The sequence below is a fragment of the Aethina tumida genome, chromosome 1, assembly GCF_024364675.1.
Source record: "Aethina tumida isolate Nest 87 chromosome 1, icAetTumi1.1, whole genome shotgun sequence".
NCBI classification, from domain to species: Eukaryota; Metazoa; Arthropoda; class Insecta; order Coleoptera; family Nitidulidae; genus Aethina; species Aethina tumida.
Window position 1 is genome coordinate 84,583 of NC_065435.1, and position 120,577 is coordinate 205,159.

Below are 120,577 nucleotides of genomic sequence, written 5' to 3' on the forward strand. Positions count from 1 at the left end.
TTATATTCTATTTAAAATGTATAAAAGTTTAAGCGACCAGAAAGAATCATAATCGTAAATCTACATAATTATAGCAGTAAGAAAAACAAGCGATAAAAAATGTCAACCACTTAAAGTAAAGCTATTGACTTAACATAAATAGAAAAGTCCCATAAAGATAGAATATATAGTATAACACACCCCTTAATAATATCCCTCCAATCGTAGTGCTTCATGGGATAATTAAGGGTGGTGCCACGAAAGACCGCAACCCATTCGGTAACCATAGAAACGCTACCCTTACTTTTGAAATGGTGATTTCAGTGTTCATGCGATCGTTCTAAAATCTACCACAGATTAGATTTTATTATTATGGAGAAATTAACACAATTTGTGTCTAAATCGTTTAAAAACAATAACAATAATACAATGAGTGATCAGTGCTTGAATTTAACTTTCGATGTTAAAACATCGTCCTCGCCAATTAAATTAGAAAAGGAATTCGATGAATCGAAAAAGCCTAAAAACTGGCTCATTTCCGATTTACAAAAAAAAAGTCAATCTCCCACCATTGGCATCGACCTAAGATTAAACGCAAACCAACCGGTGTCGTTAATTAATGAGTCCGAAAATATTGAAAATAACGAAAATAGTGAAGTGTCCCCTGACGGTAATGCTGATGCAATAAAATGGATTAAAAACAATTCTGAAGTGAAACATTCGCCGAAAAGTAGTTACTGTTCCATCTCCTCGTCGATTGAACTTGAAGATTCTAAATCATGTCCCGAAACGGTATTTAGTGACAAAAAAGACAACAATGAGGATAATAGATGCGAACAAAAAATATGTAAGTCAATTATTAGTCAATTTTTATTTTCTTATCTATCTTAATAATTTATTATATTATTATATAATTTATAATATAAAATATTTATTTTGCAATATGAGTATTTGGTAAAACGGTTTGTATTTGACACAATCGTTGCCCGACGCAAAGACTATCTATCTATCTATCTATCACATATCACATAGACTGACTGACTGTCGAACTATAACAACTAATTTTCATTTCATTTCATTTCATTTCATTTCATTTCATTTCATTTCATTTCATTTCATTTCATTCCATTTCGCTGCATTATCAAATATAATATAACAAATTTTAGTGAAACACCCACAAATAACAACAAATAAAATAAAACAGGTAGCTACAGATTTGCTTATCAATAACTTTTTTATTTATTTTAAATGGCTACGAAAGTCTAGTCTAGTCTATTTGAAGTAATACGAGTAAGTAATCTCTTAAAAACTTTAACATTTTCATTAACAATGAGGATCGAAGAATTATCAAAAGTTTGATTGTCGTCGTAGGCATGCATTTTATTTATCGTAGAAAATTTCAATCCTTAATCTTAATAAACAGTGCCAAATTCTTTCAGTTTAATGTGTCGTTGTTTTTTGGCAAAAACATGCTTTTATACGGTTTATGATCGTTAAAAATTAACTGCTACTTGTTGGTCTAATACGGTAGACTATAAAAATTAGGAGATTACGAAACATAAAATGTTCATAATCTCCTAATAAAATATTATTAAATATTGGTCTTTATGATGATTACCATACAATTTAATGATGAATGATTTAACAATTTAAAACTGAAAATTTAAATGTTCATTTTTATTTGTGGCAAAATTATGATAAAAAGTAAAACTGTTTGGTGCTTTGCAGGTTCCATTTCCATTTCCATTTCCATTTCCATTTCCATTTCCATTTCCATTTCCATTTCCATTTCCATTTCCATTTCCATTTCCATTTCCATTTTTGTATTGTTAATTGTAACGTTAATGGTATTAACTTCTATGAAGGAATATATTTTTTTGTTTTTTCTCCCCTAACCAGTAACCAGTAGCCTAATGAGAGGTTTTTCTCATAATTGAAGGTTAAAATTATGTATAAATTAACAAAGATTTTCTGTATCTACAAAATTTATTTTATATTCATTTTTTAATTACAACATTTATATTTTATCTCTATGAAAGTAATTTTGTTATCTCGTGAAACTAAAAGTGACCGAAAAGTGAAAAATATTCGAATATTCTCCTCTCTTCATAACATACAAGTTATGCCTGATGATTGTCATAGACATTTCAACAAGAAATTTTGCTAAATTTATTATTGTAAAATATTTTCGAAGAACTTTAACTTTAGTGGCTTTTTAATTTTTGTAAAAAATGCTATAAGGTATCAGTAGAATAAAATTCTGTGTGGAATTTGTCAAGACACTTCCTTCTTCTTGTTTTTCTTCTTCTTTTATAAGCTTACATTTTTTAATAAACAGATAAAATGTTTACGTTTAACGTAAACGTAAAAAATGAAAACAATGCTTTGTTCACCTGTAAGTGATTACAATACTCCCACATGAAGTCAGTCCAGTAGCAAACTGTAAGCATTACCATGTTATGAAACAAGCGGAGAATACTTTTTTACGCCAAATATTTATGCGAGTAATACAAATTTAACTCTCAATTATATAGAATATATAATATAGAAATTCGAATCAAATTTTAGATTTATATTTCATTTGGTTTCCATAAGTCTCTAAAGAATCACATTCTTACAGTTTCGCCACCCTGTATATATTAAACAAATTTATATAATTCAATTTTAGGGATATATGAAACACGTAGCCAATAAACTCTTGAATAGTTGATATTGATGGTTAAAAAAATATTTTGATGTTATAAAATTGATGGATCAACACTTAAAAATCACCATCCTACCTAGATATTATATGATTTATAAATAAAAATAGTACTAACTAACTAACATTCCTGTGTATTTAACTGTATGTTGTTGTTGTTGTTGTTGTGCCATATTTAAATAATTTTAAATACTTGTTCTATATTTAGATTGAAATTGTAATTTTGTGTAATTTTTCTCGCGTTTGATTTGCGTATGAATTTCTATAGATAATTTAATAATGTGTGAAGAGACATGACAGGCAACCAACCCTTGATGTCATTTTCAACACAAAATTATTTAATTATGGTTATGCTTTATTTTAATTGATCAAGCGTAATATTATTCGATTAAAACTTAATTCTATAATGTATATAAATGGTTAGCCCGAAGGGTCATACAGATACAGTCTAGGAAGGGACAGCGAGAAATCCCCCCCTACGTGTTAATGTGCACTATGTATTTCTTTCTACTCGATTACATTTACAAAACGAGTCTAACTAATATTACATGACAGACTGTTGTTTAATCCTCCAACGCAGTTAAGTGATTAATTATGTAAATGAATGGTTATTATTTACCAATTTCTAAACCAGAAACTTACCCTATTAGATTATTTGATTTTAAAAATGATATTATTTGAATTTGAAAATAGCCGCAAAGTGCTATTAGAATAATTTTAATTTGAAATTATTATGAATACGACATCAGTAAGGTAAAGTAAGGTAAGGTAAGGTAAGGTAAGGTAAGGTAAGGTAAGGTAAGGTAAGGTTTTGTTTGGTTTACTAATGTACATACATGTACATGTACATGTACATGTACATGTAAGTAAATGCAGTCAGTGGAGGTGTGAATCCAGGCATGTAGCATGAAGTTACGTAGAAGGGCGAGCAAAGTGAAACAACCGGTAAAACATCCCCTGAGAGGAATTAGTGCAGACAACACTGAATTTAATGCTTATCTCCCAGGGGCAATAAAGCCATAGGGCCTAGATTAATTTAATTCTATTACTTCTAATGAGAATATAAAATAAAAGCTAAGTTTACTGCTACAATAAAATTTATGTAAAGTATATTCAAATAAAACAGAAAACTTTGTATATTTTATTTCGCTGAGGCAATCGGTTCTTTAATTCACCACTTCAACTTACTTCAACGTTTAATACATTTTTCAAAATAAGATTTTAATTTAATTTTACTTATCATTATACATAGATTTTAATTGAATTATCTATCTTCAATTAATTATTTGAATCTCAAATCTACTAAATCAACTAATTATTAAATAACTAAATTTATTTATAGAAAAATTTTGTCTAGTCTGATGATGGACGGATTAATTGGTATTCAATTCAGTAAATTTTATTTTATCAACAGAATTACATTGATGCTTATAAAATAAAATTTACAGAAAACGTAAGTTGATTTAAGTAAACTAGTGACAAAATCAAATCAAATAGGTATTACTTCAAAAAATCATCAACAACAGCATCAACCGGCAGCGTTCCCTCTGAAGCTGTTGAGCTTTAGATTTCTTATGCGTCGCCCTAGAGTGTCCATCCACTCCAAGATGTTGTTTGTATTGGATGATTCACTGCCCACTCTATAACTCCCACGTATGGTTTAAATAAATAAACGTGTCCCTGTCGTTATAAAGTGAAGGTTTCCTAATTGGCGAGTTATTCTTGTTCACTCTTTAAGTGACACCTCCTAAAATCAAATGTCGATATTTTCGAAGAGTAGTCAGTCTCACCGTCAGACGATCACCGATTCCATAATCTGTGAATACTTGTTTGGAGCAAATTTGCCACGTACACGTACACGTACACGTACACGTACACGTACACGTACGTGTCGCCCATCTTCCTTTAATATCTAAGATTAAAACGAATAAATATGCAACATATAAAATTAGGAAGACAATAGAACAGAGTAAAGATTTTCTGAAATAGCACAAAATAAATATAATGTAATATAATATATAGAAATCAACAAAGAATGAATATTTGAGAAATAAAACGTTAGGGAGACTTTAGGCTATTTTATAGCAATTAACTAATTATTTCTTCATCTTCGTTACTTAACTTTTAAGAATGGTAATAGAATAGCTCTCGACTTCAAGGTACTTTAATTAAGAAAATGTAATTAATTATTATGGTGTAAATCTCAGTTGAGAAATTACATAGGCGGTAAAAAAGTGAAAGGGTGACACATTAAATGGATTGTCCGCAGGGCCCGTACCTTGTAAATAAACGCCATCTAAATAATCCCCTGAATTAGATTATCTCAATGCAATACATAAAGTAGTAGTAAGTAGTAAGTAGTAGACGTTGAAATTACATAAAATGATTTCCCTTGTTTGGTTTTAATTACAATATTTGCTGTTGTTGTACTAGTTATCTTTTAGAATAAATTATTCATTATCATTCATTGTTATTCATTGTTATCTAAGGGTTGTATCAATTTTTATGTCCATAAACTCACTGACTGTCTGTCTGTCTGTCTGTCTGTCTGTCTTTTTAAAATACTAACGGATTTACCACGGGATTTACATGGTCAATGTTTATTTATACATTATACAACCGTTATTTGATTAATTACATTAACTGAACCGAATGCATTAACTGAAGTTTTTACACACACTTCTAGTGTGTTTGTTTATTAGTTTTTACAGTACCATATATGTGTAACAAATAAAAGTATCTATGACTAATATTTTTTCTAAATATATTCGTTGCAACCTTTATTAATAATAACAACGATATATTCTTTCATTGTAATACATATAATGTTGAACGATAAATAAGAATATGAATAGAATATGGCGTCATGAGACTATCAAACAAAAAGCATGATAAAAACGATCCAAATCCGTATATTTATAATATACTTAGTTTATAAGTGGTAAATAAGGAATCAACGAACGACTCAATCTCTCTCTAAACAAAATATTTTACATAATTTTTGTTTCGTTGAAAGACCAAATATTATCAATAAATAGACGAAATGGTAAATAACAATTTCGATTTAATTCTCAATAGTGAAAAAAAAAACAAGAATTTTAATGGAACATACCAAAATAGGTTTAATAATTTCAGTAAAGGTAATTTCCAATCCAGAAGTCCAAGATGTTATTTCAGTTATAGTGATGATTATATTAAGCACAATAAAGGCAGGTTTAATAATAAATATCAATCATCCTTAGCAACGTGAATCAACAAATTTTCTAAATATAACTCAATCGAAAATAATAATAATAATAATAATAATAATAATAAGTAAGATGTGTAAGAAATGACTGGTAAAGGTAAAACCTTATATAAACAAGAAGCGAACGGACCACCATTATTACGAGTATTCGTATTAAATAAAAGCAGGATGGATAAAAGGTGTCGTATAGTAATAGTATAGAGATTTTTAAATGACCAAATTATAAAGTTCCGGAAAATGTATATTATATATTCTATTCTATTTTAGATTCCATCCAGATTTTAGACCTTGTACACCATTTATAACAAATATAGGGCAATAGCAAATGAAAAAGTTATTCATGCAGTCCTCCCTTATAAAGTAACTTTATCAATTATCTAAAAAAAAAAGAATCCGTCGGTAACTAAATTTTATAAATAGAATCAAATTTTTCCTCTTTAGTTGAAAGTGTAACACTATTCATGTGAAATTTTACTTCAAAAAAAAAAAAAAAAAAAAGATGTTAATAGTAGAGTATAGAGAATTATTATAGGCAATACTCACAAGTAGTAATTTAGTTTTTATTGAATGAATTACTTACTGATCCTTATTTGAATTGTTATGGTAGAACGAAAGCATTTCATAATATTAATAACCTATGATCGGTTGATGAGCTTTATGACGATGACTTTTTAGATCGGTGGTGATATGTCTGTTGAATAAACTTGTACAGTTTGAAAAAATTCAAAATCATTAAAATAACAGTGTTTTTCAGTTTGTTCTACATTAATTAATATTCGATACCAGATTTAAAAATTATACGTCAATCAATTCAATCTCTGCTTTATTTTATAGTTGGCATCTTAGATATCATTTCATCAAAAATATAGATTTATTTAATGTCGTCATGTTAATGTATTGTATTCAAATCAATATTTTTCATATATTTATTATGTACAAAAATGTGGTAAAAAGTTGTAATCGGTTGAGAAAATGAATAGTGGATTACGGTCCTAATATTGTAGTACCGGTTTTGTAAGAAACTTTTTAAGAAACTTGTTTTTTTATATTAATAATTATTAAGCAATATAATATTTTTAAGCAATTGGTTGAAAATATCGAGATATTTTAGATTTAAATTAATACAATTGGTTATTAAAATAATATAATTTATCTTTATCAATGTGTCACTGTCAAACATTTTTTGATTTAGGTGTAATTTAGGTATAACAATATTTTTATTGTTTACAATTTTCACTTTTCTCTTCAATTTCTATTCATACATAATTTTCAAATTGAGTCTCGATATTTTATTTTGAAATTTCTCAAATAGAGATATATCGTTCTAGGATAAACTTTTGTTGATTATATGTATACCAAATCAAAGTTAAAAGGGCTTGATCAATTTAACAGGGGATATTCGTCACGCCACATTTTTCGTTTGCGCTTGCTTCTGTTACCACCACAGCGCGGTGTGCCGTGTGCCGTGCGCCGTGCGCCGTACGCCGTCTGTGGATTTCTTGAATAACTGTTTGAGGGGAACCTCCTCCATTAAATCTGTCACGTATTTCCTCTTCGTCACTCTCTACTCCACTAACAACTGATTATTACCGGTGTCTATTTGATTTTGGCTTTCTCTCTATCCAATTAGACTCATGACAGTTCTAAAATTAATTTTATAAATAAATAAATAAATTCTGTTTTATTCAAACAACAAATTAAATATTTATTATAAATTATTTTCTCTCATGTAATGTACGAGATTGGTTCTTTCAAATTTGAACACTGATTAATTTTGTATTACTTTTGAACACCACACACACTACACTTATGGACTAGACTTTTTAATTAATTAACGTTTAATAGTCACCAATACGATCAGTATTGTAGTATACGCCTTTCCATTTCAGTAAACGTAAGCGTTATTCCGTCCCGGCTGTGTATTCGAAACAAATGGAAAGAGCAAACAAATACAGGATAGAGAATTTTGAGGGTGGAGCTTATCAGCATGATTTAAATTGCTAAAATGGGCGTTTTATGTTTTTATTCAATCAAATCTAATTCAACACAAGAGAATCCAATTTAGAGTTTGTTTTCAATTTTGTTAGAAAAACCTTTATTGCATTACGAAACAAATCACTGAGGGTGCAATTTAACTTGTCAGAACAACGAGCGCTCATTGTTCTGGACATAATTTCATTACCATTGATTTTTACTGTCACATTGATTTTCTCATACACACCAAATCCCACATTAATCCCGCAAAACATAATTCTCCATCCACTTCAACTTCACATCTATAAACTGCAATCTATAATGATACTAATGGTATGGTATGGTATGGTATGGTATGTTATGGTATTTTAATATAAACCATAATTTACTCTACTTATTATACATATTTCATTAACTAATCTAATAATATTAATAAAATTAAATGTCTTTTTAATTGTTAATTACACACTACTTTACAATTTGTTAGTTTAGATCTGAACCGTGAATTTCTAAAGTTTTACAAATCTCAAAATTAAAATTACATGAATATTGACATTTCCCAGACCTTTTATTGTGACTCAGCTTTCTAGATGCTGTATGGGCAATACAAAATTCAGTTAACGAACTTTACTGTTACTAAACATGAACAACGAATTTAAAACTTAACTATAATTAATATAAAGTACTTTATAATATATTCAATCAATAATTATAATAATCATTATATTGATGTTTCTATCTCTCGTGATCTAAAAAAAAAAATTTCTTTGTTTTGTTGTTAAAAATTATCTTATAAAATATTACGTACCCTCAGGATCATTACTCAGAAATTTTTAATATTTGTATATTTGTTTCTTATTTAATTATATTATTTTATTTGCTAATTTGATTATCAGTTCATCTTGAATCTTGAAACACTAAGATTTTACCGTTTAGTACCGTTTGAACCTAGTCAAGATCTCTACTCAACTTTCCTGGCGGAGTTGTTCCCTCACAGGTTTCCTTCCGCCACCCTCCGTTCGAGTATCATCCCCACTAGGCACTTCCGCCAATTCTACCCAATTACAGACAGACAAACAAACCTGCCACTGGAGTATAAGTAGAAAAATGTGCAAAAATATTGAGTATCATTGAAAAACCAGTGTTTAATCAAATCACATTGATTTGAAGTCGAGAAGGGTGCAAAAAGTAAGCTTTTTATAAAAATTTGTAGTGTTCAAGCTCAAAAACTGTGGTTGCAGATAAAGTAAACTAAACAATGTCACAAATTAATTTAAATTTGGCACTTATAGAGTATTTAACTAATTATGAAGTAACCTTTAAAGACTGATGCAACTTTTTTTCAAAACACAATGAAGTATATATACCACATGTACCATAAACCACTCCTAAATGGTAGAATTTCCTATATGATAACGTAATTTATTACGTCATGACATCTAAATTTGTATTGTATTGTACATAACAGATTTAAGAATTGAAAGCAGATATCCAGTATATTAAAATAATCATATTTAAAATTTTACCTTTTAAAAAACAGACCCCCTCTATATTAAACAGATATTAAAGGTGAAGTAATAGCAGAAATGGACATAATTAGTAATAAGATTAGATTATATTAGATTAGATTAGAATTTATAAACTGTGAAACAGGGGGTGTACGCAATAAGACCAGATAGCATCATGCTTTTAGAACCAATTAACGTTATGGTTATGAAAACATATTTATTTCCTCAACCTCCTCCTCAACTCAACGATACAATACTAATTCAATTCAAACCATTTGTTGCTCTGTCGAAAATTTCATTTAATAAAATGTCAAAAGAAAAGACGTAATCCAACGTCTCCTATAGATTTTTATACGTCTGCAGAGAACAAACCGATGAAAAATATCTACTAACTTAAAAATGAAAGTGAAAGAGAAGAATGAGAAATCAATCGATGATAGTTTCCGATAAATCAAATGTTATACATAAATCGATATCATACATGCTAATCCGGATAGTATTGTTAAATTAACAAATTGCTTTTGAAAAAAATATCGAAAAAAAAAAAAAAATATTTAAGAAACATTTGTATTAATATCGATGCTGCTCAACTATTAGTTGGATGCAAAAATGGTGGATTCGCATAAGAAAGAAACCCACTGACTAGTATTAAGCTTCGTTCAGTGTCACACATACCCTGCATGTTAATGTTTCCAAGTTTCCCTCTAATCTTTACACTTTATATTTAAAAATATAAACAAAATTGTTTTAATAGTAAAAAAAATTGAAAAATTTAATTAAAAAAATATTATGTCTATTATTTTATTACTATTTTTTTTTTTAATTTAAACAATTAATAGAATGTACTATCGAGGTACTTAAAAATAAATTAAAAAATTTTGTTAATTTGAGTATTTTTTCTTCTTTATGTTTTGGTAAAAGAAATTATATATATATATATATATATATATTATATTTCTTTTCAGCAATTATACTTACGGAAAAAGATGAATTGGATAATAACCTCATCAAGAGCAGGTGTACATCGACAATAGGCAGTTCAATTAAATCATCAACGAAACAGAGACGATCGCGCACAAACTTTACGTTGGAGCAACTTAACGAATTAGAAAGATTATTTGACGAAACACATTATCCAGATGCCTTTATGAGAGAAGAACTTAGTCAACGTCTAGGTTTAAGTGAAGCAAGAGTTCAGGTGAGACACAAGTTATTCTCTAATTTTACACATTATACATTCTGTGACTTTTGATTACCCTGCTTTACATCGATTTTGATCTGTGATATTTGATTAGATAACAAATCATTTAGTTCATTTTAACTTTTATTTATGATATGATATGATATTCCATTATCCAAATTATAAAAAGTACAACATAATTATTATTCACTAGTAGTTCTCAGGTTAGGATAGATTAGGTTAGGTTAGGTTAGGTTAGGTTAGGTCAGAATAGGTTAATGTTTTAATTAATACTCATTAATTCATATATAAGACATATTCACATCAACACAGTCAAAACAACGAACAAGGTGAAAGGGTTTACCAACATTTATCTGAAATAGTATTGCATGACCCATAGGAAACGTAAAACATGAGGGAATCTATAAAGTTGAAAAAGGTAAAATCTGTCGAAATATAGCAGCAAATTTACATATTCATTTATTTTTCTTTCCATTACATTCCCATTTTGAAGACAACCGACAACGACAATTGAAATTATTGACCATAGAAATAAATTATGTAAAAAAAAAAGTTTCTATATTTTTGCAGAATACTATTTCAGTCCTATTTATTTGCAAACATTAACATTAACATTATTGGCCTTTATTGAAATATAGTAGCACCCTTACAGCCATTTTTTATTTATTTCCACCCTTAGATCATAATTTTAATCCATAATAGCTGATAGCGATATAGAATCGAAAACCATCAAAATCAATACCAAACTGAGTCAAGATAAATCAACGATGGTCATCTCATAAATAAGGGAAGTAAAAGGATATAATCATTTGACCGTTTGAGCAGCGAAAAACGGTTTCCTTCTAACCTTCCTATTCGTTTTGGACAATTTAGTCAGAGTAATGTTTCAATTAGCAGATAATTTAGTAATGAATACGTATGATGTGAACAAAATAAAATGGAAATCAAATCATTTAGACGTTAGATTAACGACTTAGGGGAAAGTAGTATGGCTGATTGATTGATAATGCTACCTACCAAAATCTACAGCTCCGGTCACAGAACCGGATTCAGAGTTTAGGAGGAAATCTCCTACATCTATTGTATTGTAGTTTGGTAGGTAGATTGTGAGAGTCATATTTAAACGTTTTAACGTTAACTATTAAATTTTAATAATTTAATTAAATAACATTTTTTATTTTAACAATTTCTATACTTTAGGATATTTGTTTACACAATTTTGGGTATAACAAAAAGAAATATACATATTAAAATTTTATTTATTTATTTATTTATTTATTTATTTTAGTAGACAGAAAAATGAGCATTTAATATTAAATACTGTACGTCCAGTGGAACAGCATTCAGCATTCAGCATTCAGCATTTTCAAGACGTCATATGCTAAATAATAATATTCATTCAACATTCTATAATTTAAATTTATAAAAGTAAAGTGTAAATCCCCTAGGCAAATATTTGTTGCAATGACAAGTTCAAGAAAGCCCGAGTGGGACTTAGTGCAAGTATTGTATGTACAACTACGTCTAACGTAACCTTTACAGCTTACACCACTTGAAGTGGAGAACAATTTGTATTTATTATTTTTAATTATATTTCTATTTTAAATAACATGTAATGTACATTAGAGTTTTACAAGGGAACTGACTGAAATGAAATATCAGTCTACGATCTACGACAAAATAAATGTAGCTTGTACATTAAAATTAACTGAATGGAATTTTAAATAATCGAATAAAAAAGCGTAAAAGAGTAAAGCTAGTCTACCAAATTTGATTGTATTGTAAGTTCAAAACAAATACTTTTTACAGAGGAAAGTAATTTGTTACCATTCACACGGAAATAGTCTATTTTAATGAATAGTTAAAAATTTAATTTGGAAATTGTGGTAATTAAATTGAAAGTGATTTATATACAGCGACACAACAGAAGTTCGAAAGAGGTAGGTGGTAGGAGTAGGTACAGTAGGTACCTACTATACAATAATCGAGACAGCTTAAAGAGATAAAAATGTTACTCCAAGAAAATCTATACCAATACTATTAATGTAATCAATTTATTAAGTGGTTTATATCAACGGGGGTTGTGCGTCTGCTTAATCGTTCGTTTAACGCAGACAGGGTCGGACCCAAATTTTATTTTCTAATCGTAAATTATTTACTTAAACTAAGTAACCAACTTTTAGGATTGTTCGTGTATATTATTTTTAAACCTTTTTGGTTGTTTAATTGTTTCATTTCATTGTACTATTTTCATGGTTAATTGATTAATTTGTTAATATGATGATACTATGATAATAATGTAATATGTAGAATATGATATGCAAATAATAATAATAATAATAATAATAAATAAAATAAAATGAACGAAAAGTAAACCTTTTATTTTAATATGTTGTTAATAAATATTGTAAATGTCGTTGTGCAAATATCAAGATTAAAAACTTGTACTTGTTTGTATTTGTTGCAGGTCTGGTTTCAAAATAGAAGAGCGAAATGTCGAAAACATGAGAGTCAAATGCAGAAAGGTAATGATCAAAATAATTCGATTAGAACTCATTGCTAGTGTATAATTACATATTTTGGAACACTATGAAAATGAATGACATTAATTCTTGTTTATATTTTGTTTGGGTGAGCAAGAATATATTTTACTTATAAGTATATGTTGGATATACTAATTATGATGTATGTTTTTTGTGAAGAATTTGTGAGATTAATAAACATAAACAAAAATATTAGAAACTTTTAATTTTTATTCTTATAATAATATGATATAAATGTGAAGTGAAATTTGATTTAGAATTTTTTATGCTTTTTTAATTTTATAAATTTAAATTAAGAATTTTATTATTATTATTATTATTATTTTTTATTTAGCTGGTCACTATTAAATTTTTAAGCGTAATTTTTTAATTTCATTCATAGTTAATTGGAGTTTAATTTTTTAAATTTGATAAATTTAAAATAATAATTATTTTTTTATTCAATTTATTTTTAATTTTATAAATAATTTCAGTAACCTAACCTAGTCTAACCTAACCTAACTTTATTTATTTTATGTTCTTTTGAGATATTTAACTTTTTAGATGCAGAATTTAATTTAAAACAAAATATGTTTAGATTATTCCAATTGAAAAAAAAGTTATGGTGGAAAAATAGATCATCAAAAACATCACTTAATAGCTGCATCTAAAATTTCCGATTATTTACTCTCTATAAAGTTTTTAAATTATAAATTTACTTAATTATTTGAAATAATTAAATTTGAATTTTCTTCTTTTAAAATATAAGTTACACGCAATTATTTTTAATAACAGATTTTTACGGACATATTTTTTACATGTGCAAAGAGTCATACGATTTAATGCAAAGCTGTATATTAAATTTTAATTTAATAAACATGTAGCTGAATCTACCATTATAATCAAATAAAACGCTATTCGCAATAAAACATCCCCTGCTCATAAAACGAAGCAATTGTATTTACAAATAGGGGTCAAATCCCTTTTTGTTCACTTGTAAAAGTGATTTTGCCTTCAAGCTGTCTATTTATTCATGGTTTTATATTCTACAAGGGTGCCAATAGCTACAAATCTTGCATGACAACTCTGATTACTTTTAATTAAGTACCCTCTATAAATAACATAATAATAATATTATAATAATTTATAAGTTTATAATTATATTATTTATAATTTTATAGAACAGTACATTTTAATTAGACATTGGATTTAGATTGTAAAAATTGTGCACGAGTTTAATTTTAGTACCGCAATTAAATTATTAATTATTAATTATTAAAAAGAATCCGTTATGTTATGTATGGTATGTTAAAGCAGTGGAACGGTGCGGGGTTGGGTAGAATAAAATTCAGCAGTAGCATGTAACCGGTAGCCCATAACCCGGATGCAATAGAAAGTAAGTGTGTTGATACACAAGAAAAGCACTAAGTGTAATTTAGCAGCCCCTTGGGCTTGTCCGTGCACCGGACTAGTCATCTTATTCCCGACCATTCGAGAATGACTGAGCGCTACAAAATTGCTCTCCCGGGGAATTATTTCATTTGATTGAAAACTTTCTCAAGCCAGTATTTTTTTAGTTCACTCTTGAATATAAATTCGATTATACGCCGCAGATTTGCTAAGGGAAATAAACCCATGACATATTCATAGCTTTCAAGAATTATGAGGGTCTAGTTTTGGTTTAAAGATGATTTCAGTAACAAATTGCTGCCTCTTCTGAATAATTTAATATTCTAACTTAAATTTATGATTTGAACGGATACACTTCTCTCACTCTCACTCCGTAACACCGTTCTATGCTTCTATGCTTCTATGCTTCTATGCTTCCTCATTATTTGCGTTTGTTATACCTATAAACCTGTAATTTACTTTTTTTTTTTTTTTTTTCTTTTTATTTATTTATTTGTTTTTTTCATTTTATTTATTATACTTATTCCATAGTTAATTTTTTTACTGATTTTTTTATCTCTCTCTTTTAACGTTTATATTCAATTCCTATAAATCGTATTGTTAAATGCCCAAACAAAAGAAAAATTTGTATTTAACAGTTTTAGTGACGAGTTGAAGTCAACTATTTGGTCTATAATGAATTACGTACACGTACACAGACTCAAACATTTTGGACAGGGTACTTACTCTTCACAAAATTATAATCAATTTTGTAAATAGTACCGATAAAATCAGTAAAGTTATTTTATTTATGTATAAAAAAGTTAATATTAGATAGTGTCCTTAACTTCTATAGTAATAGAATTCTCCACTACAAAATAAATTATAATGAATTTGATATTGATATTCAATATTGATTTCCCATTCACTGAACTTCACAGTGGATTAAGTAGAATGTATTATGCAAACTCTGTTCAGATTCTACCAGTACTAAACAGTATAAAGTAACAAGATTTCAGTTCGTCTGAATTACTCTTTTTCGAAGATGCTGATAGCAAAAAATTTCTGCTAATAACTAACGACCAGTACGTAAGAAGCTTAACTCGAATCAATATTTTGAGAGTTATATATATAATATCTACAATTGGATGTTGATCATTTAGTTGGTACTTATGTAAGGTTTTTTTATCTTTGGCTAACATGTTTAACGAGATTCTTATTTTATTTATAAAATATTACGCATTCATCATATGTACATTTTTTATATAAATAAATATTTTCATGTTTTACAATTGAAAAAAATTGAAAATTGTTAAAATCTGTCAAAAAATACAAAAATACTTTCTCGTCTTAAAATTATTTCTGATTAGTTTTCTCCTCTGTAGACAATGATTTAATTACTATGAAACATTAAATTGTTGTAGGGTTTAAAATGTTAAATATATATGTATAATATATGAATAATATGAATTATATATAAATCATTAAATTTGAAAAAAAATGTATTAGTTAAAACATCGGAGATAATAATCTCAATGACAATGCATGTAAAAAATTAAGAATAAATAAATGTATATAAAAATTTTGAAAAACAACTAAAATCAGATTTAATCTCATTAAATGTTAAGTAAGTTTCCAGGGATATTTCATAGAACCTACAGAAAAAGTTAGAAAATCCCATAACTTCTATATAATTTGAATTTCTTTGTTGCCAGTGACATCTTTTGCTGAACCAATATACTACACAACGATCGAAGAAATAATAATAAATAAAACTAAAATTTCTCTATCAAGTTTCCACCTCTTCTCAGAGTCCACTGGAACGGAGTTGTGTATAGGATTTTGTGTCTTTTGCGACTGTAAGGAATATTTAGCGCATGCATTAACTTTTTGAATTTGAAATCATCTTAGGTTTAGGACATTTTATATCGCAGATCGTAGATTTCAGTTTTAATAAATTATGTAGAGAAAAATGTTTGTTATTATAGTATCTATATGTAATTTATTTTGTTTTTCATGTACGACTTTTGTCATTTAGGTGGTTGAATTTTAAAAAAGATAAAATTTGACTAATCCTACTTTATTAATTTTTTAATTTAATATCTAATTAACATTTCATTATTAAATAAATTTAGAAAATATTTAATAATTAGGTATAAAGTGGATTAATTTTTATAAAAAATAAAAGTCGAATAAGTATATTAAAATAATACATAATAATATAACATTAACAAGAAAATATATTTCTATATTTTATAATAAAAAACACAACACAATTAAAACAAATAAAATAAACACATTGCGATTTATTTATTTGTTTATCAATAAATCGGGAACAAGTTAAAAAAGAATAAAAATACATTTTTAATTAAATACAAGACGACTATGTATATAGTAAAATAAACTAATATTGTACTTACCAAAAAATAATGGTAATAATAATGTAATGTTTTAGAAATACAGTACCCAAATAATCTATAAAGTAAAATGAACATACCAAAGGAATAAAAATATAATATTTTAAAAATGAAAATAATCTGTAAAGTAAAATATATTAAATGAGCATACCAGTAAATTAAGAATGTAATTACCTGCAGAATAAGAATAATACTTTATTTTTAGACACGGAAATATAACCTGTAAAGTAAAATATTTTAATTAATAAGCAATAATCTTACAAAGCGACAACACCGCACTGTAAACTAAATATTTGGCGCAACCTTCGAAATGTCGAATTTTTGGGGAAGCCCCTATAGTTTTTTTTTTTTTTTTTTTTTGGGACAAAAAGGGGAAAGTCTTATAAAAGACACACTCCTGATGGAATTCGGAAACAGTGTCGAATTTACACCGCCCATGCCAAATGGCATACATATATGATAAACTCACATATGGATGGCAAAGGGCGTATATACAGGGCATTTACGGGTTTGCTGAACCAGAAGACGTAAGGCTGGCAAAGATGCGAAGCCCCCTATCAACTGAGTTGACAGTGGGAGTTGGATCCGTTAGCTTCCCACTGCCACTAGTTTGTGGAGTGGTAGTGATAGTGGTACTGAGCCCCAGGACCACGACAAGGTGGATCCATCCTGGGGATGTTATCTCTTGATGAAAAATTTAAGATTACAAAAGAAGTAAAAATGGCACCTATAGAAAAGGCGTAGCTGTGATATATATTTCGGAAAGTAGAAGTTCGAAGAGACCACTAACACCTATGTATCAAAATGTTAAGGAGGATGATTTGGAGACTGATTTGCAACCACCTTCACCTCTTTGAACTTTTTTAACTTGCTAATTCTAAAATAATAAAATTCTATCTGATTTGATCTGAAGTTTTGGTTTAAATTGTCTAAATAAATAGTAAATATTTTAAATTACTTAAAACTGACAAAAATTTGCAGTTGTAACAGAAACTTGTAGTGGTACCAACCGGGGTATCATTTGAAATTACAAAAGTTACGAAGAAAAGGCCACGTGATCGACTAGAATGAATAGAATCCCTTGTTGTGTGTGTTAAAATATAATTATAAAATGTACAAATAAAATAAATAAATGTACAAATAGAATTTATTCACATTTTCACACACACATTCACACTTGACTTTACAATGAAAATAAATATATCAATGTAATGTGTCTTGTAATAATTATTTGTATAACTAATCAAATTAAATGAATTTAGTTATTGTTCATCGTCATATAGACACTCTATCGAATACCAAAGCCAATTTCCTCTTGGTCCCCATTTTGGAAGATCATCAAAAGGAAGGTTTTAATGTGCATAAATATAATAACAATCCCCAAAGGAGTTATCGCCACAACGTCTCATGAACAATATCAAAAACAGTATACACACACCGTATACATACTTCAATAAAAAAAAAAAAAAACATCAAACTTCAACGTACATTAAAACATAAGAAACGATACAATAACTTTAAAATAATGAAACAAAATTATGCAACGATATCTTAACAGAATAACAAGATATTAGATGTCCGATAACATTGTTCTCACTTAGGTCTTCAGAAATATATAATTGAGAAAAACTATTTTACGAGATCATATTGTTTCTAAATAAGATGAAACAAAAAGCCACGACCACGTGCACGTTTACACGTTACGTCGACAATGATTCGAAAGATTTAAAACTAAGAAAGTATGTATACTCATTGAATTGAATCAAATCGAAGATTATTAATTAACAAGAAATATATAAAAATTCCTACCTAGATTTGGATTTCGCAATCGCACGTCTTAACGGTTCGAACGCTTGAACGGAAGAGAGCGACGCCTATAGTAGGCGTCGCCTACCACTAGTCTAAACTTTTTTACAATATTATTACAGTCTTGCACAAAAATAGTTGAAACAGTGACGGACAAAAATAATAGTACATTAATTAACTCGAATGCCTAAACAATAAATAACAATATCAATCATATACTTAATATAATAATATATATTTAAACATATCTAACAATAACAATCTTTATTGGTTTTTAATACGACATTTATTCGAATTGTCACCCCGGCGACTCTCGAATATTTGCCGAATTGAACAAAGTTGACGTCAAAAGACAGCGGGAACTACAAACTAAAACCACATTTTCAATTTTTTACAATTCTGTTCTTCTTCTATTCTCTCAGGCATTATGATGAATAATCACAGTCCACCAACGAGCACTCCGCTGGAACCATGCAGGATAGTCCCGTATATGAACGTGCCAGCTCTACGTGGTTTAACGTTAACACCCAACGCTGTAACATTATCAAATTACGAAAGACTGTCGACAGCATCATTATCTCAACAAGGGACAGCATTTTCAACAATAAATTCAGCCTTTATATCAGCTGCTCATCAGGTTGGTAATATAATAAGTATAATAGTATGTACATACATACCAACTAATGAAATATTTGGTATTGGTTATTCCGTAAAAATAATACTTTATTGTTTTGTTTGTTAAACAATATTTTTCTTATTGTCCCAGTACGCAGCAGCAGTGGCAGTGAGTGGAAATCCAGCTGCGAATATATTGTGTCACCCCCAATACCCACTAGAGTTCGCCGCTTTATCCGTCGCTCACAAAAACTCGAGTATCGCAGATTTAAGACTAAAGGCAAAGAAACATGCTGAAGCATTAGGTTTGTCGCCACGAGAAAAGCAACATAATTAAATATGTGCTAATCATTATGTACAGCTCCCTAATTTTAAGCTTTGTACTTATAAGTTATGACACACGTCCGTAACTTTTTTAAACATTGAAATTAAAGTTAGTATCTATGTGATTTAACAAGTATGTAAACTTTTTTTGTTATATGTTCTTTTTTATTTAAAATAGTATGTGAATTCTGTATTCATATTCCTTAGTGTCGCTATTTGAAATAAATACTTTTAGGTTGTATAGTTGGTTTTATTCTTGATTGATTATATAAATATTTAAAATTATTATTTTATGATTAAAAAAAACTATTAAGAGTATTATACCGAAAGAAAAGCGTTTACTCCGTCTGAATTTTGAGAGAGACATCATGCACGAAAGAGACAGTAAAAGTCACTCACCACGAAGCAAGGTACGGACTTTTACTGTCTCTGTCGTGCATGATGTCTCTCTCGTAATAGTTTTTTTGGTATCTAATATCATCGATATAATTCCGCTTAAGATAACTTTTTTATTCCAATAAAATAATCGAATTCGACAGAAGTTTCGGTAATCTAATAGGCTAATTACCCGATCCGGTTCTGACAAATCAGTAAATTGGAGAGTAATTAATGTTTATCCGCACAATTTAAAATTAAGAATTAGTTGTCATGTGCACCTAAATTATCACACATTGATCTTGATAGATTAAAATCTACTTTTTCTAGGTCTAAATATATATGATGAATTATAATGAACGTATCATTTAACGATCAGTCATAAGTTTGTCAAAGTTCAATATTCACACGCAGAGATTGCGGTTATTATCAGAGATAATGTTTGTCGTTAATGGTATTGTCAGACAATATCACGGGGTAATAATCAAGTACCCACAAACAATTGTTTATATGTAAACATTAAGATTTGGTTATACATGGTGGCTCATCAATAACACAAAGTCTAAAACACATTTGGTTTGTTTATCAGCGGGACAACTTTTGAACGTGTCAAGTAAAATTAAGTCGATATTTGAATTTTTCGTCAAACGTATAGTTCGTATTTGAAAAAAATAGGGAGATGAGGTACATTTTTGATGGGTTACCCTATATATACCACAGTATCAATGTAAACAAGAAACGTTTGGAAGAAAGTGAAATTAGTGACGTTCAAAGGACACTTTAAACACTCTAACCCATAGAGTTACTATTTGTACACAGACTCTATATTAATTTTCCATTATTATTTTTTCTAATTGACAAAATTGCAACATTTACACAGTTGCTGTTGTTTATATGTAAATGTAAACTACACGTGATGTCACATTCAGTATTTTGACAGATCCACAGAGTCGACAATACCGACTGAGCAGCGAATCAAGTTTATGTCGGTAAAAATACTGCATACATCGGATTAAAAGTTTTATTATAGGACACTTACTCAAACTCCGTCATACATACATACATACATACAAATATTACTGAATTATTACATTATTATTTCAATAAATAAATATTTATTCCAGTTAACGCACGAGATAATATAGGTATTGAGCAAATTACGGAACGCACTCGTTGTTTGACTTGAGCGTAACCGGCCAGACAGGGTTTTGCACTCCCCTCCGTAACAAAGCTTATTGATGTATCTTAACACGGTATACTCTGTTTTTGAATGTGGTTCATTAGTGGTTCTAAACCACTTATTAAATGTACATAATTAATAATTATATGTATACAATTGTGATATGAAGTAGTTTAATTAATAATGACCAATTTTTTTAAACTAATGTTATGGCACCAATGATTTATCCTTTATATGGATTTGCAATAGTCTTTTTTGTATTTTGGTGTGCTATGTGGATTTTGCACTTAATAGCAATATTCTATGGGTATGTATACTTTATTATATTCATGTTATTAATTGTCTTAAGTGCTCTAACCTTAAAAGTTATTAGTTAGGTTCTTAGAACATATATTTGTTTTCTGTGGAATATTTGTTATTGCTTACAATACGTGACACACATGAATGTTAACACAATTTATCATTTTAATACGTATATTACTTAACAAGATAAAGCAAAATATAACAAATATATATATATGTCTATTAGTTAATGTTGCAAACATGATTTTAAAATCAATTGTTAAAAGAATAAACAACTTTTGTGTTGGGCAATATTTGTTTTATTGATTTGACAAGTTAGTCATAAAAATTAATTTTCCATGGATACCAAAATGTTATTTATAAAATATAAATTATTTTCCTGTTTTTAAAATTATTATTTGACCTTTAATATTTTTTAATAAATTTTCTTTTTAGCAAATATAGACTGCATAAAAAAATACCACCCATTGACTTGGAAAATCCTCCACCAGGAGTTTCAATTTTAAAACCACTCATGGGGGTGGATCCTAACTTATCATCTAATTTAGAGACATTTTTTACTATGAATTATCCAAATGTAAGTATGCTTGTAATTATTATAAACTAAATGTGTTTAGTTGTTTATCAATATATACTGTTGCTCTCTAAGATCTGACAAAATCTTGGAAAAAGAGAAAAGCTAAATTTATTGTCCACCTTTAATTTATACAAGATATGTGTTTGGCTCTTGGAACTGTATGATTTTGAATCAGATCTGCAGATCCTGATCTGTATCTTTATATGTAGGAAATTAAAAAATGTTTCTACAGCAGAATTAAAAATTGCCTTAAAAATAGACTTAACAAATGTGGCGCCAAATATTACCAACCAATTGAATTCAAGTTATTGAAATTCGATTGTGGTTATTAACTCAATTATACACAATTTACATGCACTGTCCTACTTATCATTAAAATTTGTAGGCATTCAGTACACTGTATACCATATATTCGTTAGATTTATTTTATATACCGCATTATAAGATTCAACGTAACGATAGCATCCTCTAATCGTAATGACTCAATGTACAATCAATCAATATATTAATACTAGTGTTGATCTTCAATTCGTCAGCTTTCAGAATTACAAAGGCTCATAATCGTCGTTGAAATATACTTGTAATTAGAAGAAGTAATTTCCAGTAAAAATTTTCAATTCAAAATTTTTGGAAAGTTATTGAAAGAATATTTCATTTTAATTCTGAAGAAATATGCCAGATTATTAAGACAACATATTTTTTTTAAATCAATGGATTTAAATCCTTCCAGTTTTTATTTATTTAAATTATGCACATAAATAGAAATGAAACTGTTTGTTTATTCAGTTTCTTTACTACAAGTTAAGTTAATGCAATAAAATTTAAAATATAAGACATTTGAATTTATCCTTTATTTAAGGACAACTTATAAATAACTGGCTGTGATGAAATTGTAACTGAAATCACTATCAACTTGACGAAATAACCAATCGCAACAATCGTATTTGTTTAAACAATACAACAGGACCGTACTTGCACATTTGCTTAATTCTATCTAATTTGTTTAGATTGATTATCACAGGATATTTCAAATAAAATACTATGTACGTATATTTAAAAGTTTAATGATTACTTTTCTTTAACTCTTTATGAATAAATAATTTAGAAATTTTTAAAAAATATTGGTAGAATTGAAAATAACAAAAAAGGAATAATTTTTATGATCATCTAATTCATTGGGTAAAAAAAATACCAGAAATACGTGAGAAATAACTTATCAGTTTCATTGCCATTGTTGTTAAATTATATAAAATACTAAACTACATAGAAACTTTACAGTTCGACAATATTGTTATACAAGATTGTTTACAAAGAATATCACTTTTTAAATAATAACTGCGTCATATTTGGCCCGACTAGATACCTACACCACACATAGTTCCCAAATTTTTCATTGAAATTGAATATATGTATGTAAATTACTGGGGTGTTCCCATCTTAAATATGTACACTATATATATAAAAGAGTTTTATGGTATTAGAAAAAGCTGTTTTTTAAATATTGAAACACAAAATTTTAAAAATGATATCACCTAAAATGTAATCCATTTAGCTCAACAACTTGGACTAATTAAAATATAGTTCTGACTTAATTACAACCTAAGGTTAATAGAGCAGTGTAAATTAAATTTTGTAATTAACCCCTGTTTATACACTAATTCGGAATTAAGACTCCAATTGGATACTAGTGTTTATCTCGTTGATAATTTTATCGTGGCTTTTGAAGTATTAAAATTAGTTTCCGAGAAAAAATTATTTAACTATTAATAGAGACCGAAGAATCTCAGTTCCTTTCAAAATAAAACGTACCTCATCCCAAATTAATTTCTGCGAAACCTAAATTGTCCAGATCGATATCTCAAATATGTAATTTTAAGATCAAAAGGTGCTCAAGGGTACTCACTCACTCAGGGTAATCATCGGTAAAGTGGCATCTGCACTAAGGACTATTTCGGTGGCAACATAAGAAAAACACTGAAACCCAAAACACCCCAAATTAATAATAAAAATTAAACTTAAAATAAATTGTACAAAAGAATGACAGACGTGATTATGATAATTAAATGCATTTTTATTTTTTATTACTTATTTTATACAGCAAGATATTTTAACTTCCTCGACGGTGCATTTATTGATTACGGTTGTTCCATTAAGTAGAGTTTGTACAATACATGTAATTTATTATTATTATTATTATTATTCATGAAATCGACTAGTTTTTAAAGGAGTATAAATTGTTACCTTCGTATTACTATATACTAGTTATTTGAAATTAAATTAAATTAATTTTTTGTTTTAGTATGAACTCTTATTTAGTGTAGAAGACGAGAAGGATCCAGCAATTGACTTAGTGTATATCTTAAAATCTAAATATCCAAATGTGGAAGTAAAAATATACACAGGAGGTTCGACAGTCGGCGTAAATCCGAAAATAAATAATATTAATACTGCTTATGAAGCAAGTGCTTATGATTTAATTCTCATATCAGACAGCGGAATTAGAAGTAAGTCACCTAGTGTTTTGTGATTTCTCAAGTCGAGTCGTTACTATAGTGCCCATAAAATTAATAATTATTTATTAAGAATATATATTTTGACCTGCACAGTGAACATACTACATGCAGGACCATACATTGAAGCCTCTTAGCCTCTTTGAAGCCAGGTTTCATCTTCAAAACTAAACTTGAGGTCAGTCATTATCTCTCAATAATAAATAGATGATGATACGTAACGACTCAACTAACGAAATCAAACAATCTGCTCGTCGTTCTTGTGTCTATTTCCTATAAATTGACACAAACAAATTTTTGTTTTCAGTGAAAGAAGATACTTTATTAGATATGGTTAGTCATTTATCAGAAAAGACGGGTATAGTGCATCAAATGCCTTTTACGTACGATAGAAGTGGATTTGCAGCAACTTTAGAAAAAGTATACTTTCATACTGACGTTTTTGATATATTCAAATTATTATATTTATTTAATTTTAGATTTATTTTGGAACTGCACAGGCTAGAATATATTTAACTGCCGATTTCGTTAAAGCTAATTGCCATACGGGAATGTCGACACTTATAAGGAAAAAGGTTCTAGAAGATGAGGGGGGTCTCAAAGCGTTTGGCTGTTATTTAGCAGAGGATTATTTTATAGCTAAATATTTTTTGGACAATGGCTGGAGAGTGGCCGTTTGCAGTCAACCTGCGTTGCAAAATTCAGGCACATGTGACGTTCATAGTTTTCAAGAACGTCTTTTAAGGTATACAAGTTTAAATTTCAAATTGATACTTCTTTTTCTTCTCTATAAATATCTAATAATTCATGGTCTATTTATGTTCTTTGTTACAGATGGGCTAAATTAAGGGTAGCAATGATGCCTCAATTAATAATTTTTGAGCCTCTATCCGAATGTGTAGTTATTGGAGTTTTTGCGGCGTGGGCAACGTCTTATTTATTTAAATTTGAGCCTTTAGTTTTTTATTTAATTCACCTATTATTATGGTTTATATGTGATTGGATCCTTCTATCTGTCATACAGGTATTATTACATTAATTTTCTATATTTATAAAATTTGTTATTTATCATTCAATATTCGTTATTGAAAATATTATATATCCTCTAATATGTATCTTTGTTTCAGAATGGAACGTTACCGTTTAATAAAGCAGATTTTATTATTGGCTGGTTATTCCGTGAAATGTCGGGTCCTTGTTTATTTTTATTAGCCTTTAAAAGTCCAGCCATACGATGGCGCAACAGAATGTTCAAACTATCCTGGGGTGGCATTGCTCAGGAGATTAATCCCCGCATCAAATGTTGATTATTTATTCAGAATTAAAATATATTCTATGTATCTATTTGTCATTGCCAATATTTAATTAATATATTTAAATTAAATATATTACAATTCTTAATTTATGTTACAAATGACCACAAGATCTAATTTTTTAAGTTAATAAATTTAAGATTGAAGTGACATATCGTTTTTTATTTCCTGCATTCTCATTTATATTATTTTACACCTAATTTAGAAAGTGAACATTATGAACAAGGTCAACATTTTTAATAAAATTTTATTACAACGGAATATAAATATCAGAAGTATTGGAATACAAGAAACTGATCCTAAGAAATTACCATACTTTTTTCTCAGCACAAACAGTGAACACATCGGACATTATTTTGAACAACAATATATTAAATTGAAGGATGAAATTGTTTTAATTTAAATTTATCTACAATATTAAATCTATAAAAAATAAATATAATAAATACCCAAATTGAATGATAGAGATGAGAGAAACACCTTAATTTTTACATCTAGTTACTCTTTTTTACCTCTATTATCATTTATCATTCTCTATTAGCATTTATTAACTCGTATCCTATAAAATGTTTCACAAAATCTGTAACCTGTTGTTACTTGTTAAGCCATAATATAAGAATTAAGAGGAAAAATATAGTTTTTTGAGATGAATAGATAACGGTTCTTTATACGAGAACAAAGAAAGTCTCAACCATATATCATCTTAAGGACCATTTGCCAGTCAATGTATATTAGAAACTTTTTGACCTACTTGTGGACATGAAATGTACTGGTGAAATACTGCGCTTTAATTTCGAGACACCCTATGTTATTGTGTCGCAACAATGTCATTCTCTTTTACTTTTTCTATGATATGTATTCCTAACCTAAATTTGGTCTATGCGACTAACTTCATAACATAAAATTGTTTTTTAAATATGTCGTGTTAGTTAATTGTGTTTTTGTGTATATTAAATAATTGACGTTGCTAATATGTCAGATGGTACAAATGTAACAAATGGATTTGAACAACCCATTAGTAAAAACTTTAACAAGTGGTTACATTGTATATGTATTGTTACTTTTGACTTAGAAATAGGACAGGCACTTGAGGTTTGATAGACATACAAAATGTAAACATTGCTTACAGTAACTTCATTTTAGTCTGTTTTTCCAAAAAATGTGAAACTGACTAAACAGGAAATTTCAAACATATGTTACCTAGCATTCCCTGACTCGAATTCAGGCTGCATGGGTGACACAAACTTTATAATAAGACTGCAAACTACCCAGGGTAAAAAGCATCTAAATCAAGAATATGAAAAATATAACTCAAAATGTCCAACGGCACTTCAAATTGATGGATCATATTATTGGGGATATGTTTACTTTAGACAAGTCAAAGATATTACATTGCCAAGAGGATATTTTCAAAAGGTAAGCAACATTTATTTATATATAATTAAATTCAAATAAAGATAAGATTCATGCTTGAGTGTAGATGTTTACAGTTATTTTAAATAACAAATAAATATGTTATATTGCTTTGTTTTTGTTTAATTGTTAGTAAATAAGATGTTTTAGAAGATAAGCTTTTATTTGTTTACCAAATTATGCTTTAGTTAAATGATTTTAAATCTAGTTTTCTTTCTTTCAGAGCGTTGTGATAATTTCGCTTCTTCCATTTAATAATCTGTTTAGTAAAATCTGTAGTTTTATAGCTCCTGAATATTTTCGTTGTGGAGAAGTTAGTCTAGAAGCAGCCTGCTGCAATATTGACCAATGGCCACCACCTACACCTGGAATTACACAAACTTTGCCATTATTAGGTTCAAATTTTACAGTAAGTGATCATTTAATGTTTTATTAAATTTAAGATATGCTACCACTTAATAGTTTTCCATTGGACATACACTCACATGAAATTTTCTTCTAAAAAAACCAAGAATGTCCTCATTAAATATTTTTAGAAATGTACTTACTCACTAAGTAGTTTTGTGATAAAATAATTGCTTAATATATTGTATTATATTTTTATAATTTATTTTAGTCTACCATTCCAAATTCAGCAAGTTGTACACCAGACAGCAGTTACGTAGATAATATAAATTTATTTGAAATTTTGCAACCTGTACTATCTCATTTACATCTATTATGGGAACTAGTACTAACATCTGAACCTATTGTGATAATGGCATCATCACCTACTCACTGTTCATCAATGGTTTTAGCTTTAACTAGGTAAGTACACTATCTGTTTAATGGTATGGTCCTGTTATTCCCAGTTTTCTGCATTATGTGAACAACAAAATAAACTGAGACGTTTTTTGTTGGACTTTTATAAGAATTTTTTTTAAGAAATCGACTTATTATTTAGAAGTGCATGTCTGTCTGTGTCTCAAATTTGGGACAAGTTATGAATCACCTTGTATTATCCAATATAATGTATAACTACTATTTATTAAATTATTTCTATTTACAGAATTATTAATCCACTTCAATATTGTGGCGATTATAGGCCATATTTTACAATCCATGACAGTGAATTCAAACAATTCACCAACAGAATTCAGGGACCTCCACCAGTCATCATTGGCGTAACAAATCCTTTTTTCGCAAAAACATTACATCACTGGCCTCATACAATACGTTTAGCAGAGGATGCAGTTTCAATACAAAACAAATATAAACTGAAGAAAACTGCTCCAATGAAATTTATAGACAACAATCCAGGGGTGTATACTGCTTATAAGTCATTCTTGCAGAAAGACAAAACTATTATTAAAAAAATTATGAACGGCGTCAATTCTAAAAGGCCAAATGAAGTGCAATCAGCTTTGTTAAGAAGACATCTTTTAGAATTAACTCAAACATTCATGATCCCCCTTGAAAGGTATATAGCGAGTCTCATGCCCCTTCAAAAGAGCATATCTCCATTTAAAGCTGCACCAATTCCTCTTCCATTTAATCCAGATAAATTTTTTGCGAGTTTGGAAATGGCTGGTCCCCAATTAACAACTCCAATTAAGGGAGATTGGATAGGTTTATACAAAAGGTTCTTTCGATCCCCGAACTTCAAGGCTTGGTTCCATGAGAGATATGCTGAATTGACTTCAAAGTTGCAAGCTTTACATTTGGAAGCTCTTGCAAAAGCAGTAAGCATTAATTGTATTAATTGTATTGATATTGAAAATCTAAAATTAATAGGCAAATTATTTAATTTAAATTAAGTGTCAGAAATTATCTGATTAATAAAATTTGTTGTTTTTGTTAATAGGACCTTAAGGATTGGGTTCAGGGTAAACCTGAGGTAGAAGTAGTTGACATGATAATAAAAATGAAGAACAAAATTAACAAATGTCGCGAGAATGACATTCCAGTTAGTGAATCTATCAAACAACAATTAAACCAGAGGTTGAATGACATCCTGAGTCAGCTACCTGATGATCTGAAGAATATTTTGCAAGTTTCTTGATACTTGCTCTATGGTAGATATATTATATGAATAAGTGTGGCTCAAGATTTAATGACTATAGTCTTAAATCATTAAAAGTAAAGAGTAAATTAATTTTGAAAGGTTGGTCTATTTTTATATGACCTTTTTAATTTCAACAATATGTTATATTAATATCCTTTGTATAGAATACTTTTTTCCATTTTTAATATGTTTCTTGATTGTAATTGATAGACATAAGTGTGTTTTCAATTTAAAACATTATATTGGGTCAATTATAATGTAATAAAAAGAAGGAAATTCACAAGTTATAGTTATAGTTATTTCTTCTTTCTGATGCCTTAACTTTATTTTAAAATTATTATTATTATTATTATTAGTTATTGTTAACTTATGAATTCAACTCATACATTAGCTTTCTCTAAACACATCCAGTTAAACTAAGGCGTTGTCAGTGAGTATAAAGATATACAACCTCCTTGTTCATTTTTTTCTTCTGATTTTACCATTCAATGTCGATTCGATTATAAATGAGTAAAGTTACTATATGTTAACATATAGACACAATTTTATTAATTTCTAATTGTGGTATACAAATTTAAATAAATAGTGATTTGAATTGAAAGCATGTTACACAATTTTGTTTATACAAATGTATCAATATTCTAACCTTTCAACTAAATATAATACATAAAAATAAAAATTTTTGATACGCAGTTTTTCAAAGAACTTAAGAAAACAAATGTATTTTTTACAAAAAACATTCAAATGGTGTTGTGAATTATGTGTCAATTTTACCCAACCGGGTATCCGATTGTCTGAATATTGTTAAAGGTCTTTTCACATATTGAAAACTCAACTACAGCAGTTATTTGATGTGATTTATTTTTGTCCATAAATTTGTGCAAAAATTTACACCCCATACTTACTAACACTTCTGTTTTGGGTCAACAGGTTTATACACACGTGGATTTACTTGTGCTCTAGTTTAAAATTTCTTGCACATCAAATACATGTATTTTGGGGTCAAGCTTTGTATATGTATGTAATGTGTCTAAAAAGAAATTAGTTCTCTTATTTTTTTTTTTAATTAAAAATAGATCTTTTGTTTCTGTTTGTTTCCAAATAACTCTGTGAGGTGAGAGTAGAGTGAAAAAATACTGTACATACGAACAATTTAATATGAGAGTTTTCCGGACAAATTTAGCGATCTCTAATAAATATAATAAATGTTGTATACTCTCCGGAAAAATGTCCGATCATATTCTCTAAAAAGTTACGAAAAATTGCTATTGAATTTAAAATTCAACTGACTTCAATGAAATAATTATGTCACTATTATTAAATGTTATTAAGAAGATTTAAGAAGAACGAGGAAACAAACTGTTTGAACTTACAACCAACTAACTAAAATGTATTGGAATTTTTCGTTAATAATTACTTTTGTTTAAAGTTAGGTACCATGGCCAAGTTTAGACATCAGTAGACACACTAGTAAGGAAAATTTCACATAACAGGTTTGCGATGAAATAGTTTTTTAAGGACGTACGATTTTTGTAAGAATATGAAGTCAGTTTTAGAGTACAATTTTTTTAATAAATTTTCATATAAATAATTTCTATATTGTATTGTTTAAGAGAATTAAAATATTTTGATCAGTTTATATGATTTTTATTTCATTCCTTTTTTAATACTATTAAGTTTTTCATATTCTTTATAGAATTTAGAAGAAAAAAGGTACTTTTTTCTAAATTCTAAAATGATAATAATAATTAAATGCACATCATCTTATAAATAATGATAAATAAGGTATTTTAATTGTATTGTAAATTCTGAATTTTAATTCATTTATTTTCTTCATCACTTTTAGTATAATCTTTCATCAATTTTGATGATTCTGCCAATTTAATTTCCTTTTTGTCCTTTGTGTTTTCCACGTATAGCCAACTACAAAAATAATCATTAATATTACATCAACTAAATACATAATTACATTTACAAAAAAATTAAGACTGCTGGAATTGTCAATATTCCGCCTGCTAAAAAAAATGCTCCAGGTAAACTATTCATGGTTTTTGAATACAAAAAACTGTACAATGGTCCATAAACCAAAGGTATGATAGCTTCACAAACGCCAAATAGGGAATTGACTTTTCCCAATTCATTCGGAGGAACTAATTTAGATATTAGTGATCTTAAAGCGATAAATGACGTTCCATTGAGTATTTCCACAAAAGCACCTGCAACAAAAAAGGACTTAAATAACGGTTCTAAAGTTTTGCGTATGTTTTCCATCTCGGTGGGGCTCTTAACATTTGTACCCATGCAATTTTTACGTTGATATATGTGTTCCTGGCTTATCAATGTTTTGTTGTTTTGAAGTTAGCGTCTATAACAAGGTAAGTCCTTCTATTCTGAAGCACCCCCAACAACTGGGAAGCCTCCGATTAGACCGCTTTACTCGGTCCCAAGTTCGAACCCACAGCCGGCTTTTATCGCTTTCCACTGTGACATCAGAGCAGCAGAATAGAGCTCTAGAGGTGAGAAGTAATTAATACTATAATATTATTTAATATAAAGATAAACGAGAAATCATCGCCATGATCAATTGCAGAGCATCAAAATCCACTGGAGGCATATTACGTAAAAAGAGATTGGACAGTGAACTTTATTGAACTATGAGAGCAAGAGTTTATTTCAACACATAGTTACATAAACCTACCTAAGTAGAGATATTCAATTGTCGGTGCAAAAGCGTAAACTATCGAAGCTAAGATCTTGCTAGTACTTGAAATTATGCCTAGTATTGCATCATCCACTTGCAGAAATTTGGTGAAAACCATTAAAGAGAACAGAGTTCCAAAAATATGCGTCACAAACTGAACAGTTGAAAATATACTGTATCCTATAGAATCCCAACCAAACTTGTATCGTCCAAATAAATATACTACATTCATTTCACCTAAAATATTTTCAAATGATATCTAATAAACTAAATTATATTATTTTTATTACCATGAATAGGACCAATTATAAACATCGCCAAAATCATGATTAGACAAATCCGTAGCCTTCTATTCCTTTCGCCCTTTTTAAATACTACCTTAAATGTTTCCTTTACATATCTTACATCAAAAAAATCTAAAAGTGAATTCTTGTATTTTCTATTTGACCCTTCTTGTTTCACGTCTTGTTCAGTTTTTGTTATATCATTAACGAAAAAGATCCCATATATCAATCCAATAATATACATAATCAAACCTAACACATACACTCCATAAAAACCAGTGAACTTAAATGAAACCCCACTCAAGGCGATACCAATGCCTATACTAACATTGGAGAACATATTTACTGCACCTATTCTCAATGTTCTTGTTTCTTTACTAGTTATGGTGCTGATGTAACTAAAAACGCCCATAAACATGCAAACCCACCCTCCTAAAAATAAATTTAATTAATGTTTAATTAAATTAAATTAAATGTAAAATTTACCTGTGATTGCTGGTAAAGACTCTACCAGGACATTAAATTCTATTGGAAGCTCGAAGAAAAAGTACGTAGAAATTAAAAGTCCAAGGCACATGCAAATTTCTCCTATTATAGGTATAATTATGCAAGGTTTCCTCCTTTTCTGCCTATCACTCCAAGACCCTAGGAACAGCAGGAGCACTGTGGGGAATAAACTTTGCAGTACATTCTTGTACATAGCTCTGTTTGTAACCAGTTGCTGTACTTGTCGTTCTGCAATTTTGTAACCAACAAAAGATTCATTTTTGGCGGTAAGTGCATCGCATGTATCAATATCGAGTTGCAAATTGACTCTACAGGCTTTCTCTAAGTTAAGATTTTGGGTGGCTATGACTGACATCACACTGGGCAAAATGTAACACATCATTATAGGCTCGACGGTTATATTCGTGAAAATTACTTTCAATTTCTGGCAGAAAGTTTTCTGGCTACTTAACTGGGTCATTAACTTCACATCTTTGGTTTCGTCCGAAACCATGATCTGAAGGCCGGCTTCTATACTTTTAGACTTTTCCAAGGCCATGTTAATTTAATTATATAAGTGTTCTAAAATATTAATAAAACTCATAAATTTTTATAATATAACTAAAAATATAAAATTACAAAACTTGTGTAGTCGACAGTAGTTAGTGTGTATGGTATACATACAGCATACACACAACCAAACTTGGAAGTTTTACATAGAGCAAATAACAAATGTGAATTGTGAATTTCTTAAAAAATAATTATTAAAACTAGTGCAGTAGTGCAACAATGCTTTCCTCATTCTTCTAAAATTTTTTAATTTATTGAAAGGGATATTTTGAAGGGCTCTAATTCTTCTTTTAACGTTGTCCCATAAGTGCTCAATGGGATTAAGATACGGCCAACAAGAGGGACACCCTAATTCGGTCACATCTTTCATTTTATCCTGCATAAATAGGAAAGAATCCCCGAAAGCACCTCTCCAGAGGCTTACTACAGGTTGTAGCACTAAATCCACATATCGTTGACCAGTTAGTGACTGCCTAATGGGAATCAATCGATTCTGGTCTCCAATCAGTCTCCAAAGTTTTCATGCTTCAACAAAGAACGACGTAAGCAAGCGTCTTCTACTAAATAATTCTCGAGTACAAAGTCTCTAATAGTTTCGACCGAAAAAGATCAGGATGGGACGTTACGGGATTTCTTTTTGCTATTTGAGCTAAAAAATGGTCTTGGTCTTCTGTGGTGACCGACTTCTTCTTCCTCTTCTTCCACGACTTCTCCTAGGCCTATTATTTAGGGTTCCCAACTCCAGAAACCTTGAATAGATTTTCTAAGCTGCCTTGTTCTGACAGAGCAAAAATTCTTCTCTCTTGAACTTCGGATAACACCACATAAGGCATTTTAAATAACATTCACTTCATACTACTATACATGGGAACAGTGAATTTGACACTGCAGGAACAAATCTCCGAGAAACTTTTCTTTCTTGTAAATACTGAATGATTTCATATAAATTTGGTTGTGTGTACTATAGATGAATAAAAATATATCACTTATTAAATTTATTTGTACATAAGTATGTTAATTTTACTTCGCATAAAGAGCCAAACAATAAAATTAAATATTTTGAGAGATCTGAAATCATTAAATGTTGAAAAATTGATTTTTTGTTTCATTCAGATTTTATCCCTTAAAATTTATATTTATGAATATAGATTTATAGATTCACTTACTGTTGTGGGTATAACAAACACTATTCTTAGACAATATTATTTCAAAATATATAACCAACTTCAATGATTATTTCATATCTACTGATCTCTTAAGTTCTCAAATATAATTATTGAGACACATTATCTAATGTTTAATTTAATATTAAACGCGACTTGTTTGTCTTTTTGGTCGAATTAAAGCAACGTACTAACGAAAGATTAATGAAAACTGTTAATTACGGGTATTATTTCAATGGGAAACTATAAAATGAATTGCACATTTTTACAGATTATTGTTTTATTATTTTAAAATAATATTTAGTTAAGATTGTTTAAAGGTTGTTATTATTTAACAATTTAAAATAGAAACGCATAAACTGTAATATAATTTAAAGTAATAAAAATATTATCAATATTGACATAAATTTATTATTTTAATTATGAAGCGTGTGTATTTAAAATTATGAAATAAATGACACCCTACTTTGGATCCCCTGCATAGATAACATTATCAATGTTATAACAATGGTAGACCGCAAGTACTTGGGCTGTCCTTAACCACTTACTAGTTCTGTGCTTATACTGCCAGACAATTCATTCCTCCAGAATTATGGGACGCCTTCCAGGGGGTGTCGAACGACTTGATTTTAGGAAACGAAAAATAAATACACAAACAGGATTAATTCAAAATGTATTATATCGTATTTAAATATAATCACACTTTAACACATGATTCTCAGTTCTAATGTTTACAGTATATCTATTTAATATATTGAGATCCATGTTTAATTCTAATGTTTCCGTTAAAAGGTCTAAAGCTGTTTCTTTATACTATGTTCACTATCTGTATTATTAAGTATATCTAAGAACCTAAACAAACTCAATTTTCATATTTTTGGAGGATATCACAAATTAATATTTGTATAATTATTGTATTTTTAAAATGTAATTAGATATACGAATCAAAGAATCTACAATAATTATGAATTGCACAATGTTGTTCGTTCTGTATGTTGTATGATACTTAGATCTGTAGGTTGACCTCTCGGACATTCCAACTTGAGGCACTCATATATCCACTTATTTCAGTGTCCAATTGGAACTGATTTTTTTTAATGATACCATCTAGATATAAGCTGAAAGCCTCCTTAGACAGTTTTGAAATTAGCCCTTGCAGCTTTTTTCATGTGTGTCCACCCGATCAGGATTGAACGTCCTCATACAGTGTGTACAAGGAACTAATTGACTGAGATGACTCTGCCAATTTGCCTCACTGGTGGCTGCGTAATCGATTTTACCATCGTCTGTAACAAATGTATCCAAGTTAAAATTTGTTCATTTGGATCTTCAGATTAGACATTAAATTTGAGCCAAGAATAGAAACAAACCTGTAAATCTGATGTCAGGTTTAAGAGGATGGGGTCGTCTTTTATGTGGTGGTAGTTTTTCATTTTCCACTTTCCACATCTTCAAACACTGACGTTCATGTATATAAATAGAGTTTACAGTAAACAATTTTCCACATAAGTAACAGGGGAAAAGAGGTGGCCTTTTTGCTGATGGTATCCTAAGAAGTTCCTGTTTTGATACTGACGGTATTGTTTTTTGATCTATTGTTAATTCTGGTTCAACTGAAACAACTGAGTATAAGGAAAGATACACTCATGACAATGTCCAGTGTTGATGGTACGAGTTCAAATCAGGATGGTAATGAGGCAAGAGAGCCCACAATAAACATGTATTGACTCGGGTAATTACACGATCCGATTTCTAATTGTATTTTAGCAGCCTTTATAACCTTTTATACTCTTTCAAAATATAAGAATGCATATACACTTTATTTGGCACAAAAGTAGACATTTCCAGTTCTTACCTTTAGTATTTTCTTCGGTCCATTTTTTCAAGCAGTTTTCTTCGTGCACACTCAATGAATTTGGTTGGTATATTTGATCGCAAAGGCAGTTAGAATCTGTTGATGTATAATCTGTTGTATTGCCCACAAACGGTGCAAGTTGCTCAGTACTTTTTTTCTGTAAATACATTTTGTGAACCAATAAATTTTTCTACTGCTTGGTGAACGGCTTAGCTAGTTCTGCATAAATTCATAGTTTGTTATACTTAATGCTACTATTGTTTACTAGGTAAAATAATTTATATAGTATATATACTCAGCGATCAAAAGTTCTTATTGGGTCGCTTACCTTTAAAAATGATGTAATATTGTGTGATCGATAAGTAAAGTTTTTCTAAATTTTTATGTCTAAAATGGCATATTTTAGGGAGAAAATTGGTTCTACCACTATAACATCTTTAGAAAACCAACGTATGTGTTACTTAAAAAATAATAGATGGTATCTTAAATACGCTAGTGTTCCTCAAAGAACATTCAGAAGTGCCACCGCTACTTGACTGACTTGATTATTTTTGTTGTTAAACAAACATAATTTGAGGAAAAATTAAAATAAATATCTCTCAAAATATAAAATATATACGCTTAAACTGCAAGTAAGGTTCTACTCTAATTGTAATCAGACAATCTCAGGCGGTTGACCACGGTCCTCATCCGTCGATCGAAAATGGGATCAAGTGCTGTGCAATGGAGCAGTGGTTTGTGCATCTTATAAAATGAAGGAAAGTAAATGAGTGTAATGTGTCTTTGTTTAATATAATGATTGATTTACTTTCGGTTGAGGGGTTTTACAACTTCTTTGATGCACCAGTAACCTCTCTGGGAAAAATGTCCTGCCACAGTTATCACAAGGCTGTAGGGTTGTCTAAAAAAGAACGTATTGTTAATTTAGGCCAAATCGACCACTGGGTCTGAAATCTTATAATAACTTAATAAATACGTTTTTTATTTTTTCAAATGTGTCAAAATTTAAGACAAAAATGATTTTACCATATTAATAATGCAGATAAAGTTTAATATTAATTTCACATTTGTTGTGTTTAAGTCTAAAGTAAAAGTTGCATGGAATCAAGTAGTTCAGGACAAAATTGCCTCATTAGATCAATGCCAAGGTGAGTCAATGAGTGTCTGAACCATTGGTTTAAAAAATAATACTGACTAATATGTATTTCACTTTTGTGGAAGCCACTGTCAGTGGTATGTAGGCGACGAGCACAATAGATCACACAGTAAATTATTATATCTTATTATTTATTCTAGATTTTTAAATTCGTTGTTAAAACCTCCACTTTCATCAAAATATGTTTTCGTTTTTTAGCATCTCTGGAAGTCATTATGTTGAATTAAAATATTAAAAGTAAATTCAACATGAACTTCGCCAATTTAGAGGGTTCTAAATCAAGTGCCAGTAGAGAAATGTCTAGTAAAGAAAAGTCCTCTTCGTAGGTTATCGTAAAGTAAACGATAAACCAGCGGGCGACTTCTACTTTATAAGTAGTTTCATCAATTTGAAATAGAAGTAAAAAGGTACTAAAATCAAATGTTTACCACATTTCATCTACAAAAATATTTCCAATCTTTCAAATTACGAAAGAAAAATAAATAATAATTAAATAAATACATTTGACTCTATCTGAAAATTTATGAAAGACTTAAATTAACTAATGGTTTAGAAATGTAATAATTTCACACCCTAATAGTCGAATTGAAACAATAAATTCATCTGAGACACCATGAGTTTTACTTGTCATAATGTGTTATTCTTACTTTTAATCAATCAGTACACTCCAGTAGGAAGAATGTCTTGTTATTGTCGCCCTTCTGATTCTTTACCAGATCCATCGCCGATTGAGATGACCTTTTAAAATTGAATTTAATATAACATAACTACAACTAAACTTAATCAGCCAAAAACTACAATATTTTTTTAATCATTGTGATGAGAATGAAAGAATTCAATTTTAAAAGGATTACTGTATTTACATAAAATGTTATTTTCTAAACTTCCTTTTGCTTTATGAGTTTTTTGTACCTGTGCTGTATGGTAATAGCCAAATAATTTCTTTTATTAGAGTTCATATCAAAAACAAAAAAACTACATTTTCTACCACATTAATTATTATTAGTTTTATATGACTAATAGGTAAGTACGTACCTGAATATCATTCTCTGTTTGCTTATTGGGATAGTCTTGTGTAAGTGCATTATGTGAATTGTCGAGAAATGTGGGTCTTAAGTTTACAGTATTTGGATTTTCTCTTTCCCATTTCTGAAAAAATACACATATACTTATGTAAGTATTCTCTATATATTTAAGGGGCAAGTGAGGTAGGTATGTGTAAACAATTTTTATAGTTCGTACTTTATATTTTGTTATTGTGTTGGAAGAATAGGTATTTGGGTAAGACCACACGGAAAAAATCTAAGCAATTTTATTAACTACTTAAAAATCATTCTCTTCTTGGAGATGTATCGATCTTAAAGGTACGTTGAGACTACTCTTCTCGGGTACGGTACGATTAATCTTGTGTTAAATGACCAATAGCGCTACTAACTCACAAAGAAGGAAGTTTTTTGGCACCAATTTAAATCAGTCCTACACTTGACCATAGTCTTAAAAATTATGTAAGTATCTAAATAAATTTTGTCAAAAAAAACCCAACAATTAATATTATTATTTACCTCTAAACATTTCGGTTCATGTAGAGGTAGAGAAGCAGTCCCAAATTCTCGTCCACAAATATTACAAGTTAGTAATTTTTTGGCTGACCATGCTCTTGTAGTTTTGGGGCTCTCTTCTTTACATGCAGTTTTTGGAGGTGTGTGGAGCAGTTTTTGTGATGGAAGTGATGGCTTTTTCACGTTCGAAATAGGTTGTTTATCAGGATTGTTTTTGGACTTATACTTCATGGCGATAGGCTTTTGCACACTACTTTTTACTGAAAATAAAACATTAAACAAATTAGAATTAGTGTCCTAGCAAAAAAAGTGCATGATATTATATATTATTTACAATAAACACATATGAAACTAGAAACATGATTTGTGGATAGTTTTTTATTGATTAGCTGTTGAAATAGTGCAGAACCTTATTAATAACATCATGAAAATCTAAAATAAAATATGTTTAAACTACCAAAAATTATGTTAAAATGGATCAACAAATTCTAAGTGTTGCATTTTATATTAAAACCAGTAAATTTACCACCTTGCATGTCTTAAGTGTAAATTTAGAATTATTTTTAAAATAGAAAAGAACTACATAGGTAATCCAAGAGGCGTAATTACGTGTATAAAAGTAGTGCAGGAGTTCTTAGCACCCCTAAAATTAGACAGACACATAAAGACTCTTTGTTGTATGATTTATATGAATTTAAAATGAATCAAGTCTCTCACATAACATACGAGGTTAACTACGCCTATGAAGAAATCAATAATGATTTCCTTGAATATATACCATGCCCAAACCCACATGAAAATAACTGTGTTTAATTAACCGAGTTGCCCAGAACTCTGGTACTGACCTTGCATAATAGAAACTAACGCCTTTTGCTCAAACCAAATCTCTCTTTTTGCAGTATACTAGGGTGGACATATATAAAATCATTAAAAGAGAACATGTTCCAAAAAGATGGACATTTAATCAGCTGTTGATAATGTATTATTGAGTATTGTCACACATAATACTCCATCACGAAGTTATAAAGGTTTTAAGGCAACTTTGTATAAGTTCGGTTTTTTTATCAAAATAAGTGTTAATAAATAAAATACTCAATTGCTTAAATTAAATAAAATTGCACAAATGACAGAACTTTTAAACCAGTGATAAAACTAATATCACTGAATTCCTATAACAATGGGCTACTTGTTAACTCAGAATGTCATGTTCCAAAATTGGCAAAATCTTACGATTCTAAATAACCTAATAAAATGCATTTTTATTTTAAATAAAAATTTTACAAAAAATGAAATTTCAAACGTAACACCACATTATTGAAAGAACAAGGCAGGTCATCTCAAAACTCTCTGAACATAATCTATATGAATTCTCTGACATTGTTACAGTTGGATCAGTCATAATAACTGGAGTAACATCTCTTAAAGGAAGAAAATTCGAAAAAACCACCACAGTTATGTCTTATTAAATATTATACTTAAAGTTCAACTTTTGAAATTGTAATTTAAGAGTTTTATCTCTAAAAACATAGCATTGTAGTCCATTATCGTTATGATTAAAAGGTTTCCGTAATAATAGCAATAAAATGATGGAGATCAGATGTAAATCATATAATTAGGCACATAATGTGAATCGATATTTACGCGTGGCAACAATAAACTCGTCACGAACAAAATGTAATATTTTAGTAAAAAACAGTCAACAACAACAAAAAATATAATGAGAATGTTCAGTTTCATGTTGGATGTTTTGGGTCTCAGAGGCGTCAAATATCTATTCGTACCGAATTTTTTTACATGAGTTTTTCGCCAAAGATGAGCAACCATCGTATTCGCCTGATTTAGCTCCGTGTGACTCCTGGCTATCCGCTAAACTTAAAAGATTGCTTCGGGAACATTATTTTGAGTCAATTAAAGTGAAACATGCCGAATCGAAGGTGTTGAAAGCCATTTCAGAAAATGACTATTTGGGGTACTTTGAGGACAAGAAAAAACGTTGAGATAAGTGGATTGCATGCGATGGGGACTAATTTGAAGTCGATGAAATAGATTTGGAAGAATAAATAAGTTTAAAATTAATGAAAATAAATTGCTAGAATAATAAATTGTTAGTTAATTTTTAGCAACTGAATATTTTCAGTTTATTTTAATAATATGTAACCCAAATAACAAAACATATTTTAAATTAGTGAATTATCATATACTGATTGAAAAGTCTTTGATCCTACTGAATTCTGAGGGAGACATCATGCATGACAGAGACAGTAAAAGATTCCCACTACGAAGCAAATTTGCAATTTGCAGACTTTTACTATCTCTGTCTTACATGATGTCTCTCTCAAAATTCACTTCACACATTCTCTCAAACAGTTTTCGATTGGTATAAAGTTAAAATATCTATAGTTAACTTCTTTAACATTTAAATGTGTGAAATTTACAATTAATAATAACATACTAATAAAGTGAATTGCTTAATTAAATTTAAACTTTATTTTTTCAAATGGATCAAACTGCACTTTTATTTTATTTAGACGTAGCCTAACTTCATTCGTTCTAATATTTTTTAAAAAATAGTCACTCATAAAGTGACTAACTAAAATGTTTGTGTTACCAACAATCATAATATTAAAATGTTCATTCTTCAATCAAATAAAAATAGTACCAATAAACTAATTAATAGTAAATCAGTTAGGTCAGTCACCCTTTTTATCAAGTAAATTTCGTAGGTGTTAAAATATTCATAAGTATTATTTCCAGTTTTACAGTGACCAAAACACCCAAAAAACTAATAAATAAAATGAGGATGATTAATTATGTTACGTTCATTGTTCATCATTGAATCATCATTTCATATCTATAATATAAATAATAAAGATAATAAAAATTGAAAAATTATGGATGATTTATTGAATTTGTTTTTACTTGCCAGGTATTTTTTGCACCTCTTCCACTTTCTTGCCAACTTTCAGTGGTGTTGCAGGATGACTGTGAAACCTTTCCGGCTGGTTTGCTCTGCCGCAAGTTGTGCAAGGCTGACTTAAAAATTTACTCGATACGTTTACATCATCATTTAAATTTTTCCGTGGTAATTTTAAAATTTTAATATCCACCACATTTTTACCGTCAGAAGATTTATTATTGTTAGGATCACTGACACTTTTTTTAATACTGCTCTGCTTAGAAATGGCATCAAGTTGTTTTAATCGGTTGTTCGGTCTAGGTACTTTTGATTTTCTGGCACTTTTCACACTTATGTTTTCTTCGTCGAGACTATCTTCGCTGGTTTCACTACGCTTTGTTTTTTTAAATTTTACTGTTGCCGGTCTACTTATTACACCTTTCATTTTTTTAGATTTCAAAATTAGAGGCAAACGACATAAGTTTGATATGTTCAAGAATTCCTTTCTTATGGTGCTCATGTCAATTTTTCCTATCAGGTTAATGTCTAAAACAGTTGGTTTTTCTAATGTTGCTGTTAATGGTCGGTCTTTATCAACATTGTTTTTTGCAATGACACGGTCAGGAGACCAAGTTTTGGTGAACAATTTCAAACTATTATTTTTTGACATTTTATCTTCTATTAACACGTCTTGTAGCAAGTGCAACTACTATTTTAGTTCGCCATGAGTAGCTAACAAACATCGCAGTCTTTCATACTGTACTGAAAACTACTGACTGGGAATGTGTCCAGTATTATTGGTCTGTTAGAGTGTATTGTTCACCCACGCGCACAAGTATTGGAGTTGGGTCGTTTCTTTCTGTTTCTGTTACGACACAAATTGTGAGTCATACACAGAAACGGACCTATTGGAAGTTTCTTTGGGGTTTTATATAATAGAGACTAAATTTATCGACAAATATGCGTCACTTACACATACTGACATACTGATTAATGGATTGTACAAGTGCATGTTTGACCTTGCACAAATTGTAATTGTTTGAATAAAAATTGTCAATACAATATACTATCGATTACATTTAAAAAAATTGCTTCAAACATATACGTCAGAGGAGTATTCTAGCAGTCTTACAAGTCTATAAAGCCTTTACTTGTAGCTCAGCTTCTTTAGGGACGACAAATAATGGTGAAATTGAAGCTTCAATAAAAGACACGAAAACTGGATAATCTGTAAACTAATAATAATGTACTTGAATTAATTTTGTTTTAATTAATTAATTCACTCGAGGCCATGGGTGATGATGGGTGATGAGATGGGTGCAATTCTCGAGCTTTTGGACTTTCCAGTCCAGTTTTAGGTGATTGCAAGCTCTCCAACATTGTTCGTTGTCACATCAGATGGAAGGTCCTGGCGTACGGCGTACAAATAAATTCTTGATAATTACTTCACCAAATATCACAAATTATCTTATTTCTCAACAATATATTACACTAATAATACTATACTCATACTAAAACTTAATACTGTACTCATACTAAAACTTAATACTAATACTATTTATCATAACTTTTTTTGTAATTTACTGGTTACCTTTCTCAAATATAATTCGAGTATTAAGTATAGTATTATTAGTTTAATATTTCAGTTTTGTTGAAAACCAAAATAAATTGTGCTCTTTTTAAGTTTATTCCTTAGCCTACTTGATTAATGCGTATTTGCTATACAGTACAAAAAGAGTTTGATCCATCTGAATCCTGCCCCACTATGTGACAGACCTCAACTGTCTCTGTCGTGCATGATGTCTCTCTCTAGATTCTGATGGGTCAAATGCTTTTCCTACTGTATACCCATTTTAATGAGTATTTAATTCACTGGAGTAGTTATATTTACGATAAAAAATTTGCTAGAGTGGTACCATAGATATTATAAAGAAAAAGGTAATTTAATACGTTTAGATTAAATAAATTTGGATTTTGTTTACATTTTCTACTTTGTTTACGACTTGTTTACACACAAATGCAAATCATTGACAAGTAAGATAAGAATTTTTTCTCTACAACGGACATGTAGTAGTCAACATAAAATAAACAATATACAGTACAATAGATAATATGATTTGTTTACGCTGTATAATTTGTGCCTAACCTAAAATAATAAATTTTGGTTAAATTACAATGACTTCTTTATTATTGTTTTGATTTCTTGTATACATTTTCGACATGGACATCCGTATTTTATGTGCGTTCCGTGTTTTGGTCCGTTTTGATATAATTGTGGGAAAGTCACACAAGGCCTAGGGAAAGTTCAATTAATTAAATATGGCAACATCAGCTTTAATAATTAGATAATATATACGTCGCACTTTGCACGTAATAAACCCGTGATACATTATTGACAAAATTTTAATCAACATACCTACGCAGTTTGTATGCATATTTTTGACAGGAGTATATTCTAAATTTTTGTTTTGTAATTAAAGTGGTATGTCATGACTCATGACGGCAACATTGTTTGATATGATCTGAAGGTCTGAACACATCTGTAATGTCAAAATGATCTTAATGATGACATTTGATAAATAGTGAAGTAAATACAATAATCAAAATGGACTGGTTAAGAAACTACAATTTCCTTCAGAGGAATGCCAGAGCAATCATGAATACGGACGAAGACTGTGATCCTCAGGCGTGTTATGATAGCTTTAAACAGCATTGGCAACAAGCCCAAAAGATAATCTATAGAGCACAGGTAAGTTGTTAAAATGTAAACAGACAACTCAAAAATTATTAATAATTATTATTTAGCTTGTGCCAAATCACGATGACGTATTAGGAGTTGTTAATCATCTAGAGCAAATGGCTACCTTACTTCTGTACGACATAAAAAAACAAAGTGGTACATTTTGTGGCAATCCAGTGAACTCTTCAAAATGTTTGGAGTATCTATTAAGTCAAAACATTCTAAATAAAATATTCGAATGGGGCATTAAATCTGGAAAGTATGCATTAATTTTTATAATTTATACATGTACAAAATATTTATTTATTATGTTTTAGATACACAGATGCTGTGCGATGTGAACAATTGAAATTAATGAATATTCTTATCACACAATCAAGGCATGTCTTATTAGTACGAGAACCTTTTGTAAAACCACTTATTAAATTATTAAACTCATGTCAGGGTCAAGTATTTTCAAAAGAGGTTGAAAAACTTCTAGTCGACTTACTGAATCAACTTAGTGCACTTTTGATGCAATATCCAGAACATATAGACTTATTTTTCTATGGAGAACCAGTCCTTAAGAGGTAAGTTAATTGTGGTATGAATATGATTTAAAGTGAAATAGTAGGTAAATACTGTATTATTTATTATTTGTTACAGGTTCATTATTTTTGCCTTGCTGATGCCATTCGTACATAGAGAGGATTCAATAGGAATGAGAGCAAGAGATGCTTTATTATTATGTATGTCTTTATCAAAAAAGAACGAAAACATAGCCAGTTATATTGCAGATGAATCAAATTTTTCAATATTAGTGGCGTCTGGTCTCAGTGGCCTATATTCTGTTTTACCAAATATTATAGATGACATTATTCTTCCTGATTGGCACAGACTAACACCTGATGATGTGAACGAAATAAAAGGCCTCCTTACATTTGTGACTTCATTGGAGTTCAGTAATGCAGTTGCACAAGTTGCACATCCAATAATAAGGAAACAATTGCAAGAATACTTATACAAAGGTTTTTTAATACCAGTGTTGGGCCCGGCTCTTTTACAACCAACAGAACAGGAACAAGTTGCCCCTTCAGCATATCTAGAATTAACATTAAGAACATTAACTGAGTCTGGTTTACTTCATTCATTGTTAGAATTTTTGTTAAAAATGGATTATGATGGTGTAAGATTGTTGAGCATTCTGATCACACGAATTAGTTCCACACATTCACAACTTTCATTAGTATCATTGGCAGTTTTTGAAACGCTAATAGATCTAAACTGTGAAGATATTATGTTAGAATTAGTATTTAAGCATTTGCAGCCTTGTCTGCATTTAATGCTCTCTCAAAGACACATGCTATTACCTCTGGATCCACTATGTCAGAGTTTTGAGAAACTGTTGGGATTGGCCCCAAAATGTTGTAATTTTCTTACACCTAACTTGGAGGAGAACGTCAACGGTAATCATGCTGAATTGGTAAATGTTCATCAAAACCAAGACGTAAATGAACAAACATTATATGGAAAATACTATGCATATTTGTGTGATGCAAGGAATAAAATTGCAAGATGCCAGACTGCTTGTTTTTTATGGAATAATGTGTACACTGGCACTGAAAATCATTATGTTGAGACAGGTAATTATTTAATATTTAATTAGAAACTAATGTTGATTGGTCAACTATTGGAACATTCTTTTGTAGAAGAACATAATTCCACAGATGTATCTATAGAAAAAAGCAGCGGATATGAGAGTCTCAATGCTATAAATGATATGAAAGAATATTGGCAGATTTCTTCAAATGAGTCATATAGCAAGACAAATGACTCAAAATTATTTACCCTTAGTTGTAAAGACCAATTTAATTCATCAGCAACAGCAGGTCCGTTTTTAACCACGCTTATGGAAAAATTAAAGAATTTTCTTTCAAATTCATTTTACATAAATCTTCATTTAACTGGATTAATATCGAGATTAGCAGCGTATCCTCAGCCGTTGTTAAGAGCATATTTATTAGATTATAGTTTAGTTCTTCAGCCGAATGTGCCATCATTATTTGAGGTAAATTATTTTAATTTTACAACAATTAATAATCTTTATTTGTATGTTTTTAATTTTAGATTATCGGATTATTAAAACATGAAGTAGACGAGTATATGAAGCACCAAAAAGATTACCCTGTGCTGATAAAATATGGGAAAGAGTGTTTGATTGAAAGGGAAATAATGTTAGTTAATTTAAGAAGAATTCACACTGAAGCTCAGTCTTCGAAAAACGAATCGTCTTCTATACCAGAAATAAATAATTACTTTCAATCAAGTAACTTTCATAGAAACGGACCTAAGAGAAAAAGTTTAACTATGCCATCAATAACTAGTATGTTTGGAAGACGGTCCAGTCACATGGATACACCGGGGACCTTCTTAGTAACGCCTAATGAATCGACTGATAATAATTTTTATTTAATTTATCCAAAACTTGATGAAGGACAACGAGTTGCTCTCTATGCGGTCCTATTAGATGAGTGGGTCAAGGAGTTGGCTGCACTTGCTCAAGAACATACAATAGCTCAAATTTCTACATTATTGCAATGATGCAATTATTTGCTTAAATTTTTTTATGAATGTCTTCATAATGAAAGATTGAAATTGCATTTGCACACTTTAAATTATTAACGCAGAAATTATGTTTATTAATTACAGTGATTTCTGCGTTAAAATTAGTGTTTCAAAAACCCTAATCCGGAGATTAAAACACAAAATTTAAATATATTTTTTATTAATTATTCCTAAAGGTAGACTGTATAGTCAGACTCCATTGCCTGAGTCAAATAAAGTTTCTGGTAGACATATAAGTTCCAGAAAAAAATTTATATGTTCAATTTGTGTGCTTCAATTATCATGATGACTACTATGTATAGTGTATTGTATGTGTAAATATGTAATAAATTGTATTGTATTTTATGAGTAATTATATATTTATTTTATTAAAGTATTGTTATTTCTTATACAGTTTTATTTAAGAATCTTAAAGTAAAGGGTCATCAATGGACACTACACAATATGCCGATTGGAAAGTGTTTAATCCTACTAAATTTTGAGAAAGACATCATGTATGAGAGAGACAGAGACAGAGACAGTAAAAGATTCCCACTACGAAGGAAATTTGCAGACTTTTACTATTTCTGTCGTGTATGATGTCTCTCTCAAAATTCAGTCGGAACAAACGGTTTTCGATTGGTATACAATGTCCAGAATTAGTCAATTTTTGGAAGACCAATGGAATAATTACTAAATAACTATATATATATATATATATATATATATATATATATATATATATATATATATATATATTAGGATAATAACTTTACTAATCTGAAATATAACAAAAATATTATTATTATAAAATCACATAAACTAAATATAGAACAATGTTATTTATATATTAAAATTACATTTTTTAGCAATGTTTATATTTATGCGATGACCTCTTGACCTCTACAGATAATTTTTTTGTAGAAGTTTATTATTATTTATATTAAATTTTCAATGCCATTCAACACACTTGCCTATACTGTTTGTTTCTTGCTTTCTTACAATGGCGTTGGTTAAGGCAAAGTATTCAATAGTCAAAGCTGAAAAACTTAATATATACTTTTACATGAACGTACTCAAATATATTGAAATATATTGTCCCTCAAATCTATGCTATTTAACAAGAATTCAATGGAGGCTGGAAATGTTCATAGAAAACCTAGAAATGTTTTGTATACCAACACGATTTTTAGAAGTTAATGTTTCAACTTAACTTTCTGTAATCAGGGATTTAATCAAGGATTAATAATAATGCTAAATATTATAATGGATAAATTTATTTTCTGAGAGTAATTATTAAGTGAATGAATTATACAATTTTCATTTCAGCAATTAGTAAATGACTTAACAAATGTTAAAAAACAACATATATATATATATATATATATATATATATATATATATATATATATATATATATCTATTCCTTTTTATCTAATTCAGTAACTCTTTCCTTGTGGCGAGCAATTGCTTCCTGATGTCTTTTAATTTGCTCTTCATGGAAACTAATTTCGTCATTTAAATCTGATTTCAACTTTTGCAATTGTTCACGTTGCTAAAATATTAAAATATGATAAAAATATTAATCAAATTTATAACAGTAGATATTTTGATTAATAGGTAATAATAATAGATTAGTAGAAAATGGCGATTCACTAAAAATAATCATTTTATTTATGTGGATTTTCTAAAAAGTGTCCAATATAATAATAAAACAATGTTCAAGGTTGATGGATATTTGGAAAACAAACATGAGTGAATCAAATGATAGTAGCAGTGTTCATTTAAAAAAATTAACCTTTTTGTAGAAATACTCCTCCTCTCTACCAGCTTCAATTTTACCAAAAGCACCACCAGCTTCGCGGATGGATCCTCCGCCACCACCACCCTTTCCAGCTCCACTTCCCAAATCTCCAATTTGTGACATGAGACGAACGTTTCTGTAAGATTCAATAATTATATAAGACCTACCTCTATTTCTAGGATAAGGTAACACGTCACTAGTAAAGGTACTTACTTAATTAAGTTGGCTGAAAATAGCTTGTTGACGCGTAATAAACTCATCTTTTCTCTTGGATCTTACAGTTGTCTCCGTTAAACGATGTTAATAATAGAACATAAAAATGTGTCCACACCGGCAAGTTCACATAAATGACAAATAGCTATTGTCGCTATAGTCAGGGTTGCCAGCACAGAACACCTTGCCAAATATATTATATCTTATCCGGCCAATAGGTGGAGTAAAAATTACCGTAAAATACTCCCTTGGGGAAGTATTTACAGAAAATTGCCTACAGAGAAATCAAGAATACTATTGTATTGTATTCTTAATGTGTATTATACAGTTATGCATATCTTATAAATACATATGTAAATAAAACATTATTTTTTCAAAGTACAGTACAGTATTAGTAAATTATCTCGTAATTAATATATTTTTTAAAAAAATGTTCTTTTTCGAGTGCAATCTGTGCAAGAGTGAACCGAAATTATAACAGCGTTGCCAAATCAACTCGAATACATAACGCTACAACGACGCACTGTACTCACGTTAGAATGTAGGGAAACAATCCAGAATAACCAGAAACTGTAACAATTTTTAGTATTCAGGAGTCTTTAAATTACACAGACAACTGCAGATTGAGATAAAAAATTTACCAATATTAATAAATACAAAGTTAAATAAAATGTTTTTGTTTACAATTATAATTTTAAAATTATAAGCTTTATCAGTTGACAAAAAAAGTTTAATTATTTGTTTATTGATTTCCAACGGAAGGTAAAACGCAAAAAATTCCATAATGTTAACTGTCGAAGATTGAATTAAATTAAAAAATCGACTCAAATATGCTAATTTTGATAAAATAAAATTATAAAAAATACAATTACACAATTCATATGGGTAAAAAAATCATTTTTTGTTTCTATTACGACACCATCTTACGATTTTTAATTTAGCTTAACCTTCAATTGCCCCGTAGCATCAGTCAACAGTTTTAATAAAAAAAAAAACTAAACCTCTTGTAAAAACGATTAATAAACACAGTTAATAAAAAATAATAGGTGGGGTGTTAATTTCTTGGATCAATATATTACTTTATTTTTTTATATTTAAAATATTTTTGATTTAATTGTAACAAAAAATACATTATAAATGTTTTGAAAAATTTGTGCATCCACCCAGAAGTGTCCGCTAGGCGGACGTGAACACCTCTGGAACATATATAAGTCACAAAAATTCGAAGGATTTATTATACATAACAATCGAAAAACGTTTATTCCGACTGAATTTTGAGGGACATAATTTATCACAGATATAGTAAAAGTCTTCCACTACGGGACATACTTGCAGATTTGTACTGTCTCTGTCATGCCTGGTGTCCCACCCAGAATGTAGTCGGATCAAATACTTTTCAATCGGTATATCCATTAAGTGGCTGATATTAAAATATGTTTTCTTTATATATGTATATTTCCGTTATTTTAAAAATATCTTTGTAGAGACGTTGTACTGTAGGTGGTTGGAACGACTCGAGGACGGTCTTCTGGGTACAATTTTGGTGACAATTCAGTGATGTAAAGGTGAATAAGCGATCGGATTATACCATGTGATGCTTTGCATTGTAGTTTGTATACCCTGTATACTACTTCATATCCCTTAAATATTTTGAGATATGACTTGCTTAGTTAAATAGTTCTCGTACGTCATTTTAATAGTCTTGTTGTGGGTTGTAAAACCACAAGTTAATAGTATTTTCTTCCTTTTTTACTAAACAGCATGAATGATTTCTAGGATATAAACGCTCAAAATGGTACTTAACATATTAATTGAATACAAATTAAAAAACTTAATAATAACCAGTGTAGGCAAAGTAAAGTTTTTATTATAGATGACATTAATTTAAAAAAGATAAATAAATAAACATATACATCAATCTAGTGATGCAATACAGAAATTATGGAGAAAATGTATCTGTGGCTTATGAGTTGTTAAAATAACTTAATAAATTTAATGTTCATATTGACAAACTGTACAATTAATATTCAGGCAACGCAAAACAACTTCAGTCAAAGAATAAGTAAATAAAGAACATAATTGATGATTTTGCTACCATAAAGAGTGATATTTAAATATCTATTATGAGAATATTAATTCGTACCCTGATGTTTCCTGTGATTAAAGACGTTTTGCGTTGTGTTTACCTATTTTATGAAATTACAGAAATATCACAACACTTCACTTACACATTAAAACGATTGTAAAATAATTATATATGAACTAAATAGTATGCATGACTGCAACTAGAATAGTGAATAGTGTTTGACAATGTAGCAACGTCGAAAACGGCACTAAAATAGCTGCTTTCCATTATTCCAAAAGAACATTTACAGTACATACATGAATGCGCGTTCCGTTCCTATATACAGGGGTCTCTCTGTCCGCACTCTCGAACTTTTCCGACTTCTACCTTGCTCCGACTTCTAACGTGGTTTGTGGTTTTTTGAAATTCGAGCGCAGTTCACTTGATATGAAATCAGTTCTTTTAAAATGGTAAATGTCTAGTAGTACTCGAGTAATTTTTAAAAGTAGAATAATAATTCGAGCATAGAGCACCTATCCAGAATCACCATAATTGCAGATCCGTCGACGACACACACGAACACACGAGTGCAGTGAATTCGCAATCGCATCAATATCGAGAGTTCATGAAAATTCATTTATTCAAATGAATAAACAAATAAGAATACTAGAATACACTTAACAAGCGGGTGGTACCCAACCTCACCCATCACTACAACTACAAATTAGTAATTTTTACCGATTTAATTGTGTATATAACAATTACAGCTTAATAATATAAATTATACCTGTTTTTGACACAGTTTAAAAGTGGAAAAGGAGTGGAATAGTTCGGGAGCGGGACTGATATTGGAAAGCAGCTAATAACCAAACCAATATTCGTAATTATGTGATCCTATGTCTATATGTAAATTACATACGTGACATAGATCATCGATCAATAAAAATAATAACAACTGAATTTTAAAAATTTATATATCTATTCTGGGTCGATATTGCAAAGTTAGAGGAGGATTTTGAAACCTCCACCTTGTCACATACACAAATTTTAAAGTATGATCCTTTCCTAGTAATTCATCATTGCACAATATATCAATCTGAAAAAAAAAAAAAAAATACATTGGTATTAATTGTTTATTATTTTAAGGACAGGCATTTTTATAACTGTAAAAGATGTCATAAAATCAACAAATCTAATTTACTTACATCTCTATACTTTTCCATTCCATTTAAAACCTTTTTTGCTACGAATTTCTTCAGATGTAGAATTGTGGCTTGTGCGGAACATCGAATAAATCGTCTTTTTAAAGTCTTTAAATTTGAACTAATACATTCCAAACACACATTAACTTGTTCATCTTGTCTATGGTAGTCTGATTCTGCGTGAACATCGTTGGCTTGCTTTTCATCCTCGACATCTCCTGGATTTGGAGGTATGTCTTTTGGACAAGGTAAACCTCTTTGTCTATAAAAGTCTCTCTCCCTAGCTATTTCATCTAAAAGACACAAATATATAATATAATGGTTAACCGTTACCCCAATTAAGTTGTAATTATAAGAATATGTGGATTAACAAATTGAACATATGTTCAAAAATATTTTTGTTCAGTGTTTAATAATATAATCCTGTTTATAATGCGACATTAATTGTTCAGAGTATTAATTTACAATCAAAGCCTGTAGTTGAATTTAGATATCTCCATTGGGACTTCCTTGTTTGGATGGCAGAATACCATTTTTTAGAAAAGTAGCACACAACAACAACCAGCATCAAACGAAAAAGATTTAATAAAAATATTAAATTGAATAAATATATTTATTACACAAAATCTACTGATGATGTCTTCTAATTTTACAGGGTGATCCACCTAAATTTATAGAATAGTTTTAAAAAATATTCTCAATTAAATGTTACTGTTAAATTCTCAAAGTATCCAACTATTGCAATGTTGTAAATTTATGACATTTTTTGGTAATATTTTGGTAATCATTTGATCTATTAGGTATGCTACAACAGATTAATTGTAGAATTATTCAATTCTACATCGTATAGTATGATAATTTAAAGATTATTCATTTACTTTGAAATGGGAAAAAATAAACAGACTCTGTTGGATTATTATTAACTTTTGTTAACATACATGCTAAGAAAGAACTTATGGTAACTTGGAGTTGAACCAAAAATGTCAGTGCATAGAAATTCATATAATTTACGAATATGTATTTAGTGTGAATATGCCTACCTTGCTAGTTTTTGCAGCAAACATAAAACGATATGATTTTAATATTACACGAATCGATTTGCTGCCTTTAAATCAATGACATTTCAGACCTTTTTTCTCCGTCAGTCTACATTATTTGTCTTTTTTAGTAATATTTTCTTGCACTCAAATTTGATATTACACGTATTTTAATTTAACTTCTTATAAAAAGATAATGTAAATAATGTGATAATGACAAAACTGATCACTGGTAATAACTTGTTACAAGAAAAAAAAAAACAGTGGTGAACAATTTTTTTTAAATATTTTGTTCACAAATGCCACTGAAATATAATGTAAAAAGGCCTACAACAAAATTATGATATATTGTATCATAATATATTTATATATTTTGACAAAAAGCAAAGTTCAAAAATCTACTAAAATCTGTTTAAACAATCAATTGTTCTACTTTCTTAATTTTTAACTTCAAGATTCAGCAGATAGAGCGGAAATGATTACTCCAGGTGATAATTGTAAATCAGTACTATTTACACATTATATTCAAGACAGATGCCCCTTGGTTAAAATTAGTTTGCTCTCCACACACATAGCAAATAATATTCAATAATTAATCACTAATAAAAGAGTTCTTAATCTAGTTTGTTGTTTTTGTACTTACTTTTTTGTAGATCTGGGACCAGTTTATAAACTATATCCTGCATAGTTCTATCGAAACTTATGTACTGTAAAGGATGACTCTGATGTATGACTATGGAACATGTCGGGCAAGTGTTGTTTTCCTCTAAATGTTTTACTAAGCAGCTTTTACAAACTAAAACATTGAGTACAAATGGGTAATGCTGAAAGTTTTGATATGATATTTATACTTACAAGTATGTAAACATTCTGTAACTGTAGTAGCATCAATAAGATATCCTTTACATATTTTACAAGTAATGTGACTATTTAATGTTTTCAATTTTATTCTTCTTTCCATTATCATATTTTATAACAAAACATAACTTTAGAAAATTCTAACCCTAATCATCACACACAAACAAAAATTGTCAACGGGACTCTTCGCGCATGCTCATCGAACATACCTGTATAAACTACAGCACCAATCAGTGTAGCCATTCTGCAAACCAACTTTCTGTGAACTGGTTATTTTCGTTAGACACGTTCGACACCTTTGGACTCGGCACAGTTCGGTTTCTGAATCGGAACACAACTGCCGTGGACCCACATATCAGTTGCGAAGTAAACAAATGTTCTTTTAGCATTATGTAAACTTGTGAATCCTCAACATTGTTGTTGATATATAATTTAAAATTAATATATAAATCGCGAAATTCACAGTCGTTGATATTTTTGTTATTAAAAATAATAATTATTTGTATATTTACTTTCGATTGAAATGAGCCTATTGTTTATAAACGATCAATTATAAAATTAACTTAACTATAACAATATGTTATTTATTATTATTTACTTTCGAATAAAGTGAATCTATTGTTTATAAATCATCAATTATAAAATTAACTTAATTTTAACAATATGTTATATTTATTATAATGATTATAATAACATATAAACAATTATTTATTATAAAACAATAGGTAAATTTTTATTATTATTTACACATATTATTAATTATTAACGTATTTAATTATAAAAATTTTGTATTTTTACAATAAATTTTGGATATTATTTGTATTTTTCAAATTGTTGAATTTTCTTTGATTATTATTATTTACTTTCGATCTATTTATTAATCTATTATTTATAAATTATCAATTATAAAATTAACTTAACTTTAACAATATGTTATATTAATTATAATGATTATAATAACATATAAACAATTATTTATTATAAAACAATAGGTGATATTTGTTTAAAATTCAAATATTGTATAAAATTTCAATTCGGTTGAGAATGTTTTCGATAAGTATGCAATAAAAAAAACTCGCCGTCGACCAATCAGACGCAAGGGGTGAGTCGCCGCCATGAGCCGCCATTTGCCGCCATTTGCCGCCATTAGCCGCCATGCGACGCCGCGTCATACCACCACTCAGTCTGTTATCGATCGTTCTATCGACCGGTCGGATGGGGTGGTGTGGGAGTTAATTTGGTGGTGCAGTTCGGTTCAGTGTTGTGATTAGTGCCCTATTGGATATACTGGATACAACCATGGTTTGCGATGAAGGTGCCTTTTTGTTACAAATTAATTGTTTAAGGAGTCATTTATTCAATTATTTTACTTGAACGGCAGGTTAATGTTGTTCTTTTATTACAATTATATTTTAAAATTATTTTATACCACAACACCCTAATTAAGAAAAAGATACGGAGTAACTTGTTAATGGTATGTTTTTATAATTACAGAAGTCGTTAGTAATATAAATAAATAATCAGTTCTCAATGTTTTAACTATTGAAAAAACAATTGAATGGTTAATGACAATTAAAATAATAAAACTTTGCATGGATAAATGTACCATCGATTAGTTCTTAAGAATAAATTCATGCAGTAATTGACAAAATCATCAGAATAAATCAACTTTACTTGGATTAACTAGAGTCGATCGCTCGATCAGTTGACTATTTAAAAAAAAATAATTGCATTGTATCATATTTGCATTATCATATTTGGGTTTTTAAATAGTTCTTTCTCTGGTTAAAACATTGAGAGAAGATTTTTTGTTCATTTCTTCGTTGATCGTCAAGACCTGCTCACATCTGGACCATGATGACTCAATCAACTATTAGAGAGACGATAAGGCAACAGGGAAAGGGCATTAAAGGTAATAAATCATAATTTTAATTATCAATGAAACAATGATATTAATTAAAGGTTTTTTGATTAATTTCAGGTAGGTCCAGAACGAGACTAGTTAACCTGGCAACTGGCAACGCAAAGTAAGTTTTTGAACATATTGATTTTAATTCCTAATCTTCTTGCATCATCATCTTTTGATTTATATATAAATATGTTTTTGAAAAATGTAAGAAAGATACCTTTTTTATATTTTACAATATTATATATTTATAACCTTTTTTTTTCTTTTATATTTTACATTTATTAATATGTATGTTTTTAATTGTAAGAATTATTAATGTGTAGTTACAAGTTTGCTTACCTTCCTCCTCAACTTATCAAACGCCTCGTTCAAGTTGAACAAAATAAGAATAAACATCTAGTGTGGAAAATAATACTCTATTATAAAATTACTGGTAAATGTTAAACATTAATACTGTTTAGAATAAATTTGGTAATGTTAATAGTTGTTTGTTGTGTTTATTTTAAATATATTGTGATTAAACATGTAAAATGTATTAAAAACACTTAAGCATATGTGTTAAGTTGGATATTTAATGGAAAATTTCAATTTCAATCTGTTAATAATGTTCAAATTTATAAATTCTTTTAGATTATGCTCGAAATTGTTAATAATAATGCAAACGTTCAGTTTAATGTTATAATAATGTTTTATGTATGTATGTATGTTGCTTTTTTGTTAATTATAATTAAATGTAATGTATATAAATTTGTAAATTCTCTTAGTTTATTCTGAATTAGGATAAAAATGATTATGTATTTAAAATTTGTCGATTAGTAACTCAGATTTTTTGGTTATTATCATTAAACAGCTAAAATGGGCTAATAATATTAAGACAATTAATATAAATAAAATAAATAACAATTTGATCAACTTTTTGATTTTTATTGGTCGAAACTGATTTATTATATTTTTTTATAATTAGAATAAATGTTTATATATCAACAACAATGTTGAGATACCCGTCCACGACCGAACCGTGCCGAGTCCAAAGGCGTTTGACACCACACGTGCAAACGAAAATACCTAGTTCACAGAAAGTCGGTTTGGTGAATGGGCACCAGAGAAAACCGATGACCACACTGGTACCAATAAACACGGATCTTCTTAAAATTTAATTTAAAATTATATAATTAATTGTGTACATCTATTTTATTCATATATCATTAACAAGCAGCATATAATTTTGTGATCAGTCTTATTTCCAAAAAATGTGACATAAGCTAGTCATTGTAAATTGTCACTAGCCACGTTTGTTTGACGTCCTTTTTGAATATTAATTTAAGAATATTATCAAAGGTAGTATACAGACTGAGAACTAACTGTATGACTTCATCAACACTTTTAAATCGTAATTCCACTTTAAATAATAGAATATTTTAAATAAAATTGTATGCCCCTTAGCACACAACCCTCACTACACACAAATTATAACTAAATAGAGATGAAACAGCGTATGATACAGACCTCTATGATTTGAAAAAAAAATATTACGCTAATGATAAAACTGTTAATAACTATTATATCAAACAAATTACTGTTAAATAAATCTTACTAATATTATTACTTACTTTTAGATACTTCTAGATACTTGGATGAATTTCCCAAATTGATTATATATATATTGGAGATGTGACTGCGAGGCAAAAGGTACCATCAAAAAAACTAGGATTTAAAAAATAATAAAATTTGAAGTTTTATAAATGTATTTATTGGTTATAAAATTAAAAACATAAATTTTAACAATAAATTAGTAAATTAAACATATTTAAACTCTGAAAACTAAAATGATCCACAGGAATATTTATCATCAAACAGTTTCATAAAAACAATAGAAAACAAAAACATGAAAATAAAACCATGTTTAGTCTTTCAGAATTTGTAAAGCTCTTTGGTATGGGTTTCCAAACGCTCTATTAAATGCATGATGTAATCTTTTCAGATTTCGACCAATTGGTATTAAACTTCCATTTTTGTTCAACATGTCCTGAAATTTATCACATATGATTTTAACATTATTTTCTGCCCCAACAATTTCATGGGACAAAATAATATCTAAGAAAAAGTGTTCAGCATTCAATAGATCTTTGTACTCTTCTTTATCATACACTGGGATTGTGTACGATCGAAGGAAGAACATAATTGGATGTATTATGTATTCCAGTAATTCTGATCCCTTCTGATCAATATTTGGAGAAGGGATGTTTCTAAGTATATCAAATACTTGATTGAAATTGAAAACATCTTCAACTTCTGAACATTCATTAATAGATGAAATTTTTGATTTAATAAGGTCTAAATTATCTGTAAAATCTAAATACATATTTGCAGCATTTGCATTCAGTAATATTATGGCAAACTCATGGTATTTTATTTCACCACTTTTAAGCTCCACATATTTCTTTAACTTATATTTTATTAAAGACAATGTGTCAACTACTCCTTCTTTTATTAAAAATGGTGTACTATTTTCATCTCTACCAGTATCGATTATAAATATTATTTTTTCCTTAATGTGAGGTTTTCCTATTGTTTTTAAAATATTATCCACTGATCCATCATACCTTCCCTTATAATCAGTATAAATTTTGAAGAATTTATCCTGTTCAGTTACAACCTCTAATAAAGACTTTATATTATATTTTGATTTTTCACTGCATATACTGGGTTCATTGGATTCTGACTGATAACTGTGACATACCTCATTTAAAGCACAATTAATTGCTTTCTGCTTCTCATCAACTGCTTTTGTATCTTCTGTAGTAGTTTCCTTTCGAGTTCTATATGGTTGGCCAGGTACAAATGAGGGAATTAAGTCAACATGTTCACTAGTAAAATGAGTATTAGATTTACATGGTGTTATTTTTAATTCTTGACTTTTAAAAGGCTGTGGGGAACTGAATATTTGATCATCAATTTCAGTCTTTTCAACATGTGAACCAAAATCAGTTTTGGAACTTCCTCTCACATCCTGTCTAGGCAAATCTTTTTTTTGCGCATGTTGTGTGTTTGTATTTTCAATTTGTATAGGGATTATGTATTCTCTTTTGCGTAGATTACTTGAATTCATCAAGTCATTGTGTTCATCTTTGTTTTCGTCGAAAACATCTTGTTTATTTCTTTTTGACATTTTCAAACTGAAAAATGTTTAATTTAATTATTTATTACTATAGTTTATAAATTTGTGCCTTAATAATACCTTAAATTTGACCTCAACTAACAGGTTAGGTGTTTTATTTATTTTGACAATTTGATTTATAACCTAACTTTTTCAAAATGTATCTTACATAATCCATAGACAAAAAGTATATAATTATAATAGATAAATTAATTATACTTTGTATTATTGATTATTTGTGCTCAACAAAAGATAAATGCATTTTTACCGATATAATTGATTGTGAGACCTAAATTGTGTTGAATGTTGAATGAATATCTCAAAATATTATTTTTAACATTTTTTCTATAGTTTAGGTGTTTAGAAGACCATCAGAAAGGCCACAGAATTATTCAGACATTCGCCAGATAACGTGGGCAATTATTATAACATACGAGAGCTTTTTATTATTTACCTTTCGAAATATTATTCATTCAAATTGAGTAATATAATAAATATGCATTTACTCTAATAACGATCATGACAGCCTATGAATAGTAATATATAAATATTCGTGAATTATATAATTTTCAATGCATTTTTTCAAACATAAGCCTACCAATATTCATTTTTGAATTCTACGAAAAATTCTAGACATCAGTGGCGGCTCATGAGATTTCAGCCTGGTGAGCCACATTATATATAATATAATATATATGAGTTCATCGTGACATCTGTCCCAAAGTAGTTTTTAACTATTACTAGCCAAAGCTTTCGTCCTTTTTACCTCAAATCATTGGTCTGCACATTCCAAATGGTTATGTTCTTATGTTACTTAATGAATTAATTTTTAATTATAAATTAATTTAATAATTAATTAATAAACTTAATATTTAATTACAAATTAATTTATTTAGAATATTTCTGATTTCTTTAGCCGCGAAGGGGACAGTCTTATGGGTTCGCGTCATCGACATGCTCATGATTGGCGCACGTGCACTGTGCTGTGCGCCTTAGACACTTTTTGGATGGGTGAAATATGATTGTATATTAATTGTTATTTCAATTAAATTGTATTTATATTTTGTTAAGATCTTGTACAGCCCGTAATATATTTGAATAATAAAAAACCATATAAAGATGCATATAATTGATGTGAAAACCAGATCGATCGATTGATAATTTTATATCAAACATTATTAAATTTCAAATTTTAATACTAAAAAGTTTTCACTTCTATTGGTAGTCTCTATAACTGCAATTTTTAATTTTTTTTTTAAACGCATTTTATTGCATTTGATTGATATTTTTTTTATCAATTTTATATTTCACTCAACAGTACTTATGTTAACTACAATTATGACAAGACACATTATTACAATACTTACTTATATGATTATACAGACAAAAGCTGTCTGTAACATCTAGGCTCTTGAATCTTGAAAATAGCGATAATTATCTAAACATAGGATGGGTTGGTTTTAAAGGAAAATGGACAATTTAGGGTTTAATTTATTTACATCCGGATTGTACAACATTATTCTAATACTATACACTTCAATTTCAAGTACCTACAATCTCAAGTTTAATAAAAAATGTTATTGTAATAAGTATATAAGATTCAGATATTAATTATTTTCCAAATAACAAATACATTAAATAAATTAATATGCTTTGCATTGTTATTCATTATTACATAACACTGCTAAAATAACCACAACAATTTACACTTGTAAATCATTATATTTATAGTCAAAATAGTATTTTCAAATAATCTCTATTTCATATTAGAGATAATTCGAAACATGGTCAGTTAATTCCCTTAAATCAGTCTAAATACCATAACTGAGATAAAATAATAAATATTAGGACTGTGTAAATATATGATTTTAAATTTATATGAAGCTTCAACCTCATATAAAAGTAGAAGTCCCAGTTATGGAGTTATTAAAGTAGACCAATATAAAGGATAATGACTAATATACTTAAGGAGCTGCCAATATTGACAAAGAGAAGTGGAAATTTTTCGAAACAATTGTTCTTAAAACTTCCAGTTCGATGCAGGACGTCACAGAGCTTTACATATGAAGGGTGTTAGTTAAATTAATGAATAAATTAGGGATTTAATATTTCAAATAAAATACAAATGCGTTTTCATGAATTGTTGCATTCATGATATAAAACTTGTGTAGTATTCAACTGATATTTTTGTATCATTTAATCAACACCCTTACATGTAATTTAATCTACATTTTTAATCAATTTGGGAATGTCATTTATTATGCATAATGTCACATTACTGCTATTTTTTGAATGGTGGTAAAAATCAATTTAACAATTAATTAATATCGTTTAAATATAATAATAAAATCATTTATAAATAAAAAAATTTGATTAACAGAATGCAATTTTTATCAGTATTGTATATAAAACTTATCATTACAATAAAAACAGTCCATTAGTTGAAGATAAGGGCTTATGCAAAATCCTGCACTACATATTATTATTATTATCTAGGTTACTTTTTCGTTTTATTACTTTAATTATTTATTACTATATTAAATAGGTACGTTTAAGTATAATTTGAGTATATAGTAGTTTAAGAATTAAATATTAGAAAGTCAGATTAAAATAAAAATTATATATCATATCAAAATGACATAAATGAAACTTATAGCGATAATAATTAAACCATAAATAAATTTAGTATAATTGTACTATACACTCAAAATTAATCAAAATGGACGAAAAACATTTATTTTTTGTATCATATTGTGTTTTGTTACTTTAATATATACATACATATTTGATAATTTTTAGATGGTTTAACATGTTAACATTTTTTTTAATGTCAAAGATACACAATTGTTCACTTACACTGCTGGCAGTTTTTGGCATTGATTAGACCGACTCATAGTTTTTTATCCAAGAATTATGCTCATATAAGCATGTATATGTATATGTATACATACATACATACATACATACATATATATATATACATACATATGGTTGTGTGTGTGTGTGTGTGTGTTAGGATGTGCGCCTATTTATTGAGTTTGTTTTGTTTAGTTAATGTATGATATTGAAGCTGCACTAGAAAGCAGAAAATATTTAGTCTCTAAAATTTTCGCCAGGCTAATTTTTAAATCGTCACTTGAGAATTGCCATGTTAAGTCCATTACCGATAATACACACTAATCGTATTATTTTCAGGCGTAGAATTCCTTGTTTCCTCTATTATATGAATTCTGTGTCGGAGATTGCTTGGGTTCGCCTAGAGCGTATGACCCTTCATCTTTTTTACGCATTCGGTAGACGATGAACATCACCACTAATATGGCACATAATAATCCTACTACTGCTCCACCAATTACAGCTGCAAACAAATATAATTACATATAATTACCCGTTTATGTATTCTATTTATGAATAGAGTAGTAGTAGTAGTAGTAGTAGTAGTATCAATAGAATTAAAACTACTAAAACTACTAAAAACTACAATATTACATACATTTTTGAATATAACAATGAAATAGAGACTAAAATAATTGGGTTGAAATTTGGTGGTAGACACAAATAAAAATGTGCTTCTATCAAAAACAAAATTTAATAATAATAATAATAATAATAATAATAATAATTTAAAATTTGCAAATCTAAAAAATAATACGTACCCGCTAAAATTCCAGGTTGCGCAAAGAAAGATGTTTGGCGGTCTTCCGTTTTTGGATTCATTATAACACTTCCGTCTGAGGTGCGTTCTGTACTCTTTTCTACCGGAAGTTCTGGTTTCACAACATGCGTAGGTTTCACGGAAGGTACCACTGGGTCTCCTAAAACATAAACGAATTAATTATATAGGTGTTGATCTTTACAAAATACTCTCTTTAAGGTAGGAAAATTGTCACCCTTCAAAACAGGACCAACAAAATATTGATAACCGTAGTTATATGATCGTGTGATCGATTTCCCTATAAAAAATTATTTGCTTTTCTTCACATTAATCAAAAGTAATTAAAATATCGAGTCTTGTTTGAATAGAAAGTGTGAACAAAACATATGACAGAAAAAGTACATTACCTGAAACTGTCATATGTATAAATATATTTTCAAAAACCTTTTTCTTTCATTATCAAAAGATTCAAATAATATTTCTTAAAATTAAATTTTTGTGATATGATAATAAAAAATACACATTAATATTATGACAACCACTTAGCTGGACCACAACTTATGTTTTGGTTTAAAATACTTGTGTATAAAATTGCAATATTAATTATCATCTGATATACAGAGTGTTTCTGAAATAGATCGAATTGCCGTATCGTATCTTAGGTCGATACAAAAGTTAACAACAACAACAACAACAACAACAACAACAACAAGTCAAAATTACTCCAGATCCATTCAGTAAATATTTTAAAGCAAGATGTTGAAATGACGTAAAGATTACTTTGAACATTTGCCTACAGTGTTTTTGCATAATTAATAAAAAATATATTTTTTAACTATTGTCATTCCAGAAGCATATGCAATTGTTTAGCAATAGCAAGAAAATTAGGATGGTTTGCAAATACACATACATAGTATGTGGTGTCTTCGACAGATATGAGGAGATAGCTTTATAAATGCTAAAACAGTCAGAATTAAAATTAATTAATTTAAAATATTAAATCGGATAAATGTTGGATAAAAACATGTTTCTTAGGGTTGATAACGACTCACAAAATTAGTGAAAGATAAATTTTATTTTGATGTGGTATACTTTAGATTTGAAAAATATTATAATTATCCAAAACCGTTATCATTTATTAGTACTTGCAAATGGAAAAAATATATATCGCCGCTAAGTACTAAAATAGATAACCTTGTATATACATGTTTATAATTACATCATCTTCATACGAAAACTAAACAGGCAATAAATTTTTGGTAACAGTAAACTCTAATATAAATGCCATTCATAGATGACACTTCATTCATTTTCGGGATATATATATATATATATATATATATATATATATATATATATATATATACACCATTATTATATAGTTAGTCAAAACTTTATCCAATTTGTGGATCTTTAAAGTCTTTTGAAAACGAACATGCCTGGTGTTCAAACATCCGACCAGAAGTCAGAAAGTTTAAAAAATAAAATCCTCCATTACGGTCCCATCCTTCTGACAACCTAAATGAACACAACGTTCATAAATTTTTTTTAATCTTCATTGTTTCTGATTCCATCTCAGTGTTAGATATATTTTCAGCAGTAAACCGTTCTGACAAATGAAAGAAATAATAAAATAATTTAAAACATACTTGGTTGAATTGGTTCGGGTGTGTCCTCATCATCGTATGGTCCTATACCTGAGCCGCTAGGTTCACCCAAGTCTTGGGTCACCTCACCTCCATTTCCACTGCCTTCAATCGACTGGTCTGCATCATCACCATCAATTGTTAGATCGGACTGAAATCAAATTTATAAAAATATCTCATTCATCTATAATATTTATGAATTAATAGAAGTTATTAGAAAAATTAATTTTAGAAGCAATACAAAACATTCAATTATTCAATTATTAGAGATCTGTTGATTAATACAGTTATGGATAATTTTCCGACAGATAACATCAAATACAAGAGGTAAATATTTTTTTTCTGATTCACTGCTCTAGTCGGTGGTAAACAGGCAACGCCATGTCATCTGCAACATTTCAGGTATTCTATCCTAGTTATAAACCGTCATAGGCATCCGTACTGCTGAAATTGAGTTGATTTTGATTAAACACCAAAGCACGTGTGACTGAGGGTTAAAAGATTATAATTTTAATTAATATATTTAATATTTCTATAATTCTCTGCTCATGTACTACATGTTTATGTAGTAAGATATTTGGAACTTTAAATGATAGATAGATAGTAGATATCGCCTTTAGACACTCAAAAAACGGATATTTAAAAGCTTTTTGCCAAATATGTATGTACTAGATGATAACCCTCCTCCCTTTTGAGGTACTTAACATAGAGATTGCTAAATTCGAAAGAATACTAGGAGCCACTATAGATAGAATGTACAAAATATATAAATAACTAAAACGGATTCTATATCAAAGTTATTCTAATCTAATACACATACATTCCACACGGGAAAACAATTTTATTAAGAGAAGCTTTGAGTTTTATACTACAATATATAGAATACGTCAAGTTTCACAAAAATAAACATAAATAATATTAGATATTAAAGTAATGAATTAATTAATTAATACCAATTCAAGCTAAAACAAGAATTTTATTGTTTATTTGAATTTTAATTTAGATAATATTATAATTAATTATAATTATGTGTTTTACTCTTTTTGTAAAATATTTACCTATTTAGATTATTCTATGGGATCAATGTCAGCAACAAAGTTTTATTGTACTTTGACATATAATTATATTCTATTGAAATATTATAGTAACGTGTATTACATGTCATTTTTAAAACTTTAGACCTAGAAACATACAAGAAAAATAATTGTGATTGGGTGTTAAATCATGCGAAAATGGTGGATGCGAGTAATTCAAACAAACATCCTTTTGAAATCAACAATTGTAAGGTGAATTGATCGTTTATTACGATACCGTGATTTTTTCCGATATTTTCGATCCGATAAAACGTTGTTGAATTCAGTTGTCCAATATTTTATGGTTGACAATGAAGGTTCAATCAAAACTTTAATATTTAAATGGCTACTAATCACAAACTTTGTGAAAGGTTATATTACGAAAATTGTGACTAGAATATTCATAATGATGAAATGAGAACAGAATAACATATACCATAATGAAGAACTAGTTTTTTCTAGTGTTATTTACCTAGATAAGTAATTTAATTATCTGAAAATAACAGGAATATACATATAATTGTTTACAGGTTATACATGGTGTAAGTTCAACTAAAAAAAGTTTTAAACCACTATTTATTATTAAATATGGATGTGCTGTGACATGATCTTTCTTGGGAATAATTTTTGTTTTATGATGTTGTTTGAGTCTTACCTCTCTAATGCACTACATTGCACATTAGACATTAGGTATTAGACATATTATAAGGGATGCTGTTTAGTAATAGACATCTCTCTAATGCACATGCCCAGTTAACATTTTTAAGTAAATATCACTTTAATATTACACTTTGTTGTTAACTTGTGCAGATAAGGAAGTGCACAACGGTTATTTGTTCCGTCACAAAGTATAATATTACTTGTTTACTCTGTGTTCCTGTATTTACGTCTGTCTGTTCACGTATGTAGCAATGTACCCAAATAACAATTTAAATTATTAAACTTACAGTGATTTAGAATGATAATTATTCGAAGCAGTTTTCACTATGCACATTCAAAATGGGTGTACCCTTTATACAGCACTGCTTTAACTGATACTTCCACCAATCTACTGAGATGAAAATGATCCCCTATAGTAACATTATCTAAATACCCAAGGCAGGCATTTTCATCCACAATGAGAGTGAAATATAGTGGTACAAAAATGTATGATATGTGTTAGTTTACTTTGCTTTGTTTTTTACTAAGCAAATCAATTATGATAATTTTACTATTAATTTTATACATATTAGAATGTATATATATGTATTATTAGAAAATATAGCAAACTACCTATGCTAAGAAAATTGTTTTTTTTTTATCATCAGATAGCCGCCATTTAGAAAAAATAAGTTATAGGAGAAAGCAAAAAAATGATCAAATTTAAATGGAGACTCCATCTTTATTATCATCCACAAAATATTGGACAGAAGAAGAATTCAAATGAGGTCGTACAAGCATTTTTGATGAAGATATTACAGAGATTGTTTGATAATTAATCGGAGAGTAAAAGTGTGTGAAATTGCTGAGATCACACGTATCTCAATTGAACATGCAGAGAACATTTTAACAGCTCATTTGAATATGAAAAAGTTTTCTGCAAGATGAGTGTCGCAATTGCTCACCATTGACAATGAATGTACACGTGTGTCAACTTCAAAAGATTATTTCCTATTTTCAAATATAAATCCATCTGAAACAGATACTTATTTCAAATAAAAATGTGCCTGCAGACAGATTTTACTTTTAAAATAAATAAATAAATAAAGGAAATATTCATTAATTTTCCAACTGAATTTCATAAATCACTGTTTCGTTTTTGATTTTATTAACAAACGATTTGTGTCAAATATATTAGTCGAATGGCTCGAATGGTGGTAATAGTTTCATGAGTTAAGGAGTGAAGAAGTGTACACAAATTTTTATTAAAAATTGATTTTAAGATGACGAAAGGTATGTGTCGAAGAGTCTTACTAATTTAATTAATTATTAGGACAAGGCTTAATATTACTGATGTAGCTTGACTAAAATTTGATTCATTGGTTCACATCACACAAGTTGAAGATAATGTGGATGAAGAATAGGAAAGTGAGCTAGGAACATTTTGTTAATAAACACTCAAGAGAGCTGAAAAATAAAATTGGTCAGAATTGTAAGCAGGTTTTTTGTTTTCTTTAGTAATAATTGTTATAAAATCTAAATTGTCAATAAATATTGTCATGAAATGTAGAAGTTTCGCCCACTGTAAAATCACAAGCAGGGACGAAAAGTAGTGGTACAACAGGAAGCACCTACCTATTAGGTAATGATGATGTAGGTAGAATCTCTTATCATACTAGTGAATAAGACCGGCAGTTTAGATTACACTAATGATTAGAAATGAAGATATGCGAACATATGAATTAAAAAATACATATTTAATTTTTTATTTTACATTATTCATATATTCATTCAATATTAATAATAATTATTATTATTATTATTATTATGTATATATAGTATTTTTTCTGCATAAACATAAACTCTGCTAATTTTCCTGAAATCTAACATGTATTTAGGCTTTTAAGACATTGACTACGAAAAAATTTGTTGTTTAATTGCATCAATTTGACGTTGACAAAGGAATACTTTGAAAATACAATCTTTCTTTATATATTTTATTTAACGTTATGGCATGTTATCCTTTTATTTGACTTTTTTGACTCCAGGTTCATATGTTTGTAAACCTCAACAACCTCAACAACCTCAACAATCTCAATAACCTCAACAATCATGTAATGTAAAATATCACACTTATTATTTCTTAGAAAGTTCTTAATCATCAAAATAAATGATTCACATGCTTTTGACTCAAACTGATTCATGGAAGGCTCATCAGAAATACTACTGATCAGAATCGATTTTTCAATAAGAAAATTGTTAGTTAAATAATACCTAATATTTATTTGAAATTATTTTAAAATAAAAATATTTATTATTTTACATAATAAATATTCGAGATATTTTATTGATTTTTGATCCACTGCTACATCATTCATCAAGAGACACTTTGTGATGTACAACATATTTTTAAAGAAAAACACTGCCTTTATTCATAAAAAAAAACCTTTTTAAGTCTTTTCTTAAAATGACATCGCCCCTTTAAGGTAATTTTACCTTTTTTTAGAAACCAACTCGAAACTGACAGAATGAAAAATGAAAAATGAAAAATGAAAATTTTATTTTGCTGATCGCGATGCTGATGTTATAGGAAGCTAAGTACGTAAACAGGTACTTGCTTTACGGAATAATTACATCATACTGTTTTTAAAACGTTTTAGTATTCTACGTAGATCATTTATGCATCGGAAGCCGGAGATATGTGACAAGTGTACGTGAATGCCATTTAAAAGGTTTTATGAATTGTTATATAGGTTTTGTTTAACATACAGTTATAGAACGATTTTGTTAACAGTAACAGTTGATTGATTTGATTACTACATTAGTACATTACTACATTACTACATTACTGCATTACCACAATACAATACATGGAAACCAGAATTACTTATATACACGTATGTATGTACAGTACAGTCTGGCAACCGATTGCCGATCACCAAAACAAAACTATAAGGCATATCACGCATTTAACGGACATTAATCTGTTGACCTAGAGATGTGTTCATTTGCGTCTCCACACTCTTATTCGCTAATAAGTCACTTAAGTCACGGTGAGAAAATGGCTGGATAGATAATCATATGTATTTATGTACGGGTTGTCTCAGATTAGATGAAAAAGAAAACCATAGTTGAGGTTGCTTTTAAAATATCTTTTTATCTTTTATTTAATTTTTTTAGTGTCGTTGTCTACAAAGACAATGTTGTTGTCTGTGAGACAAATGAGTGTGTAACTCATAAATTATTTTAGTAGTACTACTAAGTACTTTTGTCTATATATTAAATGATATTTCCAGTAAATTTTCGGATAATTAATACTGTTGTCTCTGAAACGAAGTGGGCAAAACAGAAGTTTTAGTTTCAATTGGAATATTTCGGATGAAATTCAACAAATAAATAAATAAATCAAAAAATCAAAAATAAAAATCGAAGAAAACGACCGGAAATGTTTTTAACTAGTTACATTAAATAAACATGAGTAATTTGCTGATTACTAATAACAAATTATTAATAACAAAAACAATTATCAATATTTTTCGAAATCTTTCATCATTATATCTATAAAAATAAAAATATCCAGTTATGGGTACAGTGTTCAGTGAATACTATCCATCTTTAAGTCTTACGTCTCTTTTATACATACAGAAGGGCATAAAAAGTAAACCTCGAATAAAAACCATGTAAAATGTTATCTAAATACTGCCGTAAAAGGGACTGTTCGAAGCTATTTTGCAGACTGAAATCGGTTGAGTAGTTACAGAGATCTCCAAAAAAGAGAATTATTAATTATTACATTAGTAGTTAATATTAATCAAATCATCAAAATCAAATTGGAATGAGTACCTTGACACAGACAAATGAAATAATATAGCAGATGTAATAAATTAATTAGGTATATTTATGAAAATATTATAATGTAGACTTTTTGTATTGAACTATACATAATAGAAATATTAGTAGGGTATATTTTCATTTTTAGATTTATCATTTTACTTGTAACAAAAAACTAGTACTTAATTTTACTGATAAATCTCAATATTTTTATGCGTCTTAGGAACCATCAATAATAAAGGTTGATGTTTGTTTTCATCTCACAATCATTAAAATAAATTAAATTATATGGTAGCCCATAATATAATCCGAAGTGTTGAAATTACACTCCATTTCTCAATCAAATTGTTTTCATCTGTTTACACTGTCCAAACGAATGAAAAATATACTATAAATGACTTAGGAACTATTTGTATATTATTTGTATTATATTTGTAAATATAAATGAATGGCTGAAAGACAAAAATAGATGTCTTTTCGTGTACAGAGCTCCTAAATTATAATTTGTAAAAACAACATATATTTGTTTATATAATTGATAATTTTGTAAATACCGAAATTATATTGCTGACGTTGAGATTAATGCTAGGTGGAATGCAATGGAGAACGAGATCACTGGGGTACTCAAACCATATTGACATCAATGGATCAATGATGATGATGATGATGATGATGATGATGATGATGATGATATAAGATACAGATATATTTAAAGAAAATACTCTACTAAATAAAAAGTGACTTGTAAAGTATGTTTACATGCATGTGCGTATATAATAAACAAAGTCGGTTTTCAGTTTTCAGTTTTCAGTTTTCAGTGAATTTTAATGTAAATTTAAATCAAAAAGTAAACACCTATTTTGATTTGATGGGAAATTTTACTTACATGTACACTAATTTACATTGAGCATGTAAGGAAATTGTTAATAATCAACCTGTTTCTAGTAAAACCGCTCAGAAACTGACAGGATAAGATAAAAATGGCGCCGGGGCGGAACAGATATGGAACTAGAGCTAATCAATAACAGTTGTCTGCGCCGTTTACTCACAGCATCCGCCATATTCTACTGCATGTTGTATTTGTTGTATTTGTTGTATTTGTTGTATCAGTTGTCTGATCAAAATGTGTTTTTAATTTTAGTCATTAAATAAATTTGCTCCAGACTGAAGAAGAAGTTGGGACGACTAAATTCTTCTCAGCCTTTTTGATTTCAAATTTTTATACGGTATTGAATTATCAGTCCGATAAATCTACATAATATAGATAGATTGTGTACATGAATGTTGAATAAAAAAAGACATATTACGAAAAATTGTTTGGACTATAATTCTTCTAATAATTGATTTCCTAATCGAAATACATTGGTCAATAAAAGATAAAAATTAGGGGGTTCTTGGTGGTAAAATTAATAACGATAACGATATTATTAAAAAAAACTATTAAAAGTCTTTAGTTGTAAATCGCAGTTAACTGCTTAACCGAAGAAATGATAGTTTAGCAATTCAAAATTTTATATCAATCAATCAATCAATTAATAATCATTTCATAAAAAATGATTGATAGAATGAACCAAAACGGAAAAGAATGAGTATAGAGGGTTCTAGAATATAGTCAGAGTGTGGAGTGTAGAGTGTAGAGTGTAGAGTGTAGAATGTAGAGTCTAGACGACGGTCAGTCAACGTATGCGGTTGTATGACTAGTGTGATTCGGGTCAAATCGGGTCATTAACGTTTTCGCCCCGTTTTCAAAGATTCATTAACGTAAACGATATTTTAATAAATGTAACGATCATAATTTTATTTGTTACCTAACTACAATAGATAGAGTGTAGGTTCAATTACAACAACAACAACAACAACAACAACAACAAAAAGATACGTCTAGTAAACTAAACTGTATTACTTTCCAAATATTATACAATTAAGAATTTCTACCAATTTTGAAAAATAAATAATATGAGAATGTTATTTTACAAATTCCCAGTATATAAAATAATAAGAAATAATTTATTAAAATATGATCGTCATTAGTTTACGAATTTTATTAAGAAGAGTAAACAAGATATTGGTGTTTTTATGTCTTTGTGACTAAATATTGTTATTCTGAGAAAATGAAATGAAGTGAGAAGTTATATATTAAATATTAAATTAATCAGTATATTCTTGTTTGTGATCGGACTTACATTAACAGAACCACGATGTCAGCACAGCTATTAAAAATATTGAGAAATAGTTTATTTATAACGGTTAATTGATTACTCCAATCGAATTCTACGTAATTAATGTTAATGTATAAAAACTTTTGATAATTAAACAACGTATCTTGAAATATTGAATAAAAATAAAATTAAGCACGAAAACACATGAATGATCTCACACTTTTATTCTGTACTGCGTAATTGCGAATATATAAGTACATATATTACATATATGTTTTTGCTTTATTTTTTCACCGATATTCATGACCTTAGGACTATTTTATTTTAATTCGATTAGCTCCTTTGAAGAACTTTAGATTGTTAGATGTTAATAACGCCGTTATACATTCAGGATAATTTTTGAATTTTTTAATTACATTTTAATTGCATTACATATTAAAAATTACTGAAAAATTATATTAGAGGAGAAATTTTGGAATCATCGTAAAAGATATAAAAATGAATACATTGTTATTGTTATTGTTATTGTTATTGTTATTGTATAAATCATTTTATTCACAATTATTTGTATTTAATAATTTCGTTGGCTCAATAAGTATCACCTAGCTTGCTTAGACCACATATGAAGATGAAGATGAAAGATAAAAAATGTTAAAAATGTGACATTTTTCTTGGAAATTATATTCCAATACAATTTGTGAGTTTGTGAGGGGGTTGGTTTTTAATTGAATAACATTATTTAGGTCGTTTAAATAAGGTTTCCACTTTGAATGGGTACGCAAAATTTTAGCCGTTCACTGAAATTAACAATAAACAATCCACACGTGTTTAAACTTCAAAAGAATCTTTGACTTGCTTCCGCATCCACCATATGTGGTGTGGTGTGGTGTGGTGTAGTGTAGGTGTTTCTCATCTAGTAGTTATTTATTTATTTATTTCCTTTTACCAAATATGAAAAAAATTGGCTCTAATTCTAATTCTAATTCTAATTCTAATCATTGCAGAAACGAATACTTGTTTTGAAGGGATTCATTTATTTTTACACTTTACACTTACAAAGTTGAAATTTGAAATTTGAAATTTGAAAAAATAATATATGTAAATGTATGTATTGTATGTATGTATGTATGTATGTATGTATGTATGTACTGGAAGTTGATTCCAGTCCAGTCGAGGCCAGGCCAAATACTGTGTCCAAAAAATAGTCGAAATACGCACTATTGCAGGTATCCATGTCGAATAATTACGAAATTATTCAACAAAGGAGAACGTTGATTGGTACAACATGTTCAAAAAAACTCAACAGACAACGAGTTGAAAACGAAACGATAGATGACGTTCCAGACCACCATCCTCATCAACCAAGAAGCAATACGTCACTCAAAATCAAGGAATCAGTAAAATCTCGATTGTTGTCGAAAATACTGAATTTGTTTATGTGTGAGTTATTCGCCAAAAATGCTTGAAATATCGTCGTAATCGCCTGATTTAGCTTCGTCTGACTTTCTCTATTGGCTATTCTCCAAACTACGAATCAAAGAAATTCTTTTGGAGTGCTTCGAGAGCTAGAAGAAACGTAGTATTGCTAGAATAAGTGTATTGCATCGGATTGATTTTAATTTTGTATTATTGTATATTCCAGCTATTTATTTATTTATTTATTTTAGTTTTGATAAAAATGACAATTTGTTTAATTGAAATTTATCTGCATAAAAGTTAGGTTAAATTGAGTGTACACAAGAAAACATAAATAAACACATGATGCGAGCAACCTTGATTATCTAACCGCATGCCAGACCGGTCCGGCGCAAAGTGGAACAAGTTCTCATTGAGAATCTCAATGGGAACTTCTCATCTACAATGTAAATAGACAATGTAGACCGTTCTCAACGTTGCATTCAACTCTCAACTCTAACTCTATGCAATCTATGCAATCTATGCAACTTTTTCAATTTAAATGGACATTATTAATAATTATTAACTAATCTCATTAAAATAAAAAGATTTTCTTGTTATATTTCTATGTTGATGAATTGTTGAAATTGTGTCTTGATAAGTTATTGCTAAATTTTACATCAGTCAAAATAAACTCATTTAATAAACAAATAAACATCGAAAACTATCATCTATCTAAACTATCTACATGTGTAAAAGTACGTTTTTACAAATTATATAATATTTTAATGTGTCTAACATTAACTAACAACAAATTAAACTGATTAACTATAATATTATATCATAAATTATTAACAATTAGACATCAAATATTTATATTGAGTAGTTTTTTCAAAAATCATTTTTATTGGTTGAAAGTTTTTGTCAAATACTTGAACTGAACAATTTTTTGACCATTCTTGTCGTGACTTAATACGTTTCAATTTCTTTTTTAGATGTATCAAATCTTTAAATTGAAAACAATTCTTTTAGTTTCAAACAATTGATATGATTGAAAGTTTTTTATCTATTTTCAACAAACACTTGAATTATTTAAATTATACTCTAAATGATATCAAGATTATTAAAGTTTTGTGATGTGATTGTGATGATCTGAATGATGAATACTTTACAGACCACTCAAAAATAGTTTTTTAATTCCATTAAAAAATACATAAGATATTTGATTTTTGTGGTAGGTCTCGTTAGAGATCTACATGGGTCGGACCTTCGGCAGCTCTGGTTTACACGAGTCAAATGTTATCTATCTGGCTCGGGCATAAGCCGGATCAGATCGTATTGTATCGAATTATTCCTAACTTTCTTTTCTATCTACAATGCCACGTTATTTATTTATTATTTATTTTTCTCGGAAAGTATGTATTAAATAGATTTTAAAATAGACTGGGTCACAAACGAAATCATAATTTAAATAAATCGTTATCAGATATCAACTACTACGCAACTTAATGACTACAACTAAGTTTGCTTGCCTGCTTACTCAAAATAATACTTAATTTTACAATACTATCTGTATGGAAGGATTTGGAAGAACAAAAGCACTTTTCTAGTATTTCTTTAGATATGGCATAACCTTTATTGTAAATTACGGCCAGTAATGGTTCGAAAAATATACCATATAATACATATATAGAATTGGGTTGAGTCGAAACTTCTCATTCCTAAACCTATCTCCTCTATCGAAGAATGAATGATGAATGAATTGCTTATGACAGACTTAAGACTTTTAGAAAGACTTTCCATTCAAGCCATTCCAATATCTGTTTGTTTTAAGGTATGGTGTATGGTTCCTTCCGTGCGGCCATCGGATGCGACTATGGGTGGGTGTGCGGTAATGGCAGACGTTTAATAACTCGACCTTGCGGTTGGTTCCATGCAATCGCCACATACAGTTCGTGTTGACTGATTAAGTTGCGGTCTCGTTGTGGCGGTCACATAGAAGGAACCATATCTTTAAATTGGGCATCTTTGGGCATCTTTGGGCAACTTTAAGTAGGCTCTGAACGTCATGCCTCTTTAGCACGACCATGTCATTCATGTCTGGAGTTATATGGTATGAATATATGATATAATATGAATGTTATTATATGTATCTCACAAAATGTTATTGATTAATTAAATTGTTTAATAAAAAATATTTTATTTAGTCTCAAATGCGTAGCAAACTTATAACTTATACAAACCTTTTTGTGATCAATTGGAATTGTAAATCTATATAATTACCTGAAACAATAAAAAAAACATTAAATGTGATTATTATGCGATTGATTATGTGTAAATTTGAAAAATATACAAATGAAAATTAATCTTGAATATAGAGCAAGAATTAACTATTTCTTTTTAGACCTTCAACTACATGACGACGACGACGACGACGACGACGACGACGACGACGACGACGACATCCTTTACAAAAATAAAATATTCAAAAATATTATTTTCAAAGAATGACAGCGAATGGTATGGTATTTTAACGTAAAAATAAGCATACATGTTTAGTAAGTTTTGTTAAACATATACGTGCGTCAGTCAGTCCAGTCATATATGCTTTTAGATTATCGACATAGCTCAGCATTAAACACACACCATCAACTGTTAAAATTCCATAGTCATCATCATCCATCAATTTTCAACTTTTAGACTTTTAGAATTATCTATCGATTAAGAATAGCTGTGAAATAGATTTTTATTACTTTTTTTCTAAGCAAATTCGGAGCTGCGATGTAATGTGATCCACGCTTAACGAAAAGATTTTATTCAATAAGTTATGTAATTGTCTCGCGACTCACAATTTAGAACCAGAGACCTGAGCGGATGTTTCTCTTTAGTACATAAACAACCGTGCGTGGTTCAATTATTAACAATTTTTTGAATTGTTCATCTATTAGGTAGGTAGGTATATGCCTATTTGCAAACAACTCATATTGGATTGGATAATGACTATTTGTCTGTCTTCGTTCATCATCATATTCAACACAACATTCAATCAACAGGATTGTGCACGCTAAAACGGAACGAGGTCCTATGCAACACAGTGTTGTTTAAAATGGAAAATACATATAAGCAAATTGTTACCATTTTGATAATAATTAACTGGAATTTGGAACTTTGGAACGATATAAAATACATTTTACAATACTATCGAAGTTGCAATGTTAGAAAAGAGATTCATTAATACATTAGATTAACTTAATTTAATAATTATCAAATATAGTTGAAATGAATTGATTATTTTTCAATTATTAAATGAGGTTAAAGGAACTATATATATATATATATATATATATATATATATATATATATAACACACAATACATTTACTACAATACAACAATAGCCCGTCGGAACACCTATGGAACTAGAGCAGAGTAAATCCGGATGTACGACAAAACCATTTTCCAACTAAATCATTACTTGGATAGTCAAAAACCCAATACGAAAATATTGTATAATAAAACTTTGTACAACTATACTGATCAAATTAAAAAATAACACACTGTGTGTTGTCTGAGATCAAATATGAAATCATCTTAAAAAACACTAATGATTAATTAGTTAAATTGTCGTTTTCATGTTCTATGAATTTTTTTACATGAAACGATTCCAGCAAAGCAAATAAACAGTCTAACTTCATAATATTCCACTTATATGCTTTCATGGATGATAAATAATGCCTAAATTACTGCAGTACTTATTTTACAGCTTACTCGTAAAATGCTTATTATATTAATCCATTTGTTATATTTGTTTGTCAAAATTTAGAAAGCACTTCTATGCACTTAACAAGAGTTGCCTCAGGGAAAAATAACCTCAATGGCCCGTTCCAGGTAAACTTTCTATAATTTTGACTTTGTAGAAGACCTTTACTTCCATAAGGACCATTTGGATGTCTGGTAACCAACCGCCTTAACAATAGCAAGTGCATGCAAGTATTGTGAAAGTTATCGTATGGAACACAAATTCTGGGTTTTATAATGAGCCTGTAGCCTGTAGCTGCATAATGAAAACGATTGATTAAACCTACATTTTTCGATTATTCACATGCGACAAAATTTATCTCATACTGAACAAATTCTAGTAGCCCTGTATACTAATATTTAACAAATAAAGCAAAATATGTATATCGTTTACAACTATTAAAGTGATAATTTTATTTTTGGTAAGTTTTCAATTTTATAATGATATAATCTCATCATTTCACCAATATCTATCTATCACAACTGTATAATTTCTTCATCATCAATAATTTTCAACAAATTATTATGCATATTTATATTTCAAAATCTAATTGAACATACAATTATTTACCAAAATAGCAGTATGACAAAAAAAATAACTTTTTAGTGTTTTGAAATTATTTTTCGCTTATATGATTTAAAGATGATGATGATGATAAGATTTTTTAGTTCCATAAATATGAGGTGATTAGAATCCGAGTATATTTAACACCAGTCGCATTTTTCATCACAAATTCTCGAAATACTAAACTCATATAAATGTTACATGTACATCGAAAAACGTTTGTTCCGACTGAATTTTGGGAGGGGCATAATTTATGACAGAGATAGTAAAAGTCTCCCACTACGGGCCACACTTGCAGACTTCTACTGTCTCTGTCGTGCCTGGTGTCTCACTCAAATACTTTTCGATCGGTAGATCGGTATAGAGCTTCATCTGACCAAATATCATACATTTTAAAAACCTTCTAGATAAAGTTATTTATGTGTAAAAATTTAGGATGTCGTATTAATTGTGACAAAACATCATAATATTACTCAGATATATTACCTCCTCCCACATTAGTAATACAGGAAATTTGATGGCATAAAAGAACGTTCAAGGATTTGATTTAAACATACTACGTAAGTACGTACTTACTGAATATAATTATCATCAGTAACATCAGTTATCTTATCTAATTTATTTACGTACCGCCTATTGTGTACGTCTTAAATTTGATTGTTGAAAGTCTTAATATTACAAATAACTCCATACAAAAAACATTTCATCAAAAAAAAGATATTTTACGTTCACTTCATAGATAGTCGTATCCACTGTCCACAAATTGATAGATTTATCAGAAATATCCCAAGTTAAAGATATCTTAATATTGTACATTACATATTATTTATTATTTTCGGAGAGCTTGATATTTTCGCAACATTTTAAAAATATATATTCTTTCGTAAATATTTTTGAAACAGTCGGAGATATCAATATGCGGTTTGAACCAATGAATGTTTTAAAATAATTGACACTTCAGATAGTTCCTAGTAAAAATTCAATAAATTAAATCAAAAGTTTAGAAATAAAATTAAAAAAGATTTTACTAAATTAGAAAAATTTCAATAACTTAATAATTCTTTTGTAAACATGTAAATGTTTTTTGATTAAAAAGCTTAACCCTTTCCTAGGCACTGGTACTGGCATTTTTTCCCACATTCTTGTTAATTTTTTGTGGGCACCAGCAACAAGCAAGAAGTTATTCTCCAAATTTACAGTGCGCCATCTAATCTTCTTTTAAATGAGGTATTGTAAAATTAAAATTAGTGAATATGTAAATATCAAATTCTTATGGGAGTTATTAAATATGCAATCAAATGCTAAATGGTGCTAAAAATGGCATGCTACTTTAAGTAATTTGCATATGTATCAATCACACTTCTGCTCGAATGTATTTCATTTAATGAAGGTCAAATAAAAGATCACGGAAAAATATAATTTGGAACTTGTTACAACTGTTTACAAAATTTCGGCAATCTTTATAAACATGGCGCATGTACAATAGATATAACTATTTACTAAAATTAGATAAATGAGATTACATCAAACTATATTTTCTGACTCATCATATATAGACACTAACAAAAGTCATTGCTGAAAGTGTTCGTAGTGTTCATAATATGGTAAAAACATGGATGATGTTAAGGAAGAACCTGTTGATGCAATTCATGTGTTTTATTTTTTAATGAAAATGTATAAAATAGAAAAAATAATATCCAAATTCTGAAATTTCAATAGATAGAATAGATAATTGACTTAATGCCTTAAAACATCAAAACATTTAATGTTTATTTCTTTAGAGTAATAATTTACAATATTTTTATATCATAAATATTTGTTCAGTTAGTCATAAAACAATCGATTGATCTAAAGAATCAATTAACGGCAAAATAATGACAAACACTATTTTAACTATTTACAAAAACTTTGCTTAAGAGATAACTTTATCAATAACCAGAGCAACTAACTTTCTATCTGGATGGAGAACATGACTTAAAATTTAATTAAGCATGTCTTACATTTCTTACTAGTTTGTAACATGACAAAGTAATGCACACTCCATTTCATGCCCTCAAGGACGATCATAGTGAACCAATAATAAAAAAAATATTCCAATCAGGTGTTCAGGCATAGGACATAACCTAACCCCAATAGGTCGCAATATAACAAATTAACAAGATAATGAATGCGGAAAGTGATCGGTATGATCAGTATATACAAATATAAACAAAATTATTGCTATTCTTAAGTAAAACATTACAGCTGGTGTTCACCTAATAATTACAACATAAGCTATGCCTATTCTCAAATGTCTGTATGTCAAATCATAGTTAACCCTCAAGAGTGATCCTAAGTGATCTGTAGTCTTTAGTATATATCAGATCATCTAGTTTGGCATGAACTAAATACCAATTAACTAATAAATATACCTAATAAGGAAGCTACTGTTAACTGGTACTTCTTAATTATCTGAACATCATTGATACCTGCGCAATGATCGTAAGTAAGCTGTAAGCTGTAAGCTGTAAGCTAGGGGATAAAGTGCCCCTCCATTCATATGTAGGAAGTACAACAATGAAATGCCAAATAGATTGGCAACAGTCACGATGAATGATGTTAATTACATGTCTTACTTCTACTCTACTACAAAACTACAATACATAAAAATGTGAATAATTAGAGAATAAAAGGAATGAACTTTCGGACAATAACTAAAATATAAATAAATAAATTAAAATAAGGGATGTATAAGTGTGTATCCTCTTGTAATAGCAATAGAGGAGTTATGCAGTACGTAGTTGATTAATTGCTAACATCATTTTGCTAACATTTTTTCCCTGATGATTAAACATTTCATCATTTTTGTATGGTTATGATTGATGTATGATTAATCTTTTGAAATCGAGAGCGACTTCTACATATCAAACAAAGAGTTATGTATGTGTCTTAAAAATATTCGTATATCTCTGTATTTCTAATGTCATGTTGCTGCTATTCACCGAGTAGGTCTTATTAGTGTTCTAATAGCAGAAAATCGTGAGTGCGAGAGAGAAGTGTGTTGAGTATTTGTGTTGAGAAACACACGAGATGCACAGCACACACTGTGTGCATGCAAGATTTAAGCATGCACACAGTGTGTGGTTTTTACAAGTTGACGTCCCAGTATCCCTGTATCAACCGTCAAAACATACCGTAGTCTCTCTCTCTCTCTCTCTCTCTCTCTCTCTCTCTCTCTCCCTCTCTAGCTCTCACACACTGAACACCCCGTTCATTTCACGGTTGCACTAGCGGTTTTTTAGCACCACAAAAATAATGCCAACCAATGCGGTATAGATTTGAGAACAGAACTATAACAACTAACAAATTTATGCCGTTGTCTAATTTTATATTATATATATATATATATATATATATATATATATATATATATATATCATAAAGTATCAAAATATTTCTTATAATTAACTGTGGGTGTTAATAATTTGGCATGCAATTTCAAAATGACTAATGCGACCACCAAGAAATTTATGCAATTGTATAATGCATAAATATTCTAAATTCTATTTTCAGAAAGAGTCATTTTAGTGTGTTAGTGTTGAGAGCTCAATTGCTCTAAAACTTAACTTAAGATCCAAGATCACTTTAAAGACACATACTTGACATTTCATATCGCTATTAAATGTGGCCCACAACAATCATATCTGATATGTTTGAACTATTATTAGTATTATTGAAAACCACACACATCTTATTAAGTTGATTTTTGGATTGCTAATATTATAAAAAGGTGCCACATTTAGTATGTAAAATGGAATTATTTATGAAATAATGGTTCACACGTATAAACCACATTTATCTGTAATATTAAAATTAATAATTTGTCATGCAATATCATCAATAGGTGCAACAAATTTATTAATCTTAATAGAGACTTTTTTGTCAATTGACATTGTCAACATGAAAGACAATATTTCTTTCGTACAATCAGTTTATGTTAAAATTTCAGAACAGTTCCTAAAATTAGTAAAATGAAAATCAAAAATTTTGTTGTAAGATTAATTGATTTTATAAAATGTTTTTCTTTCGGGCAATTCGTACAAAAATGATAAAAAATAAACATAATTAATAAATTCCTTTATGTCTTATTACAGAAAAATTCCAATTAGGGACCATTTCTGTGACTAATATATAAAAAATTATTCATAAAATATTTTCAAAAGTAGTGTGTGTTTGTGAATTTTATTTTTAGAAGTTGTATATGTTTTTACTTTTCGATAAATTTCACAAAATAATAATCTGAACGTTAGGCGGATTCACTGAGCGTTTTGTCAATAGCAATATTGTTAACGTACAAAATTCACTCATTCACTCGTTAATCTGAATTGTTCTCCAAAAATAAAATGATATATACAACAATTTTTTTAAATAATTTAGAATTAAGGGAACAGTTTGTACATTGAACAATATTAGCAAAAGATTAGCAAGACGTTTAGTGAATAAGCTCTATTATATATCTAAGATAACATCAATCAATGTGATATTGTAAAATAAAATAACATTTGTTGTAATAAGCTTGCTTGCAATTACTTGATTGATTGATTCTTTCAATGTTTTTTTTAATTTTCTGAATCAATTTTGGGGATATTTCTTGTAAGCCATATATAATACAATCGTGACTTTTCTCTATCTCATCTAGAAATACCTAAAACAGCCAATATCAAGTAATCACATATACATGGAAGTGGTTAATACCAACCAGAAACATTAATCTGTATACAAAAAGGAAATAGTAAATAAAATTGAGGTTATTTATTTGTGTGTGTGTGTGTGTGTGTGTGTGTGTGTGTGCGTGTGTGTGTGAACGTCTAATTTTACTTTTTAAAGTTAAAAATATGTTATTGCGATTCATTAATTATAATAGAAATAAATTGGGCGTACATAACTAGGCTATAGCTATAGCTAGAATAGTAACTTTCTGTGTTTACATGAGGACATCCTACATCCTAGATCTACCACCTACCATCTATCATCTACCATCTACCATCTACCATCTACCTGTTTTGGAAAAGGCCAAATTATATGCCATGTAAGAGAGACTGTAAGTCTTGTAAAATAAATGAACCTTTAGGTGACCGAAAAGAGATTATTTTAGACTTATTGATAAAAACAAAATCTTTATTTATTTACTATTTGCATAACCTAGTTAAAAATTAAATATTACAATAGTTGAAAATAACAAGTCAACTATTTGTATAAATAGCAAAAAATACTATATATTAAAGCTTATTTGTATACAAAAAGACTGTATTTGTATATATAGGGTCAGTGAAAATACATGAATTGCAATATTGCGTATTTCTAGAAATGTATCGTAAAGATATTTAAATGAGTCAGTAGTTTATTGTTGTAAGAAAAATTTTTCCTTTTAACTTTGGCCGCGTTATTCACTAATACAAAGAAATTAACAACTTAATCGACACATACGGTGTTTTGGTGTGAACCCACTGCGACTGTTTAAAAGATAAAATGTAAATAGAAAATGTTGGTGCCACAAATTCTGGCTTACCTGTGCAGATGCGAATCCAAGAAGAAACGCGCAGAAAAGTAATCTATATATCCTAAAATGCATCACTAAAAACAGTTTCTACTAATTGAAATAACTTATATGTTTTTGATACAAAATATATTATGACACTTTTCACCGCACAAGTTCACTATTCGATAGCAGACTGATCAATTCATTGCACGACAGCTAGGCCCAATGTTGAAGCAGAGCGGCTGCGCAACGTGGTACCGGCAAATTTAAATCTACATGCGTTCTACGTTCATTTTCATTCATTTTCTCTTTACATACATTGCTATACATGAACTTTTCATTTAATTTTGAAAAAAATATATATAAATAAAAATTCTATAGTTATCACTATACTATCACACAGATTTTTTGTGACATGTACCTAATAATAAATATATAAGATAAATCACATGTATATAATATATTGATAAAGTAGATGTTTGGATAAAATAGAATATTAGATATTAAGTGCATTAAACGATTATAATTTTATATTAAAATCTAAATAACTAATCACTAGTTTTATACATACGCTTATTACTTAGACACATAATACTAACACTTACTTAGTAATTAAATTACTAAGATAAACAATATTTTATTACTAGAAAACAATTTCATAAGACATCAAATTTTCAAAACACAATTTCCAGACCTATTTTCAGCATTACTTGGTTATTAAAAAAATAAAAAATCAATTTAACTAAATTTATTTTATTTATTTAAGAAAAGCATAGTTATATAGTTACAATATGTTAGAAACAATAAGTTGTTCACTTTTGACTTAAGTAATTTAAAGATTATTTATTAACTATTGTTTAAGATTAAACAATTAATCAAATATATAATCCGTTATTACCCAATGTATATTTGTAGAGTGTTTACAGCTTTGTTGGCCTTCCAATTAATGAAAATTTGAGGCCACTGCTCACTTCAAAATATTGCGTGTGACTGTAAAATTAAAATAATAGTACCTCAGTACCTCAAGAAATTTTTTAGAGATACAGTCTAAACATGTCAAATATATTTGTTTGAATTTGAACTAAATACTTTTCTTTTTCATCTTCCTGATACTTACGACTTACTAAGGTTCATAATATTCAATGTACTTTATCACAAATGTTAAAATTAAAAAAAAAAAAATGATGTTACATGCAGGCCATAGTTTACTAACATTCGTAAAAATAAAGAAAGAAAATGAAATACTTCTACGAGTCATCTATGAGAACCACTTAGTCTCATTCCTTCAAAATCATATACATATTCAAATATGCTCTATCACCCAATTCTTATTCACTTATGTATGCAACTAAAGCGCCATCTTCTGGTAGAATATTTCTATAACGCTAGCGGTCTCGGAATGCTGTAAACATTTTATGATCATGCTGCTATAGAGACACCTACAGAGTACAATGATAATCATCTTCAAATCGATCGATTTGGACTTTTACATCATTTACAGATATACAATTTAAAATCTATTTCGTATCTTAAAATGAATTGCATTTCGTAACAGATTAAGGGCCTAGTTAGTGGTTTTAAGATTTGTCAGACTATATGTTTTTTACACAAGTTCCATTTAAACGCACAAAATAGATATATCTGAGGTAGCAAAGATACGTTAAAATCTCATGAACTATTTGTCAATGACCAAGTGACGATTTGAATTACGTAAATATAAAATAAAATGACCTCCCCAATCACATTATTTTTCTACGTTAAATTCTTTATTCTTTAATTAATTTAAAAAACTCAAGTTCAGTTAAATGAAGAAAACATAGAAAATTATAATACATAATTGAAAACTGTCGATAATATCAAAAGTTTTATGTAGATCCTGACCTATTATATTACTTAATTTATTTCAACTGTAATAGTTTTTAAATAAAACACATTTCGGTTAACTTAGTTATTTTATTGCGAAGTATAAAAATAAATATTAATGACTAGTAACATGTAATTAATAATATTTATTAAAATCGAACGCCTTGGAATTAAATGAATTACAATCAAAGTTTTCTAAATTATTAGTTTAAAATGCAATTTAATTACCACAGAATTTAGTCATTTAAAATTAATTTTTCAATTTAGTATTGTCATTAAACAAATACGTATTTCAAGTTGTAATTCTTCAACGTAACGAGGTACTCAATTATTTGACTGGAGATTATTTATATCACTGATCACTTGTTTAATTTTTTCTTTGTCTATGACGCCATTATTCTTAAATTCTTGCAAAATCAGTTGTACAGCGTCCCTTGTTTGTTGATTTAAGAAAACATTGCTTATTTTCTTGTTTATTTGTAGCACAGGCCAAAACTCCTTCTGAGTTTGAATTACATTTCTTACTGTTTCAATAGCATTGTCATTAATGGGCAATACAAATTTTGGCATTGGCAAAGGATCACTTAGCAAGGCTTTTGCTGTCATCACAACCGAGTATGCGAGAGTGTTTAAGTTATAACCGCCTTCCAGACATACTAACATATGTCCCTTAGATAAGGGCTTGAGCAATTGAATTAAATGTCCGTATGTTTCAGGACTCACAGAATAACCTCCGAGAGGATCAAACAACCCAGCATCGTATCCAGCTGATACTAGAACCAAATCTGGGTTATAGGAATAAGCTATTGGAAGAACGATATTGAAGAATGTCAATAGGTATTCGGAGTTTCCCATTTTGGACTAAAAAAAATAAAAAATAATTTATTTGTCTTTAACAAAAATAATTAAACTTTACACAATTGAATGGAATGTTAACGTTGAAACCTTTCCCGGGCCCTATTCCCACATAAGTGTGACCAGCTTCATTCGATTTTGGAAAGTAGGTACCATTTTCGTATCGATGTAGACTTATATACATAATATTATCTTGCTTGCACGTTAATTCTTGGGTTCCATCTCCATGATGAACATCAAAATCAATAATTAGCACTCTATAAATAAGTTCGTTGAATTATTTTTCTTTACTTTTTGAAGAAAGCCATCGAAATCAGAAAATTTTAATACAATTTACCTTTTGTAATTATGTTTTTTTATGGCATAACGAGCTGCAGCTACAATGTTATTAACAAAACAAAATCCTCCTGCTAGTTTATATTTTGCATGATGACCAGGTGGACGTACAAGTGCCAAACCATTTGATATTTCTCGCTTATTTAGTGCATCAACCAAAGAAAAAATACCTCCCAAGGATGCCAATATACTAGTCTTGGTATCCGAATTAACATATAAATCTTTAGTATCAGGTAACTGCTCTTCAATTAACGTTCTTTCTAGATAATCATCATCATGAATTTCTTTCAATTCATGGAATGCTACCGGTTTACTCTAAAATAATGCCAATCAGTTACAATACAATTTGCATATTAATACAGCATGAACACACCGTATAGGCCAACATCCTGTTTAACAACTCGTTTTTTTCTAACTCTTGTATAATACGCGATATTCGATTTGGATTTTCCACAATATTGACAGAATCTTGTGGTTTATGCAGTAGTACTTGAGTATCGAAAGCGTAACCAGTCAAGGACTTTTCTTCCTTATGATATGTCTGTCGCAACGTTTTAATAATATCCCTAAATTGTCTACACAATTCAGACTCATGAAAAGGATATGAACCTCTTGTGGGAAATGGAGCAACGTCTGGAACTCCTGTGTACATTTCAGAGACCAAATGCTCATTATCACCAACAACCAACAGGCTGCTTTCAACGTTTGTATTCTCCGTTGGCTTAGGAAAATCGAAAAATTCAACATGTTTAAAGCAGTTCCAATGATTGCGTAAATGGAACTTTAAATTGTTGATAGTATCCGTTATACAAGATTTTACAGGCTTCATTTCTATTGGGCCACATGGATCATTTAACAAACTCTTTACTGTCATAACTACGCCCTCAGCCAAAGAGTCTATATTGTAGCCTCCTTCCAAAGCAACAACTATTTTCCCTTTAGCCAAACCGGACAACAATGAAATCAAGTGGCCATAAAATGCAGGGGTAACATTCATTTCTCCCTGTAATTAGTAAATTTTATAAATTTTATTTGAATATTTGAGGAATACTAACTACTACGAATTATTCTGCGATAGCTTATATCTGGGGGATGTTTTAAGCAGTTGGACCAAATGTTGCGCACGGAAATGGATAAGATCCGCACGCAGATTGTCTACGCCGAACATTGCGTGCCTGTTGTTGTCGATAATATTATATTATTAGTCCGAAACTAATATTTTTTCTACGTGTTTTGAATAAACATCGACATAATATAATCAATCAAAATGTTCTTGAACAATTTTTCCCATAACTATGGTAGAAGTTATGTTTCACATGTAGCATGTTCAATGTATGTTCTACGACAATTTTAGGGCATATTACATATAATCTAATATATGTCATCCGTGATTGTATTAACGAAAAGACATTCTAGCCGTACTCGTCTTAAAAGCTCACGAGATAACTAACCGAAGACTTGCGGTCGTTCTCACACTAATACTTTCTTATATTTAACAAACACTTCAAAAATCGGATTCGAGGGGTTTACCGAGGGATTTTGTCCAAGTTCGTGCGCACCTTAATGCTAATCGAATTTCGTAATCGAACTTCGTAATCGACACTTGAAATGTTGAAATGTTTTAAGTTTGTATTAAAAATATCTGACCTTATAGTCCCCAAAACAAGAATCATAGCCTCCAGAAATAAGGATCAAATCAGGATTGAACTGAAAATAAAAAAATATATATATATATATTTACCTCTGGACATCCAATTGCAGCATCATAACCACCTGATATTATTATTAAATCTGGATTAAACTGAAAAATTTTATGAACTTTAACCACGCACATTACGCAAAACATGTCAAATGCACTCAAACTTATATTAATAATTATAAATTATTATAGAGATTTGTATTTAGTACATATTATACTCTCTACTAATTTTAATCTTATTACTAATGCTAAGAAAGTACACGTCAAATCCAACAGCCGTGAATATATTTTCTTTGTGCAGTGGGCAGATCATAAAAAATATGATCGGTATCGACTAACCAATACGATAAAGAGCAACACAATTAACAATTTTGCGTTGTTTTTATTTAGACAATCAGTAGGTTAATCAGATAATTTTTAGCTATTTAAATTAATCAAATAAATCACACATAAATATATTTTTCATTTGTACATGAATTTATTTATTTCCGTTTTGGGAAAAGCATTACCATACCTTTTCAATTATTGTTGTTGATTAGTTTTTTGGACCATTTACACTTTTGAGATATTTAAGTTTTTGAGTATTGAGTATTGAGTATGTGTGGCGATTAGTTTCCATCGCTTCGCGGATGATTAAACAGCTTTTTAAGTTTAATTCTGAACACAACATACATACAAAATATACCTTCCTATATACTATACTTATTACTTCACCCGTCAATTCTGACGTAATATATATGTTTCATTAATTGCAGCATTGTTGCCATCAATGTATCCCAAAAATTATTGTCTTGTTTTTCACCACAAAATAACTTTCTACTTACTTCATATGCCACAGGGAGTAAAATGTGGAGTATTACTGCCAGATAATCACTGTCAGAGCAATTTGTTTCATTTAAAGGCACATTGATATTATACCCTAGTCCGTCATCTTCGCCTATATATGAACAGTTACTTTCAGCTAAATTTGGCCAAAAATTTCCATTTTCATATCGATGTATTGAAAAATACAATATGCTAAAAGTTGCCGTTTATTAATTATTATATTAGTCTAATTTAATAAAAAGAATTAAATTTATTTTAAATAAATTATGCTAATCACTCTAGATTTAAAAACTTTTTTTATAATAAATATTTATGTGAATGTAACGTCTGATTTTATTAATATATGAAATTCACTTACTCTTTTCTATTGTAAAACATTCTTTGTGTGCCTTGCCCATGGTGAACATCATAGTCTACAATTAATATCTTTCCAGCATGACCCTCTTTTATTATGTTCTCAGCAGTGATGGCTACATTATTAAAAAAGCAGTAGCCATTATAATCATTTTGCATTGCATGATGCCCAGGTGGTCGTACAATTGCCATACCATTATGAAATTCGTTTAAAGATACTGACTTGGCAAGATTATAAACAGTCTCCACAGCAATTATTGCATTGTTAAAAGTGTGTTCATTCATGTAAATGGAATCATGTTTTGAACATTCTTCTTCCATCTGGTTGACATTTAATTTACAAGATTTCTTCAAATTGTCAAATGTTTCACGACTATGCTTTGTCAAAATGAGTGATTCCACATTCGGTGAACTTTCTGTTATATATTTACATTCACATCTTTTATCCAATTCAAGTTCTTTAAGTCGTTTTTCTATATATTGATACCTTTTTGGAGTCTCTGGATGATTCTTGTCCCAAAGACATTCATGCTGATTTAATGAAAAATGCAGAGCAGTCGATTTTCTTGTCAGATGTACATTTTGGGAATAGTTTTCATATGGGTCATCCAAAACTACATCAACATGTTTATTTTCTCTTTGTCGTCCTTGAGCTATGATTTCTTTCAAATTTAATTTATTTCTTGGGCTTGGTATTGTACAAATATTACGACTGGAGGACATAATCACAATAAATCTACGAAAACATAATCCAAATTGATAAAGTCAAAAAACAAACTACAGCCTTGACTGTAGGTATTGAAACACTAGAATAAAAAAGTATACACAAAATACTACCTTTGTATATGAATATATTATTGCCGTATTTCTAGATCGTTAATTGAAAATACATTTAATGAAAATGACAAGCATTAATATTCACTTGTTTAATTGTGTTTTCAAAACAGGTGTAAATTGATAAAAAAAGATGTTGTCATAAAATCTTCTTTACCGGCTGCGAAAATTATACATCAAAATTTTATTCGAAAGTAGTATATGTAAATACTTGTTTGTGGTATTTATAATATTCATAAATACTATTTAGCAAATAGTATTTATGATCGTCGCTGTCGATTTGATAACCAGTCACTCTTTTTATTTCAGTCAATTTTATCCACAGAAACCTGTAATATAGATAAAGAAGAATTCTTTATGATGCTGCTACAAGATAACTTGCGTAGGTGTCAATATTAGGGCTATGAATATATCAAACATTACGGTTTATTTAAGTATTGATTAAAATAAAATAAAATTTTTATAATACATTTATACTTTTATAATACATTATTTTTTTTATTGAAGTTAAAAAATGAATTTCAAATAACCATATAGCGTTGCCAACAGATATTTGAACTTCAGAATAATTTTTTCGTCTAATTCATTTTATTTAAAGAATTTTAATTACTGTATTTGTATATACCAACCAAGGACTAGCAGCTTTCAATTTTATATTTATTGATATCATAAATTGTTTTACAGAATATAAAGATACATATAAATTTTTCTTGGAATATTATTAATTATTACAAATATTACCAAATTCATAATTTACTTTGGCATGCCACTGACAATCGTATGATTTAAAAAGCATGACTTATTTGGTTCTTAAGTGGTGGACTTTAAATGTTGGTAGCTGTGAAAGATGAACTATTTAGACCACTGGGACAACTGGTGGAATAAGCTGGCAGCACCATTGATCATATGTTACTAGGAAAATGGTGGTCCGCGTTGAATCTTAAGTGTTCTAAAAATGTAAACATGTAATTGTTACAATTAAAAGTGTATGTGTCAATTATTATTATAAAATCAGTTTAACTTTGGTCATAGGGTAAGTTGTTTTATATGTTTAACTGTTCAATTATGTTATCTATCGTGTGTACTGGCAAATTCACTGACACGTTTATTGTTTTTACGATTGTCATCTAGTATAAGTAAAGAGGTAAATATTAAATATTAATAACAATATTCTTTAATTTTACTGTTATGTATAGATAATAATTTAATGTTGCGTAAGCAATAAATAAATTATTTGAAAAGCCATTCTTTTAAATGTTTATGATAAATAATAATAAGAATATTGTTTATCATAATTTAATGATAATTAAATGTGACATTTATGGTCAAATTAATGAAAATATTTTGGCGTACCTGTGACTAAATAATTGATATTATACAAACATGATATTTGTTATTTATAACATATTAATTTAAATTGATCTATTATTGCGTTTGTTTACAAGGTGTCATTTGTCATTTATATTACAATATTTGAATTCAAAAAACATATTTTGACATACCTATGTCTAAATAACAATTATTATACAAACGTGATACAAGTAACTGGTTTATAAGAAATTAATTTAAAGTGATAGATCATTTGATTTCTTTACAGGGCGTCATATGTTATTTCTATGTAACTAGAACCCCTAGAAAAGGATTGCGCAGAGTTATAACTGAACTGAACAATAATGAAATAAACCACGATATACAAGATTTATATTATATATCGTATTTATTCATTTTCTTAATTTAGAATCGTCTGATTGTTGTGAAACTGTGCAGACCGTAGTTCTTCTAGAATACTTGCGCAGTTGATCATATCAGGAAAACCGTTCAGTAACTATGAAATTCTAAAAAATATCCCACAGAATTCACTGTATTGGATTTTAAACTTCCGATGAGTTGATTTAACGTTTATTGTACTGCACGGGGGCAAAAGTTAATATCTTATTAAAACATATCCTGTTGCTCAGATAAGAAGGCCTAAAAAGAAGACGTGACAACAAAATTTAGTATAATAATGATGGAAGCAAAATTAAACAGAGAGCCCTTCACAAGTAGGATGAAGAAATTCATAAAAAGAATACTGATGAAGATAATTTATTGTAAAGTTTCAATATGTTCTTGGTTGAACTATTACGTTGATTGTTATTATTATGTGGTTTATGTGTTGATTAAAAAATCTCTATTATGAGAATCATTTTTAAAATGGCCACTAAGGAACATAACACCACTGACATCAGAAAATTAATTTTGTTCTAATTTACTTACTAAATGTTCAGTAAAGATATATGACATTTTACCTTTAAAATATATTCCATATTTTTATTAAAATATTTTTACCGGATATACAAATAAAAATTTTAAAAATATATAATAGACACACATGTTATGCAAATACATATAATAATGTTATAATACAAGATTATTTGCAAAGTAAGCGATTTATTGTCGTTCAACAACAAAATCAGTGTAGGAAATGTAAACATAATTTAATTAAATTAACGTTACATACATACAAATATTCTAATTTCAGTTAGTTTAGTTATATTTCTATAAATTTACGGAAAAATTAGGATATACAACTGAATTAGGTGAAATGAGACATGTAAGTGCTCTGAAATTAATATCAGACCATGGAAGAGATAAACCAAACTACTTAGGTCTTCTTACCACTACCTTATGGAAGGTTTATTCCCAAAGGCTTTTAATAAAATAACAGTCCTTCCTATTTTTAAGAAAGTCGATAGAGATGTAATCTACAACTAGTGACCTATTTACCAGTTAGAACTTTTTCGATCTTTAGGCTTTTATTATTTTCAAACAAATATAAATATAAATATAAATAGTAAATAATAATCATTATTATAGAAATTATAATTGTTTCAAAGACCAACTCTGATGACAAGACTTTTTTACAGACGATAGCAACTTTTTCAGTTGGTCGGATTATCAGGTATTAATTTTAAAAATTTAGACCTTATTACATAGGAGAAATAAAATAATTTGCTCAACATATTATTTTTTCTTTTTTACCCAAATTGAAATTTTTCAAATATTTATTGTTTCAGATATATATTGACGGTATCATGGAGTTATCACATAGTCTGACTTTGAATGAAGAAGCTTTAGCCCAAATCCCTGAGGCCAAAAGACCTGTCTTTATCTTCGAATGGCTTCGCTTCCTTGACAAAGTTCTTGTAGCTGCTCAAAAAGTATTTATATAGCTAAAATTTTAGTCAGTTTAGTATAAAAACGTTTCCATTTCAGAATGATATTAAAGGATGTCAGAAACAATTAATTCAACAACTTCTAAGCCATTTTCAAGAATCTCCAGGACCACCGACTAGAAAATTAATAGCAAGGAATCTTGCTACATTATTTTCTGTCGGTGACACGGTATTGTTATTTGACCCGGTGGATAAGTGTGATGATATATTGAAAAACAAAGACGACTCTCCAAGTTTTTTGCCTAAACGATTGTATGTACAACAAATGAATAACAATTATTAATTATTTACTGAAAAATACTAATACTAATTCCAGGGCAGCCATATGCTGTGTGGGTACCATGTACGAAAAATTAGGCAGGATGATGGGAAGATCATATGAGAACACTGTACATATCTTAATTAGGTCGCTGAGAAGTGCTGAATCCCAAACGCGAATTGAAATAATGTTGACATTAGAAAAGGTAATTTACTTAACATTATTCTTTAATTGACACAGAGAAACTAGGAGTTAGACTGATCTTTCTGTTTAGCTACATTTTGAAAGAAAAAGAAAGTTGTTCATAGTTATAGCCAATGATCTATTTTAAGTAATAACCTTCTCCAATATTTGTAGTTGTTTTTATTAGCAAGGATTCTCGCTACGTTTACGAATTTGATGATTTTACACAGCTATACACACGGCTCAGTCAATCTTTATTTCTAATAATAGTAATATATATCTTGAATCTCTTTTTATTATTTTATTAAATATTACTTTATTCAAATCATGTAAGAATATAATATTCCTTGTCCAGGTTTGTGCTGGTATGGGTACGGCCATAGCAAATGTGCATAAAGACATTTACAAAGCAGCTCGTAATTGTCTGATAGATAGAGTAATGGCAGTGAGATGTGCTGCTTCACGATGCTTATTAGAAATGTTAAATCACGCACCCTTTCTTTACACCACTGAATTGGAAAGTTTAGCTACTCTCTGCTTCAGAGCTTTTGATGGATCTAACTATGAAGTGAGATGTTCTGTTGCAAAACTTTTAGGTGCATTAATAGCTATGACACAACAACAACAACAACAGACCAATTTGAACAAACATTGTAAGTATTTAAAAATTAATCTTAATTTTTTAGCATGATTATCTTGTTTATTTAGAATAACCATTTCTAACAATCATAAAATAAAGTGGTCTTAAAATATACAATATATAAGAATTGACAGCAAATTGGCAATCTTTTATATATATTTATTATATTTCTTAGAACAATAAATTGGCAACCATGACTTTTTATTTTTTCTTTTACTCTATTTTTTAAGTTTAGTTCAATAATTAAACTATAGCAAATATGATGGTGATATTAATTTTTTTTTTAAATAAAATTTTAGCTCAACTTAAGGGTGTTAAACTAGTGTCCTTAGATGAAGCCCTAAGTATTTTGATGTCGGGATTTTTAAGAGGGGGTGTTGGATTTCTTAAAGGAACTGGTGAAATTATCAAGGGCAGTTCAGGAGTAAATAGAGAAGTTAGAGTGGGTGTAACACATGTAAGTGATGTATATATCGTGTATGTTTATTATGAATGTACCTTGAATATAGAGGGGGAAATGTAAAATTCACCAGTCATTTTTACCCTTTTACCCTTCTCTTTTTAACGGTAGATAATTTTAAAATGAACACGCTTTATAATACTTTTAATTAGCCATTTTATTAAACATTTTTATTAAAGTCTACCTATCCATATTTCAGGGATATGTAACGTTTGTTCAAATTCTTGGAAGTGTGTGGTTGGAGAGGAACATGAAAACCTTCCTTTCTCACATTCTCTACTTAGTTGCTAACCCCAAAGCTGCATCATCACATGTAGATGCAGTATATTCACGAAAATGTATAAACTTTATTTTAAGAAGCGTTTTGGGTAAAATGTTGGGTGAGAAAGCACAAACTTCAGCCTGCAAAGAAATTGCTCAAATCATTGTACGTGAAATGAATTCTATAGATTTTAACCCTGAAAATGCAAAAGACTTTAATCAAGAGACATTGTTTAGTCAGCATTTATTAGTATGTGCTTTACAAGAAGTTGGGAGTTTAGTGTTAAGTTTGGGCACCACAGCTCATGATTTAATTACAGATCACACACTAAGTAAGTATGAATATAAATGCATTTGCATTATTGCATTTATAATAATATAATTTGATCGATTTTCAATTTTATTATTTAAAATAATAATTTTCTTATAGATTTAATTGATGTTACATTGAGTGTTTTGACACATCCTTGTCAAGCAGCACGTTTAGCAGCCGCTTGGTGTTTAAGATGTATATGTGTTGCTGTACCAAGTCAAGTATCCCCACTCATTGATCGTTGTGTAAATGGAATAGAACAGTATCGCACATCTCCCGAAGCTATATCTGGTTACAGTGCTGCATTAGCTGCCGTATTAGGAGGTGTGAAACTCTCTCCTTTAGGTGTTCCTCATATGAAGGGTAAAATTATTTTCAACACTGCTGAAGAATTACTTAGAAGTGCCAGTCAAAATAGTCGACTGTCGTTAAACAGGACGCATGCTGGTTGGCTGCTGATAGGAGCCATAATGACACTGGGTAAGTACTGAAAACATACATGCATGCATACATACATACATACATACATACATACATACATACATACATACATACATAAACGTTCTGTTTTGCTAGATATGTATGTATTTCTCAGATCTTAAAATGAAAATTATTTTAAATGAAACGTATTTTAGATAATAAATTTATTTTAGGTATCCCCGTGGTTCGCGGTTTATTACCGAGAATGTTGCTGTTATGGAGAAATTCCTTCCCTAGGTCGCCTAAGGAGTTAGAATCGGAAAAGGCCCGTGGTGATGTGTTCACATGGCAAGTTACTTTAGAGGGCCGCGCAGGAGCTCTATCAGCAATGCATAGTTTTCTACATAACTGCCCGGAGTTGATTAATGAAGACACTAATAGAAGATTACTTGCACCTATTGAAAATGCTTTAATTATGTTAACAAAGTAAGATGCTAACGACTATATTTATTTTTAATATTTAAAACTAATTTTTATTTGCTTAGCATACAAGGAATTCTGAAGCAAAATGGACAACAGCTGAAAGCGTCAGCAGCCATGGTCAGATTAAGACTGTGTGAAACTTTGCTTCTTCTTCAACCACAAAGCTATGAAAGTAAGATGAATTTTTTTCATAATATACATAAAAATTAAAGTCACCTTGATAATTTCAGATTCATATACTCATCTTTTGAGGATGTTGGTGGCAGAATTCACTTTGACGGAAAATCCTGCAAACACAACTACTTCTCAACTAAGAACAGTATGCCATGCCGATGATTCGGTAATTTTAGGAACGTGGCTGCAAGAGACTGATCACAGAACAATCGAAGATCAGGTAATTAAGAATTCAATTTGTTAATAATTACTCATTTGAGCTCATATTTTTTTTTATGAAAGTTTTCTAAATGGTGCAATAAGAACACATATAGAGTACGTTGAAACATGTCTTTTTTGGGCGTATCTTACATAAACGCAGATTCCAAGAAATGTGAAAAGTAATTTATTAAATAACAATAATAATAATAAAAAAATATATAATTGTTGTAAACATTAAGACAACGCTAAGAACCATCTTTGAGGTGATGAATGTGCATAACATTAACCTTGTAATATAATTAATTGATAAATTTTAAGTTGATTCAGTATCTATATAGTGGTGGGAACCATCCAATAATTGCTGAATGAGTATACCCAATTACAGAGTGAATCACTCATACATTATTACAATATTTTTGTCAGTATAGTTTTTACAGTGTCGGTACAGTTACAATCACTAATTTGTAAATCCAATTAAAAATGTTTAAACGATGTTGTAAACGAGTTCAACCATAATTATCATAAATACAGTTTGATGTAAACATGTTCCCATTCACATTCAATGTTTTTATGTCCTTAATCATTTATGAATTATGGGAATGCTCAAAGTGATGTTTTTTGCAACTTTTTCTTAGATGGAACCTAATCGCAGGGCAGATGGTGAACATGTGAGTAAAAAAGAACTGTGTTGATATCAGTACATTGTGTTTTTTCTTAATATAATTTACAACAAATATTGTTATTATTTGATTTATTTTTATATGACCAATTTTAATAGCAATAATATTTGTATACAGAACAGCATTTAATTCTAGTGGTATTTTATAGTTGCAACCAAACAGTGCTGCAGGATCTGGGGCATTGGAACATGATCCTTGTTGTTTATACCGTCCCATTCCCCAGGTTAGTTTTCAAATAAATTTTTATTTTTATTAATATATACTTAATTATTATTAATAAATTATTTTAAAAGGGAGAAATCATTCCCGGTCCACTTCCTCTTGGTGTGGCAGTTATAGACATGTCAGTATTATTATTTGGTCAAATATTTCCGAGGGTAACCAATAAACACAGAGTGCAAATGATTGACCACTTTTCCGAGTGCATTAAACACGCCAAAAGTACCAGACAAGAGGCAGTACAAATGAATGTGTTCACTGCACTTCTTAGTGGACTTAAAGGTATTAATCGAAAATAATTTCGAAAATATTATTTCCCTTATATATTTTTGTAGTATTGAACGAAGTTAAATTGAGTTTGGGCCAAGAAGAAATTAAGAAATCTATAGTAAATTTAATAATCGGCGCACTCACATCTTCCAATCCAATATTACGATGTGCAGCTGGAGAAGCAGTGGGTAGGATGGCACAGGTAGTGGCCGATCCTAAGTTCACCGCGGAATTGGCACAAACTAGTTTTGATAGATTGAAATCGGCAAGAGATGTGGCAAGTAGGACTGGACATTCACTAGCCCTTGGTTGTTTACATCGATACGTCGGTGGTATGGGATCCAGTCAACATTTGAACACCAGCGTGTCAATATTACTCGCACTCGCGCAGGATCAAACTTCTCCTATAGTACAAGTTTGGTCTTTGCATGCGTTGGCTCTAATTGCAGACTCTGGTGGACCTATGTTTAGGGGTTATGTGGAACCAACTTTATCTTTAGCCTTGAAACTGCTTCTAAACGTTCCACAGTCTCACATAGACGTGCATCAGTGTATAGGGAAAGTTTTGTCGGCTTTGATCACCACCATTGGCCCAGAATTACAGGGCAATACTTCTAGTATATGTACTGCCAGGTCGTCTTTCTTGTGCGCGTGCGCAATAATGCAAGATCATCAGGATCCGCTGGTTCAGGCGGAAGCGACTGGGTGTTTGCAACAACTGCACCTCTTCGCCCCTAGACACGTAAACTTATCTTCTTTGGTGCCAACACTATGTGTGAGTATCAATAATGTTGAACGGTAATATCGGAATTTCTATTATTCTAGTATTTTTTAAATATATTTTTTTACAGAGGACTCTTTCAAGTAATCATCTTTTATTAAGAAAAGCAGCCATATCTTGTTTACGACAACTGGCGCAACGGGAAGCTAAGGAAGTGTGCGAACACGCGATGACATTGGCAAGTGAAAGTAGAGATCATAACACTGTTGAAGGACTTCTTATAACAGAAACGGGTCTTCCTGGTGTTTTCTTTAGCATGTTAGATACCGAAACAGATGCGGGATTGATCAAAGACATTCATGATACAATAATAAGCATGTTACAAGTACTCGCGGCCGATAATTTATCTCAATGGTTGGGATTATGTAAGGATGTATTGACTGTTGCTACAGAATCAAATACAGACGACCAAAATATGGCCACGAATGAAGGTGATGATAACGATGGTGAAGCTGATGATGATCAGGAAGAATTTCATGCTGACCAGAATGATTCGTCACATCCTGCGGTCCAACCAAGATGGCCTACAAGAGTTTTTGCCGCCGAGTGTGTACGGAAAATAATTGCTGCTTGTGAAACGAATAACAAATCTGCACATTTCGATCTAATACATGCAAAAGAATCGCAACAAAATAATCGTGGTAAAAACGATTTCCTAGTCCTTCATCTGGCTGACTTGATAAGAATGGCATTTATTGCGGCAACCAGTGATTCAGATCCTCTTCGTTTGGAAGGATTAAAAACACTCCAAGAGATAATAGAAAAATTTGCTAAAATACCAGAGCCCGAATTTCCAGGACATCTACTTTTGGAACAATATCAAGCACAAGTGGGAGCAGCCTTAAGACCGGCGTTTTCACCCGATACTTCGTCGCTTGTAACTGCGGCTGCTTGTCAGGTTTGCTCAACATGGATAGGATCCAATGTTGCCAGGGATCTAAACGACTTACGCAGGGTGCATCAGTTACTTGTATCCTCCCTCACAAAATTACAAAATAAAACAAGTGTAACTCATTTGTACAACGAAAGTTTGTTTACCTTGGAAAAACTGGCAATACTCAAAGCTTGGGCGGAAGTTTATATTGTTGCAATGAAAGGTAAGTTTTTTAAGTTTTTGCTAGGTTACCATTAAGAGTTACTGAAGCTTATTTGAAGCTTATTTAGAATTAGAATTAATTTAATTTAATTTTAGGTAACGATTCATCTTCCATAAACAACGTGGGACAAAATCCGCAAATAATTCCGGCAAATGATGAGTTTACAGACTTTGAATTCAGAGGCGAAAGTTTACTAACACTTGTACAGCCTGAATTAGTTAGTTTGTCACAACATTGGCTGGCAGCGTTAAAGGATCACGCACTGTTGTCACTTCCTAACGAGTTTTCCAGTCAACTTCCACATGATGGAGGAGCTTTTTATACAAACGAAACTATGGAATCATCTAGACCTCATTATGTATCATCCTGGGCTCCAATTTTACATGCTGCTGCGTTGTGGTTAAATTCGGAATGTTTTAAGAAAAGCACTTCAGATAATGCAATAAGTAATATCGACAATGCCTTAAATAATAATCCTGCTATGGAAAATTCTGCTGATAAATTTCACTTATTATTTGGTAATAATAATAATAATGGTTTTTTAATCACAAGTCACATGTAATATTATATTTTAATTTGTTTCAGGTATATGTATGGAGGCACTATGTTCCACAAAATCTACAGAATCAATTGAAAGCATCATAACATGCTTACAAGCAGTTTATACATTGTTGGATACTTCATTTACAAGACAGTTGCTAATAGCAGATGGATGCCTGAGCATAGAACTATGTAATGTGTTGCACAGATTGATTTTAACAAAAGACAGCCACGCAGCACAGTTAATGTGTATGGAAGTGTTGAACCAAGTTATTAAAGCTGCAAGAGAACAATTAGAAGAAAAGATACAGATGAAAATGAAGGAAAATAGCACTAGTTTAGAAGTCGAATTATTAGGTGAAGGTGGAGAACAGGGAAAATTAGTCCCTGGAAAGTCATTAGTTTTTTCTCTACTCGAAGTTTGCCTTTGTTTATTGATAAGGCAAATTCCGTCTCTCAGCCCAACTCCAAACTCAACAATAGTAAATTCTCTAAGAATTATGCAGAACAATGAACAGTCGAGTGAACTTATAGCTTCAGCTATAGGAAAAATGCAAAATCTTCATAAACTTTGCTCTCCTCAAGGAGCTTTGTCAATTTTACCCACTATTTTGTATTTAACTACAGGGGTTATTAAAGAAGTTGCCACAAAGAATATTAGTGACGACACCGTATTAGCTAGCAACCCTTCAGTGCAAGCTGCACTGCAGTGTCTCAAAATTTTAGCTACTGATCCTTATGCAAAATATGAAGGGAGTGTGGAGTATTGGCAGAAACTTTTGCAAAGTACCTTGGCCAAAATTTTAGATCTTGCAAAAACTAGTGATGAAAATAAGCTGGATGAAGTCACAATGATGTTGGCTATAGCTGTTTTTGTTCTGCACGCGCCTTCTAAAGTTGTGACTGCACCAAATCTCCAATATCCATGTATAAATCATTTCAGACAATGTCTTCAAAGTCCGAATACAACGGTAAACTATTGTAAATTTTAAGCTACTTGTAAAGTAACGTTTATTATCTATTTTAGGTTAAATTAAAATGTGTTAAAATGCTTAAATCTCTGTTCTCACACCCCGACAGGGCAGTGGCAACTCCATATATTCATACATTAGCTCCACAATTAGTTGAATTTCTCTATTCCGATTCTGCAAGGAAAATAAATTCTGATGGTGAATTATCAGTTACATTAGAAGCTATTGTAACAATAGAATCGTTAGTAGGATTAGCTGAACCCCAAAATCGTAAGTACCTGTTTTATTATTAAAACACTTTGCATTTAGTAATTTTTAACTGTTACTTTACTCTGCAATCAGGACATATAATGCAGGGTAAGTCAATAGTAGTGCAGTTCTTTATATGTTTTAATATCTTAACTAACTTATATATTAACATATTAATTTCTTAATAATATTTCAGGATTGCAAATGTTATCATTGTTGGTCCCAATTCTGGTCAATTATTTATTGATAGATCAAGCACTTAGATCAGCCAACAAATATGCTGTTCAGCTACATGAGATTAGTTTGCAAACGTTAATGAAGATAGGTCCAAAATATCCACAGGTAATTTTTGTGTAATGACATTTTTTCAAATTATTATTAGTTAGTATATTGATGTAACATTGATATTTTTGATACAATATTCAATATGGTAATGGTAATATTGAAATTAAAACGTGCGACTCTATTGTCAAACAACAGAGATTTCTTAAATAACACACTATAATTAATTTGAAAATTTCTTGTTTTAGGAATTTAAAAAACTAATGAGTACTGCGACTGATTTAAGGACAAAATTAGAAAATGCTATCAGATTTAATCAACAGTCTAACATAAAAATTAAAAATGAAGTTAATATAAATCAGTCAATATCAAGTCATGCTCCATCTATAAAATTAAAAACAGATTTTAGTAACTTCTCCTAATTCTTTTTATTAAAATCTTTTGTTTTTATTTTATTTTAGTGGATGCTATAACATTTTTGTACCTATTTGTAAATTAATTAATTTAATTGTATACATTTTTAACGAGTATTGAATTCTTTCTAGATGTAAGATTTTTTTCAACTCTTAATGACTGAGATATAAAATAACATTTCCTTTATAATTCTATTGTATATGCTAAATATATATATATATATATATATATATATATATATATATATATATATAATGTATTGAATATAGTTCTAAACATAATAAAATAATACTATTAGTGGTAATATTTTATTAAAGAACCCTGCAAAAATTAATATTAATTTTCAATTGCATTTAGATCCGGGCTTTACGCTGGCCAATCGAGAATTTTAATCAATTTTGAACAACTTCAACAAATGCATGCTTCGTATCATTATCATGAATTGCGTTGGCAAACGGCTCCGTTACATTCCTCATGATATCACCATATATGAACTGTCTATTTTACTATTAATTTTTTATCATTGTCATATACCATATTAAGGAAAGGAGTCCCAAACTAAAACGTTTTCTCCACCTATCACTCCAAAATACTCTTCACCACTCTCACTACTCTGGAGAATAATTAAAATATTTTGGTGCAAATCTTTAGTCTTATTCGAATACATGAAGGAATTAAAAAAGGTAAGTCTTTAGTACTCAGGTAACATATTTTCTACATGTAGTTTTCTCTATGGCTACCTGAAGTAAAAATGTGCATTCTGATCCTTTAGGTAAAAAGGTGCTGAAATGCTACGATCAGGAGCGATGGAGGAAGAAGAGCACAATACGGTAAGTTACAAAACCTTAAATTATAAATAAGTGTATGTTTTATTAATTTTAAAAAAAGTAACTTCGTATACAAACAAAAACTGGCAATAAAACAGACAGGCAGACATACAGAATATACAAACTGTTCATAATACTTGGGATCAGCGTTTTTCGTTATTTTTCCATAATACGTACGGTACGGGTTTACCATTTAATCTCCATTCTGCGGATTGAAACGTACAGTCACATCCTACTGTTGCTGTAAAGAATTGAATGTTGGTAAATAATTGTGCAGAGAACACGCAACAACATGCAAGAACGAATGTGAAATCTAGAGAGTAAGATTTGGCGGTTGTGCAAAACCACCACACAGGAAAACGTAAGGCGCCAAGTGCTATAGTTAATTCCTGCATCTCAGGTTGCATCACCCAGCACACCTATCGCTCTGAAGAGGGTAAAGATGTCGCTGAGGAAAACAAGTGTGAATTATTGTGATAATGAAAGCTAGTTGAAATATTGTGAGCATGTAACGAAAAATTCATTGGTTCATTCATATTGAGTATGGGTAGAAACTGTTCGTTGGAGAGATCGACGAACTATCGAATTTTATGTTTGATTTTAATCAATTTTGTTTTATTAAGTTTCCAAGGTATTGGGTGATATTAGTTATATTATTGGTTTAAGTTATGTTGTTGATGCCATTTTATTTAAATTATGCACGAGATTACATTGTTTATTAAAACTTATTTTGATAAATTTTGATATTTGTTGCAGTATAATGCCGTTGGTATTCTAATTTTTTGAATAATTCAAATAATCTACTTCAAAAGAGGTGTAGGGAGTGTATATATATAATTTTGCTTAACTTTGATTAAGAATACATTAATTTGGTAGCTGTGAAAGTATACTAATATACTAGTATTAAAATATTTTATTTCAAATATAAATATAATTATTTACAAATAAATGTAATTATTGTATAAAAAATAAAACTAAACATTTCCATATTTTCATCCTTTTATTAAAAAATAATACAATTTTCTTTTCTTTCTTTTGTTTATGATACTTTGTATTATTATTTTTTTCTTTTGTAATTGAAAATTAACAATATCACGATTCGTTGACTTAATTTAACAAATAAATAAATATATTTGTTCACATCTTAAATTTAATATTAAAAACTACTACTACTACTACTACTACTACGGTATCTTCAACGCCGACAAAGTCAGTATTAAAAACTACTAACGAATCGGGATGAAAATTCAAACTTTTCTAGTGATTTTAGTTTCCAATTAGAAAGAAAAATAAAACACTTCAATTAATCCTATGACACGAATAATTTTTTATTTAAAAATTATAAAAGTAGCGGATACTTTCTAGATATAATTTTCAGAAACGATACATACAAATAAATTTATTATTATAGTCGTCGAAAATTCACAGTCTGCAAGATCAGTCAATGTTTCAAGCACTATCAAATTAAATTTATAGAACTAATGCTTGAAGCTTACAAAAATATTTTACGCACTTTCAAAGAAGTTTCAACTCTTGAAGCTCATTTGAAAATAGTAGCAGGCACTTAGACTTTTTACAAGTAGTACAAAAAGTACCCCAAAATCAGTCTTTTTCAAACATTTTTATACAAGTATTGCTCACAAGTGATGAGTGTATTTCCGATATTCGAAATCATATAAAAATGAGAATTTTTGAATATTAGACAAACTGTGGTTTTACTCCATAACTCTTCTGAAAACCATCATCTTACCCTGATTAATGTTAATACATTATTATAGTGAAACATTTGAATATATAGATGAGGTACAATTAATAAATAATAATAATAATAATAATAATGCATTTAACTTAATATTTCGCAAACAAGTGTGAATTATTAAGATAAGTTTTGGCTCACCTTATAAGTTAAAAATTTAAAAAATTCAAAATAACACAATAACAAAAAATATATTTTATTGTTTAGGAACATAATAAATAATACTGGTATTATCACCAAGAGATTCCGCAAAGATGATTTGGTGACAACGAACATGAAGTATATATGAAAATATTGAATGATAGAAATGATATAATAAATAAAATTAAATAAATAAATTACAGCAAAGTGATCGTTAGTTTTTGAGATAAATAATATAGATGTAACATTGTGCAAGCCATCGCTATCAGGTTTCCTATCGCTATTGACATGTGAATTTTTCTAAATTTTTGATGAACTTTTAAGTAATTTTGACAATTTTTCAATTTCCCAGGATCCAGTTTTCCAACTTCCAGACCTACTCCGACAGACTTTTCTATTTCATTTTTCTCTGATATTAATACTAAAAGTGGTGGAGTAAGATACAAGCGAATGACCAACTGCGTTAAAAAACACACCGACATTCCGATAGCCTATGTAAAAAAATAGAATTAAAATATGATTACAAACAATGATAATATTAAATTAATTTACCTGTATTAATATTTCCGTAACAGCAAGATTTTTGTTATTACTTCGTAAGAAAACGACTAGAGTGATCAGACTTAGTGTCGCATTTAACAAAAAGTACTTAGGAAATAAAACCTTTTGCACATGTCCAAAGGTATGGCGGGGGAGTGAAAAATACAATGCCAATCCTGATATAAAAGTCATCCAAATTTGCGCACCGAAATGGGCACTAAATGAAGCTAAATAAATCAGCGTTACTACTGGAGAGAGCTGAGTTTCATGCGGTTGTCTGTTGGGCATCACCAGAAATGCCAGAAGTATGACAGCAACTGCCGTTATTAAATGAGCTGGTTGTGTTGTTTTGGTTAGAATTCTAAAAAAGAAAGAAACACCACTAAGCATCGTACCGTTCTCAACCACAATCTTGTGTACTATTAACTCTTACCTATAAAAAACTGTATCACAAAATTTTACATGAATTTCACTAATACCAAATAAGATAGTCTTAGTGTAACGAGTGATCACAGCCAAAATATCCTCTGTATATTGAAATTCATTTTTCTTCAGTCGGTCCTTTATTGGCTGTTTCTTCCTCCAGATGTAATTTTCTACGTCGTTGTTACAATGCACCACTTTTCCAACACACATTTTCTTATGTCACAATAGCACTAAATATCACACTTCGTGAGTTACGGGGTTTACAACCCTAGACTAGCTAAGCACACGTGTCGCCGTAGTCGCAGCGTCTTACGCTTTGAGTGCCACTCGGTGCGGTATTATCTTTATACTCTCTCTCGTCGGCGCAAGCGTGTAACGCAACGCTCACGTATGCACGCACGCATGCATGCATGCTGGCCTGGCCTGGCCTGGCCTGGCCTGGCCTGCTCTGACTTAGCGTCAAACACGACACAAATTCAAATAATTATTTTTTTTTTCTTTTTTATTTTATTTTCGTAAAAAAACCTTATTTAACCAATATTTATATTTAGAATTTTCTCTTCTTCTTTGAAAAATTTTCAAATTCATTTCAATCTACATACTTATATGCACAATTCAGTAGTTAATAAAAAAAAAATTTATTTATTTTATATTTTTACACCATCTGACATTTCAATAATCAATCACAACATCAGATTCTATGTTTATTTTCTATCTATCTATCTTTTTGAGATGAGTAATCAGTGACATAATGACATTGATACACCAAATGATCAAATATCACATCGATAAAGTAACCTTCGTGTTATAGGTCGATTTATTGCAACAATCAGGTGGTTCAATATCTCATAAACAAAAACTGGAAGTTTTCAGTAGACTTTAATCTAGTCGTATCATTTAATAATTATCTGTTTTATGGAAAATTAAAAAAAAAAACAAACAAACAAAAATTCCAGAAACTACATTTTTATATCGAATATTATATACCTTCTCTATGAATTGTTCAGATGGTATACTTTGGTATTCTTGTTGGTGCTTCAATAGAATTATATCATTTATAAAAAAATATTAATTATTAGTTTTTATTATTTATTGTATAGATATTATCATAATATCTTATTTTGCAGTTAAGTTTCATTTTTTTAAGACACCGAAATCAAAACACAAAGAATATAAATATTTTTTTTTTATTTTAACTTATCAGTTTTCGGTAGCTTCATCTAAAGGTATCATTAAAATAAAAACGGTTTTAATCAAACACGCTCTAAGTTCTAAAATTAAATTCAACATTCAATTCATAAAATAGTGTAGTACCTCATTTAAAAAATGTAACATAACATAGTAGTACGTGTAAATCCAAATGTAATACCAGACAAAATTTCCAATAACAGATAAGTACAAGTAAACATCCGTATATCTAATCAATTTTATTGCTGACAATTAGTTTGAACTTTTCGCCAAGGAAATTGTCTAGATAGATGTTCATTGTTACGTACGTAACATACACGTTCAATAATACGGTGTAGCATTTCACCATCTTATATCACAACCAACATTAAATACATTAAAGTGGAATTTAAACAAAAAACATTTACTAGAATTTCAAACATTAATTACTCTAATAACTATAAAAGTATGTTATTTATATTGTACAATATAAATTGCTTTCTCCAATTAAACGTTGTGACTTAATACAAGGTTCATAATTATTCCAGTTGCAGCCTTAGCCTCATCATTTATCAACAATAACGGAATTAAATTTGTTTTCGCTTATATATTCTTGCAACAATTGATTCGCTTTTAAAAACTGAATTTGTGGAACTTAAAATTCCCCCCGAACTGTCAAATGTGAAGGAATCGTACGAGACAGCCGGAAAATTTAATGTTAAATCTACAACTTATGTATCTTTGTGGTAAAAAACCGAATAAAAAGAAACTAACTTATCTTATTATTTTGTACTGGAAACTAATTTTTTTTTTTTTATTTTCGTTGTTCGTTGGATAAATAGAATTTTTTAATAATGATTTAATAAATAAATAATAATAAATTTTCAATTAGGATTTTGTAATTTTTAGCAAGAAGAGAAAAAAATAAGTGTACAATATGTTCATATAGTATGTTATTCAGCAACATGATAGTATAATTATTGTACAACAATAAAATAACCGTGATAACTTATTAACAATTGTTATTAAATTGTATGTAGTAGCTTAGTTCATTGTTGAATTTGTTTACATTATTAAACCTCTCATATTTTATCGATTTGTCACTGGAGTTCCATTATAGCACCAAAATTACTGCAATTGTTGCTGCAAAAATAAAAGAATATTTATCACATTCATTTCAATGAGAAACACACACAAGCATCTTTTATCTTTATATCTTTTCTATGAATTACTTGCTATTATCCTACAGTGCAGATCTGAAGACATTTAAAGATCACCAGAGAACGGTAAGAAATATTTTAGGTATGTTAAGTGGCACACGGATTGTCTGATAGACTTGATAGACTTTCAGTTCAGGTATTGGCAAAAAATATCACCTACCTTTTGATTTATGTGTTGCGCTTTACCTGAAACTGAACAAGTCAGACAGCATACTTAACTCCTTTAATATATTTTGGTTCAGTCAGTCGTATACTAAGAAAAATCCGAAATAATACTATTATTTATTACTCTTTTATTAACTCTAACTCTAATTAATTGCGACAATAACAAAAATAATGATGATAATATATGAACAGTAAAATTAATTAATTAATTAATTAAGAGAGAGGTAGCCTGGTGACTTTGAACCCACCGGCGGGTGTGCAACAATTGTTACATCACTTTTGGCGCCACCAAATAATGATTCATTGGCAAAAATCGGTTGACTTTCTATTTCCAATGTTTAGTTTATCCTTATCCCACTTGTATATAGTACTCCTAGAGATAGAATGTGCTGCGAAAGATATTACGATTATATTACATATAGAGGTGAGCCAACCAGCGATTTTATTGAAGCTCTGGCTAGACGTGACTGTTCCGACATGTACCAATGACTAATAGAAGAGAAATTTTGCCGTATTGCAATCATGGACCTGTTAGACTACCAACAAATAAAAATCTACACAACTGACTATTAGTTAAGGTTCAAATTACAAAGTTAGTTTAGTTTCGAATTAAGATTTTAGTATAAAATTATCATTCCTCTGCTAAAACTATGTAAAGGGATATAATTAAAATTATCATGTGACGTCAAATAAAGCGAAAACGTTACTTTTGGGTGGGCGAAATACAAAAAGACACTCCAGAAATTATATTTCCTCAGTATAATTTAGAAGTAGTATGTAGTAGTATATGAGAAAAATGTTGAATTGAAAATTTGATATTAGCATTCTTTTGACTTTCCGTTTGTATGACATTGTACAGTGTACGTCATAGCAGAGTGCTGCAACCGTGCACGAAGTCGTGTGTGTACTCTCCTCGTGCCTGTCCCAATACGATACGTATGTGTTCTGCGTTTCTAAGTAACTCATTGTTAGTTAGCAACGTTAGTTACTACATTCATTGTCACATTGTGATTATAGGGTAGTTTAGCTTAGAATATTTCAATTATCTGTCTAATCTAATCTAATCTAATCTAATCTGCAAAAATCCATCAATCTATCAATCTACTAATGTGACCGAACATGAATATTAATAATAATATACTACAATATTTTGAGTGACAGAATAGATCAAGCTTTATGCTTACACACTACATTCAATTTTTACACACTGATATAAATAGAGTGACTGACTACGAATCTGACACTCTGAATCTGTAAAATTAGAACAATTATCAGAGTGTAAAAAGTCTCTTCTGTTACTTACAAGTTAAGTGTTTTGTATTTTTCTATTCACATTACTTTTTAATATTTAAATTAATCTGACTGACGTAAACTGGGGAAACAAATCGTAAGAGCATCCTTCTGACCTGATGTCAGTCCTGAAGGCCTATACTTGATTTGATCTTACACAAGTTGATTTTTGTTGCAGTTGTTTAGTCACATCGTGCCCCGGCTGAAGGCAAAAGATCTGCATCAGAATTTGTTAAGAAAGTATTCTAAACTTTCGAAAAAACTCACCAAAAGTCATTTCACACCACAAGTTAGAAGTTCTAGTGCTTCTTCAAATCGTACGAAATTATGCGTATTAGTTAATCAGGCCAGCAAATTATTTATAATTTTGTTTAATTTGTTTGTTTCTCATTTCTGAATCTCAAGTGGCTGATAAACTCTTTGTAGGGACATGCGTATTTTTAAACTTGGCAAATTGACACTTCCTTATTAAACCACTTGCGTGTCACTTTATGCAGAGGGGTGAGTATGAATTATTTTATGATATACTTGCACAACATAAAAAATTAATTTGTTACTCAAATGTCACTGCTTGCTTCTTCAAGATGTGCGACTATGTTATTATATTACAAAATTTTTAAAATATAACATAATTTTTAAAATTTGCAATTGATATGATGAATGATATTCACAAGACATAAATTTATAAAATATAAATATATAAAACATATAGAGACGATTCCCTTTCATCATTCTCTAAATCTAATTAATCTAACATTTCTTCTGTTTGATCTACACTTTAGTAGAATGGATTATTATTTTTTAAACTAACTGGAAACAATTGGCTCAAATAATCTCTCAATCTCTCTCTATTGATGTATACCACTTGGACTTCTTGGTATCTGGATCATTTTGATATGGCGCCTTTTATTATAATGACCAACGTAATGAGCGTTTTAGTAAAATGTCAACAGTAGTAACACCCTATCTATTAGATGCATTATCTCATAATAATAACAACACTATCAACAACATTCAATGACATGTATCATCTTTGGTTTTCATCGTAGAGTACATTCATTCCTATGTTCTATTCCTTTCGTTTTAATACTTTTATGACAATCGTTATTTTTTTGGTAGCACTAGTAGTACCAAAGATAATCGAGGTACAACAAATATAATCATGTTTTCCATTCAATCATTTACATTTGCTGTGTATTATATATCTAATTACAATTTAGTTTTAGTTTATTTTGATTAATTTGCAGGTTTTAAATAGCAGTAGGTGTCGCACGTTCACAGTGTCATTTTACATAAATGAAACAACAGAAAACAACAGAAAACAACAGAAAACTGACTCATGATCCATGAGTCAAAAATTAATCCCTGATAGTGTGAAATACAGGTATTTTTATGATGTATTTTACATTTGTTATCAGCTCATTTTTGAGTAAACACGATTGATTTCTCTGATGGGATTAAAAAAATCAATTTGTTTCTATTTGTTTTATTATTTATTATATTCATAGTCAGCATTTTCAGAACATGAATACAAAAATAATTGCTAAATTTATTAAACTAATTTTAAGTTTAGGTCAGAAATAGTTAACTAAGTTAATCAGATTAAGAGGCATCAATTAATCACGTTAATTAATCCTGGTTTTTTATTTTATTTGTACTCCCTGAATGGTTGGTGGTTTACAGAGAACAAGAAGGGATATAGATGTGAAATTGAGATTCGAGATATAGCGTAATTTTTTCCAATATACTGTCACTACCTTTATTTGTGTCAATTTCAAACTTTATTTCAAATGGAACCATCTTAAAAGTTTCATACCATTCTACGTATAATTTTATTCTTTATTAATATTTTGTAGGTAGCTAAAAGAATATTATATTTTTTAGCTCCTGGATTGGGGTTTAGGTTCACCAGTGATTATATTTTAAATCTCATTTAATTTTATTAATAAAATATACATCTCGTATGAAGGCAAAGACATAGGCGAATGATATACAAAGAAATAGCTGAGCAACTAGACACTGACTGAGAAATTAAATGCCCTAGAATGATATCAAGACAAACACATAGGGCCAATAAAAACATGCTCAATCTGCTAAAATATATGTTCGCAGGGCTGTATACATACATATTCTGTATTCTACAAAAGTCGATTGTACTTATAATAATAAAAACACTTCAACAACAACAGACAACATTCCGTTTCAGCAATTGTAAACGCAAGTATAAAGGCTGCAGTCAATTTTTGAATTTTATAAAAATTGTGAAGATGAAATGTTTCTCGTTCTAAGGAAATTGTTATGGTAACAACATTCTTAGGAAGCTTAAAACTTGGCTTAAAGGCTTGAATGGCAGAAGACAAAAACTACCAGTTCATGTAGATAAGAAGTAGATAAGTGGTAGATTGATTAAAATTAATACTATTTATTTTTAATTAGATTTATTATTGTAAACTAAAAATCATAGAAATCCATTATTAACAAAAATACAACTTCTAATAAATCATGTTACAATTACATGAACAAAACAAAACAGTATAATTCATATGGATATGAAAGGTACGAGTAATGAAATAAACAACCCATCATAAAAGAATAAGAGAGAGAGAGAGAGAGAGAGAGAGAGAGAGAGAGAGAGAGAAGATATATTACATCCAGACATCAAAACTAATGCAATGACCAAACACAGAAAGAAAATGATTAAGAACAATTCTCATAAATCATAATTATGCTCGGTCACACATCCATTATCCACCATATCTCATTTAAATAGAGAATATAACATATCTTATAAAACATCAAAACGTCAGAACCACAAATAACCCCATGAGGTCGATGCATTATTATAATAAAGTAAAATAAAAAATAGTAAGGACATAGTTGCGTTCAAATTTAAGGCATATTTTTTTACTTTCTTGTTGTCTTGTTGTTTTGTTGTCACTTCACGCAAGAATTCCCTACTTCCCTAAAGATTGCTTTATTAGATTGACAAAATTATTTAATGTTTTCATTATTTATTGGTCCAGAAACATCGATATAACATATAATATAATGTATAATTTATTTTTTAATCTGGGTTCATTTTGGAAATATGCGACTTATTTATATACGAACAGAAAAAGAATAGATGACCAATTAAAATATTATTTTTAGAATCGTTCGTTCACTTTCAGTTAGTATTGCGGAGTGTAATCTGATCTTGCATGTAAGGATTTGCAAGGTTAGAAGATTGTGTGTGCCATCCCGGAATTGACTCCTTAATATTGTAATTGTAATAATTAGTTAGTTAAAACGACTAGTAGGAGGAGTATTGTAGTTCTATTCAAAATTAGTTACCAATTGATAAAAATATATAATGATTAAAATTATTTTTAATACGTTTTTTTAATTTACACGAGAAAAAAATTATCTATATTTTTATGCGAATTGAAGGAGTTGAAGGAAAAAATATGTGTATGTAATGGTTTAAGTATATTTATAAGTATTTCGTCTAGTGCGAAAAATAATGATAATTTAGTGCGACTTTTGCGACAATTACTAATTAATCTATCGTGGTTAGGTTTAGGAATTCAAAAAGTAAATTTTTCTTAAGAGGAAAAGGAAAGGAACTGTAATATCAAGATGGGCATCGAATGAAATATTTTGAAAACTAATTTTATAAATCTATGATGATTTGTTTACTATACCCTAGTTTAAGTAAGTATTAATCATATATCAAAATTTTGTTTTGATGAATGAATGAATGAATGAATGAATGAATGAATGAATGAATGAATGAATGAAGAGCTAACATCAGTATAGTATTAAACATTTTGAGGAATTAGTTAAAAAATTTATATGTTTTGGTTAAATCAAAAGTTCAAAATGAATTCGATGAATTAATATGAGATTTTGAGATAGAAGAAGGGTAGAAACCCTACAGCCGTAATTTTAATATAGAGATGTGCGTCTACATTTACATTTTATAAATAACTTAAAGAAAATTAAATGCCATAAAAATAAATGTATTTTATGTCCGCTATAAAATTAAGTTGAATTGACGCAATACGAGTGAGTGTTCACACATGGTGGAACAAAGTATAATTCGAAATTGTCAGTCAATTTATTAATGGGTATGTATGAGTACAACAACACCATACAACCACAATACAATACATTTGAAGCGTTAATAGTTTTATTTATATAGTAATTTCAATTTTAATAAAGATGAATGTATTATGGTATAGTCTTAAAATTTTGCCACCTTTTTTAATGAATTTACAATAACTGCCCAGTAATTATAAAAAGCTTTTTTTATCGACAAATTTTTAATAAAAATAAATGTGCATTTTCATTTATATTCGAGTTAAAGTTATAAATATGATTTTTAGATATCTGGTGGATGAACTTTAATCTGATACATTTGTCAATTTTATAATTTATTTATTTATTTGATTTATTTGATTTGATTGACAATCGTAATAACAAGATTTCTATTGATGTGATAGACAAATTGCGTCAGCACAGGAAATTATCTTATCAAAGTGTCAGACGTTTCCCTGTTCTGATTTTTTTTCCGGAATTACAACGTGTGTATATAGTATTAGTTTGATCATTTCCTGTCCTTGCATTTCAACAGTATAATTTTCTATTAAATAAATTCTATTTCTATTGCTTAGTATGGTATTTATGATTTTACTTGTAATAAAAGAACCTCTGTGTTTTAATGTTTATCTAAAAATGTGTTATTAAAATATTTTTTAATGTAAAACTACTATAAAATCTCGGAATAAATAATTGTATCGATGGAACGGATATGTGACATAATAAAATATTTTAGCAATGTACAAAAAATTCTTAATCTAATGACTTATGTCATAGTTCTACAAGAGTTGATCGTATAATTTAAGAACATCCAGTTTTTATATTGTTAATACAAACACTAAACCACAAAGTGATTTGTTATGTTTTTATTGTTTTTATACCTGTTGAATATTATTTCAGACGTCTATTATTATTATGAATAAACTGAAAATGTATCAAATTTCTATGTATTTCTATATTTTACTGTAAAAGTTATATAAGAAGATTAGAAAAAAGATATAATCATTAATTGTTAAAATCATGATTGTCAATAATTTTAATCAATTTAGAATTTTGTGGTTGTCATAAAGTAAGTTATATTGTGGTATTCACAGTTACTGAATCTTTTTTGTATTTGTTTTATAAATCATTAATTATTCTGCAACTTCTTAATGTTTTTTATTTATCTTTCCTATAAAAGTGTGGATTATTAATTTATCTCACCATAGATGAGAACTTCAGAATAGAAGTTGAATAAATAAAAAAATCTATTTCCATTTCGTATTTTGCCTTTGCATAATTTTACTTCAGGAGTTTTTCAGTGCTGTAATTAACCAGTTCCAAAACAAGATTAGCTGTATTTAATGAAGAATATATAACACACATTGAATATCTCGTGTGTAAATGAAACATAAAAATTATGATCATACCTAAAATGGAATATTTAATTCCTTTATGTTTCAGCTACAGTTTCTGTTTTTCATTTTTTCTATATTTTATTATTGCTTTTAATATTCAATTTATTTTAGTAACAGTAACTTCAGTATTTAACTTTTAAAAGGGATAAAATATATGAGATATGAGATTTATATGAGATATAAATATATTATAGATAAATGAGTGTAAAATATATACATTAAAAAAATTATATATACTTAAATACCTATCTTGTAAGGTGCTGATACCAAATCACCTCAAAATGGTCTTCACAACAAATCATTCTTCTTTCATTTATTTCTTTACACCTCTTTTTTACCTACTTTCTTTACTTCGTAATCGTTGAAAAACATTTTTGATCGTGCAGTAAATACATAAAATAGTTTTACATTTTATTATATTATATAATACTCACTCAAATGTACAAATAGTATTACTCTGCGTTCGAATAAGTGTATGGGCACTGATGACGTCAGTGTAATTTTAACAAATTCACAGCCTCAATTAGAAAATTTACCATTAAAATAATTAACAAATTAACATACTATTCACATATTAAATTCAATTTAAGAATAAAGTAGAAGTTACCTGTAATACAGAGAGGCAGAACAAGTACTATTTTTCATTATTTTGGTGGTGAAGCTAAGTAACTTTTGACATTACCAACTTCTCTTAGACGATCCAGTGTCTATATAAATATAAAAATTGTTGAAAAATTAGTATGTACTAGTGATAATACCAGCAGCATCAATAATATTTTTACCCACACACAACTCTAACTACTAATTAGCTAAGCGGTAGAGGTAGCGCCAAAATATCTGCGTTACCTAATCTAAACGATGGTGATGAGGTGATGATGTTCCTTCCTTAAATTTCCTTAAAATATTTCGTACCGTTCTCAGTTGGACCAACTGTTAAACTTTGTAATAATAAACTGGAAACGCAAAATAATTGTTTCTTGCTTCCTTATAAGTATACTTAATGATTTATGATTTAGATTATATCAATATTATCACAGTCTATTTTTGTCTTCTTGCGTATTATAATAATAAAAAAAAGAAAAAACAGTCGATTATCCACACTTTTGGTAAGTAAAATTGTAATTGTAATTGAAATTAATCGATATTGTTGAAATAATATTATCTAGTTTAAAATATTGCAAAGCGTGGACAGACAGGTGATATTGCCATATAAATTTATCAGGACGGTTGATACGAGGTAACTTGCACGTAGGCACGAGGGAATGGCCTCTTGGCATATCCTTTTATATTTTTTTTCTTAAAGTATTATATGTACATTCTTCGTTATGCAAATTCAACGTGATTAACATTTTAACAGGCTACATGCCTTAACAACTTTGCTGCTGCTGTATAAAAGGCATTTAAGGCATTTAAGGCATTTTCTGAATACTATATTTTAATTTAATTTAAACTATTGTATATTTCTAATAAATAACTGAATAGTATCTCGTAACAATAGGAATATGGTGATGTATTCTAATAATCTTAATCTAATCTTAATGTTGTTCTTAAATTTCATGCTTAATTCTACATTGCTACATTCAGTTCATCAGATCAGATCAGATCAGATCAGATCAGACAAGTGAAAAATGATGAATTTTACTTCTTCTTTTGGGTCTCCATGATGGATGATGGATGACATACCACCACATTAAACTGAGGCGTATTATGGGTTATTGAGGGTCATTTACAATGAGTCATTCTAACCGAGTAATAGGCCCGTCGCGGTGCATCTATCTATCCCATCATCTATCATCATCTGTCTATACATGCGGATTTGATATAGGCGGCGATCCACTGATTTACACACACTAATTTATTTTCAAATTTATCGCCGTGTATTATTACACATATCAATTTTCCATTAATTTATTAAAGTCATTTCGGTGTGGGCAAATTTGTCTGACATATTTTTAGCCAGGGTCGCAATCGTTTTGTACTCGTTTAAATTCACTGCGCGTCTTTTCAACTGAATAATTTCAATTTTCTAAATTAAATGGATTTAAATATATTTTCAATATGTTTTGTTTTGAGCAGTTATATTATTTGAATATTTGCAACTACAATATAAACGGTCAGCATTTTAATTTTATTTTACTTTTTATATATATATATTCATAGTATAAAAATAAACAATACACTTTTTATTTTGTTTTATTTAAATATCTTCTCAAAACCACCAACCAATTTAAGGAGTCTCATCTCAATACTAAAAAGACGGACCGATCTCACTTTTGATATTCGAATTTTTAATTTTATCCCTTATTTGTATATTAAAAGGGGGGCCGACAAATACACATACAAATAATAATTTTGTTTTATTACTTATATTTATTATTATTATTATTATTATTATTATTATTATTATTAAGTTTTGTTGTTGATGTCTGCAATTTATGCAGGAAATTACATTGCTTAGTAAAACTTATTGTTTCTGTCTAATGCCATTAGTATTCTGTTTTTAAAATAATTCAAATTATCTACGTGCAGTGCAGTGTATTTGATCCTTTTGCAGAATAAATTTAATAAATTCGCTGAACTAATTGGAATAATAACAAGGTGAAAAGTTGCTAAATTCTCACCAGAAAATTTACGTAAAATAGAACTACTATCAATTTACTGATCAAGAAAAAATTGAGAAATTTTCAAGGATTGAATGTTTTTGTATTTAAAATTATTTCTTAGTATAGTTTACTCTTTAAAATGAACCTCAAACTGTCAATATTTATGAAACATCATTGACGCAATCTATATGTTGTAAAATTGATATCCCCTACTCGAATAAAATAAAACATAAACATTTGTTTGTTTATACACATATTTAATAATTTTTAAAAAATATAGAACTACAGAACATTATTTTCGATTGAGAAATAAATTGATTTCATCATTCTTCTATTGTATCTTCTGAATTATATATTTTTCCTTTTAATGTCTATTTGTTATTTATTAGTTAGTTATTCCTCTTATCTCTCTCTTTTATTAGTGCGACCTAATATTACTAGTAAAATATTGAAGAAAATTTCAGTATGGGCATTCAGTATGCATTGGTCACTGCAAATTATATGGTGATTGATTGATTGATTAAATAGAGGAGGTCATTGGTCATATTTCAGAAAATACTAATCGGTTGCTAAAGATAGACAATTTGACTTGAAATTTTTATTTGTTTATACAAGGCTAAGATGTTTTAGGGTAATTTTAGGAACATTTTTGTCTACTCACTTAAATTGTTTGTATTGTATTGAATATTGTCCATAAACCACATTCCTACTAAAATCATTTCAATTATTATATTCGACTTGACATTTTTTTCATTTGATTGAAACAATTTTAGTACCGTCGTAAGCGTATTTCTATTTTCTATTACCTTTCTAATCATTTATGACACATCTCGATGGGTGTTTCACAGCTAGTTTTAATACGTTCATGAAAAACTGAAAAATACCGTTAACTGGGTGAATGGTCCCAATAGAAAATATAATATGTTTTTGGTATTCAGTGTATCAATTTTTCTAAAATGGGTAGAAAGAAAAGTAGATGTAATAAAAACAAATTTAAAAAATAATGGAACATTTAATCCTAATCCTCTTACAAAATAGAAGTGTGCTGGAGGATAGACCACTTTAATTATATACACACTTCTAATTATATGTAAATTATCATAACAACAACAATTCTTTATTTTCTACATGTAACTGCTATTAATTTGATAATTTATACATAACTTAAAAAAGTTGTTAATACTTCTAATACTTATTCGTAACGCAGGTGGTTCTTGGTGTTTAATCAAGACATCATGTCATCCCATAAATTTTCAATTGAAATTCAATTTGGATTGGTCTGGCACTGGTCAGTCGAAAACCTCAATTAACCAATTAACCAATTAATCAATTTTGAATAATTTTGAATAATTTTGAACGCATTTGAAATATTTTTTTTTTATATACTGACGGTGGTACATGTGAATTAATTCCTATTATGAAATATTTAATTTTAAATTTTCTCTGCATCTTCTTAAATATGTGCAAGGCAAGTTTTTTTATTATAACTCATTAAAAACATAAAATAGTAAAATAAAGGTTATATAACACAAAAGGAAAATGTTGCTTTCCATGCTTTCTGGGTAAGATATACGAGCTGCTACGCAAAACTGCAGCAGAATTATTTCATAAAACAAAATGAAGATCGTAAGAATACATATTTCACCTTATGCAAAACGTGAAACATAATTTACCCACCATGTGTCCGGATGGGTTATTTTAGTAATTGTTCCGAGAAAACATCTCATGTGGGCAAAAAATTAGGACACTGGCCGAGTATGTATTTAAAAATTATAAAAATATAAAAATGCTCAGAAATTATTGCTCTACCAACGAGACTGGTAGAAATACGTGACAAACAAGTACAAGTACTTAGGTACCTAAGTACATGTACATGTACATGTACATGTACATCCTTTTAAAAATTCATAAATAAAAAATGATAAATTTGGTAACTATTAGTGATGCATTAAATTGTATCAGAACAGACTAGACTATTTTATCTCTGTTGTGTGATAAAGTTTTATGCTAAAATCCCCACTATGTATTGTGTTTCAAGAATATACAAAGTGTCCAGAGTTCAACTTTTTTAAAACGATGATTGTTGCAATTTTTGCGTCCATTTTGATATCTGTGACCTTTTTGGTAATGAAATATCTACGAAAACTGACATTTGGCCCTGATACCTGTATCA

General features: G+C 29.1%; 13 protein-coding genes across 21 annotated transcripts; 5 read left to right on the forward strand and 8 right to left on the reverse strand.

Moving 5' to 3' along the window:
* The first annotated feature begins 351 nt into the window (after positions 1-351).
* Positions 352-19,819, forward strand: LOC109597289 (short stature homeobox protein). The gene is made up of 5 exons (XM_049970358.1): positions 352-841; positions 10,375-10,607; positions 13,078-13,135; positions 19,167-19,381; positions 19,511-19,819. Exons 1-5 carry the CDS (start codon positions 352-354, stop codon positions 19,694-19,696), a joined length of 1,182 nt encoding a protein of 393 aa, XP_049826315.1. The 3' UTR covers positions 19,697-19,819.
* Positions 19,820-21,075: 1,256 nt separating this feature from the next.
* On the forward strand, positions 21,076-26,093 carry LOC109597313 (ceramide glucosyltransferase). Its single transcript, XM_020012963.2, has 7 exons — positions 21,076-21,545; positions 21,977-22,118; positions 24,418-24,622; positions 24,936-25,048; positions 25,108-25,373; positions 25,463-25,652; positions 25,756-26,093. Exons 1-7 carry the CDS (start codon positions 21,448-21,450, stop codon positions 25,933-25,935), a joined length of 1,194 nt encoding a protein of 397 aa, XP_019868522.1. The 5' UTR covers positions 21,076-21,447; the 3' UTR covers positions 25,936-26,093.
* A 741-nt stretch (positions 26,094-26,834) lies between these two features.
* On the forward strand, positions 26,835-31,035 carry LOC109597300 (protein DENND6B). 2 transcript variants are annotated; one of them, XM_049961113.1, is made up of 7 exons: positions 26,835-27,033; positions 27,085-27,357; positions 27,578-27,763; positions 27,971-28,161; positions 28,403-29,075; positions 29,198-29,408; positions 30,828-31,035. In XM_049961113.1, exons 1-6 carry the CDS (start codon positions 26,914-26,916, stop codon positions 29,393-29,395), a joined length of 1,641 nt encoding a protein of 546 aa, XP_049817070.1. In that variant the 5' UTR covers positions 26,835-26,913; the 3' UTR covers positions 29,396-29,408; positions 30,828-31,035. The 2 variants fall into 2 exon arrangements, with proteins under 2 accessions (XP_049817070.1, XP_019868509.1); XM_020012950.2 differs by having other exon boundaries at positions 29,198-31,035.
* Positions 31,036-31,062: 27 nt separating this feature from the next.
* Positions 31,063-34,618, reverse strand: LOC109597315 (proton-coupled folate transporter-like). 2 transcript variants are annotated; one of them, XM_020012967.2, is made up of 6 exons: positions 34,606-34,618; positions 32,870-33,451; positions 32,390-32,815; positions 32,097-32,336; positions 31,374-31,614; positions 31,063-31,321 (listed from the first exon to the last, which is right to left on the reverse strand). In XM_020012967.2, exons 2-6 carry the CDS (start codon positions 33,426-33,428, stop codon positions 31,219-31,221), a joined length of 1,569 nt encoding a protein of 522 aa, XP_019868526.1. In that variant the 5' UTR covers positions 33,429-33,451; positions 34,606-34,618; the 3' UTR covers positions 31,063-31,218. The 2 variants fall into 2 exon arrangements, with proteins under 2 accessions (XP_019868526.1, XP_049824337.1); XM_049968380.1 differs by lacking the exon at positions 34,606-34,618 and having other exon boundaries at positions 32,870-34,418.
* A 640-nt stretch (positions 34,619-35,258) lies between these two features.
* Positions 35,259-42,813, reverse strand: LOC109597323 (zinc finger protein 474). Its single transcript, XM_049961590.1, has 8 exons — positions 42,096-42,813; positions 39,176-39,432; positions 38,649-38,762; positions 37,266-37,358; positions 37,106-37,201; positions 36,458-36,647; positions 35,973-36,224; positions 35,259-35,888 (listed from the first exon to the last, which is right to left on the reverse strand). The coding sequence occupies exons 1-8, from the start codon at positions 42,736-42,738 to the stop codon at positions 35,749-35,751; spliced, it is 1,785 nt and encodes a 594-aa protein (XP_049817547.1). The 5' UTR covers positions 42,739-42,813; the 3' UTR covers positions 35,259-35,748.
* A 1,755-nt stretch (positions 42,814-44,568) lies between these two features.
* LOC109597302 (FHIP family protein AGAP011705) lies at positions 44,569-47,801 on the forward strand. The gene is made up of 6 exons (XM_020012951.2): positions 44,569-44,817; positions 44,874-45,067; positions 45,126-45,377; positions 45,454-46,430; positions 46,497-46,855; positions 46,915-47,801. Exons 1-6 carry the CDS (start codon positions 44,674-44,676, stop codon positions 47,386-47,388), a joined length of 2,400 nt encoding a protein of 799 aa, XP_019868510.1. The 5' UTR covers positions 44,569-44,673; the 3' UTR covers positions 47,389-47,801.
* Positions 47,802-48,650: 849 nt separating this feature from the next.
* LOC109597298 (ATPase inhibitor mai-2, mitochondrial) lies at positions 48,651-49,687 on the reverse strand. 2 transcript variants are annotated; one of them, XM_049970883.1, is made up of 4 exons: positions 49,409-49,682; positions 49,190-49,331; positions 48,792-48,946; positions 48,651-48,757 (listed from the first exon to the last, which is right to left on the reverse strand). In XM_049970883.1, the coding sequence occupies exons 1-3, from the start codon at positions 49,453-49,455 to the stop codon at positions 48,812-48,814; spliced, it is 324 nt and encodes a 107-aa protein (XP_049826840.1). In that variant the 5' UTR covers positions 49,456-49,682; the 3' UTR covers positions 48,651-48,757; positions 48,792-48,811. The 2 variants fall into 2 exon arrangements, with proteins under 2 accessions (XP_049826840.1, XP_019868507.1); XM_020012948.2 differs by having other exon boundaries at positions 48,651-48,946; positions 49,409-49,687.
* A 2,669-nt stretch (positions 49,688-52,356) lies between these two features.
* Positions 52,357-54,758, reverse strand: LOC109597297 (polycomb group RING finger protein 3). Its single transcript, XM_020012947.2, has 4 exons — positions 54,568-54,758; positions 54,356-54,508; positions 52,679-52,968; positions 52,357-52,569 (listed from the first exon to the last, which is right to left on the reverse strand). Exons 1-4 carry the CDS (start codon positions 54,677-54,679, stop codon positions 52,444-52,446), a joined length of 681 nt encoding a protein of 226 aa, XP_019868506.1. The 5' UTR covers positions 54,680-54,758; the 3' UTR covers positions 52,357-52,443.
* Positions 54,759-58,214: 3,456 nt separating this feature from the next.
* Positions 58,215-59,757, reverse strand: LOC109597316 (uncharacterized). The gene is made up of 2 exons (XM_020012968.2): positions 59,718-59,757; positions 58,215-59,655 (listed from the first exon to the last, which is right to left on the reverse strand). The coding sequence occupies exon 2, from the start codon at positions 59,646-59,648 to the stop codon at positions 58,383-58,385; it is 1,266 nt and encodes a 421-aa protein (XP_019868527.2). The 5' UTR covers positions 59,649-59,655; positions 59,718-59,757; the 3' UTR covers positions 58,215-58,382.
* A 1,352-nt stretch (positions 59,758-61,109) lies between these two features.
* Positions 61,110-84,106, reverse strand: LOC109597334 (syndecan). 2 transcript variants are annotated; one of them, XM_020012991.2, is made up of 4 exons: positions 83,945-84,106; positions 64,941-65,088; positions 63,293-63,451; positions 61,110-62,994 (listed from the first exon to the last, which is right to left on the reverse strand). In XM_020012991.2, exons 1-4 carry the CDS (start codon positions 84,005-84,007, stop codon positions 62,828-62,830), a joined length of 537 nt encoding a protein of 178 aa, XP_019868550.1. In that variant the 5' UTR covers positions 84,008-84,106; the 3' UTR covers positions 61,110-62,827. The 2 variants fall into 2 exon arrangements, with proteins under 2 accessions (XP_019868550.1, XP_049826458.1); XM_049970501.1 differs by lacking the exon at positions 83,945-84,106 and adding an exon at positions 71,367-71,389.
* A 1,747-nt stretch (positions 84,107-85,853) lies between these two features.
* Positions 85,854-90,813, reverse strand: LOC109597294 (histone deacetylase 6). Of its 3 annotated transcripts, none has more exons than XM_020012941.2 (8): positions 90,684-90,813; positions 89,851-90,582; positions 89,492-89,684; positions 88,616-88,675; positions 87,342-87,971; positions 86,970-87,283; positions 86,694-86,889; positions 85,854-86,638 (listed from the first exon to the last, which is right to left on the reverse strand). In XM_020012941.2, the coding sequence occupies exons 2-8, from the start codon at positions 90,567-90,569 to the stop codon at positions 86,102-86,104; spliced, it is 2,649 nt and encodes an 882-aa protein (XP_019868500.1). In that variant the 5' UTR covers positions 90,570-90,582; positions 90,684-90,813; the 3' UTR covers positions 85,854-86,101. The 3 variants fall into 3 exon arrangements, with proteins under 3 accessions (XP_019868500.1, XP_019868501.1, XP_019868503.1); XM_020012942.2 differs by lacking the exon at positions 88,616-88,675 and adding an exon at positions 88,710-88,769; XM_020012944.2 differs by lacking the exon at positions 88,616-88,675.
* Positions 90,814-91,595: 782 nt separating this feature from the next.
* LOC109597333 (HEAT repeat-containing protein 5B) lies at positions 91,596-103,016 on the forward strand. Of its 3 annotated transcripts, XM_049965788.1 has the most exons (21): positions 91,597-91,713; positions 93,737-93,880; positions 93,936-94,147; positions 94,212-94,359; positions 94,693-94,990; positions 95,277-95,434; positions 95,637-96,030; positions 96,129-96,491; positions 96,665-96,917; positions 96,977-97,086; positions 97,145-97,308; positions 97,925-97,957; positions 98,118-98,192; positions 98,263-98,470; positions 98,524-99,233; positions 99,310-100,336; positions 100,432-100,854; positions 100,922-101,847; positions 101,904-102,117; positions 102,293-102,438; positions 102,627-103,016. In XM_049965788.1, the coding sequence occupies exons 2-21, from the start codon at positions 93,755-93,757 to the stop codon at positions 102,798-102,800; spliced, it is 6,162 nt and encodes a 2,053-aa protein (XP_049821745.1). In that variant the 5' UTR covers positions 91,597-91,713; positions 93,737-93,754; the 3' UTR covers positions 102,801-103,016. The 3 variants fall into 3 exon arrangements, 2 of the variants coding, with proteins under 2 accessions (XP_049821745.1, XP_049821749.1); XR_007547659.1 differs by lacking the exon at positions 102,627-103,016 and having other exon boundaries at positions 91,596-91,713; positions 101,904-102,204; positions 102,293-102,444; XM_049965792.1 differs by lacking the exon at positions 97,925-97,957.
* A 1,906-nt stretch (positions 103,017-104,922) lies between these two features.
* On the reverse strand, positions 104,923-106,804 carry LOC109597290 (transmembrane protein 205). Its single transcript, XM_020012939.2, has 3 exons — positions 106,490-106,804; positions 106,069-106,417; positions 104,923-106,007 (listed from the first exon to the last, which is right to left on the reverse strand). The coding sequence occupies exons 1-3, from the start codon at positions 106,690-106,692 to the stop codon at positions 105,714-105,716; spliced, it is 846 nt and encodes a 281-aa protein (XP_019868498.2). The 5' UTR covers positions 106,693-106,804; the 3' UTR covers positions 104,923-105,713.
* Positions 106,805-120,577: the final 13,773 nt, after the last annotated feature.

What these genes read in the sequence shown, in the direction of transcription:
- LOC109597289 (XM_049970358.1), top strand. Translation starts at nt 352, where the DNA reads ATGGAGAAATTAACACAATTTGTGTCTAAATCGTTTAAAAACAATAAC. An exon ending in AATATGTAAGTCAATTATTA is followed by an intron (nt 842 to 10,374) that starts GTCAATTTTTAT and finishes ATTTCTTTTCAG; the next exon opens with CAATTATACTTACGGAAAAA. An exon ending in TAAGTGAAGCAAGAGTTCAG is followed by an intron (nt 10,608 to 13,077) that starts GTGAGACACAAG and finishes TATTTGTTGCAG; the next exon opens with GTCTGGTTTCAAAATAGAAG.
- LOC109597313 (XM_020012963.2), top strand. Translation starts at nt 21,448, where the DNA reads ATGGCACCAATGATTTATCCTTTATATGGATTTGCAATAGTCTTTTTT. An exon ending in TTTCAAGAACGTCTTTTAAG is followed by an intron (nt 25,374 to 25,462) that starts GTATACAAGTTT and finishes TCTTTGTTACAG; the next exon opens with ATGGGCTAAATTAAGGGTAG. An exon ending in TCCTTCTATCTGTCATACAG is followed by an intron (nt 25,653 to 25,755) that starts GTATTATTACAT and finishes TCTTTGTTTCAG; the next exon opens with AATGGAACGTTACCGTTTAA.
- LOC109597300 (XM_020012950.2), top strand. Translation starts at nt 26,914, where the DNA reads ATGTCAGATGGTACAAATGTAACAAATGGATTTGAACAACCCATTAGT. An exon ending in ATGGTTTTAGCTTTAACTAG is followed by an intron (nt 28,162 to 28,402) that starts GTAAGTACACTA and finishes TTCTATTTACAG; the next exon opens with AATTATTAATCCACTTCAAT. An exon ending in TGGAAGCTCTTGCAAAAGCA is followed by an intron (nt 29,076 to 29,197) that starts GTAAGCATTAAT and finishes TTTTGTTAATAG; the next exon opens with GACCTTAAGGATTGGGTTCA.
- LOC109597315 (XM_020012967.2), bottom strand. Translation starts at nt 33,428, where the DNA reads ATGGCCTTGGAAAAGTCTAAAAGTATAGAAGCCGGCCTTCAGATCATG. An exon ending in GTCTTTACCAGCAATCACAG is followed by an intron (nt 32,816 to 32,869) that starts GTAAATTTTACA and finishes ATTTATTTTTAG; the next exon opens with GAGGGTGGGTTTGCATGTTT. An exon ending in AATTGAATATCTCTACTTAG is followed by an intron (nt 31,615 to 32,096) that starts GTAGGTTTATGT and finishes TTTTTGTTGCAG; the next exon opens with GTGCTTTTGTGGAAATACTC.
- LOC109597323 (XM_049961590.1), bottom strand. Translation starts at nt 42,738, where the DNA reads ATGTCAAAAAATAATAGTTTGAAATTGTTCACCAAAACTTGGTCTCCT. An exon ending in AGAGGTGCAAAAAATACCTG is followed by an intron (nt 39,433 to 42,095) that starts GCAAGTAAAAAC and finishes TTTTATTTTCAG; the next exon opens with TAAAAAGTAGTGTGCAAAAG. An exon ending in GTAAAACCCCTCAACCGAAA is followed by an intron (nt 37,202 to 37,265) that starts GTAAATCAATCA and finishes TCATTTTATAAG; the next exon opens with ATGCACAAACCACTGCTCCA.
- LOC109597302 (XM_020012951.2), top strand. Translation starts at nt 44,674, where the DNA reads ATGGACTGGTTAAGAAACTACAATTTCCTTCAGAGGAATGCCAGAGCA. An exon ending in GGAGAACCAGTCCTTAAGAG is followed by an intron (nt 45,378 to 45,453) that starts GTAAGTTAATTG and finishes TATTTGTTACAG; the next exon opens with GTTCATTATTTTTGCCTTGC. An exon ending in AAATCATTATGTTGAGACAG is followed by an intron (nt 46,431 to 46,496) that starts GTAATTATTTAA and finishes ATTCTTTTGTAG; the next exon opens with AAGAACATAATTCCACAGAT.
- LOC109597298 (XM_020012948.2), bottom strand. Translation starts at nt 49,455, where the DNA reads ATGAGTTTATTACGCGTCAACAAGCTATTTTCAGCCAACTTAATTAA. An exon ending in TTTTCAGCCAACTTAATTAA is followed by an intron (nt 49,332 to 49,408) that starts GTAAGTACCTTT and finishes TGAATCTTACAG; the next exon opens with AAACGTTCGTCTCATGTCAC. An exon ending in AGGAGTATTTCTACAAAAAG is followed by an intron (nt 48,947 to 49,189) that starts GTTAATTTTTTT and finishes TTAATATTTTAG; the next exon opens with CAACGTGAACAATTGCAAAA.
- LOC109597297 (XM_020012947.2), bottom strand. Translation starts at nt 54,679, where the DNA reads ATGATAATGGAAAGAAGAATAAAATTGAAAACATTAAATAGTCACATT. An exon ending in TACAGAATGTTTACATACTT is followed by an intron (nt 54,509 to 54,567) that starts GTAAGTATAAAT and finishes TCAATGTTTTAG; the next exon opens with TTTGTAAAAGCTGCTTAGTA. An exon ending in GAATGGAAAAGTATAGAGAT is followed by an intron (nt 52,570 to 52,678) that starts GTAAGTAAATTA and finishes TTTTTTTTTCAG; the next exon opens with ATTGATATATTGTGCAATGA.
- LOC109597316 (XM_020012968.2), bottom strand. Translation starts at nt 59,648, where the DNA reads ATGTCAAAAAGAAATAAACAAGATGTTTTCGACGAAAACAAAGATGAA.
- LOC109597334 (XM_020012991.2), bottom strand. Translation starts at nt 84,007, where the DNA reads ATGCATTTTAGGATATATAGATTACTTTTCTGCGCGTTTCTTCTTGGA. An exon ending in TTGGATTCGCATCTGCACAG is followed by an intron (nt 65,089 to 83,944) that starts GTAAGCCAGAAT and finishes ATTTGATTTCAG; the next exon opens with TCCGATCTAACAATTGATGG. An exon ending in GCAACCTGGAATTTTAGCGG is followed by an intron (nt 62,995 to 63,292) that starts GTACGTATTATT and finishes ATTTGTTTGCAG; the next exon opens with CTGTAATTGGTGGAGCAGTA.
- LOC109597294 (XM_020012941.2), bottom strand. Translation starts at nt 90,569, where the DNA reads ATGTCCTCCAGTCGTAATATTTGTACAATACCAAGCCCAAGAAATAAA. An exon ending in TACTCCCTGTGGCATATGAA is followed by an intron (nt 88,676 to 89,491) that starts GTAAGTAGAAAG and finishes TTTTATTTTCAG; the next exon opens with TTCAATCCTGATTTGATCCT. An exon ending in ACAGGATGTTGGCCTATACG is followed by an intron (nt 87,284 to 87,341) that starts GTGTGTTCATGC and finishes GCATTATTTTAG; the next exon opens with AGTAAACCGGTAGCATTCCA.
- LOC109597333 (XM_049965788.1), top strand. Translation starts at nt 93,755, where the DNA reads ATGGAGTTATCACATAGTCTGACTTTGAATGAAGAAGCTTTAGCCCAA. An exon ending in TATACCGTCCCATTCCCCAG is followed by an intron (nt 98,193 to 98,262) that starts GTTAGTTTTCAA and finishes TTATTTTAAAAG; the next exon opens with GGAGAAATCATTCCCGGTCC. An exon ending in TTCAAAGTCCGAATACAACG is followed by an intron (nt 101,848 to 101,903) that starts GTAAACTATTGT and finishes TATCTATTTTAG; the next exon opens with GTTAAATTAAAATGTGTTAA.
- LOC109597290 (XM_020012939.2), bottom strand. Translation starts at nt 106,692, where the DNA reads ATGTGTGTTGGAAAAGTGGTGCATTGTAACAACGACGTAGAAAATTAC. An exon ending in TGTGATACAGTTTTTTATAG is followed by an intron (nt 106,418 to 106,489) that starts GTAAGAGTTAAT and finishes TTTCTTTTTTAG; the next exon opens with AATTCTAACCAAAACAACAC. An exon ending in TTACGGAAATATTAATACAG is followed by an intron (nt 106,008 to 106,068) that starts GTAAATTAATTT and finishes TTTTTTACATAG; the next exon opens with GCTATCGGAATGTCGGTGTG.